The sequence below is a fragment of the Mirounga angustirostris genome, unplaced genomic scaffold, assembly GCF_029215605.1.
Source record: "Mirounga angustirostris isolate CCGP_5_RB_7025 unplaced genomic scaffold, mMirAng1.0.hap1 SCAF_10, whole genome shotgun sequence".
Lineage (NCBI taxonomy): Eukaryota > Metazoa > Chordata > Mammalia > Carnivora > Phocidae > Mirounga > Mirounga angustirostris.
This window is the reverse complement of record NW_026991718.1, coordinates 14,903,197-15,047,375: the sequence shown is the minus strand read 5'-3', so window position 1 is coordinate 15,047,375 and position 144,179 is coordinate 14,903,197. Positions and strand designations below refer to the sequence as shown.

At 46.4% G+C, this 144,179-nt stretch overlaps 1 protein-coding gene, 1 long non-coding RNA gene and 1 pseudogene across 2 annotated transcripts; all 3 read left to right on the top strand.

Moving 5' to 3' along the window:
* Nucleotides 1-29,024: 29,024 nt before the first annotated feature.
* On the top strand, nucleotides 29,025-142,086 carry LOC123850850 (uncharacterized). The gene is made up of 4 exons (XR_008506829.2): nucleotides 29,025-29,202; nucleotides 56,732-56,817; nucleotides 139,489-139,586; nucleotides 141,285-142,086. It is a non-coding gene; the product is annotated as an uncharacterized LOC123850850 (long non-coding RNA).
* On the top strand, nucleotides 86,102-88,728 carry LOC123850847 (small ribosomal subunit protein eS8-like; annotated as a pseudogene).
* On the top strand, nucleotides 88,745-89,365 carry LOC123850848 (large ribosomal subunit protein uL22-like). Its single transcript, XM_045884142.3, has one exon. The coding sequence runs from the start codon at nucleotides 88,871-88,873 to the stop codon at nucleotides 89,309-89,311; it is 441 nt and encodes a 146-aa protein (XP_045740098.1). The 5' UTR covers nucleotides 88,745-88,870; the 3' UTR covers nucleotides 89,312-89,365.
* Nucleotides 142,087-144,179: the final 2,093 nt, after the last annotated feature.

The window sequence follows — 144,179 nt, the reverse complement described above, 5'->3', positions numbered from 1 at the left end:
AACAGCTTCAGGAGAAGAGGTATTATTTCTTCTTTGAATGTTTGGTAGAATTCCCTAGGGAATCCATCAGGCCCTGGACTCTTGTTTTTTGGGAGGTTTTTGATCACTGCTTCAATCTCGTTACTGGTTATTGGCCTATTCAGGTTGTCAATTTCTTCCTGTATCAGTCTTGGCAGCTTATAGGTTTCCAGGAAGGCCTCCATTTCATCCAGATTGCTCAGTTTATTGGCATATAGTTGTTGATAATAATTTCTAATAATTGTTTCTATTTCCTTGGTGTTAGTCATGATCTCTCCCCTTTCATTCATAATTTTATTAATTTGGGTCCTTTCTCTCTTCTTTTGGATAAGTCTGGCCAGTGGTTTATCAATCTTATTAATTCTTTCAAAGAACCAATTTCTAGTTTTGTTGATCTGATCTACTGTGTTTCTGGTTTCTAATTCATTGATTTCTGCTCTAATTTTAATTATTTCTCTTCTAATGCATGGCTTAGGTGTTGTTTGTTGCTTTTTCTTTAGTTCTTTAAGGTGTAGAGTTAGTTGGTGAATTCGGGATTTTTCTATTTTTTTGAGTGAGGCTTGGATGGCTATGTATTTCCCCCTTAGGACCGCCTTTACAGTATCCCATAGGTTTTGGGCTGATGTGTTTTCGTTCTCATTGATTTCCATGAATTGTTTAAGTTCTTCTTTGATTTCTTGGTTGGCCCAAACATTCTTGAGCAGAGTGGTCTTTAGCTTCCAAGTGTTTGAATTTCTGTCAAATTTTTTCTTGTGATTGAGTTCCAGTTTTAGAGCATTGTGGTCTGAGAATATGCAGGGAATAATCTCAATCTTTTGGTATCGGTTGAGACTTGATTTATGACCCAGTATATGGTCTATTCTGGAGAAAGTTCCATGTGCGCTCGAGAAGAATGAGTATTCTGTTGTTTTAGGGTGGAATGTTCTGTAAATATCTATGAGGTCCATCTGGTCCAATGTATCATTCAAAGCTCTTGTTTCCTTGTTGATTTTCTGCTTAGATGATCTGTCCATTGCTGAGAGTGGAGTATTGAGGTCTCCTACAATTAACGTATTGTTATCAATATGACTCTTTATTTTGGTTAACAGTTGGCTTATGTAGATGGCTGCTCCCATGTTGGGGGCATAGATATTTACAATTGTTAGATCTTCTTGTTGGATAGACCCTTTAAGAATGATATAGTGTCCTTCTGTGTCTCTTATTACAGACTTTAGTTTAAAATCTAATTTGTCTGATATAAGAATTGCTACCCCAGCTTTCTTTTGAGGTCCGCTGGCATGGAAGATGGATCTCCATCCCTTCACTTTCAGTCTGGATGTATCTTTAGGTTCAAAACGAGTCTCTTGTAGGCAGCATATGGATGGGTCCTGTCTTTTTATCCAATCTGCAACCCTGTGCCGTTTTATGGGAGCGTTTAGGCCATTCACGTTGAGAGTGATTATTGAAAGATATGAATTAATTGTCATCATGTTGCCTGTGAAGACGTTGTTTTTGTAGATTGTCCTGTAAATTTCTGTTGTAGATCACTCTTGGGGTCTTTCTCCTTTTATAGAACCCCCCTTAATATTTCTTGCAGGGTCAGCTTAGTGGTCACATATTCTTTCAACTTCTGCCGGTCGTGGAAGCTCTGCATCTCTCCATCCATTCTAAAATGAAAGCCTTACCGGATAAAGTATTCTTGGCTGCATGATCTTCTCATTTAGTACTCTGAATTTGTCTTGCCAGGCCTTTCTGGCTTGCCAGGTCTCTGTGGATAGGTCTGACGTTATTTTGATGTTCCTCCCTCTGTACGTAAGGAATCTCTTCCCCCTAACTGCCCTTAAGATGGTTTCCTTGGTTCTAAGATTTGCAAGTTTTACTATTACATGCTGGGGTGTTGGCCTGTTTTCCTTGATCTTAGGAGGGGTTGTCTCTGCCTCGAGGACACGAATGTTTGTTTTATTGCCCAGATTAGGGAAGTTCTCAGCTATGATTTGCTCAAATACATCTTCTAGCCCTCCCTCTCTCTCTACTCCCTCCGGGATTCCAATTATTCTGACATTGGAACACCTCATGGTGTCACTTATTTCTCTGATTCTATTTTCGTGGATTCTGAGTTGTTTTTCCCTGGCCTCCTCTTTTCCCTTTTTATCTATTATACTGTCTTCCAGATCGCTTATTCTCTCTTCTGTCTCAGTTACCCTAGCTGTTAGATTATCTAGATTGGATTGGATCTCATTGATAGCATTTTTAAGTTCTGCCAATTCACCTTTTATTTCTGCCCTTAGAGACTCTATGTTGCCATTAATTGATTTCTCCATTCTAGCCATTGTCTTCACAATTGCTAGCCTGAATTCCATCTCCGACATCTTGGTTATGTCTGCATCCATTTGTAAATCTGCAGCATAATCTCTGAGTCTTTTCTGTTTTGGGGGCTCCTCCTCCTAGTCATTCTGTTGATGGGTGTTTGAGGGAATGTATAGAGTCGAAATTATTGACCAGAACCCAAGCAAGATGCACCTGTTTTCTTGGGACCTTAGGGTTGCTGGCCTCTTGTTTTCCCAGCCTGTCTTCTGGGGGGGGGCCTGCCTTGCTGTTACTCAGGCAACCCTGTTTGGGCGGAGTTGCCCTGCGCCCCTGTGGCGGGGGATGGGCTCAGCGGGAATCAGTCTTTGGGGCTTTTGTTCTCTGGCGCCTTTCCCTGACGGCTTTCCGCGTCTCTTCCGCGAGTCAGAGCAGAAGAGACCATTTCCAACCCTCTGCCTCAGAGCAGAGAGACCGCAGTCTGTTCTTCAGTGAGCTCTCCAGGCCACACTGTCCCCGTTTCTGTCTGTGCTGCTATAAACTGCAGCGTCCTGGATTGTGCACCCCTCCGCAGCGCCCCCAGTCCTGCCTCCAGGTCGGGGCACGACTCTGCCCTTTGTGTTTCTAAAACCGCCAGCCGCTCCCAGTTTGCATGCCTGACTCCGCTGCTCAGGGTTTCCACCCCAGGGGCTGCAGTTCACTGGCACGACCCCGGCGCACCAGGTTTCCCTCTCGGAGGCTGCAGTTCGCATGCGCGTGACCATCACTCCGGTTTCTGTCCGGGGTGGGGGGGTGGGGGGATGGGGGGTGGGCTGCGGTTTGCGTGCGCGCGACCCCGCCGGTCTGGTTTTCTACCCCGGGGGCTGCCCTAAAGTTCTTTCCCGATGCTACCGGTCTGCGAGTCTGTGCCCCGTCCGCAGTGCGCGAGGCTTTCACTCACCAGTGGTGTAAGATCCCCACAGCCAGGCACCCTCCCGCTGCCATTTATCCTCTGATATCTGCCCACGGAATCACGGCTCTCCGCTTTGTACCTCAAAACCAACTGCCTGCAATATTCTGTTTGTAGAGATCCAGATCTTACATCTCAGGCTGGTTTCGTGGGTGCTCAGAGTGGTCTGGTAGTTATCCAGCTCAATTCCGGGGACCAGTTGAAATAGGGTCCCCTACTCCTCCGCCATCTTTCCCCTCCTAGAGGCTGCGTTTTAAATGATCTTAGGAATGTAGGAAGCCCCAGGCTGTTGACACTCCACTTCCATAGATGAACTCCCAGGCCAGCACGTCATTCTGAGCCCAGCACCTAAACACGCTCCACTGGCTAGAATGAGGGTCAGGCAGAATTTGCTCTGCTGCCTCTTAGGGTCTGGCCAAGCTCTGCTCCTGCTGGAAAGCACAGGGAAGCTCTTCTAGGTGGGGCAGAAACAGATGGACCCAACAAGAGCTGCCTCAGGAGCCCTCCAAGCGTCCCTGTCCCACCCTGCTGTCTGGGCTTTCGGGAGTACTGAGGTAGAAGAGGGATGTGCAGGTGCCCAGCCTGCTGTGTGACACGGAATGAATGAATGAATGAATGAATGAATGATGCTGGTTCCCTCTGTCTCCATCTTGAGGCAATCAAATGAGAACATACAGCCACCCGTGGGTTAGGATTTAGAACTAAGGCAAACAGTGAAGGGTTGTCTAGCTTAGGAAATCGATCCAACCATAGGGTTTGGCAGGGTCTGGAGTGTGTGAATTTTCTTTCCTTTGTCGCTACCCATTTTCCCTCCTCTGGTCCTAGGACATCTCACTTCAGCCCTGGATATGTGTGGTCTGGGAGAATCTTGCCTCCCTGCCTGGGCTGTGAACTCCTGAAGGCCAAGACCCTGGCTAGTTTGCTCTGGGACCCAGGCACCTTGCCTGGCCCAGCAGAGTGTTTGACAACTGGGGCTGATCTAGTGAGCTAGCTGGTGTCCCTTAAGGTTGTCTCCCTGAGTTGCCATGGGTCAGGAGCTCTTGACGTAGCCCAGATGGGAATGAGGGGATGGAGGTGGGGAGGCAGGAGTGTATGGGGATGAAGGAAGAGTCACTGTATCTGCACGGGGCTGTGGCTCCGAAGGTCAGCACGAAGAGCATCCTGATTGGCTCCTGCTAACAGCAGAGTAGTGGCCTGGCAGGCCTCACCCACGTGGCTGACGAGGAGCTTCCTGACCTCTGGCCAGCTCTGGGCTGCTCTCAGGTCTCTGGCAGATTGAGCTTGTTCTGGGCCTTCCAGAATGTGCTTCCCATCAAGCCTTCCTGTAGCTCACCCGAGCGTTTGAAGTGAGGAGTAAGGTAAGTTGATACCCGCTGTAGCTCAGGCCTAGTGGAGCCTAGCAGCCCAGCCCTGATTACAGAGGCCTGCTATGTGACTGGCCACATGGCTGACATGCAGGGGGACCGGAGCAGCTTATGATTCCCAGGAGGGCAGAGCTCGGGTCCAGGGCCCAGGTCCTGATGGACGATTGTTATTACAGTGTGTGTGCAGTTGAATGACATCATGCTATGGAGTGCATGAATTTTTTTTGTCAGTCTTTTAACACAAGTTTATGTTTTTCAGACCTTAAAGCTGCAGGTCATTTTTTACATTTGCTATTGAGAGCAGATGTGACTGATCCCTATCGGGTTCTACTGAAAAACGGTGGGGTTGCGGAAGGTCAAATGCAGAATGCCTTTCAATCTCCATTATTACTTCCTCCACTCAATGGCCTCAGCAGGAAGCCCATGCTTGGAAATGGTGGCCTTCTGAAGACTCTCAAGCCTCTGAGCCCAGCCCCTGACCATTGGTGATCCCCACACTGTGAGCCACCTTTAGGCTCGGCAGTCAGCCAGGGGCAGAGAGACTCGGATGAGAGGCAGGAGACAGCACTCTCTGGGGCTCAGCTTCCCCATTTGAACAAAGGGAGCGTGGATTGGGATTGCCATGTACTGTGAGATGCTCATGACACTGTTGTTCTTTAGTTTTGTAACTCTTGGGTTTGGAGAGGCCCAGACTGGGGACTGTGTCTGGCTTTGCTATGTGTCACTCCAGTGATTTGGGGAAGTTCAAGGAGTTGCTTCTAGGGAGGCAGATGTCCACAAGGTCTCTGCTCTGACAGTCAGCAGGTGGGAAGGATAGATTTGGTGTTTTCTAGAAGAGAATGATGAGGGGTATCTTCTGTGTTCACAGACATCATTGGGGTAATTCTTGAGGGCAGCTGTGTTTTCACAGGCCACTCTCATAGGAAAATTTCCATTTTTGGGACAGATTTGGGAAAAGACATTATATCCAAAATCAAATTCTCTTATTCACAGAAGTATTGGTGACAAGGTGGGGTTGGTTAGGCCCCATTATAGACCCCTGTTTGATGTCCATGGTTGTGGGGAGTATTGACTTGTGAGAAACAGTCCAGGAGATGGGAGAGGTCTAAGGTCGCAGAAGATGACCACAAGGAGACCACATCATCCAAACAGAAAGACCACCTTTGCTTCTGAGAGCATAGTCAGATGGTTCCAGCCTGGCGTGACAGACGTGGCGCTAGCTGCCTTCCTCCTTGAGCTGCTGTCCTGGCAAAGTAATGGGGTAGCTACCTGTGACAGTCCGGGGATGGTCTTTTGATTCAACAGGATATATGGCTCTGAATGACCCTGGGGGGTTAACTCTCTGATTATCAGGACTTTGGGGCTACCGTGGGAATTCCTCCATGCATTCATTCATCCACCCGGTGGATTGATTGATTGATCCACACCCCCATCCCCCCTCCCCCCACGGATGCTTCACTCCAGAGGGAAGTGTTTGGAACACCACTGGCATGCAGGAGGGGGAAGAATGGGCAAAACAGTGGAGTGGGATGGAGGCACTTGAGAGACATTGTCAATGGAGGCTTTTAGGTACAAGGGAACCAGTGACTTTGGGCACTGTGGGCCTTTTCGGGCTCCCTTCCGGTGGCAACATGATGTAATGTGTTGTGCCAACTGAAAGGCGTGGGCGTTGAGGGGTGTGTGTGTGTGTGTGTGTGTGTGTGTGTGCATAGCAGACGGGAAAACCTGGAGTCCCAAGGCAGTACCCTCCCCTTCAGAATCTGGGCATTTGGGAAAAGGTGGTTCGCATTAAAGGAGATTCTTTATTTGCTTGGCTCACTTACTTAAAAAAGCGTATGTTCTTTTAAAGAAAATGATTCTTCTCTTTGACTTGGGAATATCCTTTTGTTTACCATGCATCTTCTTGGGAACTTGGTGTGCGATGACTTCTCAAGGACCTGCTGGTGGGCGAAGCCAGTTGTATTGGTCCAGGCCACTGGCATCTCAGCCCGGGGTGGTGAACACAGGTCCTAAGTGCCGGCTGACTTTGTCAGCAGCAGCAGGAATGGCGGCCACTAACCTTTCCTCGGTCTCTTTCGTCTCCTTCTGTAAGACTAGGACAGTTCTAGCCACCTCACAGCCGAAGCCAGAGCTGCTTGTCCTCCTTCTAGCTCAGGCCAGGGAATACTCTTCTAGCTATTTCTTTTTTCTTTTTTAAAATTTTTTATTTAAGTTCAAGTTAGTTAATATATAGCATATTATTAGTTTTAGGGGTAGAATTTAGTGATTCATCAGTTGCATTTTTTTTTTTAAAGATTTTATTTCTTTATTTGACAGAGAGAGAGATATAGCGAGAGCAGGAACACAAGCAGGGGGAGTGGGAGAGGGAGAAGCAGGCCTCCCGTGGAATAGGGAGCCCGATGCGGGGCTCGATCCCAGGACCCCGGGATCATGACCTGAGCCGAAGGCAGACGCTTAACGTCTGAGCCACCCAGGCGCCCCTCATCAGTTGCATTTAACACCCAGGGCTCATTCCATCAAGTGCCTTCCTTAAAGCCCATCCCCCAGTAAACCCATCCCCCCCGAACCTCCCCTCCAGCAACTCTGTTTGTTCCCTATCAAGAGTCTCTTAGGTTCTAGCTATTTCTATAGACATCTCAATGGCAGTGGTTCCAGGACTCAGATGCCACAGCTGTGAAATAATCACCATCCTATCCTTCCTTCCCCTTGCCTCCTGGGGACAGCTTGGGGACAGCCTGGGGACAAGATGCACCCATGGGAAGTGCTCTGAGAAGTTACGAAGTCTGACCTGTGTGCTCAAGCTGGTGTGCCACATGGAGGCAACAAGGAGTTAAACACTTTGGCAGAAAGCAGGCTGTTCATTTTCCAAGGGGGACCTTCTTCAGACACCTTAGGTTGGCCTTACTTTAAAGAGGAGGCAGCAGTTTTTAGCATGGGACTCTGAGCAGGGGAAGGCCAAAGTGAGTCCTTCCTCAGGCTTCATGGGAAGCTTGGCAAGCAGTATTAATAAAGGCATCTTCTCCCCTTTCTTCAACATAAGATGCCAGGTTACGGTTGGCTAAAGCGTGCAGCACTGGAGCCACTTAATCTTCGGAGTCCATATTTTTTATGGGCACCGCGGGAGCTGTCCTGGGTTTTCGTTTCCAGCAGTGGGATATCAGGATTTGTATCCTACGGGATATCCAAAGAATAATTCTGCTTCCCTTTGATGTTCCTTGGACATCTTGAGGCACTTAGGGTGCATTCTCAGGGAAGGTTGGAGGACAGGGTTGCAGGGCCCTCATTATGTTATTAAAATAGATCCAGTGAAGGAAGACTGTGAATTTTTTGAGCAGAAAGCTGCATTGCTGAGTGGAAGGCGGGTTCAGAAATCACTTCTTGCCCTCACTTCTTGCACCAAGAACAATATTTTATTACAGTTTGGGCAGAAGATGTTTTGCTGCCCGTATAATCATTTCACAGTTGTAGGTTAACATGGATTGTTTTTCCTGACGTTTGGAAAAGCATACCTTAACGAAATGTAGTTTGGATTGAAAAAACAATAAAAAAATGTTGACTGTTTATAGCCTTGAATTTCGTTTACCCGATCGGCTGTTACTTCGGGATGATTGTAACAGTCTTCCTGAGTGACATTTCTTCCCCTGGTCTTTGCTCAGCAACCCAGCCAGCACAGCCCAGCCAAGGTGATTTTCCTAAGGGGCTACTTCTATCACATAGTTCTGCTCAAAAGGCTTCCACAGCTCCCCACTGCATCCAGAAGAAAAGTACAATTAGCCAAATCAGTCAGACCCTCCTGATCAGCCCTGCTGAGCCCTTCCAACCCTGTCTCCCAGGTGGCGAGCCTCCTACAGCCCGGGGGGCACTCCTGCTGCATCCCCCAACACACCAGGTGCTTCTCAGCCCCTTGTCACTGTTCATGCCCTTACAGTTTCTAGCATTCCTTCTCTGTCACTCCTCACTCCATCCATTATCATCCAGCTCACTCCCTTGTCTAGGACAACACTCACCTCTTTTAAAAAGCCTTCTCTGATCATTTCAGCCCCCTGGAGTTCCCTTTCCCCAGCCCCAATTTGACACTGACATTGTGGAGAGGCAACTGGGGTATTGGGAAGAGTCACACAGCAAGCTTCAAACCCAGGGCTAGGGTTTGAAGCCCTGGGTTTGAAACTTGCTGTGTGACCTCAGGAGAGTTGCTTAATGTCTCTGATTTTCACTTTTCTCATTTCTACAACATAGACATACATACCTACCTCACAGGTGTGCTGTGTGGGTTCATGAGACAATTTAGATGGAAATGATTAGTGTAGCATCTGCACTTGGTGGGTGCACTCAGAATGTTAGTTTCTTGCCCAACTTACGGCATTTACTACATTCAAGTAAGTATGCTTGTCAGAAGACCTGTCACACCACTGCTCATGGGCTCTAGTTCTTGGAGGGTGGGGACTCATCTAGACTCTCCTACAGCGACTTGCACATGATGGATCAAGCCTCTGAGTGCAAGAAGGAAGGTCGATGGGCTACCAAAGGTAGTGCTGGGAGCCTGTCACATCCCAGCCCTGCCCGTGAGGGCTGAGCCAGTGCCACTCAGGCCTTGCATCAATAACGCTGGTTGAGTTGTCTTGCCTCTCTTCTCTTCCCTGGATAGCAGTAAGGGTCCTCGGCATCCCCACAGGACTGAGTGTAGGGAAGAGCTTGGCTCCAAAACATGGTCAAGCCCTGGGGGCTCAGGAGACCTGTTAGTAGGTAACCTCTCAACCAGCTGACTTGTCTTGCCTGTGTCCCCCAATGAAACCATAAAGGACACCAGGGGACTGTGTGTGGATCTTTAGCCATTTGCAGAGGGGGATAGGAGGAGCATTTGAAGAGATGCGGGTGAATGAAGTCAGTGGCAGGGAGGGCACAGGGCCATGTCAGTGCCCAGGGGAGGTGGCTGGGCTGAGGCTCTGGAGGGCAGACACGGGGGGAGGCACAGGGGTGGTCTGCAGACAAGCGGAGCAGTGGGAAGGCACAGGCCCACTTCGGTGGCCCGGCCCTGGTCTTCCACTGTCTTGTACTGACCGTGTAGGTGGTCCCTCCCCAGGGTGTCACACCCGGCTGGGAGGTCCTGTTCCAATCCTGCCAACCTCCCCGAAGCCTTCGCAGATCCTTCGCACGGAGGGATCTGCCTTTGGCGTGCTGTCCTCTCTGTGCCCGCACTCGCCCAGCATCCTCACCGATGGCCGGGGCGCTCACGCGTCACCGTCTCCATCGCCCTCCTACTGACAGACACTGATGGAGAATTTCCATGTCCCTGGCACTGCTCCAAGTGCCTGACGTGGAGTCTCTCTAATCCTCACGAGAAACACGTGAGGAGGTCGGTGGTATTCTCCGCCCCGTGTCAGAAGTAAGAAAGCTGAGGCTGAGCCGCTGAGCGATTCGCCTCGGGTCAGACAACCCGTCAGGAGGAGTCAGATCTGCACTCGGTCTGCCTCTGGGACTCGCACTCCCACCCCCATGTGTCCTGTCCCCCCGCCTTGCTAGGGAAGGCGCCTCGCAAACGGCAGGTACTTTGCCGGGACCACTGGTCCTGTCATGGTTTCCATAGCTGCTTGTGGCGACAAGCGCTGGGACAGTGTCAGCAGCTCCAGCCATGACTCCGGCACCTGTGAGTCCAGCTACACCGGCGACAGCAGCCGTAACAGCCGCGGTGACTCCAGCCGCATCCCCACCGGCAGCGCTCTGGCCCTGGCTCCCCTTGCCCTGCCTGGGCCGCGCCTCTCTGCGGGCGAGGAGCAGGGACTTGATCGTTCCTTCCCACTCTTTCTCTCTGCCGGGGCAGAATGCTTGCACGCACGGGCTTCAGTTCACCCCCAGCCTCTGTCACTTACTGGGCAGGTGGCGTAATCTTTCTGTGCCTCGGTTTCTCTCCTGTACAAGGTGCTAATAACGGCCCACCTTGCTCCCAGGGCTGCCGTGAGGACTGAGTGAGCTGTTATGTAGGAGGCTCCTGGAACTGAGGCTGGCTCACAGCAGGAGCTCCGTGTGATGCCACTTTACCCTCCACCCCCCAACCCCCACTCTAGCACCTTGTGCTAAGCAGACTCTTGTAAGTTCCGGTTGTGAGGGAAGATTCTAGAGTGGTGAGCCATGTGACTGAGGGGCTTGTCTGGGGACCCGGGGACACAGAAGTGTGAGTTCAGCCACCGTTTTAGAGACCACCATGGAGGAAAGAGCGTGTGCGTGTGCGTTGGGTGCCCTGCGTTTGGTCATGTTGGAGAACCTGCAGCCGTTTCCTGGACACTCTGCGTGGAGTGCTGAACATGCCTTCAGGCTCAGCTGGACGAGCCTCTTCTTGAACTGGTTTGGGAGGAGAGGTGGCACTGAGAGGAGCTGGAAAGAAGGAGGGTGCTCCGGCGTGGCAGAATGAGGGCAAGAGGGGACAGGGAGAGTGAGGCCTGTCTCTGGGCAGGGGCATCAGAGGGAAGACTAAGAGGTGTTTACTGCAGGACTCAGGGCTGCCGTGTCCCATGTGTGGACAGTAAAGCGGGCCAGGCATCGATGTGGACAAAAGGCCCCCGAGTCCTGGGTACGTGGTGAGGGTGTGCCGGGACCACAGTCTCCCTGATTCCCTGGGGAGAGATGTGCTCATCCTCTCTGAGCCCATCAGCCCTTGGCCTGCATTTCCCTTGCTGCTGTGGCAGGGCCAGGGCATGGACATCCGACGGACCTGGTTCTAAATCCTAGCTCTTCCACGCCAACGGTGTGGTCACAGAGCTTTAGGTGAGTGCTTGCTCAATTTCTTCTTCTGCACAATGGGGACAACAGTGCATCACATTTTTATGGGGATTCGATTACATGATATTTGTCAAGGGTGTTGCACATCGAAGACAGTAAAGAGTGGCATTTTAGTCCTCCAGTGCTGGTTCTCGAGGTGGCAGGATCAGTATCACGTGGGAACTTGTCAGCTATGCAAGTACTCGGACTCCATCCCAGACGTACTGACTCTAAACGCTGTGTGGGTCCCAAGCCCCTTGATCTGATGCAGGTCCAGGGTGGCGCGAGGCGCGCATGTGAGGCTGCTCAGTGCAGAGGCTGGTACACAGTAGGTGCTCAGTACCTGACAGCTCCCCGTCTTCCTTCCTACCTGGGCAAGTTTTACCCGAAGAGGTTAATGCTACTGCAGACCTCCTGGAGGTGAAAGGGCCTTGTTCCCCTGGAGGATAGACACATTATGACGGCTTCATTTGATTAAAAGGGGATGTTGATCATTAGTTATGACCCAAATTTCTTCTCTCCCCGGCAATCACTCAAAGTGTTCCCAGATGTGCAGGGGGCTGTTGGTTACCTGTGAACACAACATCCCTTTATAATGAGGACGCTCATGCGAACGGAGACTCAGAGAAGTCTAGCGGCCTCCCCGCCCCCTTAGGCCTGCCCTACATTTGATGGAGTGAATGATTGAGGGGAAACATATGCATTCCAGATTGGACCCGAAATGCTGGGCTTGGAGAGGCGGCCTGCTTCCAGCGGCAGCCGAGGGGAGGTGGGGGAGCTCTGCAAGTATTTGTTGTTCCCGTGGGGCTAATTATGGACTTTTAGAGGCAAGTAGCCGCCCCAATTTCGGTTAGCACAGTTGTTCGTTACTGCATAATTAAGAGGAAGGGGGAGCAGTCTTGGTGGGGAGCAAGGCGAAGGGAAGGCCAAATGCAAATAGCTTGAATACTTCGTCTGAGGGACACTGGGCAACAGTGAAGGTCAAATGCTCAGCTGCTGGACACGGAGGGCCCAGGCATTGAGGCCGGAGGGGAGAAGGCGGGCAGGGAGATGGCTCCCACTCCACAGGCATGAAGATGGAGGAAACAGCCCTGTCTTAGGCAAGTTTGCCTGGTGTGAAAGGATGACTGCCCCACTTGCCCTAAGGTGGGTTCACTTTTGGAAAAGAATGAGCTTTGCCCCCTGGTTCAGGCTGCAGACAGGAATCTTCCATCTGCAGGGGAGGGCATGGGCCTCCTGAGGTCTCTGATGATGTGATGATGTATAAAGGAAATTTATGGGAGATGGACAGATCCCCACTGGTGCGGAAAGCGAGGCAGGGTCGGCACAGCCCTGACCAGGAACCGGAAGGGGGTCAGAGCATGGGGGCGCCAAGTTGTAGCGCCCTGGTTGTGAGGTGGGAGACAGGAGGCCGGGCGCCTGACCTCGCGCCAAAGGCCACGGTTACAACAGCTCTTTCTTGCCAGGAGCTAATGTGTCCTAAGCCTTTTGTGCTGCCTGCTTAAGTGAAGACAGCGTCAGGCCCCTGAACTGTGGGGTGAGGGGCTGAGAGCTTGACAGACCCTTAGTGGAGGGAGCTCTGGGGGAAAGGTGAGCAAGCGAAGGAGGAGATGAGAAGCCAAATGTGCAGGGCAAGGGAAACATCTGCCTTGTGAATAGCTCCTCTCACTGTGGAGCTCAGAAGTTTCCAGAAAGCTTAAAAACAAACAGGAGAACGTGAAGCCTTGGCCTGGGCGTCAGGGGCCCTGGGTTTTAACTCAGTCTTACCATTAACTGACTGTGGGACCTTGAAGTTTCTGAAGTTTCTGGGCCTTATAGCCTCATCTGTAGAACAAGGAGGGGAATGAATGTTCTCAAGGGCCCATTTGAAGAGCCTGGCTCTTGGTCTACATCACCGCAGTAGAGAAAATAGAATTGCTATATATTTCCTCCTTGATCATGATGCTCCCTGGGCTTCACAGGTGGGGGGTAAGCTTGAAATGAAAGACAGAGGAAGAGGTTGGGGGCATAAAGCTGAGTGGTCAGGGCAGGGGCCACGAGGGCTGTGTTACTGGCTTCTAAGAACAGGACTCCAGGGGGAGGGAGGAGAGAGACCCTCAGAAAGAAATCCATTTTATGTTTAACCAAGCCTCTGAATAGGTTTTGCTTTGTGGAGAGAAACTGTTCCTCATCTTCCACAATCTGCTCAAGGTGGGCATTTGGGAATGTCTTAGGAAGGAAAGATGTTGTAAGTTCCCTTTGCTGCTATGACAAATTACCACAAACTTGGTGGTCGGAAACCTTGTAAATTTGTTATCTTACAATTCTAGAGCGTGGAAGTCCAAAATGGGTCTCACTGGGCTAAACTCCAGCTGTTGGCAGGGCTGTGTTCTTTTGGGAGGCTCTAGGGGGAGGATCTGTTTCCTTGCCTTTTCCAGTTTCAAGAGGCTGCCAGATTCCTTGGCTCGTGGCCCCTTTCTCCTTCTTCAAAGCCAGCAAAGTGGGACAAGACTTTCTCACACAGCCTCACTATGACACCGACTCTTCTGCCCCCCTCTTCCATGCTTAAGGGCTTTTGTGATCACATTGGGCCCACCTGGATAATCCAGGCTACTCTCCCTATTTTAATGTCAGTTGATTGGCATTAATCCCCCCTGCTGCCTCAATTCCCTTTTGCCATGCAATGTAACACAGGAACATGTTCTAGGAATTAGGACCCGGGCATCTTTGGAAAGCCGTTATTCTGCCTACTGCAGATACTAATTTGCAAAGAGCGATGGCAAGCCCAGACTGCCATGAGTCCCCGGTGACAGTGGACTCATTCCCCAGATTGGTTCCTGGGCAGCCTTCTGAGTTGGGGGAACTCTCCTTGCCCTGACTCAGGCCAGGTGTCTTTCTCGGGGTCTCCCCCCAGCCCACAGGAGGGGCTATCACCAGGCCTCTGTGGGTGGGACACCTGGAAAGCAAGCTTCCCCAGGATGAAGGAGATCTTTCATTCAGCCACTACCTACCTTTTTTTTTTTTTTTTTGGTCGCGTGTAGGGGCAGGGAATGAAGGTGGTGAGGTCCAAATTGGAGGTGAACCCAGTTCATTCATTCCATAAAGACTCATAATAGACCCATTGAAGTCTGTTAACTCTTTCCCTGCTGTGTGAGGCTTAACTCCCTTTAAAATGTCAACAACTTGAAAACAAGGGGCTATGATTTGCTTACCGGGGGCCTTTGCTTAGCAAAATTTATTGTCCGAGAGATGCCATAAAAGGTTTCCCAGACTCTGGACCCCACTTGCCTCGCCAGCCTCTTTTCTGTTCTTTTTTTTTTTTCCACAAGAATTTCACTTTCAGTTTTCTTTCTTTTTTTACTTTTTCTTCTGCAAGGCTAATTTTGTTCAGTGCTTCATTATATAATAGGAGCTTCATGTCAGTCACAGCTTCAGTATATCTGTACAGTGATTTGGCTTTCTCGTCACCTAATGTAAGTATCAGACATTCCTACTGGGTTAGGGGCTGCTTTCCCTGAGTCCCATAAGTCCCAAGCTGGCTGAGCGCTGGAGGAATATGGCCCATCCCTGGCTGCTTGGGAGGAGCTTGTTACTGAGTCTCCCCACTTAGGTCTGAAGCTCCCACTCAAAGAGGCAGGCACGCTTTTCCACTGGCTGTAGATGGTGCTTTTGGGGAAATGGTCAGACTTCCTCCACAGACCTCCTGGCTGTGGGAGGAAGCCCATTTTTATACAGCTAGATTAATTTGAGAATTCCTTTTAATGATATAAAAAATACAGCCTGTCGTTCTACAGCAGGGAAGCATATTTCTCCATAGGAGAAGAAATGAAACAGTCTGCTTGTGAGAGACAGTGGGACCCTTGACCTGGCCCTGTGGGGCTTTGAGCTTTGTTCTGCTCAGTTTGCTCTCGTGGGTTGTGTCCGTGGAGTGCTTCTTGGGCCAAGGATGCCCCACTGCACGTAGGGTCCCTGGCCTTCTCCCCACTGTCCCAGGGATGAAACCAATACATGAAGGGATCTTCCCTCTGATGGTTCGACAGTGTTGCTCCCGCTAAAACTCAAACTGGGCCAGTTATATGCAAGTGATGAATCACTCAATTGTACCCCTAAAGTAATACTACACTATAGGTTAACTAACGAGAATTTAAATAAAATCTTGAAAGAAAAAAAAAAAAAAACCCAAACTGGGCCTATCTTTAAGTCAGAAGTTCAGTTCTATTGGACAGCAGCCCCATCCAGTAGAAATAAAATGGGAGCCACATACATGTCTGTAATACAGATTACGTACGTGATTTAAAATTTTCTCGTAGCCCCATTAAAAAGTAAAAAGAAACAGGTGAAATTAATTTCAATAACATTTTATTTAGCCCAGTATATCCAAAATATCATCATATCCGATGCAAGAACATTAACAAGATATTTTACATTCTTTTCTTGCGTTCGGTCTTCAAAATCCAGTGCGTCTTTTACACTTAGAGCACATTTCAATTCAGATGCTAAATTTTCCTTGGCAATACTTGATCTATATTTAGAGTTCATAAAATTGAGTGTTGAAAAAGTAAATGCACATACCCGAATCGTTCCAAACATACTTAAAAGTTTTCCAAAAACTGACTCCAGTATCAGTTTTTAATTTTGTGTTAATGAAAGTGAAATAAAATGAGAAATCCGGCTCCACCATGACAGTAGCCATGATTTCAGTGCTCCCAAGCTACGCGTGGCTGGGGACTGGACTGGCTGGTGCAGGTCTAGGGTGTCCCTCTATGGCCCCAGCGCAAACATGTGATTTGGGCCTGGAGGCTCGGGCTGTGGGTGGGGTATAAAGAGCCCTTCCCCCACGGCAGAAGCTACAGTATCGATTCTGATCTTGTGCCTTACCGCCCACTGCTCTGTGTGCTTCTAGAAGGCCAGAGTCCTGCTCCTGGGGCTTTCCTTCTCTTTTGTGCAATCAGTAATTCATACATTCAATAAAATTAGGTCCTGGTACTGGATATTGCCCTGAGTTACGCAGAAGAGTCTTAATTTATTGAAACATTGGAGGGGCACAGACAGTATGTAGGGAAACAAATGAGCAAGATCATCTCAGATAGTGAGGACTGCAGCAAGGAAAATAAGACATAATAAGTAGAGACAATATCCAGTGGGTGGGCAGAGTGGAAACTTCTAGAACAGGTCAGGGAGGCCTCTTGAAGCTGGGCCATGGGAAATGAGACTGAGGGGAAGTGAGGATCTGAGAGCATGATCATGCCAGTGAGAGAGAGGATTCAGGGCATGGTACTGGGGGTTTGAAAACCAGGAGGCCCTGGGGCTGGAGGCCAGCAAGTCTTTCAGCAGGACATACAGACCAGGAGGCTAATGTCTTCAGCCATCAGCAAACCAGCCACATCACCTTGCCAGCATGGATGGAGTGGTGCCTACACGCTCAGGCCCCAGATTTGGTAAGAAAGATGGGGGACATGAGAGAGAGTTAGCTGAGGTCCAGGTTTTGGTACCTGTGCTTACAGCTTCCTCTTCCCAATGTAAGCTGCCCCACTGTAAGCTGAGAGGGTCTTGGCCCCGGAGCCCATCCCCATCACTTGTCCCTCTCCATCATTTGTTTGTTGACAGGTTATCATGGCAACAGAGGAGACAGAAAAAAAATCAATAATCAGCACAGAGTAAAATGGCACAATTTGGACTTTGGTTTCACATTGATTAAAATTCTGTCTATAGTGTTTCTCTCAGGTCCTGGTTGTTTTCCTCAGTCTTGGGGTATCTCTGTGTCTCCCGCCTCAGAGAATAAGATGATTTAAAAATAAACTCACCCCCAAGCTTCAGAAAAAGTTTTCTTTTTCCCACATAGAATACATGTGAGGGAAGACCCGGTCCCCTGGGGAACTGGTATTTGGAGGGCCAGGCTGCTCATGCAGGGCCTGATGGGAGGAGGCTGTGAAGAGCACATATTGTCATCCTTCCTTTTTAAAACCTCCATCAAGGCCCATCTGTGTTCAACAATGCCAGCTGAGTGTTTAGAATGTTCCAGAGATTAGGAAGGAGGTCTGGTGATGGGTGTTTTCCCAAGATGTTAATTACTAGCGCGTGAGACACTTGGAACTTTGATTAGGTGCACAACCAATCACAAGAGTCAGAAGGTTCAGTCCAGCCCTAGAGCTCGCCTCTGTTCACAGCTTGAGAGGAGATGAATGTGGCCCACACAAGTTCAGAAACTGAAATGCTGGTCTGAGGAGCAGAAGTGGCACTGCTTAGGCCCTGGGAATAGAGCTGGAAGCAACAGGGACAAAGCTTCCTGTCCTCCACAGATCCCAGGTTTTAGCTGAGGGAATAGTCCTGTAATTATATACTATAATATATTCTAATAATACTATACATGAGCAGCGTGTACCGTCTATTAAATATTGAAGTGTGCTGTGATGGGAAATAAAACAACACTGGGGAGTGTTGGGTATGTGGATAGGTTCAATTTTAGGTAGGATGGTCAGAGACAGCTTCACCGCAAGGTTGACATTTGAGTCAAGATCCAAAGGAAGAGAGTGAGTGAGCACTGGGGAATCTCTGAGGAAAGAGCATGCCAGAGAGAGAAGCAGGTACACAGGCCTCAAGGCAGGACATGTCTGGTGTGTTCAAGGAATAGCAAAGAAGCAGATATAGCTAGATGAGAATGAGCAGGAGGTGACTTCAGAGAGGTAATAATAGGGGTGCAGTGGGGGTGGGATACAGATCGTTTAGGGCTATGTAAGGACATTAGCTTTGGATGAATTAAATGGAAGCTTCTGAGCAGAGGGATGACATGATCTGACCCGGCTTTTTAAAGGCTCCCTTTGGCAGAAGCAGTTGTGGTAATGCAGGCGGGAGATGATGGCTCATTCTGGGATTCTTAGCAGTGCAAGTGGTGGGAAGCACTCAATCTGGACACAGTTTGGAGGTTGATCTGGTGCCATCTGTTGTTGGGTTCAATGTTGGGTTGGGAGAGAGGAGTCAAGGATGACTCCAGGACTTTTGACTTGTGTATCAGTCAGGGCTCTACTGAGAAACAGCCAGTAAGACGGGAAAGAATTGGCTCTTGGGATTATGGAGGCTGGCAAGTCCCAAATCTGCAAGGGTCAGCCCTCAGGCTGAAGACCCAGGGAAGAGCTGATGTGGCAGTTCTGTTTCCTGAGAGGAAGAAGGCTTTGGGAGCACAAGTGTGGCTGGGCAGGCAGGAGGTTGGCTAGGGGCATGTTAAGTTTGAGATGCCTATTAGGCTTCCAGATGCTTGACTCAACCGCTGGGTATTTAGGTCTGGATTTCAGCAAAGAGGACCAGCCAGGGGATAGATATTTGTAAGCGATCAGCTCGCAGAGATGCCATTTAAAGCTACAAGGAAAGACGAGGTTACTGAGGAAGGAAGCAGAGAAGGAAGTGTTCAGTGGGCTATGTTCTTGTCGGGAGGTCGGTGCCCAGATCCACCTGTCTGGCCAGTGGAGGCTGACATCAGCCTCTGAGCTCCCTGCAGCCATCGAGCTCTGCCAGAGAGATGGAGGCTGGAGGCAATCACTAGCCAGGGTGGGGTGGGGCAGGCCTCTAAGAACCTGCACTCCCATTTGAAATGCTTTAGGCCTCAGCTCTGAGATGTGGCTGGTGGTTCTCAGTTTCATTTAGTTATTCACCTGACCCCCTCATACTGAATACCACCTCTGCTTCCCGTCTGTATCTCCCAGGGACACGTGCACATCAGGCAGTCTGGTGGGGCAGACCCAGGAATGTGAGTGAAACAGGCAAATGCCAGTGGGGAAAGCATGGGGCTGGGTCCCAGAGGACAGGCAGCTTGCTAGCTGTCCTCTGGCTGAGGACCCAGCTCCATCCTTGGGATCACCTGCAGCTGCCCTCCTCTGCCCCCCACCCCTTGTCTCTGCCCCTCTTCCTGCATGTGTTTTCACCTTCTGGCTGAAGGCTCTGCGCCAGGCACCTGGACTCACCTGTCTGCCTTGCCTCTTGGCCCTTGGCCCACGTTCTTCTATTTGGCCTGCCTGGATAGTCATGCATCAGGCCCAGACCCATGGCAGATCTCTTTTTTCCCATTTGGGAGATGTCCTCTCTCTCCCTTCCTTTGCACAGAGATTAAACTCTTGCAGTCAACCCCAGAGTCAGTAGTAGTGAAAGGCTTAGCTTGGATATGGGCCCAGCCTGCAAAAACATCTTTTGGAGGTACCTGGAAAGTTCTATCATGTTTCGAATCCCTTACAAGCCGACCTGTGGGCAGAGCTTGGTGGGGAGGCTATGGCCTGGGCAGCAACCTTGAGATGCCCTGACCCTGTCTCAGGTACTACCCCTTCCTGCTAATCATGCCTCTGCCTCTCTGGTCCAGAACCCCGAGCTAACTCTCCAAACCTGGCAAAGCTGGGAGCTTTGTCTCCCACAGCTGTGCCCAGTGCCACATGGCCCAGGCTCTCCCACCCCTAGATGCCTGTGCCCTCCCTCCTGTCCTGGATTGTAATCTTGCTCACGTTTCAAGGGTAATTTCATCCATGTGGCCCTGATCCCAAGTATGCCTGATGGAGACTCGGGTGCCAAGATTTCCCCTCCAACTGGTTTTAAGCAGACCCCCAAGTGGACCCCAAACCAGAGGGCCCTGTGTATTTTCTGGGTGAGATGTTTCCTGCCCCTGGTGTGAGCAGTGGCCTCATGGAGAAGTCAAGGTGGGTTCTAATTGTGGAGGAGTACTGTTGATTGGAAGCGGCTTCCAGTCAGAGAGCAGGGCTCAAGTGCCGCATATAAGCCCATGAGTTAACAGTAGACAGTACGGCACAGAGGGGACAGGGCTGGAGAAACTCTTCGGCATGTGGTCCCTTGGGCTGGTCCCCTGGAACAGGGTAGAAACTGGATGGGGCACCAAGGAGCGCAGGGAGGGAGAAACTCAACACCTGTGGGCCCAGCCCAGATGCCAGGGGTTTGCCTGTTGTCAGAGAAGCTACAGCAGGCCCTTGCTGGCGTGGGCACTTGTGGTGTCTGGTTTCCTGGACAGGCCTCTCTCCCTGCCACTGCTTACACCCTAATTCAGCGAGCATATACGGCCTGTCACTGGTGACCTGGAGCCCAGGTGGGGCCTTCCCAGCCAAGGCCCTGGGCTTCTGGACGGCCCTTTGTCAGTTACATCGGGTTCGACCATCTGCTCATAATTACCCCTTCAGCAAACTGGGTCACATGTGGCCTGGGCCCCAGGGACTCTCAGTGCTCTGGGTGACCCTGAGTGCTGGGATGACCTGCTCTTTTGGTGATGTCATGCCAAGTGGCAGAGACAAAAGGCCAACCCGGGGCTCACATGATGGCAGCCCTGGGATGACAAGAGGAGGCCCTGAGATACCATAAGATCTCAGAGTAAAATTCACCAGGACTGGTGGGAGGGTGACTCGTCCAAATGACAGCCGAGCATGCATCTGAAAAGCTGCAGATTAGAGATCTTTGTGCCACTAGTTGTGGGTCTGAGGGTTGCTTCCTAAGCATGGGAGGAGGGGGATCAAGGAGGGAGCACTGCTTTTATGCCATGAAAAGAATTGAAAGTGTTATACTTCGCAAATGTGCACATTTGAAAATGCTGATTTTCTTTGTTAGTAAAGATTGCTGGCTTGTTTACATGTTTAAAAAAATAGCATATTAAGTCATTTCTGTGCCCACTGTGCAAAGTTTGATTTTTTTTATAAAGATTTTATTTATTTATTTGAGAGAGAGAGAGAGAGTGAGACACAGCATGAGAGGGGAGAGGGTCAGAGAGAGAAGCAGGCTCCCCGATGAGCCAGGAGCCCGATGTGGGACTCGATCCCAGGACTCTGGGATCATGACCTGAGCCGAAGGCAGTCGCTTAACCAACTGAGCCACCCAGGTGCCCCTAAAGTTTGAATTCTGATCAAACTTTGGATTAAGATTGATACACTTTGGAAGAATCTGACTACGCAACTATAAACAATGGATATGCTAATTAGCTTGGTTCAATCTGCTCCATAAACCGACCCTCTATTCTCCACTTTGACCCGCAGCCCCCAGTACCCCCATACGTATTGGTAATGCTGTATCTGCCCATTTCCCCAAATCCTGGTCAATTAGCTTTGAAACATAAAAGTAAGAGGTGCCGTATATGTGGCTTTAGACCTATATATTAGTAATTCTGAGAGATCTTCTGCCAGTCATCCAACAGAATTTGTTTTCATGGACTGGTGGAAATATTTTGGGGGAAGCCTGAAACAGCGCTCCAAGAAGACCGGAATAGCATTTGTCTTGTTCTCCTTTGTACCTGAATACCCAGCACTTGCTGGAACTCAAATTCTGTTGAGTCAATGCACTAGGAGAACCCGTGATTTTCTCCCAGGGCACAGCTTCAGTTTTCCCGAGACTTGGCCTGAGAGATGCTCCTCTCCCTGGGACCTGGGGCCCAGTCTGCGGCTCAGCTGTGTGGGGGTGGGTTTTGGACTTATGTTTGAGATACCTGTTAGGCATGGGGAGAGGCCAAGTAGGTAGCTGGAGCTGTAAGTCTATGAGAGGTAGGTTTCAAATGGGCATATGTGAGATTTCTAAAGCCCTGAGGGATTATTCAAAATTATGCAAGAAGAAGAGTGTAGGGAGAGAAAATAAGGGGATGAGTTGCTGAGCTCAGGATGCTCCTGTATAGAGAGATTAGCCAGACATGAGTGGAGCCAGCTAAGGATCCTGGGGAGGGTTTGTAAGGCAAGAGGGGAACCAAGAGATCATGGTATCGAGGCCATGGAGAGAAAGGGCTATGTGTCCATCTGCTAGGGCTGCTGTCACCAAGTGCCACAAGCTGGGTGGCTTAAACAACACAAGAATTTCATTGTCTCACATTTCTGAAGTCCAGAAGTCTGGTCACTTCCTTCTGAAGGCTGTAGGGAGAGTCCATCCTTTGCCTCTCCCTGAGCTGCTGGTGCTTTGCTGGTAATCTCTGGCCTTCCCTGGTTTGTAGAAACATCACCCCAATCTCTGCTTTCATCTTCACACAGCGTTCTCCCTGTGTGCATGCCTATCTCCAGATTTCCCCTTTGTATGAGGACACCAGTCATATTGGGTTAGGGCCCACCCTACTCCAGTAGGACCTCATCTTAACTGATTACCTTTGCCGCCACCCTGTTTCCAGATACAGTCACATTCTGAGGGACTAGGGGTTAGGACTTCAGCATGAATGGGAGGGGCATGGTTCAACCCACAACAGGTGTGTCAGGAGTGAATAGTCAACTGTGACAAGTCTTGCAGAAACATCCAGCAAAATGAAGAGCGTGAAGTCATGGTTGAGTCCTGGAGTCTGTGGCTTGACTGGAGCAGAGCTAGTAGAGAGGCAAGATCTGAAGGCACGCGGTTCGAGGGGCACAGCTGGTCCAGACCCCAGGCCTCTTCTCTGCTCTGTGCACTTTCCATCATAGTCACTGCCTCTCGAAAACTCCGGTGGAAGATTTTTAAGTCACTTAAACAGCAAAAGGGAATCATTTGCTAAAGCAAAGCAACATAGGGATATTTAATGCATAATGGTATTGTCAGTGGTTTTTGTCTTAATTCTGAGGGTCTGGGGGCTGGGAATTAGAAAATAATGCCACTGAATGCCACCTTGGGGTAGCATTATTGGCTGTTTGAGGTCTAGCCTTGTTACATCTCATAGAATTATACTGCTAATGGTGGCATTCATGCATAAGTAAGGGCCCAATGGAGGTAGGCATTAGAGTTTTCAAGGAATCCTTAAAATTCTACCATCCCGTCTTCTCTCAGAGCCAAGCTTCACTGGATCTCTATGCATTTCCTGCAAAATGCCAGAGACTGTTCTTAGAACAGTGGCCCCAGAGACCCTCCCTGATTCCTTGTATAGTCATCCCCATTCCCACTTCCGGATCACACTGCACAGCATACTTACTCATCCCAAGTTCTCCCAACTTTTTTTTTTTTTTTTGGCATTCCCAATTGGTCCTCTCTGATGGACCCACTGTTCTGGAATTTTCTTCTATTTAATGAATAAAATCTGATTTCACAAGCTACTCACTCTCCTTTATGAAAGGTGTAAATGCCATGCTCATCTTGGCTGGTGCATGAAGCCACAGCCTGCCTTGGAGATGCTCCGTCATAGCAGCAGGTGGGGGGTGTGGAGTCTCGCGGAGCCCCTCGTGCCTCAGAAGTCACATCAGGAGGCAGTGTCCAGCAGTAAGGCAATAAGCATATTGGAGGCCCCTATCTGCACAGATGCCGGTCCTCCCCTCTCCCTGTGGAGGCAGGGAGTGCCCCCTGCCCTAGAGACAGCCCCCTCCCTGCTCCTGTGCTCCTGCCATCTCTTCCTCACAGGATGTGGCCCCCTTTTCCAGGGAACCAGCTTCCCAGTCACCCAGGAGGGAGGCTTCAGATACATGAGCCAGGACAGCCTTCTGGGACCAGTCAAACTCACCTACCCTTTCCCTGGTGATGCTAGCTAGACAGGGGAGGCTCTGGGGTCCTTTATAAGGTGTAGAAAGCCCTTCTGTGGGGGATGCAGGATTGGCAGAGTGTGGCTGGCAGAGTGTGGCTTCTTTTCTTCCTAATTCTCATCCCCATAGGTGGTCAAGAGTCCTTGTAGAAGTTTCTTCGCCCTACCCTGACAGAAGAGAGGCCACTTCTCATCCACAGGCCCATCTGCTTTAAACTCTTAAAGGAATTGAAAGTCATAATGCGGTCTAAAAAAGTTTTAAAAACCAGTGGGAAAAACAGCTTTTCCAAATGTGGTGAGACGCTTGTCTGTCTTGCTGCATGGTTGTTTACGTCTTGTGGTGTGAACAAGAAATCTGATCACAAATGCCTAAACCACTTCCTTGGCCAGCGGGTACCTAAATTTTCTGCCAACCAGGGCACTGTATTTACTCCTTTGACCCTATCTTGTGTTGGACCTCAGAATTCCACCCCTTCCCCCCACCCCCAGGCTCTCCCAGCAGCCTGAACTTTCCCACATTTCCCTCCTGGGAAGTTCCGCTAAACTCACTGGATTGCTGGGATTCAGATGGCCCATGGGCATGAACTGGTCGAGGTCTAGGGGATTAGGGTGGGGTCCGGGCCTTGAGATCTGCCTCCATTGCCCTGGCTTCAGGCATGGCACACAATAGGTTTTCAGAATACAAGTTCAAGTGGTTGGAATGGACTGCAGGAACCCAGTTAGGTCATGCAAAGTCTCCCCGACCTCTACCTGGTTCCCTAGGAAGGCTCTGCAGTGAATTAGGTAATGCTCACTTCTCACGGAGGTGCCTCTTGGGATGCTTGGCAGTGCAGGGAGGTCAGGGGCTGGAGGGGCTGCAGGTGAGTGAAGAGGAGAGCCCAGGCTCATTAGCAAAGGAGAGACTATGAGGACAATCCTAGACCATAGGAAGAGCTGCAGGAGGGCTTACTGTAATAAAATCTGGAGTAAACAGACTTGGGTTTAAATGTGAGCTCCATTTTTTACCAGCTGTGGACCTGGTATGTTGCTTAACCTTTCTGCACCTTAAATTTGCCATCTACATGATGGGACTGATAATCAAGACCCTTTCTACCCCAAAAGTTGGATTAGCTCAATATGAGTTAATAAATTTCTGACTCTTCACTGCTCTGCATGTTGAGGGATAAGTTGTATCCTCTAGATTATAATCTATACAAATATGTGGTTGGCCCACTGAGCTATAGGCCTGATTCCTGAGTTAGGAGCACCGGTTTCTCCCTCTTCCATCGGTTCGTCTCTTCTCATCTCTGACTTTTCTCTTCTGTATTTCTCCCAAGATCTAAAATTATTATTCACCATTGCATCCCCAAGCCCACCCGCAGTTCCCCAGCATGGGAGTGCTTTCCTTGTGGACAGAGGCAGGCAGGACAAGGCAGTGGTGGGATTGCATATCAGTGCCTCCTGCACGGAGAGAGATGTCATGTGCAGCCGGTGGGCAGTGATGGTGATGTTTTGACATGTGTTGAGTGGTTTCGATTCCAGAAGGTGCACATCAGAGTAGTGGGACATGTTTGGATAAATCAACCAACCTGAATCGGAGCTCTCTCTCTCTTTTTTAAAAGATTTAATTAATTTATTTATTTGAGAGAGAGAGAGAGAGAGCACATGAGTGGGGAGAGGAGCAGAGGGAGAGGGAGAGAGAGAATCTCAAGCAGATTCAGTGCTGAGCCTGGAGCATCATGCAAGGCTCGGTCTCATGACTCTGAGATCATGGCCTGAGCTGAAATCAAGAGTCGGACACTTAACTGACTGAGCTACCCAGGTGCCCCTGAACTCTTTCTTATACCAACAATACAGCTTTCCTTCTTTTCTTCCTAATTCTCATGTCTGCCTGCTCAGCAGGGCCAGAGCATCCAGGCTAGAGTGAAGCTGTCTTCTTCATTCCCTTGCTCTCTGGACAATGGGTCTTCACCCAGGGCGGGCTGTAGAACAGATTTTGTGTCGGTGTGGGTGGAGAAGCAGTTCCCTCTTGTGGGTGCTGACACCGTCCTTTCTGGGACTGCAGAGAACAAACCATTTGGAAGGTTGTGAATTGTACATATCTCCCACTCTCCCTCCTCCTCCCCCAGGACAGCTTCATAAATGGGTGCCAAACCTAACATTTTGAGAGATTGGTGAGGAGGGCATTGAGGGGTACCAAAGGGCTTAAACCAGCAGCAGGGGGCTTGGTTCAGGTTTGTACGAATGGACCTAACAGGGGCCATGAGTGCCAAGTACAGCAAATGCTTGGATCACACTTGCTGACCATCGTACTCCAGACAGGACCTCTTGGGAAGTTTTTAACTGCAGAGTTACTTCTGGAAACTGCTCTCTCAGGTATCATGTTCTCCTGGTTACCCACAGAGCATGCTTTGTCAGATACGCCCCTTCATGGCACAGATACTAATTGAGCCCCTACTCCTTGTCATGCCCTGGGGCCACAGAAATGATGAGGCCTTGGTTTCAGTGGTCAGAAACTCATCTTCTAGCAAGGGACACAGGATAGAGTTGACAGGATATAAGTAGACAGGATAGAGGCAGGCCCAAGAATGTGGCAGGAGAGAGGAAACACTTCTCCAGTGGAGGATGGTCTTAGAAGGGTTCCTGGAGGAGGCAGAGGAAGAGCTCACATGTGAAAGATGAACAGGCATTCAGAGGGAAGAGGTGGCAGCATGGGGGTGGTGGCGTGAATCAGCTATCCTGGTCTGCCAGGGAATGAGGGGGTTCCTGGGACATGGGATTTTCAGTTACCAAGATGGAGACAGTTCTGAGCGCACTGGGATGGTTGGTCACCCTAGGCAGTGAAAGGGCCAGTTGGAAGGACCGGGGTTTGTAGCCCAGCTCTGCTACTGAAAAGCTGTGTGGCCATGGGTAAATTGTTTAACTACTCTGAACCTAATTTCCTTATCTAAAATCCGAGAATATATGTAGGACTCCACCTAGCCCAGTGGTATCAGTATCAGGTAGTTACTTAGGTGGAGAAAGCAGCATTTTCAAATGCCAGGCGGAATGTGGTTGGGGCAGAGCATGAAGAAGGGTGTGGTGAGAGGTTGGCTGGAGATAGAAGCAGGAGCCAGATTAGAAAGGGTCTGAATAGCATCCTAAGGAATTTAGATTTTTTCCCCTAGGACAACGGTTAATCACTGAATTAATTTTAGAAGATGAGTAAGGCAAGCAGATTTTTGCCTTAGAGAGGTTGTCTTGGAAGCAGAGGGGAGAGTAGATTAGGAGTTGAATCTGGAGGGGGCAGGGAGGGTAAGGATGATGTAGTGAAGTGATCGGGAACAGGGAGTTATATTCTGAGAAAAACAGGAACGCTAAGTGGAGGATTCCAGAGGAGGCCATCAGCCAGCTCAGAGTCAGGCTGGGCGCCCCAAAGGTTAAAGGGGTAGGCATGTCATCTTCTGAGGTTAGGTGCTGCCCGTGGACTGTAGCTACATGCTGGGCTGGCCTGGAAGGTTCTGTGCTTTCCAAAGAGATCTGACACCTGGGAAACTGTGTGAATGAGGATGACCTCATGAGCTTCTTGGGATGTTTTAGGTCCTCTGGCTAGCACACAGGTCCTTCTTGTCTTTTCTCCATCTTCTTCCTTGGCTTCATCCTGCATGGGAGGCTTCTTGCCAGTGCTTTGACATCTCATCATCTCCATGGTGACAGAACAATGGTGTCCTAAACACATGACCTCACCGTGCGGTTATGCAGAAGAGTGTGCTGGAAGGGGCGCTGTGGGGGTTTGACGAGTCTGGTTGGGATAGGAACCCCTCTGGACCAGATGCCTCTGGAACGGTTCCCCAGCCCTTGGGAGAGGATGCACCAGCCCTGCAGTGGAGGTAACTTGGGCTGGCCTGCCGACAGTGGTCTCAGCCGCCTTTGCAATTTGGAATTGGGAACAACTTTCTGTAGATAATAATCAGAAGTTATAAAAGAGAATTGACTGACCTCAAATAAATAGGTTGTGGTGTTTTTTGTACATAAATACTTCAAATAAATGAAAAGGCAAAAGACAAGTTTGGGAAATTATTTGCAGTAAATATAATGTACACAGTTATTATCTTCAATATGCAAAGAGGTAAAAAGAGATTTAAAAAGTTATAATAACTAAGAAAAAAAAAAACCCTAGTAGAAAATGTGACAAAGATAAAACCAGAAAATTGATAAAGGAAAGGATTCATTCATTCATTCATTCATCCTTTCAATAAATTTATTGAGCACTTACTATGTGGCAGGGGCTAGTGCAGGCATTAGAAATACAGTAGTAAACAAAACAGGCAAAAATCCCTGTTCTCTGGTGTTCCAGTGCTTTCTACGATCTCTCTCTCTCTCTCCTGTATCTTCTTGTATTTATTTTTTTACATTAATTCCAGATAAACTCTTTATTCATCTGGAATTATTTTCACATAAAACCGAGTGGAGAATTTCCTCTCCCCTCTAATGCAAGCCACATTCCCTAACAATTAATTAATGAACCCTATCTCTACTCAGTAGCTCCCTTAAATCGTCGTGGCTCTGTGCCACCACCGACCCCATAGGCTTCCCGTGGTTGGGAAGGGTTGTGACAAAGGTAACTCTAGGTCACTGTGTTGGTCGCTTTCTCCAGGAGATGGCCCTCGCAGTCTTCTTTGCTCTCTTACCTGAATGAATCCTTAGAGACTTTGGGAGTCACAGAACAAAGAGAACTTATATTGCACAATTTCTAAAGCTGATTTCCAGCATTCCCATCATGTTTTGTGTCTGGTCATGTTCCTAAAGCTTACACATTTTTCCTGTTTCTGGGACATGACATGGTCACACATGGACGTGGTTGTTGGGGACCATCCTGCTGAGCGTATTCTAACACAGCCATCTCAGGGATGAGCAGTGCCCTTTAGAGCTGTCGTGCGAGCCCCGGTTTTTTCCTCCTGTCACCCATACGCTTCTTTTAAAAAAAGGATTTGCGAAAAAATTGGAATAAATTTAGTTTGCCCCCGGAAACATGGTATTTCTTCAAGTCTGCTTTTATGTCTCACAGTAAAGTTTTTAAAAATGTTTTTAATAGATCTTGCGTGTTTTCTCATTAAGATTATTTTTAGGTTTATTATAATTATTTCACTGCTCATTTAAATGGAGTATTTTTTTTTTTCACCACTGTATTTTTGATTATTATTCACTAGCTGATTTCTGGTATATAGGTAACTGATAGATTTATGTATTTTTATTTTATTTATTTTTAAAAATATTTTATTTATTTGGGAGAGAGTGAGAGAGAGAGAGAGAGAGAGAAAGAGAGAGAGCACAGGCAAAGGGAGGGGCAGAGGGAGAGGGAGAGGAAAACGCAGGCTCCTCCCTGAGCAAGGAGCCTGATGCGGGGCTCTATCCCAGGACCCTGGATCATGACCCGAGCTGAAGGCCGATGCTTAACTGACTAAGCCACCCAGGTGCCCCTGATTTGTGTATTTTTATTATTTGTTTGTTTATTTATTTTTTAAAAAAGATTTTATTTATTTATTTGACAGAGTGAGAGACAACGAGAGAGGGAACATAAGCAGTGGGGGAGTGGGAGAGGGAGAAGCAGGCTTCCCGCCGAGCAGGGAGCCCGATGCGGGGCTCGATCCCAGGACCTTGGGATCATGACCTGAGCTGAAGGCAGACGCTTAACGACCGAGCCACCCAGGTGCCCCAGATTTGTGTATTTTTAACTTGTAATTGCTCACCTTACTAAACTGTTACTAGTTTTGGTAGTTTTTCTCTGGGATTTATTTATTTTTTTTGTAAAATATAGTATCTTCTGCCAGTAAGGGTAATTTGATCTCCTGGATTTAAAAAGAAATATATCTGTTTCATGTTATTGGCTAGAAATAGAAAATGTATAGTTATGATCGTGACAGAAGTCATATTTGCCTTGTTTCTAATTTTAGTGGACATGAGCCTGTTGTTTGACCATGAGTAGGATGTTGATTACAGCCTTGTAGACTGCTAGGGTTTTTTTTTCTTTTTTAATTCATAAAATGTATAAAAAAATATATCCTTAGAATCTCTTATGGCTTTTTTTTTCCCTGTGACATATTGATGTAGACGAGTGTATACTTCCAAATCCTAAATCATCATTACATTCCAGGGATAAATACAGTATTAGTCATATTGAGTTATTCTTTTAATATCTCCCGGATTTGATTTGTTTTTTTTTATTTGGGATTTTTGCATCTATACTCATAAGTAAGATTGATCTCTATATATGTGTGTGTACATGTATACAAGATTACACATATAATATTATATATGTATTTGTATATTATCTTGGCCACTTTCTCATTAAATTACGTTTGTCTTCTAAAAGGAATTGGGACACTTTCCAGCTTCTTCTCTGCTCTAGAATAAGCTGAAGGAACTAATCCATAAAACTGTCTTAGCTCATAGCCTTTTGTAGAGATAATTCCTTCACATTTTTTTCTAATTTATTTCATGTTTAATGGTGTAACAGAGGATATTCTTCTTAAGTCAGTTTTGGTAACTTTTATCATCCTAGAAAATTGTCTATTTCATCAAGATGTTCATAGTAATAAACATAGCTGTTCCTCCTTAGCACTCTGGTCATGGGATGGACCTTAATTAAGTTTACCCTGATTTTCCTTGGAACAGCTGAGGCAAACTGGACATTTCAAGAGACAATAATTACCAAAGAGGATGGATGGGGAAAAACAGCACAGAGAATTCAAGAAGCCGTGGCGACCACAGCACATTTTCCAAGTTCATGGCTTCTGAGCTCCAGCCTCTACCTTCTCGTCCTAAAGGGTTGACAGTTTTTCAGACACTTTGCCTGAATTTTTTAGTTTCTAGTTCTATATGGATTCCTAACGAGAAGATTCCATTTTAATACTAGAATTCCCTCCTAGACATTTTGACATTCTTGTGGCTGAAGCCGCATATGCCAGAAGCACTCTGATCCTCTCCTTGGCCCTCCTTCCTTCCTCCTTGTCTGGTCTTCAGTGTGAGGGCACCCCTCTCCCTATAGGTAAGAATAGCCCCTTACACCTCGGGAGGATTTGTCCCGGCCCAGACCTCATCCTGCCCCTAGTCACTTAGCTACGTGATGAACACCATAGCAGGAATGCTGCTTGCTTTCACAGCAAAGGAGAATGATAATATATTTGTAAAATCAACTATTGTTTATCCTTAAGAAAACAAATCTTGATTAAGAACATTAAAAATGTTTCAATCCCTTGTAAAAGTTTATATACAAAAGAGGCAAGTGTTGCAAATTATGAGAGTAAACCAGTAGTGTTTGGAAGACAAACACTTCTCATTTATGGTCAACTCCTCCAAAATGGATCTTCATCATTTATTTTTTTTTTAAGATTTTATTTATTTATTTGACAGAGAGAGACACAGCGATAGAGGGAACACAAGCAGGGGGAGTGGGAGAGGGAGAAGCAGGCTTCCTGTGGAGCAGGGAGCCCCATGTGGGGCTCGATCCCAGGACCCTGGGATCATGACCTGAGCCAAAGGCAGACACTTAACGACTGACCCACCCAGGTGCCCGATCTTCATCATTTACATACCGGTTCATACCTCCTCAACTTGGAGAGATGGGAGATGGAGGTGTTCTAGAGCTAGAGAGGCTGCAGAAGGATGTCTGAATTGGAAGTTTTGCTCAGGAACTGGCTGGGGGAGAGGTGAGCTATGGGGCCAGTGATCTGACCTTCATGAGGGCATCTCCGGTTGCTGGGAACCCACAGAAAACACAATTAAGGCCAAGTCCAGGCAGCTGAGTGGTGTTACTGTGCTGTCATAGATGTCTCATTGTAGGGGTCTTTTCTTCCAGAAGGGGACCCTGGAGGTACCGCTTCCCCTATTTATTCATAAAATGCTGGTCATAAACATTTGAGGGATCCTGGAAGATGGTGAATAATTTCAAATAGTCCAGTAATCGTGTTCAGACCACACGCCACTGCTGAGAAGAGCTACCATGGCCAATGGGCTTGATCTCAAAATGGGGCTGGTCTTCTCATTCACATTAGGAACTCATTGTGGCGAGGACTTTGTCTTCACTTTGACCCACTCTCCCCTAGACAGACATTTGTTCCTGTTTACTACTGTGGACAAAAGGCCTAACCAGCCCGAGTCTGGGCAGCGAGTTCAGTCCAGAGACCCTAAGTAAACCCGTCTCTAGAATGACTGCTCTTGTCCATTCTGAGAACTGTCCCACCGGCCCTCCAAGGGCGAGTTCAAGTTCTCGCCTCTCCAGAAAACTGCCTGTTGATTACCCCAGTCCAAAGGAGTCTCTTCTTTCCTTAACCTTCCAGCAGCATCGACTTTATGCAGAACTTCTGAATCGCACTCATGTGACAAATATACTTAGTAAATGTTGAGATGATGAGGAAAAGTTGAATCAAGGCTTTCCACTTCTGAAGACAGCCTGGCTTTCAGAAAGAGATTGTGGAGCTCAGGAGCAGGTCTGGACCACAGTGGGTTCTCTTCATTCTGCTGTTAGTTTTTTTTCTCAAATGGCTTCAGACTATATTTAAGCTGATTTCTGGTGCCCGCCCAGGAAGCCCCATTCTGCAGTCTTAGGGGTTCCCCTGGGCACATCCAGGGTTTACAGAGGGTCTCTGGACCAGGCTAGGCAATCGGGGCCTGTGTGTCCTGCCACTTATATCCAGCCTTGCAGTGTGGTGGGCAGAGTGCCAAGGGGGATTGTCTTTGCGTTTGCTCAACTCAGGCAGTTCGGTGCAGACACACCTGGCTCTAGGGCTCTCGGTGCTTTATGACCAGAACAGCTCTGGGTGGAAGCTCAGCTCACTGCATCCTATATGACTTTGGTCAGTTTCTTCCTTTCGCTGGGCCTCAGTGTGCCCATCTGAAAAATAGGGGTATCGGACTTAACAATCCGAGGCTCTTTTCACTCTGAGAATTTGTGACACGTTGGACTGGTTGGGTGAAGGAATAAACATTAGGTGTAATAGTTTGCTAGGACTGTCGTCATAGTACCTGACACAGTGTGGTTTAAGCAACAGAAATGTATTTACTCATGATTCTGGGGCCGGGAGTCCAAGGTGGCAGGGTTGGCATTATTCTGAGGCCGTTGACCTCAGCTTGCAGATGGCTGTCCTCTCCCTGTGTCCCTATGTGGTCTTTGCTCTGTGTGCCTGCATTCCTGTGTCCAGATTTCCTCTTTTATGAGGATGCCAGTCAGATTGGATTAGGGCTCATCCATATGACCTCATTTTCACTTAATGTCCCCTTTAAAGACCTCTCTCCACATACAGTCACATGGTTGGGTACTGCAGGTTAGCCCTTCAACAGGTGAATTCTGGGCGGAGGCAGTGGGCAGGGGGCAGAGGGAGGACACAGGGCACAGTTCAGCCAGTAACTATAGGAAGGAGAAGACCGGTGTTAGGTAGTGAAAGCTCCTGTTTGAAGAAATGCTTTTATCCACTTCAAGAATTAGTAGCAAGTGGCAGCTCGAACTAGGCTTTGAAATGCCACATGGGGGTCCTTGGGACCTTCTTTAATGCATAGGTAGATTGATCTGTAATAGACGTATACTGATCTCTATGTGCAGCAAGAAGGTAGACTGATGGAGGGGTGAATCTGCCCCTCAGTCTGAGGCTGAAGATGCATCCAGGGCAGGATGGGGATGTAAGGATGAAAAAGTAAAATGAGGATGATTTGGAAGGCCCTAAATTGTGGGTGAAGGGGCTTAGCCTTCTCCAGTAACAGGCAGAGAGGTAAGTGAGTAAAAGTTGTTCAGGTATTTCCCTTTCTGATGGAGGTGACTTTAAAGGCAGAGTCCGGGTGAGCACCCTACCCAGGGACCTGAATCCCTTCCAGTGGAATTTCTAGGACCCTGGTGAGGGGTCAGGGGCTTCCATAACTCTCCTGAAGTCCCCTTGCCTTTGCAGTCTTCGCCCTAGGCTTGTCTCTAAAATGTGGCCTTTGAAGTAAGTTTATATAGGAAAGTGCCCGTATGAGAGCCGGGACTGTAGAGATGGTCCATTCCAAACATCTCATCTTAGTGGGAAACTGATGATCAGAGAAACAAATAGTTAGGTCTACATTGAGGTTGTGCATTTAGTTGGGAAGAAGGTTGGATGAGAACTCGGGCTCCTGACCCCCGGTACGTGGCATCTGCCTGGCCAGAGTGCAAGTGTCATGAGCAGGGGCAGTCCTGCCTAAGGCAGGATGTGTGGGACGCAGCAGGGTAGCTCTGTGCTCTCAGTTCACATGGTGCCGTGTTCTGGTGCTGTAGAATGTGCAGCTCGAAGCAGCAAACTCAGAGACGGCTCTGCAGAGCTCCTGTGTTCCAATGGCTCCCTGCACCTTCTCAGCAAATGCAGCCGGAGTGACTTGGTCCCAGGTTCCTAGGTGAACCGGGGGGGGACAAACCCCTTAGGGCAGATGCAGCTGCCTCCCAGGGCTAGTGACTTCTTAAGGTCCCCCGTCTGTCCCCAGGCCTTGCTCATCCCGCTCAAGGATTAAGAGAAGCTCACTTCAACACCACTGGGGTCAGGGGGCTGCCAACGGCAGGGGAGGGGGGGCAGGTATGTGGGGTGGGTGAGGTGCACTCGGCCCAGCATTTTGCTTCTCCCAGAAGACCATAACCAACACGGTTTGGATGCAGAAATGAGAGGCCCAGACACAGCTGCCTGGAACTACCACGTGCTGCCTTCCCCGGGCTGTGAAGCCGAGTGGGCCCATGACAGGCTGTGGGGCCTGGGTTCTGCCTTCAATGTAAATCAGTTCCACTGTCATGGGCAGGGGCTGATTTATGACCCAGTCTTTAAGCTCGTCAGACCCTGTTTAGGGCATTGAGAGAAGAGGCATCATCAGACCCAGGCAGGGGTTCAGCTCCCAGAACCATGGTCGGCACTTCCTGGTAACCATTGCTAAAGTAAGTTTGTGTGGGGATGAGTGATAGAGAAAGATAGGGACTGGTTTACGTACTGATGGGAGAGACTGGGCAAGTTTTCCTGGGTGTCAGCTTCCCCAGGACATCTCAGAATTGATATTCCACTGAGGGGATATTAATAGGGACTGACTGAGGGCTAAAGCAGGTCAGAGTTTAGGATTTCTGTCCTTGGATCTTCTCAGGTGTCTTTGGCAACAATGATGAAGGTCAGGGGGAGCACAGCCCCAAGTGCTGCTTTTACGTGTTTTGTTCAGGGGCACACTTTCCCCGTCCCAGGGTGGGCTGCTTTGTACAGGCAGGCTGGGGCACATGGGTGCAGCCCACTGAAGGCATCTGATAGCTGGGGCCTGTGTAGCTTGGAGGCAGGTGTGGGGCAGGGCACTCTGAGCTGGCTGGTGAGAGGGTACAGTGCTGGCAGGCTGACCCAGCTGGAGCCTTCCTTGGCAGTAAAGGGGCCTTAATGTGGCCAAAGTATGTGTGTTGTTGGGCTGAGAACTGAGTCAAAGGGATTGAAGATCCAAAATATTGTTTGACAGTTATTAGTTTTTTGGGTTTTTTTTTTTTTTTTTTTGGTGTCTGTCTCCTTAATAATACAACAACTGTTTCAAGTTTAATGGATTCTAAATAATTCTATGTTTTATTTATGTAGGAACCTGGAGGGCTAATGGAATCTCCCCATATCTTGAAACGTCCAAGCTGGAGTTCTCTCAGAGCTTGTCTGGTCCCATCCCCCCATTTGATGTATCAGAAATTGGGTCTTAGAAAGGGGTGCTGACTAGCTCAGGGTCATCCGGTGAGGCTGCAGGAGGGACTCACATCTCCCACTTCTGGGACGAGGAGAACTGGACTGTGGACTCTGGACTGTGTGAGAACTCTGCATACAGCAGGTGTAGACCTGAGGTTGTCCTGTTGGCAAGCTGTGGTGGCTGATTTGGGAGTTTCATTGGCAGCAACCAGAGGTGGTGGATTCTCTGGGTAAAGTTACCCCAAACAGGTCACATGGTGACCAGCCACGATTCTATCACATGTGCATGGGTCTTTACAGTTTGTAATGTGCTGACACGCACATCCTCTCTTATCTTCCCCACCTCCCTTTGCTGTAAGAGCTCCATTTTATGGATGTGGAAACTCATGTTCATGGAAGTCAATCCTTAGGGGCTTCTGAACATCCCTGTTTCTTCTAGATTGCTCATTTTCCCATCAGTTACTCCCTTATCCCCTCTATCCCCTACTACTGGGATCTTTCCTTCATTCTGTGCTCCTCCATTCCCTGCTAATTTCAGTTTAGTCCCCTTGACCCTTGCTGATGTTCAACAAGAGGAGGAAAACAATGCAGGGGCAGGGCATCTAGTTTCTCTCTTCTCTTGCTTCCCAATGAGACAGACAAGTAATGAGCTTGGGCAAATCATACCATCATCCATATTATCCCTTTGTCTCTCCACTGGCTTCTCTGAAGAATAAAAGCTTAAGCCTTTTCCCTACCCTGTTGGCTCTCAAGCTACCCCATTTCTTTCTGATAGTCCCCAGAATGTTTTAAAGAAATGTCTGCATTTTCTGCCTCCATTCCTTCATGCCTTGTAATCTAGTTCTTGCTCCCTCAACCCGAGCTCGAAGGTCACTGATGTTGCTTGTTTGCCAAACTCAACAACATTGCCTAGTCCCCATCTTCCCTGCACCCTTCAGCACTGTTGGCCACCATCATCCCTCCAGAAACTCCTCCCTTGGTGTATTAGGAGAGGCTAGGCTGTGCTGTGGTTACAAATGATCTCAGTGGCTTAAAGCAAAGAGGTTGATTTCTCACTCTTGAGGAGCTCTGGTTCTGCTCCATGCTCTCCTCACTCCTGGACCTGGAGAGCAGCCTCTGCTAGAACATATGTGGTCACTGTAGCAGAGGAAAGAGAGCTCCCCAGCGTATCACACCAGCTTTGAATGCCTGGCTGGAAGTGACGTATCACTTTCACTTATGACTCATTGGCCAAAAAAGGTCATAAGTTTCTACTTCCTACAAAGCCTGACTCCCACCATGCTTCTGGAAGGGGAGGCAGGACTCTTTGATGAACAGCACTCATGACTGCTCTACTTCATTGCTACCCTGACTTTTCCTACTTCTCTGGATGCCCCTTCTTTTCCTCCTTTCCTAGCTCCTTGGCCTTGTCTTAACTCTCAACTCTTCAATGCAGCATTCTCTGATATGCTCTAGTATGCCCTCTAGATTTTTTTCCTTCTTCATCTACTCCAGTCCTTTTACTACAGCTTTCTTTGCAGACATCCCCCAAATATGTTTTCCACCCTGACCTCTTTCCTAACTTCTGGTCTAAACTTCAGACATGTTCCAAACCAGACTCTTTATCCTTTCCATCCAAGGTCAGCTCTTTGCACCTGTTTTCCTGCTTCAGAGATGCTGGAGGCCCAGACTAGTCTGTCTCCTTGCAGCTGCCTTCCCGCTGACCCTCTTCCACCAGGAGCAGACTCCATGATTTTACCCTTAGGACTCACAGCTGTGCTCCTGGTGCTCCTGGCGCTCAGAGTTCTAAGTCCCCAGTTCTGTGCCCTGCCAAGCAAAAAACTTGGATGGTAATAAATAGAGCCATTTAGCTCTAACAGGCTGAGCCCAAGTTGAGGGTGAGGCCTGGGAGGAAGAGTGGATCCAAGGAGCTCTTGGCACGTCTGGGGCTCAGTAATGCGCTCTTTCCCCTCTTCTCGAAGGCCTGATTCAGTGACTCCTGAGCAGCTGGGGAGCATTGCCTCAGATGCCTCCTGCAGCCCCAATGCCCTGACAGCCCCCATGTCAGCCTGCCTGTCTGAGCGGCCAGATGGCTGCTGGGCCCTGGCTGTGTGGGAGGTGAGAACTCCATGTCCCGGGCCTGGCTCACCCTTGCCTTTTGGGTGCCAGCTTTTGATTGGGAGATCCCAGGAGCTTGGATCTGGAATCTGAAGTTTCTGGGCCTGGGGTAAAGGAAAGGAGAGGCCCCCTGATTCTTGGTGAGTCTTGTAATTCAGTTCTTCATGGTTGTCAGCCCTCCTGCCGGTGGGACAGGGCCAGCGGTGAGGTGGGATGTCTTCCTCCAGGGACTGGGGAGAGGAGCTTGTTGTGCTGTGTGGTGGCCGGGCCCTGGGTCTGCTGTCCGAGGGGTGGGGACCGGAAGTGGGAGAAGGGCTACTGGGGGGCAGGAAGCCTGTCTGCTTTGAATCTGCAGGGGAAGTACCCGGGGCTCTAAGTGAGGGGTCTGTGTTCAGCCCGACATGGTGAGGGGGTATACTGCATCTCTGGCCGTAGGGGGAACTTGTGCTCTCTGGTTGGAACAGTTTGCTTCTCTCCAGTCTCCTCTCTGCTGACTTCTCCCCTGCTCACTCTGTGCCTGTCCCAGGGGTCCCTGCTGCTGCGACTCACAGGTGCCACACATGTTCTGCCTCAGGGCCTTTGCCCTGGCAGTTCCCTTTGCCTGGAACACTGTTCTCTCTGTTCACATGGCTACCTCCTCACTTTCTTCGAGTGTTCGCTCAAATCTTACCTTTTCAAGGAGGCATACCCCGACCCTCTTTTAATTCTGCAAACGCCCCCCACCCATAGCACGCCTAACCTACTCTTACCCTGCTCTTTTTTTCTTTTTCCATACCACTGTTAGCTCACAACATACAACATAAGTTCTACGACATATTTATTTGGCTTATTTTTGAATATCTTTCTCTCTTTGCTGGAATGGAAGCCCTTGGGGACAGGGATCTTTGTTCTGTTCATTACTAGAAGAGTGCTGCATAGTAGCTACTCAGAAAATAAATGAATCTGTCAAAAGAAGATAGGGATGGTAGCTGACCCCACCTCACAAGGGTTCTGGAGAGTCCACTGGGTACTGTCCGGAAGTAGGCTTTCCAATGTTTTTCAAGTTCACTCTCAAATGAAGACTTACCACCGGGGCGGGGGGTGAAGTTAGAGAGACCCTGAAGTCCACACCAGAGAGGAGGTCCCGCTGGAGTAAACGTGTGGCACGGGCCGAACTGGGTGAGGCAGCGGCTCAGGTGGTGAGGTCCGCCATATTGGGCATCTGGATCTGGAGCCACTGGTGGCTTGTTCATAATGGCAGTTAATGCACTGAAGTGTACCGTAGCTTTTCTGGGTAGAAGGGCAGGGATGGAGTTACAGCTCCGTGCTGGGAGGTGGTACAGCTGTAGTGAATCCCAGCTGTGCTGTAGCCTCTAGCCCATGGGAGCGTCTGGGCAAATGAATGACATATGTTTAGAGACTGGAAGAAGGTCGAAACATATCATGCCCCTCCCCTGGGTCCTGCCTCTTGGTAGGTTGCTCCGAGTTCAAAGTGCAGACTGGGAGAGCCATGGGGCTTGGTGGGCATTGGCTAGCAAGTCCCCAGATTGCTCGCTTGTAGATAGCAGCTACTTACGACTCAGCCTTTTCTGCTGCATCCTACACTTTTGACCTTCCTTCTTCCCCCCATCCTGTTGTGCCGAAAGTCTTCGTTTCTCAACCCCCTGTTATCTAAGGCCCTGCCTTCTACACAGGTGTCGAATGTAAGTAATCTGACCAGACTGTGAGTGTGGGCTGGTGCTAAGCATTGCTATTCGCTGTCAAACGCAATCCCCGTTATCCTGGAAGAGGAGGCCCTACAGCTGAAAGTTGACCTAATCTTTACAGTCAGGAGGGAGTTTGCAGTGATTAAAGAGCCATTTCCTGCTGACATGTTGATACGAGCAGCCTCCAAGTTGTAGAGGAAAGGAGCCGACAGTCAGGACCCCGGGAGAGTGGCTGGTCCTGGCTCGGGCGTGTCCAGGGTGGGGGGCGCTTGCTCATGCGATCTCATGAGGCCATCTCAGCACTCCCCTTTGCAGTGTGTGCACCCTTGGGGGATTGTTCCCTGTCACGGTCAAGGTTGCAGAGGGCAGGCTTAAGTTTGAGTAGAGACAGCTGCCGTGTGTGAGTTGTTACTTTCCAGCTCTTTGAAGGACTGGAGGACCCAGCAAGAGAGCGGGTTTCGTTCTCCACATGGGCTTATCCCAGGACAAGAAGGATTTAGGTATTCATGGGGCCTTCTTATAGAAAGGTAAAGAGGGTCCATGGGAGGCCAGACCTTAGATGAAAGCAAAGAGCTTGGGGAGAAAAATGGGAGTGTGTATCAGGACACTTTCAGATGCAGGTTTAAAAAAATCCAACCCAAAATATCTAGTAAAGTGGGGGATTTATTATTGGCTTTAGGTCTTCCAGTAGAGGTGTGGCTCAAATGGCATCATCGGGGCTTTGCTCACTCAAGTTTTTGGCTGTGCTCCTCCCTCCCCCACTCACCCTGCCCCTGGCTGTGTTCTGTAGACAGCTCTGTCTCCAGGAGGGGGAAGATGACTGCTGACAGCCTCAGACGCCCCTACTCCTGGCTTGGCACCAACATTGGATCAAAGGGACTTCATGTCCCCTCTTATGTAGAAAAGGCATAAGACTGGTGCCATGTGGGGATGTGACCATGTGGATCCCCACTGCGAGTGGACTGGGCCAGGAGGACGTGGTGGTGAGGATCATGACCACGTGGGTCAGAGCACCCACAATGGGAGCCACATAATCCTCCACTTCCTCTGCCACTCCTCTCTTGGGCTCATGTTTCCTTCCATTTACCATTCCCTATGGCCAAGGGTTACTCACTGTAGGTTAGAATGAGGAGGTAAAAATTTTAAAAGAATAAATGTGAATTTTTTGCCTTTCAGATCAGTTGTACGTGTAGGAAAACTGCTGAGAAATCGCTCCAGTTCAGTCACTGCTGGGTGACTCCTGTTTTCCTCCTTTTCAAACGGGGGTGTGTATGGCAGTTGCCTTGTATGCATCCCACCATTGTATGTTGGGTGTGTAGGGGACAGATAATGTGTCGCTTTTGTTCACAGGCCTTTAGATCGAGGCTGTGTCACACCTATGGGACGTCAATGGTATCTGGATCTGATTTAGATGGAGAGACCCCCGGATGTCAAGCTGGAGACCTTGCTGGAGAGCATGAGGACATTTTGAACATTGGAGGGATGTGAATTGTGGCAGAGTGGTTGTGGCTGTGCTTGAGTGTGTTTTTGACTGATCCGCATGATGGTATTGCTTATCCCACATGTTCTGTTTGTAATATGGCCTGACAGCCCACCATTAAGAGGTAGAATCTTTGTCCCCCACTCTTGGAACCTGGGTGGGCCTTTGTGACTGCTCCAAAGGGTTGAGTGTGGGGGCCATAGTGCTATGGACTTTCAAAGCTATCATACAAGTTGATAAAGCCAGCTACCACTGGTCCTTCCTCTGTTAGGACGCTTGCAGGGAAGCTCAGGCCATGGGGAGAGGCTGCATGTAGGTGCTTTGGTCATCATCACCTACATGCGTCAGTCACCAGACATCTGAGTGAGGAAGTTTTGGTCTCCAGCTCCAGGCCCCATCTGCCCACAACTACATGAGAGATTCTCAGAGAGAACCACCTCATCAAGGCTGTCAGCCTCCAAAATTGAAAGAGATGATGATGATAAATGATCGTTGTTTCATGTCACGAAGTTTGGAGTTTTATTCTACATAATAATAAAACATGAGAAGGGTTGATATGGAGATTTGAGGGGGAATTTCAACTGTCCACCATCTTGAGATGAACTTGGGCCGTGACTACCTAAGCAGCTGAACTACTTTTTAAGAACAACAATTTAGGTTGGGCGCCTGGGTGGCTCAGTTGGTTAAGCGACTGCCTTCGGCTCAGGTCATGGTCCCGGGGTCCTGGGATCGAGTCCCACATCGGGCTCCCTGCTCTGCGGGGAGCCTGCTTCTCCCTCTCCCACTCCCCCTGCTTGTGTTCCCTCTCTCGCTGTGTCTCTCTCTGTCAAATAAATAAATAAAATATTAAAAAAAAAAAAAAAAGAACAACAATTTAGGTTGCAAGGAAGCTCCCCTGTGTGTGTGGTTAATTAGGGAAGTCAAAGTAGGCATTAAGCAGGTGGTTGAATTTTTGAGGTGGAAGAACAGAGTTAGTGGGATATTTGGCTAACAGTTTTATAGACATTACCAGAAAGATCTAATATTTCTCAGAAACTTTCCTTTGGAGGGTGGAGATGTAGGAATAGAATCACCAGTTCTCAGTTTCCTTCTGATTAAGTCATCTTCTGATTAAGTTGATGTCTTGCTCTGGAGGAGTATAGCTGTGTGAACCTTCCTGGGGACTCCATCAGTCCTCATGCCTGGAGTCATTTTTGCTGATGATCTGTCAGGCCTCAGACCCTGCAGACCCCTCCTGAGCTGCCCTGCTCTCACTTGTTATTCTCACTGCAGTTAGCACCTGCCCCTTTGACTTAGGCCTCATGCAGTATTTGCTTCCCCTGTCCCCAGGACACATTCATTAGTGGGCAGGCAAGGCTGCACACCATCTGGCCTCACTTTTCCTGGCTGCCTTCCTCACCTGCAGCCTTCCAGAAGAACTGGTAGCTCCATGAATATACCACAACTTCTCTTGGGCCCTCACCAAGGCTGTTCCTTTCTTCTGCTGGAATTGCTATTCACTTCTGCTCTCTTTCCTCTCCCTCCATCCCCATCCCTTGCCCCTCTACAGGAAGTACACCTCTCCCACATTTACTCATCTTCATCTACCAATGCCTATTCACTTCCCAGGTCTCCATGAAGAAGCCCCTACCTCCAGGAAGCCTTACATAACGCTGCCAGGACTGCTTCCCTTATCAAACATTATTTCACTCTTTTGTCATTGGTTGTTGGTTCCTATGAGAAGGTGACCTCTCTGAAGGCAGGGACTGTGTTTGGCTCATCTCAGGACATGCTTTCGTCAGTCTTGTGTCCCTCACCAGCCTAGGACCTCCTTTAGGCTGGGGCCAAGCTTTCTCTTTATACCCAATGAGGATGGACACTTAGGGCTTCATGAAGCTTGTTGACTGACTGACCAGTAAGTTTTGCTGAGAGCATTCAGAGACCGAGTCATGTACAAGTTTGTCAGTCTAGCATAATGGACGAAAGACCTGTTTGAGCCATGGCTGCTTGGTGTGGCAGCCACGGAGGTGGGCTGCTGGGGCCTCCTGCGAGGAAGAACTTGTGGAAGAGCAGCGGGGAGGGTGTTTAGCTGACAGCCTCCTGCTGTGGCACCTTTGGGATCCTTCACAGGGTTTTAGCCAAGGTGGCTTTCAACCTGGGCTTCTTTCAGCCAGTGGCTGAGCGTGGAGGGTACACCAGGGCCTGGACATTTCTGCTCAGGGACCCTGGGCAGGGGGCCCGGGACCCCCCACCCCAAGGGCAGTCTTTGCATTGGGTCAAGACCTGAGACCCCTTTACAGGGGTCAGACCCGAGGCTCCCCTGCTACCCCCTGCCCCCCACTGCATTATCCCAGGAAATCTTTTACATCTATCTTGTCTTGGCATCTGTGTCTCAGAGTCCAGCTAACACACTTTGTGACATAAGACAAGCTTCTTAACTGGTCTGTGCCTCAGTTTCCTCATCTGTTAAATGGACATAGTAAAAGTAATGCTTTCATGGTTTGGTAGTGAAGATTAATTACATATTAAGTGCTTATGTGGTTTCTGTCACATAAGTACTCAAAGTAAGATGTCAGCTGTTGCTACCTACTACCCACAAACCAAAAGATTTGGTACTTCCCAAGAGCATGTCTTTCTCATCTGTCTATACCCAGCACCCAGCACCAAGCTCAATATCTAGCACATAGTAGATGCTTAGTAAAAGCTTGGTGAGCCAATGGAGGTCAGTGATGCTAAGCAATGTTTCACAGCTGGAATAGCAAATTGTTGAACTAGTCTCTGTGAGAGGACCTGCTTCTGGAGCAGAACCCATTTGAGTGAAGACTCCTATCAGCTGAGCCAGGATGAGGGGACCCTGTGAGCCACCAGCAGGGCACCTTTGTCCTGGTCAGTCCTGCCAGCAGGTGGATTTTCAGACCCCAGAGCTGCCCCATCATATGGCAGGGAGAGGGGTGAGTAAGGGAAATCTTTGTCCTCTGTGGAAAGATGTCCTTCATGCCCCTCCTGGAAAAGGCCAGGCTCTGGGTGCCCCTTCTGGTGTGCTGGGCCAAACCCAGTCTCAGAAAGCATGCACAGGTGCATGGGTCTCAGGACGACACCTGACCTTGAATCAGAGCCCTTCCATGGACAGGAAGTGACTATTCTCTAGGACTTGGCTTTCCAAGGAGTTAAAAGGAAGCAATAGGGTGGAGACCAAGGGGCACCCTCTTGTCTGCAGGGTCACAGGTGGTGTGCCGTGGGACCAGTTTTGTGGGTTAGGATCCCTGAGCCCTGACATCTGTCCCGCTGGAGGTCCATCAGCTGCTGAAACCCAACACGAATCTACCCCCTGGGCCTGCGGGCAGAAAATGCTGCAGCCTTAATGGCTTCAATTAGCTGTCCTTTGGACAGTTCATTTATGAGCTGAATATTTGCAAGTAACCCTTATTGAGTGGAGATGTTGCAAAGGGACTTTTTACCTGGGATCTTTTCTGGCACACAGCTTGCCCGAGCTGAGCTGACCTCTGTGGTTTAGAGAAAGCTGTTTTTTTTCCTTGGGAGCTTGGGGCAGAATCTCAGAGAGTCAGACCCTCGGGGGAAAATGCAGCTCCTGTTTACTGAGAACTTTCTGTGTGCCTGAGGCAGTTCTAAGCACTTTGGAGATATTGTTTCTAATAAATCCTCACAGCAGCTCCAGGGGGTGGGAGAGGGGGCATGAGGACCCACAGTTTACAGATGAGGAACTAGCTGAGGTAGAGACAAAGTGACTTGGGGAGGCCACATAACTGGGAAAGTCAGGGTTTCAAGCCTGGTGGCTTGGGTCTCAATGTCCTATCTTTGCCTGTCATTATACTCAGAGGGAAAGGGAGCTGGGGCAGGAGAGCACTGCTTAGTATGTCAAAGGAACACAGGAGTTAACTGAAAGAGCTCTCAGTGGCCAAAGCTGGAACAATTTGAACAAGGAAATAAAGCATTATTGGGTTATTACCCAAAGTATAAAATAAATATCCATACATTCTTACTTATACAAACAATTGAATACAAAAAAATCTGTGCAGAAGAATTCTGAATAATTTATATAGAAAACCCTCAAAGAGATGGAACATAACCACACCCCTGTGCATAGTGACTTCCTTCCAAAGAGTAAAGTACACAGAAGGGGGGACACAGAGTAACCTCATGGTGGAGAAACATGACCAGCACAGCCCCAGCCGGGGGACCAAGGTCAACACCAACAGTGATAAGTCAGGTTCATAGCATGTAGCTTTCAGATGATGTGATGGAAATGACACTTTATGTCTATGGTCTTTCTCTCAATAGCCCACAACCCCAGTCAAATCATGAAAAAAACCATCAAACAAATCTCAATAGAGGTCATTTTACCGAACCCTGACCAGTACTCCTCAAAACTGTCAAGGTCATCCTGAACAAGGGAAGTCTGCGAAACTGCGACAGCAAGAATTGCCCAAGGAGACACAGTGACTCAATGTAATGTGGTGTCCTGGATGGGATCCTGGCACAGAAAAACTCATTAGGTGAAAACTAAGGAAATCTGGATCAAGTATGGACTTTAGTTAAAAGTAAAATATCACTGTTGGTTCATTAGTTGTAACAAATGTACCATACTCACGTGAGATGTTAATACTAGGGGAAACTGGGTACAGAGTAGGCGGGAACTCTGTACTGTCTTCACCATTTTTTCTGTAAATCAAAGACTGTTCTGCAAAATAAAGTTTACTAAAAAAAAAACAAACCAAAAACAAAAAGCCATCATAACAGGTTAAGAAAGAGACTGCAGAAGAATGTAGAAACTTCTGTATTTTAGTACTTTTAACAGCATGTTTTTCTGGCTTTTTGAACAGAGGCCTGCATGTTCATTTTGCACTGGGCCCTGCAAATTATGTTGCTGGTCTTGGTGCCAGATGTCCAAGCTGTCACTGATCCTGGAGACAGACTGGGGTTTTCCAAGGTAGTAATATTCTCTACAGGGCATTTCTTGGCCAGAACCACCAGAGCATAGCAGGATTGTTCTGGTGGAGGAGGAGTTCTCTTCAAGGGAGTATAACCTGAGGGCCTTGCTCACTAGTTAAGAATATCCTGGGTCCTCTGAGGGGCACCTGGGTGGCTCATTCGGTTAAGCATCTGGCTCTTGATTTTGGCTCAGGTTGTGATCTCGGGGTCATGGGATTGAGCCCCACATTGGTCTCTGTGCTGGGTGTGGAGCCTGCTTGGGATTCTCTCTCTCCCTATCCCTCTGCCCCTCCCAACCCCCTCCCAAGAAAAGACTATCCTGGGGCCTGTGATGGTCTTGGCCCCAAAGCCCAACCAAGGTGCACTTTCTGGGGGCAGGGCATGACCATGGGCACCATGGGGGGTGTGTCCAGCAGGATAGGAGCTAAGCTTTGCTCTCTAGGTATTTGTGGCCTAAGTGGAAAGGTGAGAAGCCCTCCTCATAGACAAAGATGACCCATGACTGGCTGGGTGGGCAAGGAGGGACCAAAAGGAATGTCAAATGGATGTAAAAAGGAATCACATACTCCTGGGGGTTGTGGTTAAGAAAGCTTCCAGGAGGAGGAGAGAAGAGGTGCTGCTGAGCCCTGATGCAGGGGCACAACTCAAAGTTGAGATGAAGCCCAGGCAATGGTCTCCAGGGTAGAGGAGTTTGAGTTGGAGAGGAGCAGGAAGAGGCTGCAGAAATAGGTTGGGAGAAATGAAGCGTCTTGAAAGTCTAGCTAAGCAGTTGGGACTGGAAGACACCATGACTTTTGAGCAGGGCTGTGACATGGTCATGTGTGTGGCTCGGAGAACCTCCAGGTACAGCATGGAGGGTTTCATTAGAGGAAGGGATAAGGAGAGTATTGCAGTTCTCTGGGCCTGCTGGGAGAGAGGGTGAGACCAGAACCAGGGTCGTTCTATCCCTGCATGCTCCATCTGTAGGCACCCCATGGCATACCATAGTCTGTTTTACCTTTTAAATCATCCACAGAGAGTGCATGTCCTAGAGAAGCTGCTTGGTAAAGAAAGTACTGATGTGGTTGGCGTGTCTGCACTGGTCCAGCCTGCCCTGCTTCCTAGAGCCTCCTCTCCTCCTTAGTAGCCCCGGAGGAGGAGTTGTGGTGGGTTGGCCTTCAGCCAGGCCAGGCCAGCCTAAGACAGATTTCATCGTGGCACCGTGAGCAGTCGGGTCGGGAAATGGGACTGGTGACACCGAGCCCTGGAGAAGGAAGTACAGCCGTTTACAGGGCACCCTCCAAGGAGCCTCTGGGGAGTGTGGGCACCAGCCTTTGCTGGGTTCCAGAGCCCAGCTGCCAGCTCAGCAACGGCAGTCCTTCTGGGCACCTCGGGGCTCTCTCCAGCTCCCTCCTGTCGGCCTCTGCATGCCTCCCCACATCCCTGCTATTCTCCCAGCCCCCCGAGCACACTATACCTGTCGCCTTCCCAACCCTGCCTGATGTTCCTCCCCCCCAACTCCTGCTCACCCGTCACCGTCCAGACCCAAGCCCTTCTCTGAGGCAGCCTCACTTGGCCTCCAGACCACAGGGCTGTGTGAGTCCCCAAGGGTCAGCTATCTGTATTTCACCCCTTACCCCGTGTAGTTTAGGCTCTTGTAGAGTTTACATTGGGAGCTCCCTGAGGGCAGAGAGGGCAGGACAAGGTCATCCCACATCTCTGTTTCCTACCTTTCAGGGCTGTGGGTCCTGGCTGGGAGGATGCTGGCAGGATTCATTTGTGCTCCTGGGAGCTTCATGTGAGTGGAGGTTGGGGTTGGGGGGCTGAGCTCTTTGACTGCTGGATGGTTTGGCTTTGGGGCTTCCCTCTACCCCTGGGCTTACCTGGACTCCCCCCCACCCCCCCCATCCCTTGCCATGCCCCTCTTCCTTCTCTCTCATCAGGTGCCTGCTTGCTGCTAACTTACCCCTGCCAGGCCAGAGAACCCAAAGCTGCTGAGTTCTCTCTTGTCTTTGGATGCCAGGGCCTCATTCGGATCCATGGATGAACCCCTTCCTGTCACTCTCTGTACAGGATCTCCCTTTGCTTCCCCAGAGGCCTTCGGGGCTGAGTGCCCCAAGGCAGGACTGCATGAAGACAGGAGTTTGGCTTGGGTGGAGAGGTCTTCAGCATCCCTTGAAATTTTCTTCTATCTTCATTTATTCAACCAATACCATTTGAATTTTTATCTCCTATCAAGCAGTAAGAATACAGAGGTTAAAAGGAGAGCTCCTACCCTCCAGGTGCTTGTACTCTAGTGATGCAGAAGGGCAAGCAAACATCATTTTGAGACCATGTCATAGGTATTAGAGGCTTAAGGAGCACAGAATAGCCTCTCATCCAGTCTTGGTGGGTCAGGAAGTGCTTCCCTGTGGAAGTCACAACTGAGGCCAGGAGTGCCCTTCCTCTGACTAGGGGTGCCAGTCCAAACCCAGGTCCCTGTCCCCTGGAGCAAGCTCTAGAGAGGACCAGGGAGGCCCTGAGGGGCCCCGAGCTTGGAGGAGGTGGGGGGAGGAAGGGGTAAGGGGGAGGAGGGAGAGGGATGTAAATGCAGTGCTAGGGCCCAGGTCTGGATGGATGGGCGGCCCAGCTGCCTGGGCACTGAGCCTGTGTGCTGCTGGCCCGACTCCCACCCGTCCTTCCTTTGCCTCAGGACAAGGCTGGGCTTATGTGGGGGCCTGAGTGACCCCAGCTGGAACCGGAGGGCTGCGGGTCCCTGAGCTGTCAGCCTGGCCTTTGCATCAGCTCCTTGGCAGGGTCATGATGGTAGAACTGCCTGTCCCACCACATCTGGGACAGAATGGGGGGTGGTGCCGACCTGCCAGCCCAGCCTCTTTCCACTTTCCTCCCTGGAGCTGAGCAAGTGAGAACAAACACAACAAACTTTTAGTCCAACCTCAGGGGCTTTGATCTTGAGCTGCCAAGGCCATTCCTGGGCACTCTGTGCTGCTGTTTCTAGCCAGATCACTGTTTGTGCAGAGAGAAGTAGAGCTCACTGAAGATCTGGTGTGGATACCCTGACCTCGGCTCTGGGGAATGTTCTGGAGGCACCGTGCCAACGTGCTGTACTTTTGAGGCTCCATGGATGTTCAAGAGCTGTGGACTTTGAGGGCTAGAAGTGTCTTGGGGGGCATCCCAGCCCAAATCCCTTCCATGGGGAGTCTCAGCGGGGATACCCCCTGGAATCACAAACTGGAATCACTTGGTACAGTTTCAGATTGTCCCCTGAGGGATTCAGCTCCTCTCCTCCCCGGCTGCATGTGCAGATGTGAGGAGGAGAGTGTGACCTAACCGTGTTGTGTTGGAAGGGACGCATGATTGGAAATCACAGTCACTGCGTCCCTCATCTGCTAGCCCCTGTCTGGATGCCTCCAGTTATGGGCCTTCCTGCCACACGATGACAGACAGCTGAATCGTTGGTGAACTGAGGTCACTGATTCTGGTTGGAGGGGAAATACAACCTTTGAAATTGACAAACCTGGATTTTCATCTCCCTTCTGCTGTTGAATACATCCACATCCTTGTCAAGATACTTACCACCTCCGAGAACCACCTTCCCTGGCTGTGAAATGGGGATAATGATGCTGACTTCTCAGCATTTTTGTCCAGATTACAGTGGGCATAAATAACGAGCGTGGAGAGCTTGTCCTAATACCTGGCTGGTCCCTGGGTGTCTGCTCTTTTCCTCAGTTCTCTTGAGCTCTGGAGCACCTGTTGGCTTCCTTGTCTGTGAGGTTGTGCTTCAGGTATCCCCTCACCTCCCATCCATTTCCTGGTAACCAATGGAAGCATCCAGGCATTTTTATTAAACATAGAACAGGCTGAGCTGCTGTGTATTCATCTGTTCGGGCTGCCGTAACAAAGAATCACAGACCAGGGGGCCTAAACCACAGGAACTTATTTTTCTCACAGCTCCAGAAACTAGAAGTCCTGGGTCAGCGTGTTGGCAGGGTTGGTTTCTTCTGGGACCTCTCTCCTTGGCTCCAGCCAGCCATCTCCTCCCTGTCTCTTCTTGTGGTCTTCCTTTGTCCATGTCTGCGTCCTGATCTCCACTTCTTAAAAAGGACACCAGTATATAGGATGAGGGCCCACCCTCATGACCTCATTTAAACTTAATTACCTCTTTAATCTAAAGCTACCTCTCCCTGTAGAGACAGTCACATGCTAAGGTACAGCCCATAACAAGATGTCACAGGAAAACCCAGATGTTTAAGGTAGTTGAGTTGAAGTGACAAGCTGAACGAGATCCATTTTGGCCTATTTGTTGTTGAGGTGCCTGGTGGTCCTGTCCCGAGGCCCAGCTGGGTGGAAGCTGCCCGCCCTGGGCCTGGGCCACTGGCGAAGCTTAGCAGCGTGCGGGCAGCTCTGCCCTCTCAACTGGATGGCCGTGGAGTACATTTCCATCACCGACACTTTGGAATGTTTTATAGGGCTAATTTCTGCTTGTTAGCAGCCACATGTCTTAATCAGCTGCTCATTCATTTCTGTAAAGGCTTCTGACACTTCTGACTAGCTCCAGAGCATTTGGTGTGGCATAGACATGAGTACGCTCTCAAATCCAAGTGCACTCACGCCCTGGGACCGCGCCAGAATCCCCGACTTCTTCCATTATTCTTAGTCTTGAAATGGTGGGAGCAGGCATTTCAAAACCAGACTGGGGTTTTTGCAAACATATTTTGGCCTTCCTGCCTACCTATTTTTATTTCCTTCATATTTGGAAAGAGAAAATTCCCAGACAGGGGCCTGGGAATCAGGGCTGTTCTCAGGTCAGCCAGTTCATTTCCTTCTTCTCGCCTCTGCCTTTGCAGGGGAAGCGATGGGTTGACTGCAGTGTGGTTTCCCCACCTCTCATCCGATGGTCCACCCCACCCAGGGAAGGGCCCAGTGGAGCTAGCTGTTCCTGTGTTCTTGCAATTGTGGTCCCCTTGCAGATGAGCTGAGGCACAGGGCCGTGGAGGCAGCTCCCCAGGTGGAGGGAGTGTCTAGATCTGGGTGGGTCTTGTCCCCTTGTTTCAACTGGATTTATGCTTCCCACATACCTGTCCATCCTACCAGGCCCTGCAGACTAGCAGGCTGGGAGCTGCCAACTTCATCCAGACTCTGCATCAGGAAAGTGAACAAGGTTTAGCCCTGTTGGCAGCTCCTGATCTTCTTTCTACCTCATTGAATGTCCACTGGCCTAGGCCACCAGAACGTAGATGTAGCTCCTTTCCTCTTGGCCACGTACCACAGGGAACATGAACCCAGACAAAGGCTCCTTGCCCTGCTGTGTCTTTCCTGGATGCAAAGCCTCTCTTACCTGCTTTTGGTGATGCCTCGGGGACATTGTCTGTGGGGAGGGGCAGAGGCTTGTTTGTCTTTTTCGCTGTATTGAGACAGCTTTAGAGGCAGTGGGTGTCTGAGTGAAGACTGACCCCCAACTAGGAGAGTTTCTGTGACCTCCATCCATCAGCAGGAGTGCTTGGGTGTGAGTGACAGTGAAATAGCCCAACACATTTGTTTGGCTTTTATAAACATTTGTTTGAACATTTTTTTTTTTCTTCCCTGCTGTGCATTTTCTAGGGACAGGCAATGATGCTAGCTTGTCTTCCCTCTCTGGCTCTTCGTAATGGTGCTGTGCCTGAGAGTCAGTATGCATTTATTTAAGGAATCATAAAAGTTAATTTCCTTTTTAGGAAAAAATAATCATTAAATGTCCACCCACCTGTGCCCCAACCAAATTCAGTGGAATGAGCACCTTATCTGTCTTGATGGGAGGAGTCGAGGCCAATAGCAAACCTTGTACCTGGGAAAGGATGAGCGTCGGCAGTAGGGACTGTGCCCATCTAGAACCCTTTCAGATATGGCCTGTTCATGGTGAAGTCCCTTGAAACCATGGCAGGCCGGGGCCAGGCGAGAGATCTCAGGAGGGGATAGCCTGGAGAATCCTGGGGTGGCAGAAAAAGTATCTCCAGTGTCCCAGGGGCCATCTTGTGATCACCTCTGTGTGGCTCCGGTGGGTAGAACTAGGATCATTGGGTGAACATTATGGTGCGGTTAATCTCAGCTCACTGTTAAGGACTGACTGCCCCCTGCAGAGCTGTCCAGCAGGGGTGGGGAACAGTTGGAGGCTGGCTGACCACTCGGCTGGGTTGGGTGCAGGGGTGTGCTGGCCACTCCTCTTTGCCTCTGAGCATCCTCCTGGGATTTTAAATTTTGCCTGGAGCATAGGAGCTGAGCATCCTCCCTCCTTCCCTTCCTTTTTCCTTTCTTCTTCCTTCCTTGGGGGTCTCCCTTTCCCTTCTTGATATCCCCACTGGGGACAGGATTCTCAGAGACAGTTGCAGAAGGTCACAGGTACAAGGTAGAATTGGTTGGTGCTCAGACATCAATGCAGACAGAGAGGCAGAGCCGGGCATGCTAACAGTAGTCCTCTCCTGTGGAGATCTCTCCCGTGCCGGGAGCTTTGCAAGAATGATTCTAGTCCTTATCACCGCCCCATGGGGGATGCATCATAATTTCTGATTGTTGATTGCAGAAACTGGCAATGATACTGGTAAGTGGCAGCTAGGATTTGATTTTGAAGTTCTTGATCATTTCATACAGCCTCTCGTAGACTCAGAATGCATGATTTCTGTGGAGGGCTCCTCAGAAGCACGTGAACCCAAATCTTTCATTTTAGAGTCAAGGAATCTGAGGCCTAAAAAGGGAGGGAGACTTTCCTAAAGCCATCATGCTAGAGAGTAAAAGAGAAGACATTAGAACCTGGATCTCCACTAGACTTGCAGTCTAGTGGAATGTCAGGATCCTAGCCTTAAAATGGGATGTTCAGATTGCCACAACAGTTGTGAACTATTTCTGATGCATATTACCTTTGGCAGCTTTACACTGACATGAATGAATTCTATATGAATGTTGAAGTTATTTTAGAATATATTTTATACATTGTTCATAACATATTTATATAGTCAAGTGAAACTTAAAGAAATAGCTTCTGCTTTTTTGGCTGTTCCCCTACATTTTTCATTGTGTCTCATTACACACACGCCCACACACGTAATATATAATACATATAATTGAAACATATATTTTCTGAAATAATACTTACCCTCACTATGTGTGATACGTTTTGAGATTTTCTCTTCTCATCTACTGTGTTCTGTTTTGTTAAAAATATGCTGGTTGTGAACCATCTAAATTGATTTCACGACATATTAATGGTTCACGACCTGCAGTCTGAGACACCATGACCTAAACAGTGTCTTAATCAGACATGGTTTTAAAAAAAAATCATTACAGAGGCTATGTAAAGTTGCCAGTTATCTTCGGTCGTAAATGTTAAAATAATAAGCTTTGAGTTTCAGAGCGTCAAAAAAGGAATTGCATACATGTGAAAAATCAAATGGAACAGGTTCAGATTCTCTCCAGACCACAGCTGATCTGTGATCCTCCTGGTAATGTGTGATGTTGAGGTTTCTTCTCTGCCTTGATTTCTGAACTAGCTGGAAAAAGCTCAAGATACAGACAAGAGTGGTTGTTACAGCCACAAGGCAGCACGCCCAGAGCTGGCCTCTCCCTTCCCCAGGCACACTGCCTCTAGTCTGAGGTTCTGGTAATTCACCAAGGTGTGTGTACACGGGATACTCATTCTGTATGCTGGTGGGCAGTTAAGATATGATGCTTTATTGATTGATTGATTGATTTTAAAGATTTATTTATTTATTTTGGAGAGACAGCGTGAGCGGCAGGGGAGGAGCAGAGGGAGAGGGAGAATCCTGAAGCAGAGTCCCCGCTGAGCGCAGATGCAGGGCTCGATCCCAGGACCCTGAGATCATGACCTGAGCCAAAACCTAGAGTCTGATGCTTAACCAACTGAGCCACCCAGGTGCCCCAGGCCTGATGCTTTATATATTCCTAGGAGCATGATTGACCCTCAACGCTCCTCCAAAAGCTACGTCACTTGATATTGTCAACTGCCTTCCGTTTTCCCTATGCTATTCTGTATATCCTCTTCTGTTTTAGTCCTTTTTCTCTGACAGGGGCTTAGACTGACTGCTTCCATGGACTCCTGAAATGGCTCTTTCCATTGGTACAATGGCCTTCTAGCTCACAGCAACCAAGTTTTCTTTCACTCCTTTCAGGATCCATCCATCCATTTATCCATCTACCCAAAAGTGCCTGAAGTTAGGAAAGTCCCCTCTTAGAGGATAGTATTTAAGCCAAGACCTGATTGAAGGAGATAGTCACATGCAGATTTGGCAGAATAACATCTCAAGAAAAAAAAATGGCAATTGGGGAACCCGAAGCCAGAAACAAGCCTGGCATATTTGAAGAATGAAAGAGGGCCAGATTGGCTGGAGCAAGATGGCTATGAGGAGAATGGTGCACATGAGGTTGCAGAATTGGGTGGTCATTGAAACATTAAAGAATCAGCATGGCATAGATGCTGACCAATCAGAACAGACATGGCTAGCTAGAGGCCAAACTATGCAGTGTCTTGTGGGTCATAGTAAGGAGTTTGGAATTTACTGTGTCATGGTGGGAATTCACTGGAAAGCTTTTAAAAAGGGAACAACACAATCAGATTTAAGATTTAAAAAGACCCATCTATAAAACAACGAGATACAGCTACACACCTATGAGAATGGTCCAAAACACTGACAACACCAGATGCTAGAGAGGATGTGGTACAACAGGAACTCTCATTGATCACCGGTGGGAATGCAAAATGGTACAGAAGATAGTTTGTCAGTTTCTTACATAACTAAACATAGTCTTACCATATGATCTAGCAATTGTGCTCCTTGGTATTTACCCAAATGAGTTGAAAACTTATGTCCATACAAAAAAAAAACCCCACACATAAATGTTTATAGTAGCTTTATTCATAATTGCCAAAACTTGGAAGCAACCAAGATGTCCTTTGGTAGGTGACTGGATAAATAAACTGTGGTGTATCCAGGCAATGAGATATTATTCAGTGCTATAAAGAAATGAGCTATCAAGCCATGACAAGACATGGAGGAAACTGAGGTGCATATCACTGAGAGAAAAGAGCCAGTCTGAAATGCTACATATTATATGATTCCAATTATACCACATTCTGGAAAAAATGAAAAAATGGAGACAGTATAAAGATCAGGGGTTGGGGGAAGGAAGAGATGAATAGGTAGAGCACAGAAGCCTTTTAGGGCTATGAAACTATTATGTATGATACTATAGTGGTGGGTACATGTCATTGTAGATTTGTCAAATCCAAGAGGGAACCCTAATATAAGCTATGGATTTTGGGTGATCAAGATGTCAACATGGGTTCATCCATTGTAACCAATGTGCCACTCTGGTGGGGGGGGCATTGATAGTTGAGGAGGCTGTGTGTGTAGGGTGGGGGCAGGTGGTATATGGGAACTCTTCGTACTTTCTCCTCAGTTTTGCTGTGAACCTAAAACTTCTCCAAAAAATGAAGTCATTCTATTTTAAAAAGTTAGAGAGACCATGCTAGCTGCTGTGTGAGGAGTGGATTGGGTGGGGGCAAGAGAGGAAGCCAGTTAGAGGACCTTATAGTCAGTGGCGGGGCACCTGGGTGGCTCAGTTGGTTAAGCGTCTGACTTCGGCTCAGGTCATGATCCCAGGGTCCTGGGATCCAGCCCTGCATTGGGCTCCCTGCTCAGTGGGGAGTCTGTTTCTCCCTCTGCTGCTCCCCCTGCTTGTGTTCCCTCTCTCTCTCTGTCAAATAAATAAATAAAATATTAAAAAAGAAAAGAAAAGTGGAAATGATTGATTAAAAAAAGAGATATCAGTGGCTTAGACTGATGTTTTGATGATAAAAAAGGGAAGAAGTAGTCAAATTTGGGATGCATTTGGAGGTAATGTTGCCAGAACTTGCTGATGAATCAGATGTAGAGTGTGAGCGAAGTGGAGGCAAGGGAGCAACACTTTGGGTTCAGATCTTTCCAGGCTGGTGTCCTACAGAGTGATACAGAGCAAAGGAGGTAAACGTGTTCAAGGGGGAGAACAGAGTGCCAACCACAGAACCTGAGCTGGAGGAGGGGGAGGGCAAGAATGCCTGTGTGTGCCTGAGGGAGGGGAGGAGGTGGCGAGAGAGGGAAGGGACTGTCAATTGAGCATCTCAAGGAGGGCTGAGTTGCTGGATGCTCTAGATTGCAGGAAGAGGTGGCCGACCAAAGACTGAAGCTACTTGACATTCCAGAAGTAATGCTGTTATTGATTGAAATAACTGTCTGTAAAGATAAAAAGTACAACCATAGGAGTTGGTGGTTGAGGTGGGATGGAGGAAAAGATCACTGCATCTGTCAGAACCAAGGAGTGGAGAGACCAGAGAGATGGGGATGGATCATCTGTGTGAATGTTCAAGTTGCCAAGAATGACAGGAGTGGTGGTAGACAGGCAGTGAGCCAAGTGCTAAAGCCATCAGTGAATGAGGGAGGGTTGTTCGTGACAACAAGGCAGAGTGGTGGGTGGTGAAGTCTGAGGACTTGCCCCTCTAAGAAGCAAGGGCTTTGAGAGGGGAAGAAGAAACAACCTGAAAGGAGCATTGAGGGGCAAAGAGAACATTTACCTCCCTTCTATACCCTTTGGGCCTGTAAGAGAAGAAATAGCTTCTCATTGAGAGGATTCTAGAAGTGATATTTTGGGGTACAGTAAGGACAAGATGGGAGAGAGAATGTCCCCAAAAGAGGTGATGGTCGAGCCGACTTTGGAAGGAGGGCTTGTCTCGCTAGGTGGGAATATTTTGACTCTCTGTGCCTGTCTCAGCTGATTTTGGGTAAATTCCAAGGCTGAGTATTCCCACATGTATTTAAAGGATGGACTAACTTTAATTGCCTGCTAAGAAGTGGACTAACTCTTTACATTTGGGAAAGGGAGTGGGTGTCTACTTTCAGGGAAAGAGAAAAGAGAAGAAAGAACAATGCCATAGTGGATTTTTCTTCTCATTCTGTCTTCTGGATGGGACTTCAGGCTTGCAGAGACAAACAAGCACAGAACAATGGATTTGAAGTGGCGGGAGAGAAGAAGAGAAGGTTGCAGGAGGGTGGCATCTTCCTGGGTACAGATATGAACACGACTCAGTTGTTTCACTGTGGGCTTCTTCCATGTGTTTCAGTGTTGTTCCATGTAGAAATGTGGCCTGCAGATTGTCCCGCATTGGACTGACACCTCCCCTCTGGCCCCCACAATTCCTTGCCAGTGGTAAGTTTTTTGGGTTATTTGCTCCCAGCAATTATTTTTCAGAAGGCTTTATTCTCTACTTAATTCCATATCTGGAGCCATCTTGGTTAGTAAGCTATTTGAGTCAGCTTGCATGTTGGAGTTTTAAATGACAAAAGGATGGCACTGGGTCCCTTCTTCCTCAAAAGCCAAACACAAGCAGGAATTCAAAATTGAGTGTCACTCTAGCAGTTCTGTGTGACTCTGTGTCCTGCCCACTATCCTCTGGGCTCAGTTTCCAAAAGCCTCTCCCTCCTCCTACTCTCAAGCAAGGGCTCTCTGAACTGCATCTTTTGCCCTGAATGTTGAGGGTGGCTCCCTTGCCTCAGGTTGGGAAAACACAGAGAGGACTTGGGGGAGCTAAGAGAGTGGGACAAGTTATCTGAAAGTCCTGGAGGCCAAACCACGGGGTTTGAATCTTCAAGGTGGTGGGAGTCACATATATATGAAGGAAGTGACATGACTGGAGCCTGGCATCTCTTCTGGGACAGCCCCTGAGGAAGAAGCTGTGACCTTTGCGTGAGATCCTGGGCAGCCTGCCATGGCGCCTTCTCTGGGCCTCAGGGAAGCACCGTCTGCTGGTTGGGAAAGTAGACTACGTCTCCCTTGGGCTGAGGTCATTATTAGTGATAATGTGGCCCCAGGGACTAAAACTACACATGAGCCAGCCACACACTTCCCTCAGGCCAAGAGCTCCAGTGTCTTCCTCAGGCCCTTGACCCAGAATAGCAGCTGCTTCTAAGTCACCAAACAATTTGCCTCATTTTCTTTGTTTCAGTGTCCTTGGGCACAGGCATCAAGTGACACCCACTGAGCTTTCCCAACGATGGAGTCCAGGTCCGTAGATTCAAGGCTGGACCCAAATCTTGGCATCGAGGCTACTCTGCCAGTGGCAGGTGTCCCGGCCTTCCCTGGCATCAGCCGCTCTCCCATTGCTGGAGATGGTCTCAGAGCCAAGGCCTGGTCAACCCAGAGCTACTTTCTGGTGGCCAAGATCTCATTTTGATACACATATCCCTCTGCCCCTCCTTACTCTCAGTTGCACCACACCACACCACACCAACAGATCCCACCTACTACATGCCCCGTGGTTACACGCACACAAACCATATCACACGCACCACATTCACATACCCACACATCACAGAGCTCACAGAGCACACAGACCTCACCCAAAGTCTCAGGTGCACCCACATCACACCGTAGCCTGTGTCCTTCCATGTACCATACCCACCACACCACACATGGGCCCCCGTGTACCCATAATGTTCCTCTCCTGCAGGACCCAACACGACCACACACACATACACACACATCACTCCCTTGAGGCACTATACAGCCAGGTTCCATGTCATCTGGGGGCCCGTAGTGGCCTCCACCAGCTGCCACCTGCCCCCAGCCACTCTTTGCCCAGCTTCTTGCCAGGGTGGGGTAGTGGCTGGCTGCCTGCTGGCAGGCCTGGCCAAAATTGTCAGGAGGTTGATGATGTGTCTGAAAAGGAAAAAAAAAAAAAAAAGACATGATTTGAAAAATATTTCCAGGATTTGAAACCAAACGTATGATATTTGATCTGTTCGTGATCCATTTGTGGCACTCATGTTGCTAAATATTGCTTGATGGAGCAAACATTTGGCAAGAATTGCAAGTTTTACTTGGAGGTTTGGGGGAAAAAGGCTGCTCAGTAAAGAGTGAGCTCAGGTGGCCAGGAGAGATACAATGGGATGTGCGTGGAAGATGTTAGTGGAAATCGGAAACCAGAGTTCCAAACAAATGGGTCAGTGGGCTCTATTTCCCTTGGAGGCAGGACTCAACTTTTTTGAAGTTAGAGCGGCTCTGTTCCAGTGCGTTCTCCACACTCACCTGTAGGTGGCGTCTTCCTGCTGACTGCTCCCCCAGCAAGGCCACTTCTAGGGGAGTCCTCCTAAGAGAGGCCTGGGGGGACGTAACCGTGGGGGACCTGCGGCCCTCCTCTGCCTCTCCAAACGCTGCCGGCTTCTAAAGCCCAACTCCACGCCCTCTGCACTTGCCTTGACTTCTCCATTCTCACTGCAGCTTCTGCGAGCATCTTTAGCACCAATAGCCTGGTTCCTGGAACTTGATGATTCAGCCAACACTAGTCTTTAAGCCCCGTTATGTACCTGGAACTGAGCTGGGGAAAGAGGAGAGGACATGGATGAAGACAGACATGCTTCCTGCTGCCGTGGGGGACAGATATTCAATAATAATAATAATAATAAAAAAGTGCAGCCGTGAAATGCTCCAGGGAAGAGGGAAGGTTGTTTGTGTTTGTGTTGTGTTTGTGTAGTGATTCTCAGCTAACAGGAACTGTTACAGGGAAGAAGAAAGGGGTGTCAGTGGCAAACATGGAATCGTCTATCTGTGAAAAAAATGCCACTTCTTGTCAGAGTCAGTTCAGCATTTTCGAATTTGAGTGGAGGTACAGTTATTTCTCTGGTTCTGGGGCAGCTTCCAGAGCAGATGCCCAGTGCAAGGGCCCTTGGGAGGCAGTACCACGTAAACACGGCTGCTTGGGGCCAGAGGGCCGCTGGTCCCGCCCTACTCTGAGCTGAGGCAGAGTAGCAGGACTTACGGCCTCTGCCAGAGCCAGCAAGATACGCCGCTCACAGCTGGAACCTGAGCGTCACATTCAGGGTAGAGAAGACCAGACAGAAAGGGTCCCGGAACTTTTCCTCCAAAGAACAGTTGAGTGACCTTTGAAAATGATCTTTGCCTTGGTTGGGAAGTAGTGAGGAGGCCCAAGCCACTCTGAGGATGGATGGTGGTCCTTTTCCTTCTTCCACGCTGAGGAAAGCTCCCAGTGTGAAAGGATGAGTTCTTGACGGTGGCTAAAGGCCGTGAGATTGAAAGCAGGACCACTCTGTCACAATCATGTCCGGCATCCTGTAATTCGTCCACTCTGATGATGGTCCCTCACCACCAGACTTCCAGGTCCCATTGATTTTGGAGTGTGTGTGTCTATTGGGGAAATGTCTGCTGAGTTTTAGGATCTTAGGATCCTAGACTTTTGGAGCTGAAACTATCCTCAGGCATCACAAACCCCACACTCTCATTTTAGATAGTGACAAGGGGCCCAGGGAGGAGAAGGAACTCGCCAAGGTCACCCAAGTTAATGGTGGAGATAGGACCCAGGCCTCTTGCCTCCCGGGACAGGACTCATTTACTTTGCCTAATTATACAAATCCGTCCCAATATGGAATCGGAGTTTCTGGCCACGGCTTTAACAGCATTCCGGAACCCGGTCGTAAATCCCCAAGCCCTGCAGCAACTCTGCTCTGACATTTGTTGTGTTTTACTGCCAAATGCTGCTACTCAGAGATGCCATCTCCGGAGGGAGAAATTCTTGAAAGAGACACCCATTTCCCCCCCTTCCCAAATTAGGAGTTAACGAGTAACAAAATGTGCGCGGAGGTGGAGAGTGCCTTGACTGGACTTCCATGGGGCTCCCGGAGCAAAGAAACGGCTCCTTTGGAAAGCGCCTAATTGTGCCTGCATCTCTGTTTGGAGAAGGGAGTCTCTCCGTCTGGGCCAGGCACCCTCAGGGACTGATCTGTTAACTTGCTGTCACCTTCTTTTGAGATACCATCATCTTGTAACTCCGAGCAATAAAACGAGTAATTGTGGGCCTTTTGAAGCAAAGCTGTGTGCCCTGGTCAGTTTGTTTACCCTGAAAGGCCTCCAGTTGGACCTGGTGGCTGGCGCATCACCTGGTCATCCATCTGCCCATTTTTCCAGCTCTCCTAGCTTGGAGCTCACAGGAGCCCTTCCCCTCCTAGCCCTCCGCCCTCCCTGTCTCCTGATTTTGTAGTTTTTTTTTTTTCTTCCTCTCCTAGAGCTCCACGTTTCAGAAATAATTGTTTTCACCCAAAAGTCTAGCTGTTGGGCCTAATGAGGCTTTCCTTCCTCAGAGGTGTTTGAAGAAGGGCTGGCTCTGTTTGTTGGAAAGCAAACTTCCCAGAAGAGCTTTGCCCTGCCCCCTCCCCCCAATTCCACTCTTGGTCCCTCCCCATAATCCTGCAGGCTGGTGAACTCTGTGTCTGTGGGGCTGGGGGGTCGTGGGCCAAGGGCGGCACCCTGGGGATGGCGGCCATGCCTCCCTCACTCCTCAGACCGACATTTGTATTACTCAGAATTTTAAATGAAGGACTCAAAAGACAAAACTAATTAAGATTTACTAAGGCTGCCATTGTCTGATAATTCAATACCAGCTCATTATTAGAACCACATTTATTGAGGTTTAATCACTATGAAGCAGATTGCCCTGGCATATCTGTCAAACCGCACAAAATGTGTTCTTAATAATTAATCAGTACAGTATCTTGTCGCTCAAGCCTTCATCTTGGGCTTGGGTGTGTTTTTAGAGGGATGCTGTTGATGTACTTTTGAAACCTCATGGTCTTTTGTTTTTAATCACTCTTCAGATCCTTTAAGCAAGGGGAAAGGAACAAACATTCCTCCACAAATTCCATCCTGGAGCTGCTTGCAAGTCCTGGAATGCGATTGAAGCCTTCCTGGGATCCAGGGCTGAGCTGCTGGCATTTTGTTTTTCAAAGGCAGCAAAGAACTTCCCCCACACTTAGTATTTGTTTTCCTTGAGTGGAATCTCCAGGCACCCAGGGGATGGGGGCCAGGCACGGCGCTGGTAGTCCAGATCTCTCCACCCACATGGCCCAAAGCCTGGGTTCTCAGACGAAGCTGTGGCTCCTGACAAGGCCTGTTGAGTGAAACCTGCCTTCTGACTGTTGTCCGCACTCCGGTTGGCAAAGGTCAAGGAAGTGCTAGGCTTTATCTCCTCCAGGGCCCTCTTAGAGGGGTGGGAGGGACCAGATGACATCGCCTACATCAAGTCACTTTCCTTTCTGTTCGGCATCTTCCTGAAGCCCACAGCTGGGAGATGATTGTCGTTAACAATTAAATTTGTTGTTGTGTCAAGACTTAAGAGGGCAGCTCTGGAATCCGTGGGCTTGAGTTCCAGCCTCCGCTCCAATGCCCACCAGCTGCTCGACCTTCAGTAAGTTGCTCATCTGTTGTAAGCCGTAGGTTCTCCTCCTCCAAGATGGGGGCGATATCCGTGCTTAGCTCAGAGGGTTCTCGCCCAGATCATTTGGTGGATGCATGCAGAGAGCTCAGCACACTGCCAGGAACATGGGAGTCCTTGGTGAGTGTTGGTCGCATTGTTGCCGACGAATGAGCACCCGTGTCCCTTCCTCTACTTCTCCTTGGCCATAGAGTTCATTGGTGTGAGCATCGGCTAGGTATGAGTCCCTGAGCAACGTTGGCGCAGTCAGAGGAGGACTTGGAGGCAGCATGACCACCTCTGTGTGTCATCCCCCATCTCTACCTATTCTTGTCTGAGGCAATGGCTCTCATCCAGGGACTATTTTGTCCCCCAGGGGATGTTTGGCAGTGTCTGGAGACATTTTTGGTTGTTGCCACTGTGGGCGTCTAGTCAGAGATGCCGTCGAATGTCTTATAATGCACAGAACAGCCTTACAACAAAGAACTGTCGGGGCCCTAACATTGTGCTGAGACGGAGAAAGCTCATTCTAAGGGGGGCAGACTTCTCCCTGCCTGCAGGTTCCATATAAAATGGCCTGCGCCTACGCTCAGAAGGTGAGGGGTTGTGGAAGGTTAACTAATTCATGGACACTTGACCCTGGTGCATTGGAGTGGGACAGAAAGTGTAGTTCTGTGCCAGTTAATTGCATGGCTTTCTATGACCCCTGTAGGATCCGGCAAGAGAAATGAGGATACTCTCTCCCATTTCCAGCTCTCTACTCTCTCCGTGGGTGGGATTTTCTGGCTGGATATCAGGTCCTTACTGTGCTTTGCTGCCCCCATTGCCTTTGGAGGCTGCCTAGAAAGTCAGAAACTGTTCTTTGGCTCTGTGCCATGCCCATGCCAGATTCCTGGAATTCCTGACTTCTACCCTCTCTATGAAACTATCATAGGTGCCCAGATTCTTGGATGGGGCTCTGACCTTGACAAGTGGCTGCTTTTCCACTGGCTGCCCCAGAGAGCACACCATCTGACCACACATGGTTGGGGAAACCATTCTCAATGCTTGCCTGCCCATGGGGGCTGACTGGGACCACCGTCTCCTACCCCAACCAGGTTGACTGAAGAAGTCATTTCCTACAGCAGAAGGTGAGGTTCAAGGTCTAAAAGAGGACAGTTATTCTTGCTGACCTAGAGAGGTTTGCAGATGGACAAATTAGAGTTGAGCCCCTCTCCGCCCCATGCACATGCCTAGTCAGTTCCCAGAGGACAACTGCCCAGGCTCTGGGACCCTGCCTCACTACCCCAAGGCTCTTCCTGGGACCAGCCTGTGGTGGAGAGGAGCTCTGCTCGGGGCTAAGGTGGACGGATGATGTGTGGCTGGCAGACAAGCAGAGAAGACACAGTAGCGGGTTTGATTTTTGGACCTTTGCAGCCACAGCTCAGGTGGTGACTCAAGGCCAAGATTGATTTCTCCCTCCTCATCCCACTGTGGCCCAGATGGAGGTGAGAAAGGGAGGTCTGTGTTCCCCATGCTCAATCTATCCAACTAGGCTGAGAGCATCAGACATATGCCCCATTATAAGGCCCCTTGGGACCCAGAGTTATCACCTTCCTGTGAGCCTTGTAGGATCTATGGGGAGTATCTGGCTAAATACTCTTTACAGATGAGATGGGCTCAGAGAGAGCAAACATTTTACCCAAGGCTACATAGCTAGTGAGGAACAGAGCCAAGGCTCAAAGCCAGGCCTGCCAATCCTACTGGCAGGGGGCTTGAAGGGAAGCCAGGGTGACCCGAATCGCGGCAGCTCCAGCCAGTGGCACTCTGTCCTGGGCAGTGCGCTTCAGAGGACCCCACTCAGCCTTGGCCTGACTGTGCACCTCACCGTCCTCGAGTTAGCTGGATCGACGGATCCTGTGCATCCCCAGCCTATGTCCTGCTCCCCCACCAGAACTCCCCGCTACAGTGGCCTGGAGCCTACCTCCAGGGCCTGTGTGGGCCTCTTTGTGGGGGTGCACCTCACTCCTGAGATTCAACCCTTAGGCTCCAGGGAGGGCCCGGGGTGGTTGCTTGTGGGGGTGCCCAGAGCTTGAATGTGTGGGCCATTAACCTGGGGGGACTGACCAGGGGTAAGGAAGAAAGTAGGCAAGCCAAGGGCTGGAGGCCAGGGGTTGGCCTTCTTCACACTGCCATATTCTAGAGTGGAGCTTCGAGGAGTCTGAGAAACCAGCTGGAACCTGGCCATCTAGGTTATTTTGGGGGGTTACTTGTCAGGGCTGGAGTAGGGAATTGAGTTATTCAATAGTCTGTTGGCATGACTCATAAGTGTTAAATATGTACACTATGGTTAAGTGGGCCTCCTTTTGTATTCTAGCCCTGCCAGTGTTAGGAGCGGACTTGGCTGGCTCCAGGCCTGGAGGCTCCGTGGACTTGGAGTGGCACACACCGGGGCACTGCCCACCTTCCCCCAGCCTGCGCTTCTGTCTGCGCCGTCCCAAGAGCAGTCCCTGACCACTCTCTCTACTGCCGGCCACACTGTGGGGAGGGACATACCGACCACTCTTGCTGGCAGCTCTCGAGGGCTTCTCAGGCTTGATGACATGCATGGGAAGTGGCTTGTGATGTTCTCATGAGAAGTATTTTTATACAAGTCTTTCTCAAAGGTCCAAATCCCAAGCCCAGGCCCCCAGACAAGTCTCCCTTCCAACTCTCGTCCCCACAGGTTGAAATGTGTGTTTCCAGACCCAGGAATGCCCCCGCCTGCCTGCCTGCCTGCCTCCTGGGGCTTTGCTGGAGAGGGACGACCAGTCTCCTGGCCTGCCTGGGACTGCTTGGGCTGCAGGATTTGAGTGGGAAAACCAGCATATCCCAGGCAAACCTCCCCAACACTTCTCACCCTATTGGGTGCTAGGATTATGCAGGACTCGGTATTCTGACTGCTTCCTGCCCGCCCCCCCTCCCTGCCAAGAAATAACTCAGATCCCTTCTGAACAACTTCCTTGGTTCTGGTTGCCCACAAGCCACGAGCGTACAGCTCCTTAGGGGAGGCTGAGCCCTGTCAGCTGGGCCCCCTTCCTGTGCGGTTTCATCTGGCGTCCTGCACCTCTGAACGTCCGCCCGTCCCTGAACTCACCGCACTCCTCACGCCCTCATGCTCTCCTGTGTGGCTGTGCTTCTGCCAAGAACACCTTCTACTCCTGGCACATTCCCCCTCATCTCTCAAGAACTCACTCAAGTGCTCCCTCCTTTTAAAACATTTATTAATGCTCTCCTCCCCACCTCACTGTGGCGTAAATAATTGTTCTTGTTTTTCCCAGCTTCCATTGCACTTGGTGCAAATTCATCCGGTGCTGGTGCAGGAGCCTGGCACTGTGCTAGGTACACACCTCTCTTATGCAAGCTCTTTACATATACTGTTGTCATGATTTCATTGTCCTCTCTTCCAGCTCCCATAATCTCTAACTTTTTTTTCCCCTCAAGGGCCACAGAGCCCTTCAAGAGTCTGGTGAAAGCTTCAGACCCGTTGCCTAGAAAAGTACACAGATATGCAATTTTGGATATCATTTTAGGGAGTTCAGAAACCTCGGGGTCCACAGAATCAGGATGTGAAAGGCTGCTTTCCACTGTAAGTTGTTGGGAACCCTGCCTGATTTAGCATCATGCCCCCAATACCTAGAAAAGTAATTTCGATGGAATAGAGGCTTGGGGGGTATGTGCGACGTGAAGCAATGATTTCCCCAGGGGACTTAGCTCTACTGTGCCTGTGCACTCCGGGGTCTGAGGAGTCCGTCATTAGGGGTGTGAGAGGTCTTATAAACTACACTGAGAAAGCGCTGGAGACTAGAGAAGGGTGCAGGCAGAGGAGGAGGCCACAGCGGGTTACCTGGGGGGATACATTGTGAATCTGCTTCTAAAAACAAGTCAGAGATGGGGATTCAGGCATATTGTTGGAATTATAAGAATAGGAAAGCTTTTGGAACCTAACTGAAACCGTATGTAGCCACATATTGTTTTTCCCAGAAAAGGATCCTAATTAGGTCACTTCTATATTGTTCTGATGGTGTCAGATGCACAGGAAGGCAGGCCCTCAGTGGTATACAAATGGCCTGCCTTTCTGAGAAAGATGGAGGGGGAGTGGTGAGACCACCTCGGCAAAGACCCCACATATTTGTCACAAGCACTGAGATCTGGTGCACACCACTCCATGCTGACTTATTTATTACTAATTCAGACACAAAAATGTTAACCCTGGCGGTGACTTGGCAGAGCCCACATCAAATAGGGCAGGTGTTTTGGTCTTTCATTTCATGGGCTTTTAAGTTCCAGGGGGCAATTTTTCCAATTGCTACCTGGCTGTCTCTCCCCAGCTTAGATCTGAGCTCCTCACACACATCCTGGCACCAGGGGCTTCAGCAGCAGGCGTCCTGGAAGCCTAGTTTGGTTTCAGGATCTAGGTAAGCAGCGCTGTTCTGCAAAGGGAACAGTTATGTCCCCCCAAACACACAGAAGCATCAGAATTCACAGCATGCACTTTACAAGGGCAATAAAGTTTTATATGCAGCTCAGTGAAATACCTAATACAGCCAATTATCCACCAAATAAACTGATGGGAGAGAGAATGGCTATATTTGGCTCAGACTTAATTATTTTGCATTTGAACTTCTCAATTCCATGTAATAAAATTCCATTCTGCCCTTATTTCCTGGTTAGGTTACTTAATCTCGACTCCGGTAACTGAGCCCTTGAGTGGAGTAGACTGTCCAATGTCAGTGGTAAGAAAATGTGAAAGGTTTGACATCGATTACAACATTACACACAACATAAAATTTAACAACTTGAATCAGGCTCTCATTGCTCTTTAAAGAGACTGTATGGCTTTTTAAGATCTAAAAATTAATCAGTTTCTAAGAGCCATACCTTTTTGGAAGTCCCAGATCTTACTCTTAGCCTGAAATGTAAGAAGGAATCTCTCTGGCTCTGTCTCTCTCTCTGTCTCTGTCTCTCTCCCCACCCCTGTCTTTTATTTGGAAAACATCTTCCCTTTCACTTAAAAATGCAATTTAAGTTTTTCAGTGTGTATTTTCCTAGGGAAGTGATTTTCCTTTAATGAAAGAAAAAATGAAGGATATAGAAATTGAATTGTTCTCCTGGTCGGCGCGGGGGAGCGGGGGGTGGTGGTCGTGGTGGTAATATTTGGGGAGACCACGGTGCAAACACACGGTCTCACATTTGGCTGTGAATGTGGGCGCCCTGGGTAGCAGCAGGAATGGCCTCACCAGCAAGGCTCCTGAGACCCCTCTTTGTGGTCTGTGTCAGAGTCTGCACGGCACCCTTCGCTCCATCACTCCTCGACACCTGATGGTCTCGTAAAACACCACAAGTAATTCAGCAGTTTCGGCCCATAATGAGCCAGCTTTGGCAAGAACAGGGGTAAGTGACCTCTCTCCTTTAATAAGTGTGGTCTCTGCAGGTCAGCCCTGGGGTCGAGGGCAGGGCAGCGGGGGCAGATGGGAGGCAGCTGAGTTCTGCCAGAGGACGAGGACTGCCCCCTGGTGAAGGACTGGGGCTGACTGCCCAGGCAGGCGACCTGCACCTGGGGATATGTGTCTGCTTTGTTTCTGCTTCTCTCAAGGGGGACACTGTGCAAAGACAGGTCATAAGCTGATCGGGCGCGTGCGTCTCCCCAGCCTAACTCAGAGCACTAGCCCCTGAAAATTGAACGAGGGAGTGAGTATGTGACTTACGGTGTTGCCAGTGTGGGGGCATCACCACATTGTTCTGACATTCCCTGATCTTGTGTTGGAAGTCTGTTAACCATGGGCTGAGCCCTGAGTGCTCCTTAGGGAAAGAGGGTGCATGACATTGTGTTTGTGGGGGGTGGTGGGGGGGATGCTGAGTGGCCACAGCAGGGTCCATCCGGAGGTGTCCTAGTCCTGGATTCTCCCTCTGCTCTCTGCCCACTTCGGAAGAAATGGTCATTTTCCTTGTGTGACGTCCTCCCCTGCTGGGCACCTCCGCCTTGGCACATCATTTTCTCCACTGATCAGTGCTGCCTAAAGTAAACCAGACAGTCCCATTCTGCCCTAACATGCTCAGGGGCCTCAGACAAGAAGTGTTCTGGAAATCCCAGTAATTGCCCTGACCTTCCGGATGTTGTGTTCTCTTATGAAGACCTGAGGACAAAAGCTGGTTAATTTGATAATGGGCACATGCGATCGCATGAGATTAACCTTGGCTAGGGTCTGGCCTTGATTAGAAATCCTCAGAAAAGGTCCTTGTTGGGGTTTCTCCTTTTTCCCTCCAACCTCAATTTTACAAGAAAAAGGCAAACAGCAGCATCTTACTCTCGTGCCAAAGATTTAGTCCAGAAGGCTATTTCCAGGGTGTGCCGTGGGAGCACTCGCAGTCAGGCCAATCTCCCTCTAGTCTTGTGTGTGGGACTCTAGGGAAATGAGTGTCTTGTGGCCAAGCAAGTGTGGGAGCCACCACTCCCAGCACGAGGACCAGTGCATTTTAGAAAGATTTCCAACATGTCATGAGGGGTGAAACAGAAGGACGTTTAGGCTTAGACCACAGATGCCAGAAAATGAAGTTAACCCCCAATACTAACACACACACACACACGCACGCGCACTCACGCACACGCACACTCCAGAGAATTTTTTAATAGACTTTGTATTTTTTCAGAGCAATTTTAGCTTCCCATCAAAATTGAGCAGAAAGTACAGAGATTTCTCATGTAACCCTTGGGCTTTCCCACTGTCTCCCACTATTAACATCTCCCACCAGAGTGGTACATGTGTTATAATTGATGAACATACACTGACACATCATTATCACCCAAAGTCCATGGTTTACATTAGGGTTCGCTCTTGGTGTTCATTCTGTGGATTTTGACCAATGTATAATGACATGTAGCCACCATTTGAATGTGGTTGTTACTGAGATGGTCTTTTACAAAAGGTAATGTTGGTGACACCCCTTCCCCACTGAAAAGAATCACAAAAATAAAGGAACTTTGCTATTGAAAGTATTTTAATTAAGGAATATAGTATGTGAATTTATTGATATTTGTCTTGGAAGTATATTTAATCCATGCCAGAATAGATGATGAATATAGATAGTAGTGGTATTATCCATTAGAAAACATTTAATCCACAGCTAGGAAAATTAGAGGCAACAAAACCATTTTTATTGCCACACTTATCACAAATCCCCTACATAATTTTATGAGAAAGGTCATTAAACTTGTAGCTACTGCATTATCTTTTTCCTTGGACCATTTCTGAAACAACATTAGTTTTTCACACTTCTTTACATCTCAAACATTAAAAAAGCCTTAATCGATGCTTTTACATAAAAAGCAAAGGGCTAGGTTTCCCATCATAAAACGTTATGTTGTTTACACAAAAACTGCAGCTAACCTCATAAAACTCCAGTGATTTCCCAGTGGGGTCCTGCAGGGACACTTGGCTATGCTAGACATCACACTGATTTCTAGCACTGAAGCAAAGCGGACTTCCTGTGGGAAGTTGCTCCCAGCTCCGGCCATTACTTATCAGACTTTTCAACTGGAGCACGCCAAAGAGGCATCCCCTGTCCATTCAAGGCCTCCAGTTGGCACCTCCGAGAAGCTAAGAAAACAAATGTGAGGTGGAAAACTCCACACAAGCGTCAGTAGTTCTCACTGGGCACCCGTGTCCTCAACCGGACACCTGAGACCAGAGTTCCCTCCACCTCACCCTCTGTAGCCTCCGCTGGCCCCCTGGGACCAGCTTCCAGGACATGCCTCATGGGAAGAGGGAAGAGATCGGCCGCAGACCTACCCCCTGCATCACCCTTTGCACACGTTCTTTCAAAAGCTTTCATCAGATTTTAGCCACTCTTAAAATATCACTGGCAAGATTTTTATCTTTGCTTTCTCAAGTCGGATAAGCCAGTCAAGCCAAAAGCTTTGAAAAGCTAAAAGTCATTGACTGTTTTCAAACGTCTGGTCTTCTAATGAAAGTCAGGATAAATATTTAAAAGTGAATTGCTTGCTTCCTCTATTAGGATAAAGATACAGGATATTTTTATCACCTTAAGTTTGAAGACTGGGTATTTGTATTCACAACAACATTTATTCTGCAGCTTCAGGATGCATGCTTCACATGGAATAATTTTACACATAAGGGATACTTTAAGAATCACACCCATGTGTTTATTTTTACCCCCATGGCCACTTTCTTTGTGGATACGTGCTCAGGGATCTCACTGGATCATCCCTTATAATACCAGGGAGTTGCAGGGAGAGGAACACAAGGGTGTTGGGGAAACCAAGGCAAAAAGGACTTATCCTGCATTGTATGATTCCACAGTATTTAAATGTCGAGAACTTCGGGACCTCAGTGTTGCTTCTTTTGAGCCAGGGTTAGAACATGGTCTTTCTGACTCCGGAGTCCCTGTTCTTAATCATTCTGCTCTACCTGCCTTCAGGGAAGGAAGGAGAACCAGGCCTTGTCATCCTGGAGATATATTTGAGATCTAGCTGGGGCTATAAAGCTGAAATGCATACACAATAGCTCATAATACAAGGTAATAGTTGATGGAATGACATGATTAACAAATACTGATAATAAACAAAGAGGCTCAGATTGTCAGGAATGATTTGCTGGATGTCATGGGATCTGCTCTGGGCTTTGAAAGAAGAATATAATTTGGCTGGGCAGAAGAGATGGGAAAGGCCAGTGAGGACCAGACAGACCATATAGGAGAGAAGTGGAGCTTAATTATGGATAAATAGGCCAGGGTCAGATCATGGAGAGTCTTGAAAGAGAACCTAAGGATTTTGGAGAGGTTGGAGTAGATACTAAGTCCCAATTTCCTTATTCTCATTTTTCCCTCTTTCAGTTTTATTGAGCTAGAACTGCAGTCTGCACTTCAGATATATTTCAAGGTATACAGCATAATGACCTGGCTTCCTGTATTGTGAAATGATTACCACAAAATTTTAGTTAATATCCATATGTCCATCTCCTATAGATGCTCATAATAGCATTTATGAGTGTATTAGTGGAATGAAAAGTCCTATATAGTGTCTGCATGACAGATGAATTTCTCTTGAAGGATCCGAGAGCTTTTTTAAAAGTTTTTATTTTAAGATAATTATTATTTTTTAATTTTTTATTTTTAGAGAGAGGGTGAGGGAGGGGCCGAGGGAGAGGGAGAGAGAGACTCTTAAGCAGGCTCCACACTGAGCACAGAGCCCGATGTAGGGCTTGATCTCACACCCCTGAGATCATGACCTGAGCCGAAATCAAGAGTCGGATGCTAAACTGACTGAGCCACCCAGGCACCCCTATTTTGAGGTAATTGTAGATTCATATGCAGTTGTAGGAATAATACAGAAAGATCCTATATGCTCCTCACCCAGCTTTCCCTGTGGGTGACATCCTGTATAACTATAGCACAATATCACAGCTGGGAATTCAATCCACTGACAACATTAATACAATTCATGGACAACATGGGTAGACCTAGAGGGTATTATGCTAAATGAAATAGGTCAGATGGACAAATACCATATGATTTTACTCATATGTGGAATCTAAAAAAACAAAAACAAATGAATAAACAACAAAAAAAGTAGAATCAGACCTGTAAACACAGAGAACAAACTGATAGTTGCCTGAGGAGAGGACGGTGGGGGATGAGCCCAATGGGTGAAGGCTCCCAGTCAGATGGTAGCTACACTTGTGGTGAACACAGCATCATGTTCAAACTTGTTGAGTCACTGTGTTGTACACCTGAAACGAATATGACATTGTGTGTCAATGACAGTCAAATAAACAATTAAAGAAAAAAAGGGCTAGTAAGGGGAGAGAGAGAGGCTAACATGAATCTCCCCATTCTCATTTTTTAAAAAATTATCACAACATAACTGTGCTAGGTGATGAAGATTTAGAAATCAGAGGATGGCGATTCCATCCGCACCATTATATCCTGAGTGCCCACCTGCGTGCCTGGTGCTCAGTAATAGTTGATGAAAGGAAATGTGAATGACTGTAGGTCTCCAAAGGCCTCATAGGCTAGTGGAGTAGACCAAGGTCTCCAACCCTTTCACAGGGTGCTCTTAAATATGGGACATGGGCAAAAAACAGAAGACAAAGGATGATTAACTGGATGGGGATAGAGGAAGAAAAAGCTTAATGGAGAAGGCGGCACCTCAGTAAGTCAGCATTGCTCTGTAGTATGGTCCACTGCAGGGGTGGAGTTGGGGGATGGAGGGAATCAGAGGATGAACCTGGAGGCTGAAGGAGGCTGGTCATGACAGTCTTTTAGAACTGTGTTAAGGAGCTTTGACCCACACTGCAAGGCTTCAGTGCAGGCCGAGGCTCACCCGTTTTAGTGCACATGAGCATCACCTGGAGGACCTGGAGGACTTCTTTTTTTTTTTTTTTTTTCCTAAGTAGGCTCCATACCCAGCATGGAGCCCAGCACAGGTCTTGAATTCACTCTCTGAGATCAAGACCTGAGCTGAGAACAAGAGCCAGATGCTCAACCGACTGAACCACCCAGGCATCCTACCTGGAGGGCTTCTTAAAACAAAGATGCTGAGCCCCACCCCGGAGTTCATGAATTAGTAGGTCCAGTGTGGGGGCCCAAGAGTGTGTATTTCTCACAAGGTCTTGGGTGGTACTGATGCTGCTGGTCTGGGGCCACTCTGAGACCCATTTGTGTCAACGGTGGATGAGAAGAGGTGAGAAACTACAGATAGGGGGACCAGTTAGGAGGCAGTGGTCCACGTTTAAAAAAGATGCTCATCTAACCTCCAAGGAACTGCTGCTCAGAGCAGTCTCAATGCCAAGTCCAGAGCCTGTATCTTCAGACACTTACTCCATTGTCTCCACGGGGGAGAATCCTGGCCCAACACACACATATTTTGTCAAAAGCTCAGTCTTTAGTAGAAAATGAAATAATTTGGATTCATATAACTATAAAGAGTACATTTGGGGTTCAGTTTTTATGTTTTAAAGGATTTTAACTGTTTCTGAGAATGGTTTGGAATTCTTCATCTGAGGTCCACAGCCCTGGGGTCCTTGAAAGCAAAACTGGTCCTGCTCTAATCATATTCTCACTTTAAGTAAAAAGGCTCGATGATTCCTTCAAGACATGGAAAGACAAGAGATTCTAATCAGATGACTTCCAGTTGACTTTCAAATACTACCATCCTGCAGGGAAGGTATACGCACAATTCTGTGAAGGAAATTCTGAAAGCTGAAGGGGAGTTAGACGTGGGAAGAGAATTCCCCAAAATGGTCAAAAGAAAGATTTCATTATTTTGTTGCCTTTTTTTTTCTTTTGATAATAGAGAATTTGGTGGAGTTAGTTATTTGGCAGGGCATGCTTGGGCTGAAAACTTTAATTTTCTTTGCCAAGCTTCCTAAAAATAGTCATTCTTCAGGCGAGGGCCATCTCAACATGAGCCATGTTCGTTCTAAGCACAACATGTTTTGTGAGTGTAATTGCCTATTAACCCGAAGATTTCAACTGCAGTGAGACAAAGAATGTGGAATTATACTTCTTGCAGCGTGGTGAGCTTGTTCTTGTTTTGTGTATGTAACAATAAGTTCTTTCATGACGTGGCACATGGCAGTGAGTCGTGAAATCTGATACCTGGCAAAAATACAATGGAATTATATAATACCAAAAAAGTCAGTTGTTTTCCTTTTTGCTAATTAATTCCTTTGAGTGGGGAGGTACTGAGGATGAGGTCAGTTGGTGGCTTTTGTTCTCCAACTAGTTTCCATGCCGTTTTAGGCACTGTGTCTGTAGTGTGCTTTTATACATGAAGGGGTCTGGTGACTACTGGAACAGCCCCTAGGATGGTTATGCCCTGGCATGGTAGCAGCTTTACCGACTGCACAGAATTTGTCTTTCCTGGGACCCTGCCCGTAACTTGGGCTCGAGCCAACAAGCATGTCTATGGCTCTGTTCTTACTTTTCTCCAGGAACTTTGCACCCTGGTAGACAGGGGCTCACAGGATTCTTTAAGGAAAGATTTTGCCAGTTATAGGCTTGACGTATGAAATTTGACATAAAATGGGACAATAACAACACAATGTGGGAGTCATTGTTCTTATCTTACAGACGAGGAGACCCGAAGTTCAGAGGAAGTCAATGTCATATGCAAGATAAATCAGCTGGAAGGTGGTAGAATAGGAATCAGACCCAGATCTGTCTTTCTCCAAAGCTCAGTCCTGTCCACCATATAACATATTATGTCCAGTGATGTAGAAAGGGGCTATAAGTAGGGATGCCCTGGTGGATGGATGATTCCGCTCAAGGATAATAAGAGTTATTTTAAAAGTGACCTAATGATGTACTGATTTATTTTCTTTCTGCTTTTCCTAGATCTTCTGTAATAATCATCTATGTCTTTCATGATAGCAACAAATCATCTTTGTGATACTTTTAAAAGCACTGAAGAGGAAAGATGGTAGACACTGAGACCACGTAGTCTAGGTGAGGTTGACCAGGAGGATATACTTATGACCCCAGGAAAGGGAGGCACTGCTTGAACAAGACACAGAAAAAGCAAACCATAACACAAATGATTTATAAACTTCTGCATGACAAAAGCAACCATAGCCAAAGTGAAAAGACAAGCCACAGAGTAGAAGATATTTTTAGCATATACATCAATACAGGATTAGTATCTGAAACATATAAAAATCCCTACAAATCAGTAATGCAGAGGAAAGTAGCTCAATACGCAAAGCAGTCAAAGATTTTTATTTGGCAAGTCACAGAAAGGACAACATAAATGTCCAGTAAAGATATAAAAATTTATTGCTAGTAAAGCTGGACATCGGGGCAAACACTTAGATATGTAGGCCCTAGAGAACGTTTCCTGTATGTGTACAAGGAAACATTAGCAAGAGTCTTCATAGTAGCATTGTCTATATGTTGATCCCCAGCAGAAACTTGGGATCAACTTAATTATCCATCATCTGAAGAAGCTTGGTTGAAGAAAAGAAAGCAATTTTTAAAATGATGAACTCAATATGATACCACTGATATACATTTAGAAGTTCACGAAGACGGCTTGATATTACTATGTGTATATACATATGTAGTAAACATACAAAAACCTGCATGAGAGGCAGATGCCCCAATGCCTAGTGGTGTTACCTCTAAAGAGAACGAAAGGCAGTGGATTGAACGTAGGCAGGTGACTGACCCTATTTGTAGTGCTTCCTATCTTTGAAGAACCACTGCTCTCTCTGCTTTAGCAAAAATGGCCATGCGGGAGCATGCATTAAATCTAGGCAGTGGGCATGCAGGTTGCTGTTATATTATTTTCAACACCTTTGCACGTGTTTAAGATAACTAATAATTTTAAAATTAATAATAAAAACAAAATAAGAAAAGAGCAGATTGGAAAGCAGTTCAATTACTATTGCCAAATAGAAATAGTTTTATGACCCAGAATATAAAGGAAATCTGATCTTTTATTTCAGTAGAAGAAATTTAGGCCAGAGATAAAGAACTTACGGCTCAAGAAAGCTATTGAGACACAGACACTGGCTACCGTCCAGTGTCGTGTACACTTTAGAAGAACTTGAACGAGAGACTGCATTTCCATCTGTCTGGGCTGGTGTAGGCTAAAGCTTCTTATTTTGAGATTCTTCCGATCAAAACTGAGGAGCTCCCTTGGAGTGAATGATGTAAGCAGGTTGGGCATTTCCCAGGAGTCGGAACTGGGGCTGGTACACAAATGTCACCATGACACTCATCACCCGTGGGATCCTGAGCTGCAGGTCTGACGTGTCCATGGTGCTGCCCCTCACTTTACAGGTGAGGAGCCAGGGAGCGCTGTATGTATGGTGGTGGTCCCCGGTCCTGCCTTCAGGCCAGATCTATTGTTAGCCATGCTCTCTTGCATCTGAAAAATCCTGGCTTCGTGGGTTTTTTTTTTTTTCACTTTTTCTCCTTCCATTGGGAATGAAGGTGGTATATGGACAGGCGATTCTTAGGCTCAGAGGAAAACATTCCCACAGAATCTGCGGATTCATTCATGACAAAGCCCGTTGCCCTCTTTGCCCTAGGCAAGTCCTTGGAATGGAAACTTGGAGGAAAACTTCCTAGCAGTTCCTTTGCAAAAAGCCAGGTTTATTGATTGAGAGTGACAAGTTATTTTCCTCTTTGAAATTTGTAAATATAAAAATACTGCCTTGACAGATAGGGTGTGTGAAGCCCAGAAGTTACTCATTTTACCAACTGAGTAGCTAATTCCAGGGTTAGAAGCGTGGAGATGAGTGTCAGCAAATCAAAACAAGCTCCAGGTCTACCATTCCCGAATTGCCTTTTAAATTCACCATAGGTTGAGTTTGAAGAAATCAGTGTATGAAAATATGGTGACAGGACAGAGGTGATAAACCTAAAACATGAAACTAAGGAGTGATGGATCCTGCACATCAAGCTGGGCTTTGTTCTGTATGTATCCTCTCCAGAGTCACCGGGAATGACTCCCTACCTGAAAGGTGACCTACAAGTCTAGGCGTAGGTCCTGGGCATGTTTCTCATGTGCCAAGGAATGAAAAATTCTTACAGCATTTTAACAGGCGCCTGAAGTCAGAGAGATCTTGGGTAGCTTTGCCAGTAGCTAGCTGTAAGACTTAAGGCAGCTAATTGACATTTTAAAGCCCTGGTTTCATCGTCTGAAAATGGGGATGAGCAATAGTAGCTTCTTTACACAGTAGTTCAGAGCATTACATGAGACCATGTAAATAAAGCCTAGCTCATAACGTGCCTCTAGCTCATACCGAGTACTCGGAACTGGTGGTGGTCATTATTACGATGAACTTCTTGGCACATTTGGCATGTTTGCTGCAAACACCTACATCCTTTAATAGCTTGATTGCCCTGAACAGAAAACCCTTACGGCTCCTGCTGCAGACATTCCCGGACTATCTTCTTTCCCCAGATGCATCTCTGTCATGTCCATCTTTGCTAGTATTTTCGAGTCTGCTCTGAAGGCTTCCTACCTATGGCAGGACAGTGCTGGGAACTGACTTGACTATCCACCCTCACTCCGTTCATGTCCTGAAGCTCTAACCTCCCATGTGATGGTATTGGGAGGTGGGACCTTTGGGAAGCAATTAGGGTTAGATGAGGTCACGAGTGGGGGTCTCTCACGATAGGATTCGTACCCTTAGGAGAAGAGATACCAGGGCACGTGCTTGCTCTCTTTCTTCCTGTCATGGGAGGCAGCAGTCTGCAAGCCGGGAGGAGAGCCCTCCCCAGAAAGCATATCAGCTGGCACCTTGACCTTAGACTTCCCAGGCTCCAAGACTGTGAGAAGTCGATTGCTGCTTTTTAGGTCACCCCGCCTATGGTATTTGGTTATGGCAGCCCCGGCTGCCTCACATAGATGGCAAGTGTTCTGTGATTAGTGCCTGAGAACTAAAACCTACTCTATGTTCCTCTTGAAGTTTCAAGCGCTCACTGTGAGTCAGAGGGGCTCAACTTTGCCTAATGTGGCATTTCTAAAACTAAGCGAACAACCAGGGGAATCCTTTTGGCCTAATTGCTGTTACTATTCCCTACGCCCTGAGTTCTTGATGCCCTAGCCCTTCAGCTCTGCTGTCTGTCTGTGTGTCTGTCTGCTGGGGTCATCTGAAGCCTAGTGATGGGGCTGCTGCCTTCTGGGAAGCCCCCTGCCCCACTGGCGCCGTGTTGGGCTGGTGCTCAGGCACTCCAAGAGCCTTCTTGTGCTCCTTTGTTCCGCAAACTAGCAGAATACAGCAGGCCGTGCTCCCCAGATGTTGGCTAATCCCCTCTGAGTGTGCCGATGCATGTGAAGTATGCTGGTGTCCCTCTGGCCGCTCAAGGAGACCATATGTCTGTGGTGCACGCGCAGCATCGAGCAGGACCAAGGGCTGCTTCTAGGGTTGGGCTCACACACTGTGGCCCACTGCGTCCCGTGCCCCGAGCAGCTAATGTCCCCGTATGCATCCCCTGTCGAAGGAGACCCGGCTTGATACACGTGACACACCTGGGCAACTGCCGTCCCTGCTTCTATCTCTTCCGGGTGGGTTTTCTTCCCTGTCAGATCATATTTATGCTACACTGAGAACTACCTGGGTGTGTGCATCTCAAACTAATTTGCATACACCTCCTTTGGAGGATCGTGCAGATTCGGATTCAGAAAGTCTGGGGTGATGCTTGAAATCTGTGTTTCTAATATGTGTCCAGGAGATGCTGATGCTGCTAGTCAGTCTAGTCTGAGGGCCACAACATGACTGCTCCTTCAGGCTGTGGAAAATGTTCTAGGTACTCTCCTCTGCCTTGTTATTACATTGTTTACCCTCTCTCACCTTCTATTGAAATCATGTGGATGCCCATCCCCACCCCAAGGTGACTGAACTCCTTGAGAAAATTATATCGTCTGTATCTTCACATCCCCAACAGCTCTTGACCCTGGAATGGACAGCATGTTTGTTGAAGAGATGACTGGCTATCTGAGGTACTTAAGAATTGTTTGTGGAGGATAATAGGTTCTGTGATTCTTATGTTTGTAGTGGCTCCTCGTTGCTCATGTCAGTGGTTCTTAACCTTCTTTGGGGGGTGGTCAAGGACTCTGCTACTGAGAACGTGTTGGAATTTATGCTGCCTTTTCCCAGACGGGTGCACATTTGTGTGCATTTTGCACATATTTTCTAGAGTTTCATGGGGAACCCTAAAGCCAGATCCCATAGACGCCAGTTAATAATCTCTAGCTAATAGGGTTAAAAATACACCCTGCAGCCTGGCATCAAGGCTCTTTCGGATGTGGGCAATATGTGTTCTCCCATGATGTCCTAGTTGAGGCTCCTTCGGTAGCTAGTGGCAGAAATCCATTTGAGTCAGTATAAAAACAAAGTTATTTTTGTTTTTATGTGTAAGATTATTGCGGGGAGTTCACAGAATTGATGGAAGAACTGGAAAGGGATAAGAATCCAGATGTAGCTCCAAACACCTTGGTGTTCTAGAACCAGGGGCACGAGTGATAGAAGTGTCATTTTATCTCCTTATTTATTTATATTACCAGGACGTGGCTGAGAGCAGCTTCAAGTTCATGTTTCACAGGCCTGTGAGCAGAGAAAAGGGCTCTTTTCTCCAAGTTTTAATAATAGCAAAAATAAAAAGTCCCAGGGAAAGGCTCTAATTGGCTTGCCTTGGCTTCATGCCCAACTGTGGACCAATTCCCGTGGCCAAGAAGGATGTTTGGGTCACATGCCCACGCTCACAATCACTGTGCCCAGGGAGGGGGAGAAGGCAAGAAAGAGGAAGGGAGCACTCATTTACATTACGTGGGTGGAGGGGTAGGACGTTTCCAAGACGGGGCAGCACGGTGGGATTGCTGGGGAATTGGCAGCTTGGATTCCTGTTTTCTATCATTTTTTTATTTTTCTGAAATTCATTGTTCTAGCTGTGTTGTTCCTTGTCCTTCCCAGGTACTATTTATTGCCACCTCTGCTTCTCCCGGGTCTCCCTCCCCACCCCACTTGTCCTAGCCTCTTAGTTGGCTAGGGTTGCCATAACGAAGGACCACAAACTGGTGGCCCAGAACAAGAGAAACTTATTCTCTCACAGCTCTGGAGGCCAGCAGCCTGACATCAGGTTGTCAGCATGGTTGAGTCCTCTGAGGGCTCTGAGGGAGAAAATGTTCTGTGTGGCTTGTCTTGTGAGCTTCTGGTGAAGGCATCTCTCTATGTCTCTTTCCTCTTCTTATAAGGACATCAGTCATATCAGATTCAGAGCTCACTCTACTTTAGCATGACCCCATCTTCACAAGTGACATCTGCAACCATCCTATTCCCAAATAAGATCACATTCTGGTCGTATTACTGGGAGTTAGAACTTTAAACATAGCTTTCGTTGGATGCAATTCAACCCACAATAGCCTCTCAGCCCAGCTTAATGCCGGTTTCTCCAGGAGGACTTGGGTGACCATCTTGACTCAGATGTTTTCCTCTGAGCCCCCGCTGTCCTCTCTGTATGGCTGCACTATACCGTGGAGACCAGCTTTCCATGGATATCTTTCCTTGTCATGAGACTGGCAGCTCCTTGAGGGCAAGGATCCAGGTCTTTTTAATATTCGCTGAGGTACCTAGAACGGCATGTGGCAGTTAATTTTATGTGTCGACTTGACTCAGTCACGAAGTGCCCAGATATTTGATTAAACATTATTCTGAGTGAGCCCGTGAGGATGTTTTTAGATGAGATTAACATTTGAATTTGTAGACTGAGTAAAGCAGATTGTCCTCTCGAATGTGGGATGGCTTTATCCAGTCCCTCGGAGGCCTGAAAGGAACAGAAGACCGAGAAGAGAGAATTGGCTCTCTCTGCCTGTCTTCAAGCTCAGACATAGCCTTCTTCTGCCTTTGGACTTGGACTCAGACTGGAACTTTTAATGCTAGCAGCTCTCCTGGGTCTCCAGCCTGCTGACTGCAGATCTTGGGGCGCCTCTGTCTCTATAATCATGTGACCCAATTCCTGAGAATAAATCTCTCTCTATAGATGTATATATGTTTATATATATAAGCATCCTGTTGGCTCTGCTTCTCTGAAGAAGCTAGACTAGGGCTAACACACAGTGCCTCCCACAATGTGAGTGCCCAGTAAATGGCAGGGAATGAATGATGGGGTGATAGAAGGGTAATTAGAGTGTTGGGATAACCTCCCAAACTCTCCTCACCCAGCTGGGGGGATGCCTTAGAGACTCTGGGGAAAAGTGACACTATCCTCACTTGGTTGTTCTTAGCCTCAGCTGTACGTGGAGGAGCACCTTTAAGAGCTCTACAAATCTCTGGACCTCAGACCAATCAGCATCTGTGGGAAGGGGACCCAGGCACCAGCTGGGCTCTTGTCAAGCTCTGCCGTGAGTTTGCCACACCCTCGAGGTTACAAAGCCCTGCTGGGGCAGCTTGAGAGCTCCAGGCTGGTACTGTGTGCTTTTCCCAAATGAGTCTCACCTTTGAACTTCTCTTGGGGCCAGGAAAGCATTATGATGGCACAAACTTTGGAGACCAGTGTAAATTGGATCCTGATTGACCAGGCCAGGGTACCTCCTAGGACTCAGAAAACCCAGTGTATGAAACTTGCTCTGAGTTAATGTCCTGTCTGCATTCAAGCTCAGATTCTTGGAGAAGGGCCTCCAAGAAGGAGCATTTTCATGCAAAGTGTGATCAGGCTCTGTGTCAGCTGTCAGCACCAGGAAAGGAAAAGGACCAGGGGTGCTCTGTGGGTAGTTGGTGACAATGGGATGTCACCAAGAGTTACTACTAGGGAAAGAAAAGCGTCAGCACTGACAATGCCTTGGTGGGGTGCAGGAGGAACCCAGAGCCCCCCGGGGTGCTTTGGAAAGCCACATTTCAGGCCTGTGTGTGGGAATGGCTGGCTGGGCCTGCTGACGCTGGGCTTGCAGCAGGAGATCAAAGCCTCTGGGCGCCTTGGCTGGGGTGGTAGCTGGCCACTGTGTTCTGGCCTCCTGGCCGCTCCATAAACCATCTCTGACAGGGTGGCATCTCCAGCAGGCCGGCGATGCAGAAGGGACCACGTGCAGCCATATTTCAGCCCGGACACCAGGACTTGAATGTGAGCATGTGCGTGTCTGGGCCTGAAGTTTCCCTGAAGCTGATTTGTGACTGTCTGAATTTACAGCCTTGGAGGACACCCGATCAACCAACTAGACCCATATGTGTTCAGTCCCCAAGCCTGCATCTCGGGGAGCACAAGGGGGCGGGTGGAAGGGCGGAGGGGGAGAGATTTTATTATGTTCCCTGCAATAGGTGGTGATATAGGTCCTGTCAAATGACGGGTTTTAAAGAGGCATTTTTAGGACATCTCATCGTGCTCTTGTCTCTCACCCAAGGTTGTCTGCAGAGCCTGGAGCCGAAGGGCCTTGTAGAAATTATTCAAAGGCACAAACATTCCACAGGAATTGGATAGGAGACTGATACCCCAGAGTCCCCTCTTTGGCCTAGCAGCCCCAAGAACACTTAGCTTCATGACAGCAACTCTGCTTTAAAGGGAGCAGGACTCAGTTTCCCTTGCGATTGGGGAGCGGGCTATCTCTGCTTCTGGACAAGCCTTGGCGCACCCTACAGAAGGCCACAGGGCCTGTGATTTGTGCACAGGTGGGGGCAGGGGCAGTGTCCTATCTCTGTCTGAAGGCCGGGAGATGACCTCCACCGAGCCCTTCCAGCTCTGAGATCCAGGAATCAGTCAGTCAACAAGCATTCCTGGGGCTCTGTGTTTGGCCTAATTCTAGAAGGTTATGAATTACCGTTCTTTTTCCCAACAAAGACAGAGTCTAAAATGTTTTCCCTCAGGGACAGGTGACATGGACTTGTTCAGACAAAGGCAGGGCCTGACATCAGCTCCTTTCCTGAGAGAAGAATTGCAGCATCTCAGAGCAGAGCGCATGAGGGCACAGCAGGGAACAAAAGGAGAAATGGGCAGAAAAGGGCCCTATCAGTGGATCACAGGTGCCAAGCTTGCTTTCTCGTCTCCTATCCCAGAAACAGAAGGCACAGATGGTCCTGGGCATCTCGTGTTCTTCCTTGATCACCCCTTGTTCAGGAGGCATGTGTACAGGGAATGTGGCCTCCCCGGCCGTGAAGGCAGGTGTGTGTGTGTGTGTATGTGTGTGTGTGTGTACCTGCACACGCACCCCAAGCATAGAGACTCACTGGTAGCTAGGTGACACAAAGGAAGAGGCATGATGAGGTAAGAAAGGGTGCCTCAATTGGAGAAAGAGGACGGGTAGGGACTGAATGTTTGTGGCCCACCCTCCAAATTCTTACGTTGAAACCCTTCTCCCCCAGTGTGATGGATTAGGACCCGGGGCCCTTGGGGAGTAATTAGGATTTGATGAGGTCATGAAGGTGGAGACCCCCATGCATGGGATTAGTGCCCTCACTGAGTCACAAGAGGGCTTGCCCCTCCCTGCTCACTGCCATGTGAAGATTTGAGAAAGCGGCCCTCTGTATCGTGGAAGAGACTCGATACGCCACCCAGTTTATGATACTTTGTGGTAACAGCCAGAACGGACTAAGACAAGGGCTACGATTTAAGCAACAGCTCCGCAGTGTCCTAGCAGTGTGGCTTTGGGTGAGTCACTTACCCTCTCTGAGTATAAATTCATTCCGCTGGAAAAATGCATAATAACGCCTGCTCTGCTTCCCTCCTTCGCCTGGTTGTTAGGAGAACTAAAGGATAGGATAGATATGGAACTGTTCCATAGTATCCCGGTTTTCTGAAACATTCAGAGAAAACAATCTCTGTGTTTGTTTTTGAAACAAAACACTGCCACGGGACTGCCTTTTCTTTTTTCTTGCGAAGGCTGAGAATGTTTCTCTACACATGGTTCCAAATACTGTCAGCCTTCCATTTTAGTTTTGAATTTCTACCTGCCCTAAAGTTGCTCAACAATGAAACCTGGTTCCTCTTTGTGTGGATTCCTTTGTGTGGTTTCTTCTCTGCCCACCCTGCTATTTGGTGACCCGGGAAAATGAGCCAGGAGGGGGAGAGCAAGGGGCTCATCCAGAAATGCTCATGTTGGGGAAAGAGCCTGACTCCTGGATAAATGAAGTGTGGATTGCTGGCAGATTTCTTAGGATAATATCTGTGGCAGGAAAAATCATGTTCAGTTAAAAAATTGGCAGCAATTCTCTCAGGGAGAGAATAATCTTTTGTTTAGCAAAATACCTTGATGACTTTTTTGAGTACAAAAGGTGAGCTCGCCCTAGGACATGGCTTAGATGCCTCAGCCTGGAGGTGGTTTTCAACCCTGCTTGTACATTAGGAGCTTTGGAAAAGTTTGTGTGCATGTCCCCAACTCCAGAGCCTCTGATCTAATTGGCCTGGGGTAGGATCTGGGCATCACTATTTTTAAACCCCCCTCCCCCCTAGAGAGTCTAATGTGTAGCCTGGGTTGATTTCCCTGCACCAGACCCAGACTAGAGGGGCTGGGAGAAGAGTGACAGAACTGGGGGGCTGGTAGCTTGGTGGGAGATGAGAGAGGGAAAGAGAAGTCACTTTGGGTGGGGGTAGGCTGGGCTCTCTGTGTAGAGATGACCAGGGAGGTGTTTCCAGTGCCCAGAGGAGCCAGGGACAGTTAACAAAGGAATCCCTGGCATTTAATTTTTAGGTCACTTGCTTCCCTGTGTGTAGTACATACAACACTACCCTAACAACACTACCCTATATCTTCAAGTCCTCAGTGAAAGTCTCTACCTGCCCAGTCTAGTGGCCGTAGTACTGTGGGGGAAATGCCAGAACTTGGGCTGGCCCCAGGGATGAACCAAAAAAAAAAAGAAGAAGTCCAACACCTGCAGGAGATAAAAATTGGAGAAGGGATTGGAAATCCAGCAAGAGTAGGAAATTGGAGCCAGGAGGGAACGAGGACAAAATAGCCCCCCTACGAATCCTCTGGGATATTGGGAAGGATGCTTGGTTTCCTACCGTTTGTGGGCTAGGGATTCAAGGCAATTTTATTGAAATCTCAGTGGATAGTGCCTCAGCTGCTGGAGGACATGAAGACTTTACAAACAGCTGACACTCGAGCCAAAGAATAATAAATAATTTACCACCTTCCATTCTTTCCACCGCACACACTCCATGTGTGGAATATCTTACAGTGATCACAGTTCATTCACATTCATCTCTCTTTGAGCTTTCCAACAGGCCTGAGAGATGGGGAAGGAAGGAATTTGTCACATGCGATCGTGAGAAAAGGGGGTTCTCAAAAAAAAAGAAAAGGGGGTTCTCAGCGGCCATAGCTTGCATCCAGCAAGTTCCGGGAGTGGTGGAGCTTGAAGCATCACGGGCTCTGAAGCATCACTCCTGGTTCTGACATGGTGCTCAGCCCACCATTTCTGCCTGAGTTTGGGTCTCCAGCAGCTTTGGCCCTGCAGGAAGAACCTTCTTGTGCCTTCACACTCTTTTGTTTTTAGACATGAGCTCTAGACCTAACATTTGCTTTAATCTCTTCTCTCTCTGCCATCTTTTCTCCCCTCTTTCTTTCTCTCTCCCCTTTCCCCATCTCCTCATCTCCATCCACCCACCGTTTCTTTGGCATTACATGTCCGTGCTCTCAGCCGGGAGACTTCCCCTAGATAACTGTGGTCATACACGGATTCTACCTAAGAGTGTTTTCGAGCCCTTTCTTGTTCTTTGGCCTTCTGTGTTTCTTTATCTGATTCCAGGATGAGTCAAATGTCCTTACCAGCGCGGATTGCAGAATCCCTGGGTCTCTAACCAGGAAATGGTAGAACTGGGAGGGACTTCCTGGCTTTGCTCACGGACCCCCACAAGTTGTTGATGTAACACTCATTCTCAGCAGCTAGAGAGGACTAAACATATTAACTGGCTTTAACTGACCTTTGCTCTAGATTTAGAAGAGAGGAATGGTGACCCGTTTCTCCCACGTGGAAGCAAACAGCGGAGTGTATTTTATGCCCAGGTGTTTGCCATATAGCTTGATACAAAACCATGTCCTGGAAAACTATAAGCCAATCTAATTTATAGAAATAAACTGAGTGAGAATCATTATTTTTTATTGGTACCACTTAATGTGAAGAAAATGCACATTTTCCAAAAATATGGAAAAAACGTTCCATTTGCCTTATTGGGTCCAAATGTTAGGTTTAAATTATTTTACTATGCAAACTTTCTTTCATATCTTGGCAGTAGTGATTTCCATTTTTATTCCTTTGGTATCCATAATCTTATGAGAATCAAAAACATATGCTTTGAGATCACTGGACAGCTCCTTCTCCCACATTTTAAAAATGCACAAGGAAGGTTATTGCTCTGGTAGCAAAAATAACAGGAACACTATAGGAGAAAATTATGAGGACATCGAGGCTGAATGGGAAAGAGGTTCAAAAGGTGCATTCTGGTTTTCATGCTTTTGATTTGCAAGTCATTAAGCTGGAAGAGCCCCTGCCTCCTGCTGACTGCCACTAGGAATGTGATTTTTTCTCCTCTAATAGAGGGTTGCTTATTCAATGCTCCAGGTTTGCAATATTGGAGGAGAAGAGGGGATCTGGCTTTTCTAGTGCTTCTTGAGATGGGGGTGCCTGTTGCCCCCTGGGGAGTCGGCTGAGAGTGGCTGGACTTCTCGCCTCCCTTTGTCTGCAGGAGGAGGGTGCGTTTGGCAGGGAGGCAGATGCATCCTACAAGTTTCAGTCTCAGGAATTTCAGGTTGACAGAGAGAAGTCAGTGAAGAGGTGAGTGCTTTGTGTTCACTCCTGAAAAAAAAATTACTAGAAAAAAAATGGAGGAGAGTCAGATATTGAAATGTGATGAAAGGCTCTTTTGCAGCCTGTGCCGAGAGCGATGGGCATCTCCCAGGACCACTGGCACAGACGCTTCAAGACTGGGGGCAAGAGAAATCCTTACCATAAGAAGCAGAAGTATGGGCTGGGACGCCTCGCTGCCAACACTAAGCTTGGCATACACACAGTCCACGTTCGGGGAGGCAATAAGAAGTACCATACCTCGAGGCTGGACGTGGGGAACTTCTCCTGGGATTCCAAGTGTTACACGCACAAAACAAGGATGGTTGACGTTGTCTACAGTGCACCCAACAACGAACGGGTCTGCCCCAAGACCCTGGTGAAGAACTGGGTCACGCTCATTGAGAGCCCACCGTACCCACAGCGTACGAGCCCCGCTGCGCACTGCCCCTACGCCACAAGAAGGGGGCCAGGCTGCCTCCCGAGGAGGAAGAGATTTTAAACACAAAATGATCAAAGCAAACTCAGAAGAAATATGATGAAAGGAAGAAAGAATGCCAAAATCAGCAGTCTTCTGGAGGCGCAGTTCCAGCACGGCAAGCTTCTGGCGTGCCTGGCTTCAGGACCAGGCCAGTGTGGCTGAGCAGATGGCTATGTGCTAGAGGGCAAGGAGCTAGAGTTCCATCTGAGGCAAATCAAAGTCCAGAAAGGCAAATAAATCTTCCTCTCTTCTATCTTTGGTCATGTAAAAAAGGCGTTTATTGTTAAAAAAAAAATGTGATGAAAGGAAGGTGGGAAGGGTGTCAAAGGAGAATGGGAAGAACAGATGAAAGGCTCAGCATCCTTCAGGAGTAAGAGGTCAGGAGCCTCAGTGGCTTGCCCCATGAACCGGGTCATAGTCCAGACCTGGCATTGGCACGGTACAGAATGCCCACTGGCTGCTCAGTCAGCCAAGACTCATGTTTCCAGAAATACACCATGTCATTCTCTGACTCCTCCTCTGTGTTTGCCGTATTTGTCCTCACTGGGACTTCGGCCTTACTCACTGCACACAGCTGTATACTCCAGGTTTCCTCTGTCCATGAATCCACAATTAGTGAACAAATGTTTTAATCCACAGGTCATTCTTATATTTCTCTAACACTTGCTATTTTTTTTATCCTCAGTGACAATGTTACATTGGAATGTTCTCCCCTGGTCCATTCAAAAAACTCACTCTTTCAAAATTGACACAAGCATCTTATTCTCTATGAAACTCTACCTGATCTCCCAAAGCCAATCTATTTTGTTGCTCTTTTGAGGCCCCCTGTCCCGGGGTGGGGGAACACAATAATTATTGCCCTCATTCTTCTGTATCACGCTTTTCTTTCTACAGGTCTGGGAACTCTTCTACACATAAACTCCTTAAGGGCAGGAACTGCCTTAATTACCCTGACTTTCTACACATTTCAGTTCCTAGCAAAGAATAGGTACTTAGCAAATGTTTTTGAGTGGATGACTGGATGAATGGCATTCATTCATCTAAGCCCTGATTGGTTGCAAGGATGAGTAAAAAACGTACTTCATTCACAAATAGGCAAATGTAATTACAGTGGAAGTACTATAAATTTTTTTCATATTATACTATTAATTAGTTTTTGCATTCTAAGAGTGACAGGGAGCACTTACAACTGTATGGTTAACAACCAAGTGGAATAAGTCAGACCCTCTTGTATGAGAACTCCCTGACCCACATTCCACACTTACCTTGATTTTCTGACATTGGCCATGGGTGTTAATCAGGTAGTTGAATGATCGTTGCATGACCATCAGCTCATTTATCTCTGGAAATTGATACTGACTCTGCCGAACAAGACTTTAAAAATGCTGAGGGAAGGCACCCTCAGCACTGGGGTACAGTGTCTCATTTGTTTGGGTGAGGAAGGCTTTCAATGACCATGATTCAGAAAGCAGGCTTGTGGCCATCTCTGCAGACCAGAGGGATGTAAGGGTCCCACCAGGAACGCATTTCACTGCATCAGGACCTCAATCTCTGAGGAGACTCCCATTGCAGCTCTCAATAGCCAGTCTCCAGAGGCAAGTCAGATTTCCACTCATTCATGGGCAGCTTCTTCTCCAGGGCCAAGTCCTGCTCAGAACTCTCTTCATGAGGCTTAAAGGTAAAGCGGGCTTGTGCTCAGTAGACATGAGTGGAACATGTTAGTAATCAGTCAGACTGGAAGATGGGTAAGTGCAGGGAGCTGGAAGCCAAGGGCCCCTGGCCCCACCCACTTCCCCATCACTAGCCCACCCACTTCCCCGTCACTAACTAGCCCCACCCACTTCCTCATTATTAGCCTCAGGCAAGTTACTTAACTTCTCTGAGCCTCACCCTTCTTTTTTGCAACATGGGAGTCAAAATAGCATTTCTGCTCATCTTCCAGAATTGTTATGGGGATTAAATGAAACAAAGACTGTATACTTAACTAAAATACCAGTCTGTTTTGCTTCTTGTTGTATCCCTAGGGCCTCGCTGAGAGCCTGGGACATAGAAGGAGCTCAGATCCTTGGAGACGTTGATGGTCCTTTGAGGGACAGAAGAGCATCATAGTGGCTCTTCCTCTTCCCCTAAGTGGCCTGAGGTGACCTCTGAAAATGGCTCGCTATTCGCTTGACCCAGAAAACCCTACGAAATCATGTAAATCAAGAGGTTCAAATCTTTGTGTTCACTTTAAGAACACATGTGAAACTGCAGGCCATCAAGGGTATGCATATCCGAAAAGCCACCAAGTATCTGAAAGACGTCACTTTACAGAAGCAGTGTGTGCCATTCTGTCGATACAATGGTGGAGTTGGTAGGTGTGCCCAGGCCAAACAGTGGGACTGGACACAGGGTCGGTGGCCCAAGAAGAGTGCTGAATTTTTACTGCACATGCTTAAAAATGCAGAGAGTAATGCTGAACTTAAGGGTTTAGATGTTGATTCTCTGGTCATTGAGCACATCCAGGTGAACAAAGCCCCTAGGATGCGGCGTAGAATGTACAGGGCTCATGCTTGGATTTACCCATACATGAGCTCTCCCTGCCACATTGAGATGATCCTTACTGAAAAAGAGCAGATTGTTCCTAAACCAGAAGAGGAGGTTGCACAGAAGAAAAAGATATCCCAGAAGAAACGGAAGAAACAAAAACTTATGGCCCAGGAGTAAATTCTGCAGAATAAATGCAAATAAAAATAAAAAGAGAGAGAGCATCATAGTGTGTATGAATCTCACTGGTCTAGTTCAAATCCTAGCTCCACCTCTTTTGAGATATGTAGACCTTGAGTGAGTCACTTAAATTGTCTGTCACCGAGTCTCCCCTAATATGAACATCTTATAGAACCATGGGACATTTGTCAAAACTAAGAAATTAACATTATACATCATGTTGACTAAACTGCAGGCTTGTTTTGTGTGTCACCAGTTTTTCCACTAATCTCCTTTTCCTGGGTCCTGTGTCTTTAGTCTCATCCCATCTGGGGCAGTTTCTCAGTCTTCCTTTGTTTTCTATGACCTTGAGGGTTTTGAGGAGTACTGGTTAAGCACTTTGTAGGCTGTTCCTCACCTTAGGTTAGCCTGCTGTTTTCCCCACGATTAGATTGGGACTATGGGTTTTGGGAGAAACACCATAGCAGTGAGGTTCGGAGCCTACACTTTGATGAGAAATCTCTGTCTTTGCTGTCTTTTGCGTCTCCTTAATTTCTTTTCCTCTCTTTTGTAATTATCACCCTTCCCCCACTTCCCAAAATGGACTTGCAATCTGAGGAAACCAAAGGGTAAGAACCAAGTTGGGCTTTGAAGGGAAATTAGAATTTGGAGGTGATCAGGCATTTTGCTTGCCTGAGTCTCCATCATACTCGACAGGCCTCAGCCCACCACGAGGATATACCCTCCCTTACTCCAACCCACTCCTCCAGTTTGTGGGAACTGGGGAGAGGTTTTGTGTTGACAAATGGCATACATTGAGTTTTATCTTCATTTGAAGTGCAGGTGCTACCATTTCAGTGATTCCCTGCGGGTCTCCTGCTCCTGCTTCTCAGAACGCCCATGCCTGCCCCAGTGCACACTCCGATTGTGCCCTCTATAACCCAGATCTCGTGCCGCCTTGCCTCTCCAAAGCCAGGCTGGAGTTCAAGGTGGGAATCCAGGTAGACGTACAGACACAATGGAAGACACATGTGGTGAGGGATTCTGGAAGAAGGCTCAGCACGTGGGCTAATGGTGAGGGCTCTGGGTAGGTGCCCACACTTCATTTCTGGTCTTCAGTGTCAGAAGAATTATGCTGATGCTCAACCAACCTCAACCCCACTCTTAGGTCGCGTATCATATATCACTGCTGTCTTTACTACCCCATCAGATGCTCTAAGGTCATGAAGGAAGATAAGAGGGAGAGGACTTGACTGCCCATAAATCTTTGAAATGCAGGAACTTTCAGGTTGGGATTTCCATATTTAAAATTTATGACAATAAGAGGACTTGGTTTCTAGTCCCACATCTGCCTCTCCTGGAACCACTGCATTTACCCAAGGCTGCAGAGGGAGGGAGAGAGAATGAGGATGGAGTGTGTGTGTCCAAGTGACTGTGGACAGCAAGGTTGACAAGGGTGGTGCCCCTGCTCTACCGTAGCTGCAATCTCGCAGTGTCCCCTCCCAGCACGCACCTCCCCCCTCCAATTGCCCCTGCTGGAGCCCACATTTCCCAAGCCAAGTTTGTGGAAACCCCAGCTTGGTTTCAGCCAGTGGCCCCTCTCTTCCTAGGCTTCACACCTGAATCCATGATCCAGGCCTGAGCATCAGTATATGAGACAGACACCAACTAAGTCCTCCATTCTCAGACCCTCCTCCCAAGAGCAGGTCCCTTGTGCAAGCAGCAAGAGAAAAAAGGGAAGGGAGAAATCTGAGAGCCAAAAGTCACCCAGCCTTCAGGTAACTACCATCGCCGCAAAAGAGAAATCCTTCAGGGCTCAGGCTCTGGCAGGCTCCTGTCCCCTCCATCCCAGCTCTAGACTTCTCTGACCTGCTCTCCCACACCAGGCAATGCTGTCGAGCTGGGAAGGAGAATCCTTTGAAATAGATGATCCCCAAATGCACTGCATGAGAATTGATAAATAATTCAACTTTAATACGAAATGCTTTTTTTTTTTAATACAAAATGCTCTTTGAGGAAGACAGTATTCTTGAAATAATTGAGGCCTAGTGCTCAAAACTCTAAATAGAAATACTTCAGCTAATGGTTATTAATCTTCTGAAATCACATTTCTTCATTTTGAAGATAGTTGAAAGATGGGGAGGGGGGAAGACCCACAAACAGAGTTGGCAAATTTCAAAGTGAATATTTAATTTTCGCAGGATTTAGGCCAAAGCACTGTGCAATTTGTAGGCTTGTGAAGGTTAAAATTCGTCAGACCACATATTTTCTTGAGTTGCAAAATCATGACTGGGGCTTAACGCAGGACGTCTTCAGCAGCAAATATTTGTTGGGGGAAAAGCCTTGTTTTAAACATAAGAAAGAAAGTGAAACTGATATTCTTCATGCATTTCTTTGAGCTGTAGCCTGGTCTGGCATTCATTTAAACCAAATATTCCTGCTGCTTTGCCTCTGCTGTGGCAGGACAGATCAGAAAGGGCCCAAGAAGGATCCATCAACTGTGAGCATTCAGAGCTGCTTGATGTGGATTCAGGCAGAACGTACTGGAGAACATCCCCAAATTATGTGTTCTGTGTTCAAAGAAACCACAGTTTCTGTTAGCTCCCCTCCACCCCAGTTTCACCAAAGGCAGCATGCTATGATGATAGGAGAATGGGCTGCGGGGGGCGGGGGGGGATCAGTGTCTGAGGTTCAAGTCTGGGCTCCTTTGCTTGCTAATCGTGTGATCCTGGGTAAGTTTCTTGCTTTCCAAGTCTCCGTTTCCTTGTTTGTGAAATAGGGCAAATTATTCCTACCTTTCAAAGTCATCATGAGTAGAGATGACAGTTTCCACCAGGGAAGCCCCCAGTATAGCTGCTGGAAGGTATGTAATAGGCGTCCTTTGAGTTCTGCACTGTAGAATGCTGCTTTTTCGTTGTTTATGCAGTTGGGCTATGATGAAACAGATGAATCTTCTAGAAAGCGAGCCCTTGTCCATTCCACTGGCTCAGTCCCACCAATTATGACTGAAGGGCACTGAGAAATTTTATGGACATACTGCTTTTCGTTCTGCAGCTCAGAACTCAGGGTTGCATCCTGGTCTGACTCACTGCAGGACAGACTGTGGGGAGCACAGTAGTCTGGGCCCACTCAAAAGTTTTTATCCTCATAGGTCTTTTTTCAGTGCTTTACCCTCACTTCTGAACGCCTTGTGGGATCTCTGCCTTCTATGGTTCTGAGGCTTGATGCTCCACGTGACTTGCTCTTAGGACTGGCTTCAGATACGGGACTCCATGATCCAGTTTCCACTTAATTTATTCTACCCTCTACTGACTCCAGCAACTCTCTGGCCTCACTGAGATGCCCAATCCATTGGCCCTGATATGTTCTCACTAATCCCACCTTCCTCATGGCCCCAAGCTCTGGTTTCTTGGTCAGCACCATATCCACTCCCTTGCCAAGTTCTTACCTCCCTTACCCCTTTTCCTCCATACCATGCCCTTTCAATCTAGTTAAATCTAATTATGTTTCCACTGACTCATACCTGAGGTTCTGGATGCTGCTAGCGAAAAAAAATCCCATCATAACTCTGCTGCTTGGACTCTCTTTAAATCAATGACTATAGATCTCAAATTTCCTACTTTCACTTACTTCCAGAAATCTCCAAAAGAACCTCACTTTACGCTGATGAACTTGCCTCACGTTGCTCATATATGAAGCCCAACCCTTTGCTGTGCTCTGGAGAAGCCACTGTACAGCTGGGTAAATGACATGTTGTCTTCAGGAATGGAGGGATTAAAATAGAGTCCCACTCCACATTTCAGCCCAGATTGAACTAGTTGTGGTCCTCACCCCCTTTCCAAAATTTGCCAACCAACGATCACATCATGTTGATTTTTCTCAGCAACAATGTGTGGTGACATCTGGGTCACGTTCTTCTCTTCCATCTTTGTGTGTTGCCTTCAGAACCACTGGAGATGGCTCATGGCTGCCTCCACTGATGGTGACCATTGTGAGGACACCAATGTCTAGTTCAGAGATGACCTTGCTGCAGTCTCTTAGATTCATCATCTCTGGGGGTTAGAGCACTTCTGATTCCCTACAGCAGTGGGAAAGGACCCCTCTGTATCTCTGAAATCTGGTGCTATAAGTTGTTGTCCATCCTGCCTACTTTTGGGTCCCACCTAGTTACTAAATACAGTGCCCTCCCCCTTAAAGTTCTGGGAGTTTTCATTCCTCCTTCCAGAAAAGAGCAAGCATGGGATTAATCAGTTTTTTGTACTGTTTTGTGAAAACAGAAAATCAGAGTGCATCTTGCCAGGTATAATATCCACTCGCCCCAATGATGGATGATGAAAGTCTGATGACCTGGTAAAATGTAGATTGTTTCTCTGAGTCTCATCCTTAGGAGGGTGTCATACATTAGAAGCACAGCCCCTAATACTCCCAGTGAGAGGACTGGGACTCAGTTCCTCATTTGTTCAAAGGTTGGGCTAGAGGATTTTTAAGGGTACTTCTAGTTCTGGAATTTTAATAAACATCTTGAATGATACCATGCATAACAATACTTTTAAAACTGTTTTAGGGTCCCTGAATAGAAAATCCTAAGGAAGCATGCCCTGAGGTCCCTGAATTTGAGTCTTCAATGGCCCATCAGTTTCCTGGTACAAAAGCCAACCTATTAATAATCATAACGCCTGGGGTGCCTGGGTGGCTCAGATGGTTAAGCGTCTGCCTCCGGCTCAGATCATGATCCCAGGGTCCTGGAATCGAGTGCCACGTCAGGCTCCCTGCTCAGTGGGGAGCCTGCTTCTCCCTCTCCTTCTCTCTCTCCTTCTCCCTCTGCCTCTCCCCCTGCTTGTGCTCTCTCTGTCTCTCTCTCTCTCTCTCAAATAAATAAGATCTTTAAAAAAAATAATCATAATGTCGTCCCGGTGTGTCACAGCTGGTTAAGTCACAATGGAGTCAGGAAGCAACACTTCCCACACATGTCAGTGGGGAGCAGAACTCAAGGCTAGGGTGGTAGGGGAGGGTGGTCCCTCCCTTGAATAACGATAAAAAAACAAACCTAGGTGCTGAGACTAATTTGGACATAAGTGTGTGACCTTGGGGATATCTCTCTAAGCCTTGGTTTCCTCCTTTGTAAAACAGGAATGGAAATAATTATTACTCTGGTTGTTTGGAGGATTGATTAAGTATGTGAAGTTCTTAGCATCTGAAATCACATAATATGCAATCAACAATAATACTTATTATCATAATTACTGTCGAATTTTTTTTTTTTGAAGATTTTATTTATTTATTTAACAGAGAGAGAGAGAGAGAGAGCACACAAGCAGGGAGAGTGGCGGGCAAAGGCAGAGGGAGAAGCAGACTCCCCACAGAGCAGGGGGAGCCTGATGTGGGACTCGATCCCAGGACCCCGGGATCATGACCTGAGCCGAAGGCAGTTGCTTAACCAACTAAGCCACCCAGGCGCCCGAGTATTAAGATGAGAGGAGGGTTCCTTTTTTTTTTTTTTTAAGATTTTATTTATTTATTTATTGAGAGAGAGTGAGCAAGCATGAGCAAGTGAAGGGGCAGGGGGAGAGGGAGAGAGAATCTCACGCATACTCTGTTGAGCAGAGCCTGACTTGGGGTTCCATCCCAGGACCCTGAGATCAGGACCTGAGCCAAAATCAAGAGTCAGCTCCTCAACCAACTGAGCCACCCAGGTGCCCTGAGGGGACACTTTCTTAAAGGCTGGTGATAGATTCTGGGGAGCAAGGCCTTTGCTGGTGCTCCTGATGTCCAGGTATACGGGCGGCCACTTCTGCTTGGTAGGCTCAGCTCTAGCTGTCAACCTCACATCCTCATACCCTGGACCCTCGAAACTTCTCTGCCTCAAACACAACCTTCTAGAAGACCTCATCTCCATGATTTCTGCTGTTGGGACAAAGTAAATCAGAGAGGGTGCTCCAGCTCCCTGGGAAAGGCGGGGTAGAATACACCACTGTCTTCACACCACACAGCACATGAGCTTTTCTCTTCCCCTCAAGATGACAGAAGGAGCTTTGCTCGTAGACTGAAATCTCAGGTTGGCTTGGAATGGTCCTCACTGCCTCATTCATCCCAGGTCCTGAGTCCTCACGTCTTTTGGCAGCTTGAATGGTCGAAGAGCTTCCCCAGCGTTCCAGCAAAGCATCAAACAGTCATGCTGGCTCTCACACTTTTGTATTCTTACAGAATCGTGTAAATCCGGAAGATCCTGAGCTGCTAATCCCCTTGTTGACGGCATTCTCGGTCTTTTGACTGAGAATTAGCCCAGTGAATTTGTGGAAGTCAAAAGATATTGGACATGGGGAGATTTGGGTTTAAATCCTAACTCTGCCATTCAGTCTAACCATGTGACATTGGCAGAGAGATTTATCTTCCTGAGCCTCAGGCTTTGATTAGTGAGAAGAGGCTGATAATAGCGTCTGGGTGAGTGTAGACCTCCACTTGCTGGCAGAGATGCCCCTATTATATCTTTCAGTAAACAGGAAGTTATACGATGTTCTGTAGAGTATAATCACAGTTTTGGAAAAGGAAGATATACATTCACAGAAAAAAAGGCAATATTTACCCAAATTTTTATGGGGTTACTTCTGGGTAATAAAATGGCAGGTGGTTTGTAATTATTTTCTTTGAAGATTATTGTTTTTGTAATCAGAAAATAAAATGCAAGAGCAAAATGAAAGGCATTTACTTTTTTTTAAAAAAAGATACACTTTCCTTAAGGTTTTTATAGTTTCATAGGAGGAGAGGCACAGATCTCTCTCTGCAAGGCACTCAGAGAAGGGGCAGATGAATAGCACCATCTGGGCTGCTGGGGTCAGACTTTCTTGAATCACCACAGGCCGAGGGGTGAGGAAGTCTTCAGCAAGGAAATACAACTTGAACTAGGTCTTAAGATGACAGAAGCAACTGACATGCACTTAGTGATTTTAGGCAGGTGTTTAGGTAACTCACCAGCATCAACTGCTCAGAATTCCAAAATGGTAGTGGCCAAAATCAATAAATTATCTTTAAGCATCTGTACTTTGCTTGGTCTTATACTAGTCCCTATTATTTTATGTTTTTTAATAAATAATTGAAATCTTTTTAACATTAGAATTAACAATTTGGCAAATATTAAATGCTTACCAAAAAACAGCAACATTTATATACATGCTATTTAGATATACACCCTTACACATATATTTATACATTCATACACATACTTATAAATAGTTTTCTTCCTTGTCTGACGCTATAAATACCAAAACTGCAGCATGAATGGAAAAAAAATCCAGATTCACTTGAGCCTGAGATTGGGTGCGGGCAAGAGGACAAAAAAACATGCTTTCCAGAAAGCAGTTTCCTCTGCAGCTTGGGAGCCATGGCTGGGAGTACCCCTGGATATCTGACACTGGGTGTTCCCAGTGCAAATGGAGAGGTCATCTGGAGGTGGTCACCGTGGGGCAGCTTGGCTTGGCCAGAGGTGATGGTGCCCATCCACCCCAAGAACACTGGGCACCAAGGTCTCAGCTTCTTTTTGTCTTGCCAGTTTTAGATGTAGATGGTTACCAAGTGTCCTAGAAGATGGGACATCCAAGGGAGCTCAGGAAAGATCAAAGCAACCTATTCAGGGGAGGGGGTATGGCACAGACGGAAGTCACCAAGCACATCTGGGATCTTCCTCAAAGTTCCACATGTACCTATTCGGGTTTATCTTGCATCCCTTCTCCCTCTGCTCCACACCCAGCCAGTCTGAGCTATTGAATGTATATGTGCTTTCTTAAATCTTTGTCTCTGGAACACGTTACGACTTTTCCACATTATGTGGTTCTCTGCCTTCTGGCAAACTTATTTTCATCATTGATAACCCAGCTCAAGTTCCCTTTCCTTACTCTTGTTTGACTTCTACTTTTGTTTCAAACCTTCTTGCATTTTTAAAAATGGAAGTTATTTCTTATCTCTTTGAATATTCTAAACACAATTATTTTGACATCTTTTAAAAGACTATTCCGTGAAATTAATTTCATCTGGTGTGAATTCCTGTTCTGATATTGGCTGTTTTCAGAGTGTTAGATTCCTTCCTGTGTTTTGGAATTTTGCAGTCTCACTTTGCATGTGATGTTTTTGTTTATTATTTTTTCTCTCTCTCCTTCTGTGTTCGCCCAGGGGCAGGGCGGCGGCGGGGGGGGGGGGGGCTCTCATTTCTCCCAGGTCCAGAACCAGATCTAATGGAAGTTCAGCTTCCAGGGTGGCATGGGGACATTCCAGATCCAGCCACAGGCCAGTGGGCCCTTTGTTCTGTCCCTAGTCATGAGGCCCTTCCTTCCTTCCTTCCTCCCTCCCTCCCTCCCTCCCTCCCTCCCTCCCTCCCTCCCTCCCTCCCTCCCTCCCTCCCTCCCTTCCTTCCTTCCTTCCTTCCTTCCTTCCTTCCTTCCTTCCTTCCTTCCTTCCTTCCTTCCTTCCTTCAGCATTCCTAGGTCACGGTCTTCTGAGACAGTAGTCCCAGGTAATTGGGAGCAACAGGTTTTACTCAGTGAGAGGATGGTGTGGAATTTTGTCCCAGCCTGACTTCAAGCAGAGACACTGCCTGTCACCTCCATCCTGATGCTTTTACCTGCTTCCACAAGCCTGCAACTCAGCCAGATTTTCACAGGGTATTTCTGTTCTACTTCTGGTCTACCGCAAGAATATCTTGGTTTCCATAGTGACTCTGCCTTTTTTGTTCCCCTTTTGCATTTTCTCTACCTTTACTCTGTACCATGGGCAGAGAGGACATGTAGCTTTGAAGTAACTGTGCTACCTTGACCAGAGGGGTCTTCCCCCTTTGCATTACTGAATATTTTCATATGTCTGAAAATTATTCTCTGATTGAGGTATGTTCCACTCAGTCCCAGACAGAAAGACTTGATTGAAATTTTTCCTTGTCAACTGAGAATTCCAGTAATTAGCACGAGAGAAGACAGAAGATACAAGGACATGGCCATCAGTGTGGACATTCATTTCTGCCTGGAAGTGAATCGATCTTGGAAGTCCGTAGCCGGCAGCGTAGCAAATCCCTCTCCAACTAGTTAGAGTGTCCTGGGTCCCGCTGCTGTATGCAGCAGGCTGTGAGGGCAGCCTGAGCGGCCAGAGCCAGAGGAGTCCTCCTTACCAGCTGCTTGGTTGTTTCGTTGCTTCTCTGGTCCTCTGTCTGATCACAGGGATGCTAGGGAGTCTGGACACTGCAAGAGAGCAGAGGCAGTGGGACATTCCTCCTGCTCGGATGCAGGGCTTCGTTGCCCCTGGGTGGTGGCTGGTGGTGGACAGGAAGGCACTTCCCTGATACCCTTGCTCCTCCTCTTGCACAACCACCTGCACAAAATGCCTCAGGGATTCAGGTGGATGTGTGGCTCCCTTCTCCAGTAGAGACTTTCCTCATAACACTGGCTTCAGCATTTCGGAAGGAAATTGGGTGAGAAGGGAATTCAAACAACATAGTATCTTGGAAGGATGCTTGACATTTTGTCTTAACTATCTCTGTATGCCACACAGAATCTAGGCCTGGACAGGATATGGAACAGCCATTTAATTCTTATTTGATTGATTGAAAATCCAGGTGATTTTTCAATTTGAGAATAAAAAGCTTAATTTATCTTTGTAACAAATAGTTGCAAACACACAACGTGTAGCCAGTGGCTTCTCTAAAGTGCCCAGCCCCTTCTGGAGTATTCTCTGTACTTGTCAGAATCCTTCCAGTGGCAAGTGATAGACACCCAGGAGAATATATTCACTCCTGGGACTAGAAAATCCAGAGGTGACACAGGCCACAGACACAACCGGATGTGGGACCAAGCCAGCCTCCCTTTCTGATTCTGCTCTTGGCCTGGGCTGGCCTCATTCTTTCCTGTTTTTGGAGGCAGTAGAGCACAATGGTTAAGAGCATAGCTCTGCTAGCCAAATGGCTGTGTGACCCTGAGCAAGTTAATTAACCTCTCTGAGCCTCGGTTTCATCATCTGGAGAAATGCCATGATAATAATGGGGATCCTCTCATGGATTGTTGTGAGGCTTACATTAGCAAATGTATGTAACCCCGGAGGGCGGTGCCTGGCCCACGGTAAGCGCAGTAAGCTCTGTGTGGTACAGGTGACCACTGATGCTGTTGTTTTCTCTCTATAGGCTGGGGAGAAGGATGTGGCCTTAGATGGTTGCAGACTTAAATCATCCTAGCCCAGAGGAAAGAAGTTTCTTTGTGTTAGTGCCCAGATCTTGGGCCTGTTGCCATGATCAGGGCTGTTGGTTCCTGTGATTGACAGGCCCACCCTAATTATAAGGACTTGGGGACCAACAGTTCGCCCAAGAGGCAGGAGGCATTTTACCATCCACTCAGTCAATGTCTGTTATGGACTAGGCACAATTCTAAACCTCGGAGTTAAAGCAATGGTAACAGAGAGTTCTCTGCCCTCATGGAACTTACATCCTACTAATAGCAAGAGGAGACATTCAATGCACAAATAAATGGAAGACAATATTAAATGTAATAAGTGCTATGTTTAATATAAAACAAAGAGATGTCTGGGAGGGTGACTCAGGGTGGTCAAAAAAGGCATCTCTGAGTAGGGCACCTTGAAGCCGAGACCTGAATGCCAAGAAGGAGTCAGCCACGCATAGATGTGTAGGAAGAACGTTCTGGGTAGATGGAGTAGCTAAGGCAACGGCCTCAAGGCAGATGTGAGCTCCATGCGTTTGGGAAGGGGAGAGGCAGAAACTGTGGTGAGAGCTCACTAAGGAGGGAGAGGGGTAGGCAGCCAGGTTGGAAAGGGAACTGTCACAGGGGTGGGGGGTGTGGGAGGAATTGATTGCTGCTTTTAAGAAACTGATGTTGTCCAAAGCCCACTGTGGCTGCTATGAAGGGAAGAGGCTTTGGGGAAGCAGGTCTGGGGGCAGGAGAGGAGTCAGCCACAGTGTCTGGATGAGAGATGGTGGTGGTGTGGACAAGAGGATCAGTGGGGATGGGTCCCAGGAGACGGCTGGAAGTGGGGCAGGTAGGATGGCTGGTGGAATGGACATGGGGAAGAGAACCAAGAACTACAACTGGGCTCGTATTTGGAGCTGGGTAAACAGGGTGTTCTTTCACAAGAAGGGGATGATTGGAGGAGGGACTGGGAGAAAACGCAGAGTTCTGTGTTAGATTTGCTAAGTTGATGTTTCTGGGAGACAGCCAGGTGGAGATAGCAAATAGGCACTAGAAACGTGCACCTGGAATTCAGGGGTGAGGGCGGGGCTGGGAATGGAGCCATCAGCAGGTGGATGACATTATAACTGTGGGCAGGATGAGGTCACCTGGGGAGGGAGTGAAGCTGGCAGGGAGAAGGGTTGCCGGGATAGAGCGGAGGAGGTGGGAAGGAATGCTGGCTAGAACGTAAGAAGACCTGTCCGCTTGCTTTTCTGAGAAAGGTAAGACCCTGGTGCAAAGTTCTTCATGGGAGGTTTGGCCAGAATGAGAAGGGAGAGAATCCCCTTGGTTCTCCTGGTGGCTCACCTTCACCAGGCTACCGGAATGCTCCCAACGCTGGACAGTCAGCTTTGAACAATCTTGCTTAACTTCCTCAGGCACTGATTTTATTAGTTAATTGATCTTTGTTCTCTTTTGGGGTGTTTTATTTTCGTTAAACTTGCTGCGGTTTTGCATCTTTCAGGAGTTACTGACAATTTATGAGCTCTGGGTTTGCATACTGTTCACACAGAGAGGGGTTCTTTGGGGGTCCTGTCTCCACAGGGAGAGTTTGAAGGGTAGGGGGAGATTACTGGACCTCCTTCCCCCTCATTTCAACAACAGAGTTGTACATTTTGCTGTTTTATACAGCAATCTGTGTAGGATTAGGAATCATTTGAAGAAAGCATTTTATAGCCACAGAAATAGGAAAACCACAGTGGTGGAACCTCAGCTTGTTGAAGGCAGAGATCATGTCTCACCGTGCATTCTGCTTCCTCTAAGGGGCTGAGCCCCTCTTGGCACCAGCGGACTCTCAGTAAACTTTGGTTGAGTGGAGTTGTAGCAGGAGTCTGCAGGCTTGAAAGGTAGCCGCCTTCACACACAGGTTGTGTTCGGCAGGGATTCGGATTCTCAGCCTCTAATTGTACATCAGAGGTGATTAACTATGGCTGCAGGACTTCCCATGCAGCATGGAAGCAATTACATTAAAATGAAGCTGGGGATTCCAGTAATCTCCTTGGAGTAGACAAATAAACTTTGAAATCGTTTACAAATGATGCACCAAATCTGTGTGGCATCTGCTCATTGTAGGGGGAAAATGGGTTTCTTCCAAGAGGGTTTTCATGTGATGACATTGCTGTTTCTCGTGATGAGGAAGGAAAACACGAGGTGCTTGCCAGGCCGACACCGCCTCGGACCTGGACTCTGGCGGACCTGGACTCTGGGCATCCTTGGTGTGTGTGAGGAAACCAAGAGCCAGTCCCCCTGTCTGGCATCGGCCTCTCACTCCTTGGAAGGTATTCTGGTGTGAGATGGGGACCCGAGCACTGGCCACTGCTCCTGGGAGGATGTTTTCTCAGCTTTGCCTTTTTCAGGCTGGTGATGGGGGGCCGGGGGGTGCCCTTTGACAGGCTTTGATGACAAGCCAAGAAGTTAGGAGAGCCTGTCCCAGACACACTCCCCTGGCATGGCATTATGCTTGGGTGCCCAAGCCAAGAAGGAGGGGGTTCAGAGTGGTCACATTGTATGTGAGGGCACATTCCCGAAGGCCTTGCCTCATCCAAATCTTACATAATTCAAGACTAATTTTCCTATAAATAACTCTTTGATAAATAAAGTTATGAAAGTGTATAAAGTGGCGAGAATGCATTCTTGAAGCATATAAGTTTCAACTTTTGGAGTCTGGGGCATATTAGATGACATTCCTGGGCAGCAGTGGTGGCATCGAAATTTCCATTAGCTTGGGTATATATAGCTACCTTTTGTAAACTTAAAGGTGCAACATGTTTAGCATGGCTTTTACTTGTCTAGCATTCTCTATGATCATTGTCACAGTGTTGCCTGGTAAACTAAACGTGCAGCACCCAGAGGTGCTTGTCTGATTTCTTCCCAGGATGTTGTTGCCTCTCATTTCTGGTCCAAAGTATTATTGCTGCTAGCATTATTATTGCTTAATGAATGCTTGGATGATACTGCTCTAAGATAGAAAAAAGATTTTAAGTTATAATAATAGTAAATGTTAAAGAACCCACACAAGTCATGAGTGCAAATACAACAGCTTGATTTATGAGATATTGTTAAAAGATGACAGGTTGTTCTACTTAATAGCTAAAATGGTTCTATCATGTGATCTTAATGGGAAACATAGTTTCTAATTCATTCAGCCAGATAGATCGGAAATGATGTGATCCCAGAGAAATTTTCAAAAAAAAGTTGGATTCATATTATTTCAAAATTTGTGTACACAGCTAATTAAAAAAAAATTGTCCTATTTCGGATTTGGAGAATTCAAAATCACATATCATCCGTGCCATGATCAGCTAGGATTATTTAACTCTCTCAAAGCTAAAATCTCTTAAGTAAATGAGGAATTGTGTTATGAGGACACTGGTGTGCGTCAGAGAAGTCTCAAGCCCCTGTACCTGGGTTTCAGGAACAGCTGAAACTAGGGGCTTCAAACTATCAGTGTTTTTTCCCTCTGTTTTTTGCTTTTGTTTCCCTGAATGTGTTGAGACTCGATTTTTCTCTCTCACAAAGCTGGCTATGTCCTTTGTGGGGTCTGGTGCAAAACAAAAATTGAGGGCCTCTTGTCCAAAAAGCAGGGAAAATATGTTTTCCTTGTTTCCATGGTCTGTCTTTAGACCTGTTATGGGTTTTTATTTGCTGTTTATTTTCCCTCTCTCCAGGGCACAAGGATATTTGCAGGGCAAGTGGGACCCTCACCCAGAGTGGGCACTGTGACTCAGTGCATGAGATGTACGCGCCTCCCAACACTCCCACATGGGGAGCAAGGTCAGAGGAGGATAGGAGCATCCCAGAATCTATTCAAGGGAGGCAGGGAGGTGGCAGGAGGCTCCCAGCCCTGATGCTTAGTGCATTGTCTTATGGGACTTTGCTTGCTGTATTAGTTTCCTACATCTGTGTGTCTCACAGTTCTGGAGGCTATAAGTCCACGGTCAAGGTGTCTTCAGGGTTGGTTCCTTTTGAGGGCTGTGGGGGAGAATCTGTTTCATGCCTTCCCCCATTACCTGGTGGTCTCAGGCATGGTTTGGTTTGTAGAGGGTGATCTCTCTATGCCTTCCTATCTTCTTTGTGTATGTGTCTGTCTCTGTGTCCAAATTTCCCCGTTTTATAAGGACACCAGACATGTTGGATTAGATCCCACCTCATTCCAGTATGACCTCATCTTAACTAATTACATCTGCAACAGCCTTATTTCCAAAGAAGATCACATTCTGAGGTGCTGGGAATTAAGACTTCAACATATACATCTGGGAGGGGACGCAATTCAGCCCATAACACTTACACACAGAAATTCAAAGATAAAAGCATTAAGAATTCAAAGCGGCAACTGTGGAGCATTAAACCCCAAATAGGGCTCCCCTTCTGAGCATGCAGCCGGTGGGACTGCACAGATCATTTGCCTGCTCACCCAGCATTTCCCATGTGGCAGGAAACGTGGCTCTTTAGATTTAGCTCCTCGGAGAGAGATGACTCTACCCTCTGACTGCTGGATACACATGGTATCGGAATTTACCTCTGAACCTGGAGGTGCCCCTGGGGCCAATGGCAGAAACCCACAGGTACTACCAACTCTGTGTTCTAAAGACAACTGTCCATGAACAGACTCCTGCCCGCCCACTGTCTCCTCCCCAACTAGAGCTTACTACCAGGTGGCAAAACCATCTCTACTTCCTTCGCCATCACCAACACCCTCACCCACCCCGCCCCTACACTCCATAAGCAGAGGACTAGGGAGGGAGAGGGGGTCGAGATATTTGGGCTGGGGTCATTGTCTTCATGGGAATGGCAGTGGGATTCTGGTTGGTCTCTTCCAGCAAGGCAGGGGGCGTGGACAGCTCATCTGGGTTAGCAACAGAAGAAGCTGGAGCCCACAGTGGGAAGTTGAGTACACATGTCTGCGTAAGTTTAAAACTCCTTCCAGAAATGAGGGGGGAATTACCCTCATTGAGTCTTTCTGACATGTCCACTCCATATGTGTCAATACACAGTTATCTAAGATGGGTATGCTCTGCCTAACTTTTTATGCCCAAGTTTACTGAATATTATAAAAGCAGTTGTTCAATCCTGTTCATTTTACCTCTGTAATGTCCCTAATATCTGTTATTATTGAAGACTTTAACAGGCTCTCCCTGCCTCTAACCCCTACCTTCAGTTCTCAGTCCTTCAACACCGATGACTTTGCTGGGAAGAAACTATTCCACTGAATAAAGTCCCATTAATGCTTGAATGACTAACAGGCTCAGGATAATCCCAAGAGTATTTGCATTTTAAAATAAGAGTTAATTAACCCATGACTTTTAAAATAGTGGGTTTTCACACTGCTTAATAAATACATGTGCAAGACGTCAGATCTAGGGTAGAAATGGTTTGGGACAGGGAGGAAACTTGTCACCATGCTGACCCTGCCTATCATTACTCAGAGTTAGAACCCCATGCTCTGGAGCCAGACTGCTTGGGATCCCGCTAACTCAGTGGTCTTGGGTTACTTACTCATCTGTGAAAGGGGCAGATGATAGAGTATTTACCCTATATTGTTGTTGTGAGGATTAAATATGATCATTCCACAAAAGTCTTTAACAGAATCCCTTTACAAATTTAGTGTTCAAGAGATGTTAGCTATTGTTATCATAATATTATTGCCATCATCATTATTATTAATGTGTGCCTGCTTTTCAATCCTTTGCCCTGTTCTCTACTTTTAAATATTTGTTTATTCATTCATTCATTCATTCGTTCATTCATTATTCACTCCTTGTGATTGGTGCCATGACAGGGGAGGAAATCAATGATTGTGTGTGTTTGCTCCTGGGATCTGCATTTGAAAACATAACATGAAGCGATTTGCCTATCCTCACATGGTAGCCTGCTATGTGGGCATTTGTAGGGCATGTCCCCTACCTCATTCTCTTCCTATACCGTCTTCACTGTTCTTGGTCTATTACTCTTTCACATACCTTTTAGAATCAGTTTGTTAAATTCACACAAAATGTTGGAGTTTGATTAAAATGGCATCAAACCTGTATATAAATTTGCAAGAAAACTGGCTTTTTTACAAAACTGAGCCCCCTATCCATAAGCATTTATTTGGGCCTTCTTTACTATCTTCAGTGAAGTTTTTATAATTTTCTCTATAAAGTGGGTTTCATATCTTATGTTATATTTATTCCTAAGTATTTCATATTTTTGATGGTATAGTAAGCAATATCTATCTTAAAATTTTATTTTTGAACTGTTTCTTGCTAGTGTATAGAAATATAATTGACCTTTACTGATTTTTTTATATATAATAGCTTTGCTAAATTCACTTATTAATTCTAATGGTCATCTGTAACTTCTTTTGTGCTTTCTATTTGGCAATTATACCATATTTGAATATTAACACTTTTGTTCCTTTCTTTCATCATTACCTCTACTATTTTTTTTTTCTTACTTTACAGCAGTGGCTATGATCTAAAGTACATTAGTCAATAAAAAGGGACATTTTTGTATTTTTTTTATTTTAAAGGGAGAGATGTCTCCTGTAGATTTTTAAAAAAGAAAGCCAAAGACATTCTCTTCTGTTATCAGTTTGCCAATTTATTTTTATTATTATGGAAGAGTATTAAAGTCTATTAAATGCCTTCTATACATTTGTTGAGATGAGGTGTTGGTGTCTCTTGCCCTTTATACATTGCAGGATTCATTTTGTTAACATATTAATTTTTCTGTAGGATCCTTATTAAATTTTGTTACTGGAGTTTTGTTATTAAATTTTTGTTAATGAACTTGTAAAGTGATCTGGAGGGTATTCCCTTTTTTAACTATTCCTTGGGATATTTTTTCTAAGACCACATTTCTTTGTTTCATAAATGTTTGGTGGATCTTGTTTGTAAATCATCTGGGCTTGATGCGATGGGTTATGTTTTGCGAGTATATATGTTAGTGTGAAGTACTTAAAATACAGAGTCAGTTTATTTAGCAGTTTTAGGACAGAATTTATTTTTTTTCTTGAGTCAATTTTGGCAAGTTGTGTTTTTGTAGGAATTTGTCAATTTTCTCTTATCAGATATATTGGTGTGAAAGTATTCATAATATCCTCATGTTATCCTTTGAATTTTTGCTGCCTTTTTCATTCCTAATGTTTATTTATGCCTGGTTCTTCCATTTTTTGGAACCAGTCTTACCAGAAGTTTGTTTATTTCCCTGGGGTTAATTTTAAAAAAAGAACTATTGGCTTTGTTTTACATTTTATTTTTGTTTATAATCATTATTATTTTCCTCCTCCTACTTTCTATAGATATATTCTATCATTCTCTTCTCCTAGTTTTTAAACTGAATGGTTAGCTCATTAATATTTAGCTTTCTTCTTTCCTATTAAAGGCTTTTTGGACTAGAAATTTTCCTATTAAAACAGATTTATCTTCATCTTAAATACAATATGTCCCACATGATATAGGGTATGCTGTTTATCATACAGTTCTAAATATTTTCTAATTTTGTCTGTGACACATGAGTTATTTAGATACATATTTCTTAATTCCCAAACCTATGAGTGTTTCTAATTTTTTTATTGACTTTTAAATTTAATTGCATTGTGATCTGAGCTGATCAGAGAATGTAGTCTGTATGACACCAATATGTGAAGTATATTGTGGTTTGTTTTATGGCCAAATATGTGTCAGTTTTCATAAATGCTCCTTGTAGATGTGCTTGGAAATAATGTGTATTCTTCAGTCCTTGGGTTTAAAGCTCTATATTCATCTATTAGATCAAATTTCTTATGGTATGTCCTATGGAGGACAATTTGGCATTTTGTAACAAGATTAAAAATGCCTTTCTCATCATTTCAGCATATCCAGTTGTAAATATAAGAAAATGCTAAGATGTACTTTTGCAAGTATGAGCTACAAATCTGTAGTGTGCAAGGATAAAATTAATTTAGTATATTGTCTATGATAGCAAAAACAGCTTTAAGTGCCCATTAGTAGGGGACAATTTGTATAAACTAGGTTTCAACTTTACAATTAGCTACTGTGTAGCTATAAAAAAGAATCAGAATTCCAATTAATAAATGGAGAAGGAATGAGGGAAATAGGACATCTCCATTAGAACATCACAGTAATAGTCACTGCAGACAACATGCAGAACGCTAAAATGAATGGGTGAAACTTTAAGGAAAAATAGGGTGTTTTCATAGCTTCAAATGGTCTCCCTCAGAATATTTGTCAACTATCGTTGTGCTCACAAATCAAGAAATGAGCATAACCTAGATGAAGAAAACATTATGACATTACAAAAGAACACAGAGACTTGAGCAAATGGAAAGATGTGCTACAAAATTAGAGATTCTAATTATTCATAAAGAGGATTGCTATAGCTTCATGATGGATTCATCTCTTTATTTTATACAGTGTTTTTCTCTGTACTTGGTAATCATCTTTGCTCTGACACCTACTTTACCTCATGGTAATATATTCACTCCTGCTTGCTTTTGATTAAGATTTTCCATTCATTGTTTATCTTTTTCCATCCTTTTACTTTCAATTTGCCTATGTCATTATATTTGAAGTCATTTTATTGTAGATAGGATTTAGTTGGGTTATGCTTTTTTCAGCCACTCTGCTGATCTTTGTTTATTGTTATATTTAGACCATTTACACTTTGTGTGATCATAAATTAAGGTGTATGTCTGACATTGTATATTTTTGCTTTCTGTTTGTTCCCTCTCTATTTCGTGTCTCTGTTTTCTTCTTTTCTACTGTCTTTTGGGCTACAAAAACTTATTTTTAGAATTCCAGTTTGATTTACAGTCCACATGAGTGTATCTTTTTGAAAAAAATTTTAATGGTTGCTGTAGGCATTAAAATATATATAAAAAACTTGTCACAATTTACCAATTTGAGTGAAGTATAGACACTTTACCTCTCTTAAAGTCTCTTTGTCCTCCACCACATAAAATTGTCTTAAACATTTCTTCTATATATGTTGAGGACCACATCAGACAATGTTTAGAAAACTCAAAAGCAGAAGGAAAGTCTATAATATTTACCCATATTTTTGCTCTTTCCATTGTTCTTCCTTCCAGATGTTCCAGATCCCTTTTTTTAATTTAATAATTTCCTTTCTATTTAGAGAACTTCCCTTAGCCATTCTTTTAGGATAGATCTTCTGGCAACACATTCTCTTAGTTTTCCTTCATTCAAGGATGTCTTTATTTCCCTTTTGTTTCTGAAAGATAAATTTTTTGGCTATAGCATTTGGGGTTGACAGTTCTTTTCTTTCAGCACTTGAAAAATGTTTTTCCATTTCCTTCTGGCCTTCATGGTTTCTGATGAGAAATCTACTGTCATTTGAATTTTCTCTGTATAAGTGAGATCTTGCTTTTCTCTCACTGCTTTCAAGACATTTTCTTATCATTAATTTTTAGAAGTTCCATTATGTATGACTTGGTTATGGATTTCTTTGGGTATGTAGTCTCTCAAAATCTTGAATCTGGAAGTTTACATCTTTTGCCAAATTTGGTAGATTTTCAGCATTATTTCTTTGAGTACTTTTTTTTTTTATCACACCCTTTTTACTTTCCTTCTGGGATTCTGAAAGTACAAATACTATACCTTTTGTTATTTTCCACATGTCCCTGAGGTTCTATTAATCTTTTTAATAGTATATTTTTCTCTCTGTTACTCAGATTGGGTATTTTTTGTGTTTTATCTTTAAGTTCTTTGATTGTTTCTTCTGGTTTTGCCATTCTGTTGTTGAGCCAATCCATTGACTTTTAATTTTGGTTATGGTATACTTCAGTTCTAGAATATCTATTTGGTTCTATTTTATATGTTCTATTTCTTGGTAAGGCTATTTTTTCATTTGTTACAAGTGTGCTCATAATTACTCACTGAAGTATTTTCATGATGGCTACTTTAAAATATTTTTCGGATATTCCAATATTTGTATCATCTTGGTTTTGGCATCAGTTGATTGTCTTTTCTTACTCACGTTGAGATTTTTCTGGTTCTTGGTATGCTGAGTAATTTTTTATTGTATCCTGGACATTTTTGGAGTTATGTTATGAGGCTCTGGGTCTTACTTAAGTCTTTTTTAGCAAGCCTTGTTGGATATCACATTAGAAGTGAAAGGAGAGTCCTGCCTCATTACTGCCAGTGGGTGTAGAAATCCTAGTTCCCTACTTGGCCTCTGTTGACACCTTGGAGTGGGGGTGAGAGGATGGGGAAAGGGCACCTTGTTACTCCTTGGGTATGGATGGAAATTTAGTCTCCCCACTAGGCCTCTGATGATACCACCCTGGTTAGGAGGGGAGGGGGTGCCTTGCTTTTGCTCCCCATGAGACCTCCATTGACATCACACAGGTGAGGAGTCATGCTCCCACAGGGTGGTGATGAAAATCCTGACTCCCCACTTGGCTGGATGAGAAAGGACACCTTACTACCTTTTCTTGGGGGTCAAAGTTCAGAATTACCACACAGCCTTCACTGACTCCAGGGAGTAGTTGCTCATTACAGCCAGGATGAAAATCCTAACTTTTCTTTTGGGCTTTTCTGATATGGCACTTGTAGGGGAGGACATGTGGGTGGGGGTATTAGGGCTCCATGTCACAGTCAGGTGAAGGTGAAAGTCTAGGCTTCCCGTTCAGCCTTTGCCGGTGGGGGTGGGGGTGTGGCCATGATTTTTCCATGGTGTCTTTCTAGGATGGTGAGGTTATTGTCTAGACACCTCTATCTTGCTAAGTTGTCTTTTTCTGTTCCTTTTGCTAAAGAGAGCTGGCTTTTAGGGCTTTTCTTTCTTTCTTTTTTCTTTTCTTTTCTTTTCTTTCTTTCTTTCTCTCTCTCTCTCTTTCTTTCTTTCTTTCTCTCTCTCTTTCTTTCTTTCTCTCTCTTTCTTCCTCCCTTCCTCCCTTCCTTCTGTTATAACTGATGTTTCTGAGTTGTTGTCTTCTCCAGCACCCAGTCTGGGATATATGAGGCAAAAAGAAAACTCAAGTAACTCACTGTCATGGTGTTTCTTGGGTTCTAAGGTCCCTAGCCAGTCTGAATTCTTCTCACTACCTTTTGGAGTTCTTATGTTTGTTGTACATATAATGCCCAGGTTTTTAGCAGGAAAAACATTTTAGCAGAAACAAAACAGGTTTTAACAAGGAAAATAGGAAAAAGTACATCTACTTCATATTGGTCTGAAACTGGAACTTTTCTTTTCCAATTTTTGTACCTATTTTTTTTCAGTGTACACTTCTGTTATAGTGTAAAATTATGGTGGCAACTGCGGCCTCCCTGTCCTACTCTTGGCTTCAGAGTGATGACCTTTACTGTTTATCCATTGAGCTTTTACTCAGTAGCATCTTTTCCTTTTTCTTGGTGCTTTTTTAAAAGTCAAGTGTCATTGCTGGATTTATGTCAAAATTTGTTTGTTTTGGTATCTGTGGAGATAATTTAGAGGATGCATTTATTCCTATTTTACAGAAAGACAGCTGAGCCTTATGGGAGCAACATGCCTACCATCACAGAGTTAGCATGGATTTGAGTCAGGATTCCATCTTGGGTCTGCCTGGCTTCAGAGTCCACAGCCTTTACAACTTAATGCTTTTGACACAGAAAAGACAGTTGCCAGGTGCCTTTGTTGACACAGTTCAGCAGTTTATAGGAGTGCAAGGCTGTGACAGTGTGATATTATAGGCTATGGTTATTTTCTGTCTTGCATCTGCTAAAGTGCAACATATGGCTTTCGTCATGCTACTCCTATAGAGCTTGCTTTTAATTTATCTGCTCAGGAAGTCTCAATTTTCACACAGGGTTTGGTTTCCAGTAGAAACCTATTCTGATATCATTTTCTGGCTCGTCTGATTAGGGCCTGTCAAAGTCCAGTGGTTTTCCATAGGCCATTCAGTGCGAGTGAGTCAGAAGCTGTGGCTGCTGAATCACAAATTCAGCATCCACATGGCTCCTGATCCTTTACCATGGCCACCAGGCCATCTTCCTTGCTGAGGATGACAAAGCACTGACTACTGAATGGGAAACATATTTCAGAGATGCTAACGCTGAGGTGAAAAATAGACTTGGGGCTTTCTGAAGAGAAGATCTTATTTAAAGGAATGAACATTCTATTGGTCTCTCGGGCAATAAGATAATCTTTTGGTAGTGCTTCTCAACAGGGGTGCCAGGGCATGCTGAGCTGCTACAAATGGATTACAGGTGTGTCTGAGATATGGCTCTCCTTAATTCTTGGGGGCGGTCATACAGGTCCTGGGCGCCCCCCTCCCCTGCCGGAGCTGGGGCTTAGTTACGGCCAGCTGTGAGCAGCATCATCTGTTTACCCCAGGGAGCCATACAAAATGTATTATTTTCTATGTGCACTAAGAAGAGCAGAAGTTTGGAGAGCACAGTTTTAGGGAGTATGTATAGAGTCGGGTACCATATTGGGAGGTCAGTTAGCTCCAGTTGCCTGATACCATGCTAAACTCCAGTTAAATTAGGAGCTGTGCTCCTAATTTAATAGCTTCTCAGCCTGAGAAGAGGAAGTGTGGTGAGAGTGTGACTTACCCCTGAAGGCATGAGTGGCACGGATGGCATTAACTCGTCTTTGTTAGAATTAAAAAAAATTAAAAACTAAAAACCAAGCATGTCTGTGTTCACCAAGTCATGGAATTCTGGAACGAAGGGGGGCATTACCTAAAGCTGAGAAAGATACGTTGGTGAAAAGTTATGAGATACAATTCCTTTAATGGGTGTTAAAAATTTAAGAAATGAAAATAACCTTCAAACTGCAAAGAGAGAGACAGTGCTTCTATCAGGTCATAACAGACATTCCTTTTGTGTTTCTAAGGGCTATCAGTGTGCTCGCAGGACATCCTTACCCTCTGAGGTTGGTATCAGGTAGACAACGAGGTGACTTCAAGAGCCCTTGGCTCCACGGTCAAGGACAGAATGTGCAACCTATGGTAGCATCTCTGCTGTCTTCAATTATGCTGTGTCCTGTTTTCCTCTTTGACCCCCACTCAAGGCCCCTTGCTTCACTAGCCACCCCCAGGGCCCTTGAGCCAGTCCAGCTGTACCGACCCACCCAAGCAGCTGAGAGCAGAGGAGTGTTCAAAAATAAGCTTTTTGAGAAGCCAGCGGAGAAATAGGTTTGTTGCCTATTGCACATCTGATGTTTTTTATTATTATTGGAACGTCCTGTCTCATGTGGGGGTTCCTTGGGGGTGGTAAAGAGATTTACTCTAATGATGAGAGCACACATGGGGTGGAGAGGGGCCTGAGTGGGACAGGAACAGGAGGCTGCCGAGGCTTTGGGGACGGCTGACAGCGCGCGTCCAGCGTGGGCTGGGGAAGCAAGACACTGGCCAAAGGCATGGCAAGTGTCCAGTTACCATGTTATTGTTACTGCTACAGCTATCATATTACTGTTATTATTATTACCTTAGTACCACTAACTTAAGGCCAATGATGAGTGAAGCCCTGTGCAGAATACTTCACTTGCGTTACCTTATTTAATCCTCACGCCAACCCTGCAGCTCTGGGCTCATTGTTCAAGTGAGGAAATTGAGAGTGGAGACAGGTGATCCAGAGACACACAGCTCTTACGTGGTAGAGAAAGAACTTCAGCCATGCCTGCCTTCAAAGTCCATGCACTTTCCACCTCACCACGCTGCCTTCTTGACTCAGCACAATTTCCAGGTCGGAGATTGAAGGAGCAGTTGGGTGTTTCAGCAGAAGGGGCCCAGACATTAGGAAATCAAGATGCACAGGGTAGGATGGGCCCTAGACAAGTGCAGAAGTGGTGAGGAGTGAGCTAGAGGTCCCACCTGGGGCTCTGGATTTGGGGGAACTCAGTGTGGGGGTTGAAGCCATGAGAATGGGCAAGCTTGTCCAGGAAGGGTATAAATATTGAGAAGAGCAGTGGGCCAGAGAGAGGTTTGAAAAACATGAACAGGCAAAGGCTGGGCAGGAGAGGAGGAGGCTGGGGAAAGAGGAGGAGGAGGGAGAGGTGGGGGGAGAGAGAAGAAGGAGAACAGGTGGAGTGTGAGCCATGATGGAGAAATGGGAAGAGCTTGGGGCATCTTGGCTTTGAGAGAGCTCAAGCCTTCTGGTCAGGTGGCTGAACTGGCACTTGGGGCTGGAGCTGCTTCTAACGCTAAGGACCAAAGGTTTCATGTAGGAGTCATGCTGTGGCTCCAGAAGCAGAGAGCAGGCCTGGTCCTGAAGCCAGCATGCCCTGCTCCCCATGGGCAGATGAACTCCATCCAGCTTGTCCACAGCGTAGTTTCTCCTGTTTTCTCACACTCAAAATATTTTTTGCTAGAGCTCTGCAAATTATGTGGGTGATGCAAACCAACCCTGTATGTAAAGCACTGCCCCGAGGCTAGCTTCTGTTCTTCAGTGCTGCACAGACCTCATTGCGTCTGGGAGGCAGTTCTGCTCCTGCTCACTTTTGGAGTCCAAGTCAGCCGAACTATTCACCCCTATTCTTGTAGTTTTGAAAGCCCCAGAGTCTGTACATTTGGTTAACCAAATGCTTTGATGAGTGTCAGATAATTCTGCCATTTTTGACAGCTTTAAGACATCTTGAAGCTGTTGTACAGGCAAATCCTCAATTTATTTTGGACCACACTTGGGATGTATTTCTATGAGAGGTGTTCCAAGAATAGTTTTGTTGGATATTTTGGAAGTTTTTTGTCCTTTCAAGGCACACTTACATCCCTGAAAAGAAAAGTAAAATGTCCCCTCTGGCCATTCTCCTGAGCACATCCTTGGGGAAAAGGACATTCATCCTTAGTTAGAAAGCAGTCACCCTGCTGGCAAATATACGGGGTTCTGACCATTTACAGAGAAGGAATCTCCTAATAGACTAAGTGAGGCTTCGTGGGTTATCAGTGGGCATTAGGCAATGTCCTGCATAGAGGTGGGAAACTGGAGGAGAGAGAAGGAGGTAGAAGAGAAAGAGGAGAAAGTGGGAGGCAGAACAAAGAGACGGACATTTCATTTCAGCAGCCAAGGACTTGCAAACTAGGAACAGTGACCCCAAAGGGCACGTCAGGGCTGTTGGCTCACGAGAGGAGTGGCAGGACCCTTTCTTCTCTTTCCCAGTCACCTCCAACATTATTTGACTCATCTTTCTGGAAGTATTTCTAGCTGTACCTCTGAACTCTGAATGTTTCCCAAGCTTCAATTCTGCCATTGAAATGCACAAGTGAAAATTATTCATCTGTTTGGAGATTAGGCAGAGCTGGAAATGCTGTCCGAAGTAAATGGATAGAGTTACATAATCAGACAGATCCATTATGAGAAAGGGAAAGCTTTGCTAGTACCATCCCAGTGGGCCAAGTGCTGAAGGTGAGTGAAGGAAGATGGAGAGCTGCTGGCCCTCTGAGGGGTGGAGAGACAGGTGCCCTGAGCAGATGCTTAAGTGGACACACATCCATCAAGGCAAGCGACACAGAGCTGGATGCTGGCTACCCAGCTGGTCACATGGAATCTGTAGAGATGACTCAGGGTGTGCAAAAAATCGAAAGCAATGGAGAGAGAGCAGATGGAAGAATGCCAGCTCACTCACAACCAGGACTGGGCTGGGTTGCTCAGGGTCAGGGCATTGGACGGTGAGTCAGAATCTTGGGACCTCTGTTCCCGTTTCTGCAAGGATCAAAGAAGTGATGATCTGACTTAGCAGACTTCAATTTATGAAAGAGGACTTGCAAATCTTTCTCCAAAACACGAGTTGATGAATCTGTGTATTTTCCAGGAAAACCACTGCTGAAAGGTGCTTGTATTGATATTACTCCAGAGGAGGACCAACTTTGCCACAGGGGACTGAGTGGTGCCCTCTGTGGTGTGGTTGGGTGTCCTGGAAAGATCTCCTGTAGAAAAGAATCTTTCTCACGGTGCCAGAGATTCTGCCATTGTAGTACATTCCTGTGGGCTAAACATTTCTGTCTCTAGCCACCTCTCTGAAAATACAATGCAGAGAGGTGACACCAGACGGGCTTCAGGAGACCAGTGAGATCTATTCTAGCCTAGGCAGCGTGAGTGTTCTGGATACCTGGAGGTGAAAAGGAGGAAGGTTACAGAAGAAGAAGGAGCAAATGGCAGAAGAGCGGAGGCGTTTGCACACTGCGTTCTAGAAGTCTTCAGAAAAGGAAGAGCCCCAAACCTCAAAAGGTACTTCATGGCATGCGAAATTTAAAAAAAATGTGGTCACTTTGATCTTGGAGGTATTTCTTCTCTATTTAGGTTTCTCACCACATTTCCACATTTTGGGGTACATAGAATTACGGACTTTCAGATTCAGTGACTGTCACGTTCTGGTTAGAGCATGGAGTCAGCTAGCGCGTGATGCCACCTCTTGCCTGCCCTTTCTGTATGTCTGTGATCATATTATGTAACTCTGCAGAGCTTCTGGTTTCTTATTTATAAAGCGTGGATAAGGACACCTATTTTCCAGATTTGCCGTGAGGTCAGAGTAAACATACTACATTGGCAAAAGGCTTAGGACAGTCCCTGGAGAAATCGCTAAGAACCCAACAGAATGCAAGCTCTTCCATATGCAGGCATCTTCTGTACAGCTCACTGTAGATTAGAATTCACTGCCACATGAGACAGCTCTCTCTTCATTTCTGAGCGGTTATGATGGTTGAGAAATTCTTTTTTGAATCAGGATCTGCCTTTCTACCCCTCCTCTCTATTAGTTGTAGTTTTAATTGGAGCATCTCAGTATACTTCTTAGAATTCTCTTAACTTCTGCCATGATAACGATGATAAGATCCTTGAAGACAGCGATGACATATTCTTGAGGGTTTCTTTTTCTTTTTTTACTTTTCAAGACTAAAAAAGGCTCTCTTTCCATGAAGCCTGATTCATCCGACATGGTTTTGAGCCTTCAACAATCTCTCTTGCCTCTCGTGGACTATGTAGGACTTAAAAAAGTCAATTTGCTGTGTATACCGTTCATAGGTCTGGTATTTGCAGTTGTTGTACACTTTTACACAATGTTCATGGGCTCAGGGTTAGTATTTGACTCTGAGGGCCTACCGTGTCCAGACACTGCACTAAGGGGCCGTATAAGCTCGTGACCCCCATTCCTGAAGCGGTTTTTCCCAGTGCAGCTTCGTGGCAGTGGTTGCTCCAACTCTGGTTGGTCATCTGTACCAGTGCTTCTTTTTATGTGGCTAAGGACCAGCTTTTAAAGTCTCCAATCCAATGCAAACCACCACATTTGCAAAATACAGTAAAGGTGAATTACCAGAGGAACAAATAAGAAACACATAGAATACAAGTCATCACTTTTTACTATTAAATTCACAGACATAAAATTATGTTTCAGTAAACATCATCAAAGGAAATATAGCCTAGAAAAATGAATTGCCGAAACTGAACATGTTTATTACAGGTGTGCATTTATGTGATTAACATAAAGAATTGCTTTCACACTAGTAAATATTTGCCCTTCTGTATTAGCACAATACATTTTGAGTAAAATGGGGAGTCCTCATATTAAATCCCTCTACATGCATTCTGAATGGACACCAGGTATCATTACTTTAGTGCAACGAATGAGTTAGCTTCTTGCTTGCTAATTAATCTAAGTAAGGTTGGACTGACAACAATATTACTCTCAATAAGGTACATTATTACTCTCAATGAGGGGGGGAATGTATATCTAAATTGTTCCTATGTTTTGTTTAAATATTGGTCGTAGTAGACAGACCAGAGCTTGGCTGGTGGCAACAGAAGTGGTTTTCAAAACAATTTCAGCTGCTTCACAATGTTTAATTTTTAGCTTTTATTCAAAATGAAACCAGTGATACCGTGCTTGAAAAAATTCATCTTCAGCTTCTCATCAATAGCCACTTGCCACAATTTTATCCTAAAAGTTGATGTGATTTTATCACATCAATCTTTAATTGATGAAAGCAATGGACTCTAGGTTGTATGATGCTTTCAGTTTGACAAGCTCACATTAAGATAGCCACCCTGTAGCATGGTCCTAGCTGCTCATGACTAATGCACGATTCACCAGAGGCATTTGAACAGAATCTCTCCCCTGTTCAACCAGATGTGGCAACCCTTGTCGTCACAGCAATGCCTGTTGCTACAAAGGTCTCTAAGTGCCTGCTCTCAGTTTCTATATGTGGCTGGTAGCAGACCACTAGCAAAGTTCAGCCAGTCCTGGGCATGAGTAACATTGGCTTACCCTAGCTGTGGGGCAGCCATGCCCATTGTTGGATTGTTTTAATCGTTAGAGAATTTGTCCTTGTATTTTGCCAAAATTTGTGTCCCATACATCTACCCATTGGTTCCAATTTTTTGCTTCTGAACCACAACTAATATTTTATCTCCTGCTTTGTGTGACATCCTGCCAGATAGTTCATAGCAGGTGGTATATATCCTTTACATTTTTTTCCCCCTAGGTAAGCCACCTTTCTCTCAACTGTTCCTCAAATGACATGGCTCCAGGGTCTTCACCTAGTCACCCTCTGCCTACCCTGGTGGTCACTGTCCGTCCAACACCTATTGAATATTTATTTACACTCAATACTTTAATAGACACGGTGTTTTATTTTATTGAAGGAGAAGATTTTGACAAATGATATAAATGGACTTAGGTTCTAACAGAAAAAAAATCTCCAGGCCCCCCTGCCCCCATCATCTCTCTGTCTCTCTGTCTCTGCTCTTTAATGCTTGAAAATGTTCCTGCTTTTTAAAAGAGCCAGACTGACCGTGCTTGCTCAGACTGTGAGCTGGAGATCAGTGTGGTCAGTAAGGAAGTTGCCCTGCTGTTTCTTGGGCCTCTACTCGTCATGTGTGTCTTCTTATAACTCCTTCACATTTGACACACACTTCTACCCAGTACATAGAAGAGGGCCTGGCACATTGTTGGCTTTTAATTCCTATTCACTGACAGAATAAATGAGTGTATACAATTCAGCTGCTATTTTAGATTCAAACTGTAGCATCTGTTGTTACAGTTTGACGCCGAAGTCATGGAATTCTAAAAACAATGAACATGAATTGTATTTCGCCAGAATCACTTAATATGTCCTCACATCTATCCCCTCGTGCACTTTTGTTCTTAAGTCACGTATGGGAAACCAAGGGACCAGAAATCAGGAGGAACAAGCCAGGTTCACACAGAGTGAAAATCCATCTGGATGTAGACTCCAACCCTCCTGACGTGCCTGTTACTCTGAAATAAAACTTCATGTCAGGTTTTTGCTTTTCATCACAGACACAACTATCATTCTTATCGCGGCTTGCCTAATAATACTATGCATTTGATTGCCCTATATTTGCAAAAAAAAAATTTTAATACAGCTCTTAATGCTTTTGACATCAAAGCAGAGCAAAAAAATCACAGAAAAATTTATTTTTCTTTTAATTTTTTAAAAAGAAAAGCTGTTATTAGGGAAGAACAAAAGACCTGGCCAGCCCTAGGGGTGGGCCACCTGGGAGGATCACCGGTGTTTTCTCTGAGGCAGGATTTGTGCTAGTTTGGCTCTGTCACTCAGGGACTGACCGATCTTTCCACAGAGAGGTGATCCATGCTCACAGGCAGAGTTGCATCTAAGACGTTAATTCAACAGCATCAGAGGCAGGGTCTTAGCATGGGTTGGTTCTGCCTTGAAAGCAGAGCCTGAGACAAGGACTGGCAGGGTAGTTCATTTAGAAGGTCATCCCAGGAAACGGGTGGAAGAACCGGGCAGCATGTGGGAGGAAGGCCCAGAACGCCAAGGTGAAGGTACGTTACTGGAGCCCAGGGATAAAGAATGCAGCCCCAACTGCCCCTCAAGGATTGGGCAAGAGAGGTAGAATCAGGGGGTCCTCTTGCTCATGGGTTGAAGTGCCCCTAGAAAGGAGCTCCGTGTCCTTCCAGCTGGGTAGGCATGCTTGCGAGGGCTCCTGGGGGATGCAGGCCAGAGAAGGGTGGCAGCGAGTCAGTGCATCGTGTGCTTGAGGCAGAAGCCGTCAGCTAGGTGAGTCAGCAGGCATGGAACAAAACGATGGGAGCCAGGGAACCAGAAGGGCAAAGGGCACCCCTTTCTAGAAAGCAGGATTATATCAGGGAGACCCCGGGCTCCTGGTGTGCTGAATGAATCCAGTGGGAAGGGAGGCTTCTCCCAGTTTTTTTCTCAACAAGGAAAACCCTGCTAACTGGGAGAAGAAGCAGGGGCTGGTAGGTTCCCCCCAAAGCATCACCCCACCCTACCCCCCCCATTCATGAGAAAGACCCAGGCAGTTTGCATAGATGCAAAGACAAAGCCTCTGTGCTTTCTTGCTGAGTCTGCTGAAAACCTAGAAGGATATGCCAAGGTTGGGTGAGACACACATTAGGGTCGGGGATCCACTCCTTTTAACATTTTTACTTTATATCTTAGACTTGTGTCTTTGCCGAGGCCATGCACCAGGCTGTCTGCCTCTCTCTATCCCTGTAGCTTGATGAGCACAGAGTCGGATAGGCCAGGTATCCCCAAGAGAGGTTTTGCACATTCCATATTTGGCACTTTGTCACTTGAGCCCTTGTCATATAGTGGTGGTGAAGGGCACGGTGCATTTGGTGCCAGTGGAGGTTTTCTGAAGAGGGGCCCTTCACATTTGCTCACAGCATGGGAGCGAAGGCCTTCTATCTTGGAAAGACCAGAGCTGGGTATGTAGCAAGAGAATCATGGCTCCCACTCTCCGTGTTGTCTTTTGATTTTATTATAGGCCCTTGCTCAACAAAACAAAACAGAGAACCCCCTCCTCCCCACCCAAACCTCCACCTTCTTGCTGTTCTTATGCTACCATCTTTCAAGGCACTGTTTCAGTCCTCTCTTATCCAGGAAAATTACCCAGGCCTCTGACTAGGCCAGCCCATTGGTACCTCCCTTCTCTCTGGGCTCCTACTATGTTTAAAGCCAGCTCACACCTAACCACAGAATTCATCTCTGCCTGAAGCATGTGGGTGAGTTCTGCATGCACGCTCCATGGGAGGATGGTTGGGCTCCTCTTCCCTCAGACACAGCCTACCAGGGACCTGGCTGGCCGGCCGTCTTCTGTCTAGACTCTTTGGGAAGGCGCATCCAGGAAGAGTGCCTGACTTGGGGACTGAGACCAGGCTGCGCAGCTCATCTCTGTCTGAATCACATCACATGAGTCCGATATTTGCTTTGGAGAAGGTTACAAGATTAGTGGATGGAATAAATGCCGCAGATGCTACCTATTAGAGAAGAATTTCATGTAGCAGGCCATGAAAATTTTGTTTGCAAAATAAGACCTAATTAGTTTGGCTTATGCTAGAATACAATGAATTAAAGTGACAGGGTAATTAATAATGGTAGTCTGGGTCTCTTTCCTCACTTCTATTTGTGTTCTTTGTTGAGACTGTTTTTGCCAACATCTCCTATTCGAAACCAGCTGTAAAAGTCTTTCCTCAATATTCACCTGCCCCCCCCCAAGTGAGATGATTCTAAAAGCTATTTTTCCCCGTGGGGGTCTTACTTTGGCTGCTGGAAAATCTTGGCTTTGACTCTCTCCCTCTTGGTCTGCTGTGAGTTAGAGGAGTCTGCTTCTGCTTCTGCTTTTCCTTCCTTCCTTCCTTCCTTCCTTCCTTCCTTCCTTCCTTCCATCCATCCATCCATCCATCCATCCATCCATCCATCCTTCCATCCATTCATCTTTCCATCCTTCCATCCTTCCATCCATCCATCCATCCATCCATCCAACAAACAAACCTCTATGTGAGCCTATGATGTGCCAGGTCCTGTTTTCAGTTTTAGAGAATCCAAGTGAAAGTCGTGGTACTGCTCTTAAGGAGCTCGCAGCCTTGTGGGGCCAGCAGAGAATAGTGTCCCAAGGGCTAGAAGCCATCTATGTGCTGAGTGTTAGCAAGAAGAGAAGGATATAAATCAGCCTAGGGGAAGCGAGAAGAGATTCACTGAGTTTTGGAGGGCAAGTAGGAGCTTTGGCAACTGGAAATTACCGGCAAATGTTAAGTGGAAAAGGACATAATCAGATCTTGATTCTAGAAAGATTACTCTAGAAGCACTGTAGGAGAAAGGTTGGAGAGGGCTATGTCCAGACCTGGAGGATAATAGTAGATGACCCAGCAAGAGAAGTTTGGGGGTCTGAACTAAGAGCCAGTGAGAAGGATGGCAAGAGATCCGAGTAACATGGACTTTAGAAGTTTGGAGATTGATTGGAGGTTGGGGGCGGATGGTAGACAGCAGGACAGGGTGGAATGATGCTGGGTTTTCTGGCTTGGTGCCTAGGTGGATGGTGACACCATTTCCCAGAATAGAGAATGCAAGAAGAGATACAGATGTGGAGAAGAGAAGAAACAGGGAAGTCACCGAGCTAACATTTGTTTAGCACAAGCATGGGCCTAAGCACTTAATCCCCTAATGACTCCATAAGGGAAATACAATGATGCCATTTTACAGAGGAAGAAACCGAGGCACAGAGAAGTTAAGTAACTTTCCCAAGGTTATATTGTTAGTAAGTGGCAGAGTAGTTTGTCTCCTGGGCTGATCCTATCCTGCATTAGAGATGACGAGTTCATGTTGGTCCATGAAAAAGCCAAGTGCTTAGTAGACAGTTGGATATCAGTATCTTTCTCAGAATGATAAAGGTACCTTTCTACTGGACCACTTGGGACAATTAAAATATAAAATTGATAAAGCATTTCCTCAAAGATTGCAGCCACACATTTTGGCTGTTTGCTTTCTACATACTGATTTGTGAAGTGCCTCTTTCTCCCGTATGTGTAGGACCCCTCCTGCTTCCCTTCCATCCAATTGGACGCATATTTATTGAAGATCTACTATGTGCTTAGTGCTCTGCTGTGTGCTATATCATTATAAGCAAGACAGACAAAATCTCTTCATCCCAGACTTTACAGCATGCATTGCTATCAAGAACTGGTTTGGGAAGGGAGCTGCTATTGGCTGTTTTTTCCTGGGTGACAATATCAGGCCTAGATAAAGGCAGTTAGTTACTGGAGGTAGGATTACAGCAGGAACAGGAGAGGGATCAGGAGAGAGCATGGGGTTGGTGACAGGCAGAGGGGTCTTCCAGAGACCTCTAAACCTCCACCAAGTAACACAAGCCCTGCCCCTCAGGGGTTTCCCAGACCCCCAACCCCCCAGGCTGGGATTTCACCTCTCTCCAAGCATGCGCTGTTGTTGGGAGCTGTTGAAATGTGCACAGCTCCATGGCCGGTCCCAACATTCTTTTCCTTGGTTCAGTCCCAAACCTCCGACCAAACATCTGGTCTCACCAGACTAGACCTGTAGTGTTGAAAGTCAGAGGAGAAGAAAATAGGCCAGAAATCATGAAATGCTTCCTGACAGCATGAGTCTCTAGAGGGAATGTGGCTCTTCAAGGGGGACTCATAGCCGGGAGGTAGATCAAACGCGGCAAGGAGCATTGGGCAGAACAATCCAACTGTCAGGAGGATAAATAAGGTGATCTCTTGGATGCTTTCCATCTCTCACTTCTAAGATTTCCTGACCTCTCTGGCCCTTCGGAGTTTGTTAAGGATGAGCAGCTGCTTCTGAGGAGGACAGACAGCTTATTCTAGCCTTGGTTGGCTGTGCCGAAGCCCTGTGTTTTCTCAGGGAGCAGGTTCAGGTCTGTCCTCTGGTCTCCATGTGTGGTTTAGAGGAAACTCTGAAATCTTATCCTGCAGAACTCAGAACTCCTGCTTGTTTCCCTGGAAGCGTCTCCTTTTTTAAGACGTGCAGAAGGTCTTCACACAACACCCCACCTCTCAAGTTGTGTGGGTGAACTTCTTGGCCGCTGAAGCCCTTGCTTCTCATCCAGGCTGATGTGGTCTGTAGCTGCCTTTCAATCTTCCTACTCGAGACGTGTTCTCCCTCCATGACAAAATTTCGTTACTGCACACTCCGGCCCACTGAACGAGTCCACATTTCGGACGTGGCATGCTGACCTTTCAACCAACAAGAGCATCAGTGCCGTTACATGATCCCTTCAGATTAGGGTTTCTAATTTAGCATGCTTCCTCTGTAGGGACCATCTGAGAGAGAGATTGCTCACGTGAAATTATTTTTGGAGACTCTCCAAATCAACAAGTCCCTTCTCTACCCTCAAGGGGTCGGAGGGCTGTGGATTTGCCAAAGTTAATAATATTAATCTGTCCATCATATTAGAAATTCATTGTGTTGGGGAATAAAGGGAGTTATTCTCTCCAGGCCTGATCCTGTGTGACATTACTTTCTTCTCGGCTATGTCAATCCTGTGGGGTGCTTTGGGGTGCACCACTGAGTCCCAGGCCACCCTTTTCCTAGGATTTCAAGTCCTAGGGTGACATACACAGCCATGAGACTGTTGTGTTCCTCAGTGCCTCTAGCCTTACAGCTTTCCTGGCTGGAGTCCTAAGTCCTTCCAGCGTTGCACGTTCTGTGGAAGACACGTGCTGTGGGCTCAGCGTATGGTTATTAGGAGATCAGTTCCTGTGCTAGACGGTTGGGATCTTTGCCCTTTGTTAATTCATGACCCAATAACTGAAATAAATGAAATAAACTAATAAATAAACTGAAATAAACTATTAGCCCAGGAGAAAGAGGGAGGAATGATACTTTTTAAGCATCTCCATGTACTGCTGTGTAACAGGTATTCCTTAACTCCCCTCACAACCATACAAGGTAGGGATAATTTTTATCCAGTTTTACAAATGAGGAAAGAGAGCCCCAGACAGGCAGAGGAACTTGTTCAAGATCACATAGCTAATATGGGGTGAAGCCGGGATTTGAACCCATAGCTTCTCTCCTTCTAAATATAGTCAGTGTTCAGGTGTTTCTTCAAATCCGGCTTTATTAGCGTTTGACGCAGATAATCAGCTGTCCTGTTTTTGTTTTGTTCAAGGCTGCAAGTACCTACCCACATTGGAAAAGGCCATCTACTTTACTGTAGCCACTGATTCCAATGCTAATCTCATCCTGAAACACACTCACAGACACTCCCAGAAATACTGTTTAAATCTGAGTAACCCCTGGCACAATTGAGTTGACCCATAAAATTGACCATCACAATGTGGAATGCTCAGGAAATGAAAATATGTGTACAGAATAACTCAGACAGGAATTGGAGGCATCTAGTGGGGTTTGGAGAAAACATTTACCACATTGTTTATATTACGTTAAGTATGGCAAGAATATTAACATATGAATCGTTAGGGAAAACCTAACAAATATATTTTATTATTTTTAACTTCTTTTTTTGTTTTAAAGATTATATTTATTTATTTGAGAGAGAGAGTGCAGCAGAGGGAGAGGGAGAAGCGGGCTCCCTGCTCAGCAAAGATGTGGGGCTCCATCCCAGGACCCTGGGATCGTGACCTGAGCTGAACTGACTGAGCCACCCAGGCACCCCTATTTTTAACTTCTTTGAACATAACTTTTTAAAAATATTTTTTATACTTGAAATGGCTGCACACAAATCCTCATCAATATTTTTTAATGCTGATCTCTTGAAAATCTTGATAGTTACTATTTAAGATAATGGTAGTCACCGTTAGGGTTAAGATAAAGATAGTTACCATTTGGGATAAATGATATTCACACAAATTCTCAAAGAAATCATTCTTGCTCAGTGTTACAGCAAATGGCAGAAGAGCTTACATGTTAGCTTATTGTTCCCTGGTGCATAGAAACACTTTCTTTCCCTTAACTGGAATACCGGTGATTCAGCCTCTCTAACGATTAAATTAACACATCAAGGGTATGATCCATTCTTTGCATCTAACCTGTTCCTCTTTCCTTGTTTCAATGGTAGATGCACCGTTGAAATTTCTTATGATAATGTAATTGGATTTCAAATCCCATTGAATTTTTCATGTAAATTATTTCAAAATTATTTTCACAAATGTTGCTCTACTCGTCTTAGTGATTCTTAGTCTTTTGTATTCAAACTAAAATATTAATTATACATTCTCAGTGAAGCATTTTTAACTTTGTTTTCCCAAAGTTGAATTTTTGCCTTGACCTTTTGCATAAACCTTGTTGAGTGCACTCTGGTGAATTTTGTGGGGACTTAGCGATTTTAGATTAAGTGGATTCAAGTGTCAGTTAATTGAGCCATTTCCTGAAGCTAATAGTTGCCTGTATGCAAATCTGCAAAGTGGAACTTATTTCTCTCTTTCACCCCTTTCCACCCCCCAAATTTTTTAGGTCTTCCTTTATGAGCTCCTAACTTCTTTAAAATTCTTCCTTTAGGTATCCAAGATAACTTTTTGTAAAACAACACAGAATTGTATTCTGATCCAATTTCTTCATAGTAACTGTGGTGCATGGGTTTAATTACGATTGCCATCCTGATAGGTTTAATATGAAATTCACATGTTTAGATAAGAGAATTAATTCTCTGTGAGCAAAGCGTTAGCTGAACCCCTTGATGGTGAGGAAGACACAGGTCCTGTTGTCCCAGTTTCTTCTCCCTGTCACAACACTCCTCACCTCACAAACCAGCACTGTGTTCCTTCTATACATACCTGTTCCAAACGTACCACGTGTGGGCTTTTATCACTTTATAAATATTTATTGTGCCTCCAATAGTTTATTTTGGTGCTGTTTTTGCAGAACAAATGGTATTTTCCCAAGTATTTCTTTCTTGGTGATACTAACAAGTGTTATTAATTGAGCATAGTTACTAATATTTATAGATTCATGAAGCCAGAATGAAAGAATTTTAAAACTCAGTGATCTCTTAGATTAGTCTATGAGTCACTTGACACATTGTCGACTATCTACTAATAGTGCTGTTCAAAAGCAGAACCTTTCCTGTTTTTTGCTCTTTTTGCCCCAGACTGCTGATAATCTTCCAGACTAGTGTAAAATGGCCAGGTCTGCAATTTTGTGAGGCACTGTGCCTGCACCTATTAACTGAACTCATAACTAAAGTCTTAAGCTGAGCTGATGCTGCTATGACCACCCACATGAAAGAATTTCGATCTTTATAAAATTTTGAACTTGCGGATGCATGAGCCTGTTCAAATCTTTTTCTTCATAAGAGAGGTGCTTTGGAGTGATGCCTGTCATAACTTTTTGTTGACATCATGGCTCCATTTAATACATGTTCTTAGCAAAGAAGACAGGCTGAAGAATTTGGTGGACAGACAAATCCAATTTGAGATATTCCTCATTACATTGCCAAATTGGTGACATATTTAGACTACTCTGCTTATCATGTATGAATCTTCTAATTTTCTAGCTTAAATCAGAGAGTGGTCCTTTATGGTAAGAAAACAAATACCTGTAAAATTTGAATAAATCTATAGATCAAGTAATTAAGGATACCATAAGATTTTAGAGTTTCAGAAAATTATCTGCATTTAAGTTGCACAACACTTAAAATTAAGCATAGGGTAGCAAAGTAAAAATATTTAAATATTGTATTTAATTAAATAACTGAAACTCCAAAATGATTTTGAAATATACATACTACTCACACTCATATGTAAGAAAAATCTTGAAAAACTAATATCTAGAAGGTATAAATGTATATAATGAATTAATGAATAATATTAACAAATTGATTCATAAAATTATGTTCAATATTATTTGGCTTTAGAAATATTATTTTTAGGGCGCCTGGGTGGCTCAGTCATTAAGCGTCTGCCTTCGGCTCAGGTCATGACCCCAAGGTCCTGGGATCGAGTCCCACATTGGGCTCCCTGCTCAGCGGGAAGCCTGCTTCTCCCTCTCCCTCTCCCCCTGCTTGTGTTCCCTCTCTCCTCGTCTCTCTGTCAAATAAATAGATAAAATCTTTAAAAAAAAAAAAAAAAAGAAATATTTTTAAAATCTAAAAATATACAATAATTTATTGTGAAGTCCTACCAGGAATTGGACTTTGGTCATTTCTATCTATCTCTATCTATCTCTATCTATCTATCTATCTATCTATCTATCTTCTATCATGTTCTATTAAATGATTTTTAAGATCAGATCATCATCATCATCAATATCTTCTATGTTAGTAGATAAAACTGTGACAAGTTAGAACAAGTTAATAGGAAGCTAGTTTTCTTGCCCATGTACATAAAACAACTTCACTGATAACAGGCCGTGACTGAGGCACTATTAAGTTAATTGAGGCCATTCGGTAGAAAGGTCGGAGGGAGGTGTACTACCATCCTACCAGTGTAGCAGCCGCCACCTTGGGGAACACAGTTACGTTTGGCATTTGTTACATTTGGAATGTCTATGGGGTCATTTGTAACTACGAGATATCCAACTTATCCCTATGTCATCAAAGCCAAGACTGTGAGTGCTCAGTACATGTTCAGTGGCTGGGGGTGAGACTGAGCAGCTGCATGGATGGTGGCAATGCTCTATGCGAAGTAGAGTTGGTTACTGGCACCTCCTGCAGGTGTGGGAAACCCATGCCCACCCATCCACTCACCGTGATTGTTTTTCCCTGCCCCAAACTCACCAATCCAGATAAAGTGTCCCGATGCTACACCAGTTCTACGGACCTCCCCCCGCCTCCAAATTCATAGTTTGAAATCTTAACCCCTAATGTGATGGTATTAGGAGGTGGGGCCTTTGGGAGGTGATTAGGTCATGAGGGTGGAGCCCTCATTAGTAGGATTAGTGCCCTTATAAAAAGACACAGGAGAGCTTGCTTTCTTTCTGTCTCTGCTCTCCACCATGTGAGGTCACAAGGTGATTGCCATCTGCAAAACCAGGAAGTGGGACCTCACCACACGTCGGATCTGCCAGGACCTTGACGTTGGACTTGCCAGTCTCTGGAACTGTGAGACATAAAGTTCTTTTGTTAAAGTCACCCACTCTGGTGTTTTTGTTACAGCAGCCTGAACTAAGATGCTGTCCCTGTAGGGAAGCCCAATGTCAGGACGCTTACCAACAAGGGGGCCTCAGCTCCAGGCACCAGTATAATTGGGAAAGTGACAAACAGCAGAATGTGTGTGAAGCTGACTGTGCTCTTTGAGCTTAGACACCCTTCTCTGCTTCTAAGAAGAAAAATGTCCCAGGTGCAGATGGTTGCAAAGGCATGATTAAACACCTGCTAATAACTAAGCTGCAGAGGTTGGAGCTCAGGCTTTTATGGGTTTGTATGAAGATAGATGAGTATAGCAATGAAGAGGCTTGGCTTTGGAATCAGGCTGATGTGAGTTCAAATCCAGTGTTGCCACTTGTTGGCCCTGTGACTTTAAGCAAAGTACTTAACTATATGGGTCTTGATGCTTCATCTATAAAAAATGAATAACACTGTCTACCTCATACAGCTGTGAGGATGGAATAGCATATATATGTGCTTAGCCTAGGACCTGGTAATGGGTACTCATTCAATACCCATTTCTGCTGCTGCTAATTCTGGTACGGTCATTAGTGGATTTTTCACACGAGGTTACGTTGTCTTACTGCTTAGTGGGCTGTGTTTCTTCCTCCTTTGTTTTTTTGGGGGGTATGGGAGCATTTCCATGAATATACCTGAAGTCCACAAGGGAAAGTGATTATATCTGGTGATGGCCAGCAGCAAGATTTCTATCACTATTTGTGTAAATATTTGCAAGGCAAAACAAAGATTTCAAGGAAATTTGATATAATTCAAGACCTCAAACAAAATTTTCAGAGAATTTAGGTTATGCCATAAAATTTCATCATGAATTGTTCAAAACATTTTTAAATCCTGCTAGTCTCCACGTTCCTTTGCAGGAAGCATATGTTAAATTCCATTTTCTGAACCTTCCTAACTGATTGATTCATAGAATGAGGTTTTTATTTTTTATTTTTTTATCCTTGATTCAAGAGGTGCTGAACTCATTTCTCAGAAGTTAAATATTTACTCTTACAAATGAAACCTGTTTCCAGGCTTGTTTTCTCATGTCATTTAGAAATCATACTTCAAATGGCACACAAGATCACCCCAAATCAAGCCTTGGGGTTCACCCAGGCTCCTACCATTAACACCAGGCTTGCTGGCTAGATAGGCAGTTAGATAGTGGACAGTGGGTTTCATGACACTTCTATTTGATGAGAGAAAAAAAAGACAAGTATTTGTATTGGTCTTTACTGTTTATAGAGTGTCTGCACATACTTCATCTCATTGATCCTAAGGACATCTAAAGCTTTCACATCTTACTTACAGATGAAGAAACCCAGTCTGCATGGTCAAGGGACCCGCACTAAGTCATCCTTCTCTTAAGGTGCTTCAGTGCACACTCTTTAAACTGTACCTTAAAAATAGGCTGTCCTGGGGCTTGGGAGAGAATGCTGCCAATGATTCCTTGCCCATGATCAGGAATAGCTGAGCTTTCCTGAAAATACAGCATGTCAGTGTGAGAAGGACCTGGGGGAACATAAAGCCAGTCACCTGGGAGCTGTCAAGGTATATGGCTATTGGGTGCTAGGTCCAGGATCAAAATCCAGGCTTTCTGATACCTAGTCTGGGATTCTTTCCACTAAATCTTTGCTACTGGCTTTAAATTCTGTCTTTTTCTTTATGGAGATGGGCTGCTATTTCACCCGTTCTTATTTATTATATACCTGGTTAGACTTTCCCCCGGGACAAAGCACATTACTTAAATTCTCCCTGACCTCCTGAAAGAGCATGTCTTCAACCGGGGCTGTTCTTCCTCCCCCCACAACCCTGCTGAGCTGAGAATTCTTTGGGGGCAGGAACTTGTAGCTGCCGCTGAAAATGATAAAACTTGAAGTGTTTAAATCATGGTAGGGCGATGGGTATTGAGGAGGGCATGTGTGTGGTGAGCACTGGGTGTTAGACTTAATGAATCGCTGAACACTGCATCAAGGACTAATTATGTACTATACAGTGGCTAACTGAACATAATAAAAAAATAAATCATGATGGGGCCCTTGAAAATGCATTTGATTACCTGTTGCTCATGGCGATTTTCTAGAGGTAGGTGGGTGGTGTGCGAATTTGAGCCAGTACCAGGGATTTCATATAACCCGTGCTCTGGTCCTCGAGATTGAAGATTGAGAGGAGGCACTGCCAGGGAGCCCTCTTCATTCCAGATCCTCTCATGCCTCCTTAAAATAACCAGCTGACAGCTGACCGTACATATGAAGAGAAAGATTCAACATTTCTTCACAAAAACTTTTAGTTTCAACTTCTGACATGCATATTGACAATAGCCAATTATTTGATCATATGTTAAATTTTAAGAAATGGATTTTAGGGGCGCCTGGGTGGTGCAGTTGGTTAGGTGGCCGACTCTTGGTTTCAACTCAGGTTGTGATCTCAGGGTCCTGGGATAGAGCCCTGCATTGAGCTCCACGCTCAGTGGGGAGTGTGCTTGAGATCCTCTCTCCCTCTGCCACTCCCCCTGGCTCTCTCCCTTCTCTCTCAAATAAATAAATAATCTTAAAAAAAAAAAGAAATGGATTTTAGTGACATGTCTTACTCCACCTTGGTCAGGTAGCTAAAAGTCCATTTTTGAATTGATATGGCATTGGCATTTTTCACTCCTGCATTGGATCCGAATGCTGCATCTCCGGAACAGAAGACCAGGAGAAGACCCAGTAATGTGGGATGAAATCAAGACAGACATCTATTTGGAAAACTCAGGCTCATCTCTCATTCCCCAAAGCTCCTCATCAAGGTTAAATAAGAAAAAAATTTGGCTTCCACTTTTCTATCTTGAACTCTTAAAACTATCCTGAACTATGTAATCATGTTTTCTTGATAATGCTGGGCCAACTGCAGATCAGGTGTCTCTGCTTTACCTGGCCTGACTGCCTGTAATAATCAAGTTCAACACTTACTTGTCAGGTTTCCCCTTGCCTTTGTTTCGATAGAGTGGTTTCGATAGAGTTTCAGAAAGCTTATAAAGGCCCAGCCATAAATAAAATAAGATTGCACACAGGGGCTTGGAAAATGCAACATTCACGAAGCCCCAGATGCAGAGCAGAGGGAATTGGGAGTGAAATATTTAATTACTTCATCATTGAAAACTAATTACCAATTGGGGAGTGTTTTCATTTGTGGAACGTAGATTGATTAGCAGGATCCTCGAAGTTTTAGTTTACTTACTACTGATTGCATCTTTCAAAGAAGAAAAATGGGTTAGTTTTAACAAGCTTGAGTCAGACGGCAGACAAGCAGGGTTACCGAAGAGGGATTGCCCAGGATTAGTGTTATTCAATAGGCAAAGGGGTATTGAGTTCAGATTTTTTTCCTGATAGACTATTAGAGATAAATCTTACGTTTGGGATTTACTCTTTGGTAATAGGCAAGGTTGTATTTTTCATTCAGGAAGTTAATTTGTTTGTTCCACAAAATGTTTCAATCAATGTTATACCCGTTCAGTGACCTGGCGCCCTGAGGCAAAGTTTTGTCCCAGATACCGGACACAGATATATTGTTTAAAGTCCAAGTTTGGAAAATTAAGTCCACTGAAATATAAAGGCTGTGGCTCATGATGGAGCATTATGAGCCACAGGAGTCAGGTTCTGAGGGGCAGAACTTGGTGGGGAGACTGTTGGCGGGCGGAGGGGCACTGTTTGGCTTCCATATTCCCAGGCTGGCTTCTCTTCAAGATAGCTCCAGATCACACTGGGGTTCAGTCCCCTTATCCTCCCTTGTCTTAGCCCTTGTCAACTCTACTCTCCAGAAGGAATCTGCTATTAGTCACTTGCCCTTGAGAATGCACCCTGATCTCTCCTTAAGGTAGAAAATGATTTCAGTATCCAGTCACCAGGTGGGCTGTAGCCCTTGAGAGGATGCTGTGCAGGCAGACACATCCCTCTGCTGGGGTGGAGGTTCTTGCTGGGTAACAGTAAGAGGTATTCTGACACAGGGGAAGAAGGCTGGGAAAGAGGCAGGATACCTGGCTTCCAGTTCTGATTCTACCACTTACCACAAATCCTCGGGTCTATTAATGGGTGGTTTGAGTTCACTCCTCCCATATGAGGATTCCATGAAATAGGGAATGTGGGAGGGCATTGAAAGCCTTAAAGTATTGTTCAGATTAAAATAATTCTTTCAGTTGCATTGGCTACTAAGATCGATCATTTGGATGCTGCAAGTGGTGACGCAGACAAGGCATATCCCGTCCTGCCTAATTTCGCTCCATACTGGAGTTGGCGTTTCTATTTTGAGATGGAGACAAAGTGGTAAACTCTAGTTGGTGAGCCAGAATGGCCTTTCTCTGGGTGGGTGTATTCTCCTCTAGGGTTTCAGGCTGTGGCAAAACTTCCCAGAACAGTGAGAGCGACTCTGATCGGGGTGCTTGGTCTGGTGGCAAGGACAAGAAGGATTCGGAAACTCCTTGCCTCTCACGCCTCCTGCCTGGTGGGAAGCTCACCGCTCACCTGGCTTGCTGGGTTTCCCAGGGTTGGCTAGGGCTGACCCCAGTCTGGGCCATGACCTTCCTCTAACATGATAGGAATGAGCTGTGTGTGATGAATGCACAAGCAGATTCACTATTGTCCTGAGGAAGGAATTTAGACGTGAGGGTTTCACACATTATTTAGATTGTGACTTTTTAGGAATGACTTAAAAATTGCTGGGAGTCCAATTAAGGGGCTCCAGAGGGACAACTGTGGAGGAGCAGATGGGGTGAAGGTACTGAATCACTCAGGACTATGTTGCTCCATGACTGTGACCCCTCAGACAAGGTGAAGATTTCTGCCTGTCATTCTCGGGCAATGCGAACATTAAAATGTTTAAGGGAGATAAAACCACAGGACAAATGATAAAAACCAGAAATTTTGGAAATCAAAGCCTTAAAGAATCAAGGGAATAGAAGGAAGACAGACTTTACATTTAGAATGATAAGGCACATAATGTTGGAATACTTAAAAATTATTACAAAAATAGAAGAGACAAAAGCAGTTTAAAAAGTTAAAGGCAATAATGGAAAAGTTAAGAAATGTTGGCAAAACAAAAAGACATAAACAAATATAAAGAGATTTAGAGAAACAACAGCATAAAAAGTAAAACTGAAAAACTGAGTGGCCAAAGGAAAAAGTGAAAACTCAGTAAGTAAATGTTTAGATAAAAGTTAAAAGCATGTGAAGAAACGTCAGAAGTCAAATAATATGCTGATGATTGAAAATAGTTACCTAGAAACAAGTGAAAAAGAGGCAAGATACGAACTTTTTAGAAAGTGACAAATGCCTAAGGTGGCAAAAAAAAGTGACAAACTTGCCTCCATTTCCAAAATTCAAATACAGAGGCAATCAGATTTTCTGTTTTAGTAGTAAAGGGCCCACAAATTCTGGCAAAATCCTGAGTGCTTATCTTCTGGATGTTTGTAGCACTGTGTAAAGGGGGTTCTTCAGTACAATTCCTTTGGGACCTTGGAGATCAGGGAGCATTGCCCCCTCCTCCATATTGGATATAGAAATTTCAAATGTCTATAGATATCTAGAATATTCTATAGATATACAGAATTTAGATATTCAGATTTTCATAGGCATCTGTAAAAATATCAGTAGAGCCTCACAGATGATTGCCCCTTGCTGCCCTGTTGTAGAGAAATTAGGGGCCCATGTGGAGGTGGGGGTAGAGACACATGGTCCTGAGCCCCCAGCTCCAGAAAGCCTAAGGCATCGTGATGATGCTCTCAGTCCTTGAGGGTTTAGTATTTGCCTGGTTGCACAGCTAGACAACTTAGAGAATTATTTCGTGTAGTTCTTGGAACATTATGAGAATGGTCTTGTTAAGATTACAGTTTTGCAGGTAAGGCGATTTAGCTCTTTCCGTTCAAGAATTTTTTTTTTTTTTAAGATTTTTATTTATTTATTGAGAGAGATAGTGATAGAGAGAGAGCATGAGAGGGGGAGGGTCAGAGGGAGAAGCAGACTCCCCGCTGAGCAGGGAGCCCGATGCGGGACCCGATCCCGGGACTCCAGGATCGTGACCTGAGTCGAAGGCAGTCGCTTAACCAACTGAGCCACCCAGGCGCCCCTCTCCGTTCAAGAATTTTTTTTTTTTAAGATTTTTATTTATTTATTGAGAGAGATAGTGATAGAGAGAGAGCATGAGAGGGGGAGAGGCAGAGGGAGAGGCAGACTCCCCGCCGAGCAGGGAGCCCGATGTGGGACCCGATCCCGGGACTCCAGGATCGTGACCTGAGCCGAAGGCAGTCGCTTAACCGACTGAGCCACCCAGGCGCCCCTCTCCGTTCAAGAATTTATCTGCGGTCCCCAGCTTGCAAGTGTTGGAGCCGGCACTGCGGTCCAGACCCCTGACGTCCAGAGTGCTGCCGGCCTCCTGTCCGTCTGCACTGCCACCGGGGGCTCAGACTGTCCCCTGTCCCCAGAGAGTAAGACCACTTTCTTTGAAGGCAGCAGTTCGTGTTGCTTTTCTCTTTAATCACCAGCCCTGAGTGGACGGTAACACATGCACTTGTCAAAGGCTATTATGACATATCGGCTGGTGGTGACATGTTGATGGGTTTGCTGGACGCCCATTGCCTGTGCTGGCTGACTCCAAGGGCAGGGGCAGGTTTTTCTAACATTCTCCCTGGATCACCTTGAGGGTGGCACCCCACAGGGCCAGCTTTTCAGTAAATGAATGGGTGATTTGATTCTGCATTTCTAATTAGGCCAGAGGGACAAAGCAAAGACATTTTGGATGGTAGAAAGACTGTGTCAGCCCCATTTCTTCCTTTTCTGCCTTATTCAGCCATTCCTTGGAGAGCACAGGGAAGACATCTGTACTGGGACCTCTGCATCCTATGGGGTGAACGGGGGCTGAGCTCTTTATAAGAGTTGCGCTCCCAGAACAATGGGGTGGGCGACACCCACTGTGGTATGAGACATGGGGTGTCCCGAATGGCACTGAGGCCCAGAAACCTTCCTCCTTCCTGGCCTTCTCACCACAAGAATCCCTCCTCTGGTCAAGGTCTTGTGTCTGAGAAACTGCTGATAATAACCAAACATGCAGTCAGGAAGGAGACGCATTAACTTACTAGAAGCTTTTGACATTTGACACTGCGTGGTTCATGACATGATAGCAGAGCCCGGATTGTTGGGAACTAAGGTGTTGAATGTGGGGGTGGGTGAGAGGAGAAGAGGTCCTGCCAGTGGAGGAGTCGTTACCTGCCTGCTGGGTGGGTTGTGTGGACAGTGCCATCTCCCGTGGACCACAGGGCTCTATTTTGTCTATCCCTATATTCCCCAGCATCTGGTTCAGGGCCTGACATGGAAAAGGTGCTCCCTAAGTTGAGAGGGCATTCTACCTGTGGAATGAACGAAGGAGGAAACAGGCAGGCTGGTCCCTGACTCTGTCATTATAGGGAGTGACCGTGAAAGGATCACTGGGGAGACTGAGTCAGAAATGAGAAAACAGAGCAAGAGTTTGCTGAATACATAGTGCAGGGTGTGGTGGAGGATGCACACTTGAATCAGACCCCACCCCGCTCTTAGCTTCCTGGGCAGCTGGGGAGATGTGTTACATGGTAAGCAGGGAGTATGGTTTAAAAACATATAGAAGGAAGGGAAAAATGAAGGACGGGAATCGGAGGGGGAGACGAACCATGAGAGACTATGGACTCTGAGAAACAAACTGAGGGTTCTAGAGGGGAGTGGGGTGGGGGGATGGTTTGGCCTGGTGATGGGTATTAAAGAGGGCACGTTCTGCATGGAGCACTGGGTGTTACACGCAAACAATGAATCATGGAACACTACATCAAAAACTAATGATGTAATGTATGGTGATTAACATAACATAATAATATAAAAAAGAAAAAAATATATATGTTTTTACATCACCAGTAATGGGACGAATAGATATCATATGCTTCCTGATCTGATGCCCCGAGAAGGACACATCATCACTTCTGTGGTATGCTGGCCAAAAATGCATAACCTGAATCTAATCAGGGGAAAACACCAGAAAAGCCGAAACTCGGTTGCCTTAAAAAATGTTAAGGTCAGGCAAATGTGATCTTGGATGGGATCTGGGGAAAAAAATTAAAAAAAAAAAACAACAACCCCACAAACTCTTCTTATTAAGGGTACCACAAGATAATTAGCCAAATGTGAATATGATCTGTAGATTAGGTAATAATACCATACCAGTGTTAATTTCTGATTGTAATAATTATATTGCGGTTGTATAAGGGAATGTCCTTGTTTATAGGAAATGTACAGAGGTATTTAGACATTAGGGGGCCTCATGTCTGTAACTTAACTCTCAAAGGGTTTAGAAAAATGTAAATATGTGTATGTATTTTGGGGGGAGGGAGAATGATGAAGCAAATGTGCTGAAGTGTTAACATTTGGGGAATCTAGGTGAAAAATATTTTGGAAATTTTTTGTATTATTCTTGCAACTTTTCCATTAGTCCGAAGTTGTTTCAAGACAGAGTTTAAAAATGCATGCATACGTGTGTATATTCCGGCATGTATGAGAAGCTGTATAGCATAGTGGTTAGGGACTCAGGCTTGGAGCCAGGTTTCCTGGGTCCAAAGCTGGCTGTGCTATTTGTTATGTAAGCAATCTGAGCCTGAATAATACAAGACAACACTGGTGACTGCATTGGTTGGTTGTGAGAATTAAATGAATGAAAACCTGTGACAAGCTTAGAATAGTGAAAGCACATGGCAAGTGTGCAAAAAATGTCAGCTCTTATAATACAAAATAGAGCAGCCCATAACTACTAATAATTATTTGGTTATAGGGCATGTGGTCTATATACATTTGTTGACCTACTGACCATAGGAACATAACACTTTGGAGTTTACAAATAATTTTCATATTTAATTTTTACGATTATCCCATAAAGCCTAACAGCAAGACATATTGCCCCCATTATATTGATCTGCAAATTGAGGCCAAGAAAAGGCCAGAAACATACCCTAAGTCCCCAACAACTGATCATTGGCACAACCTGGAGCTGATCCCAGCTGTCCTGACGACTAATCCTGGAGGAGATTCTCTTCTGCAGGTGATACCAACATCACACTCTGTCACTTTGCCTCTTATACTCTGTGAGTGAGGAATTTCCAGGAACAAAGTGCCTTCAAGGGGCCTTCCGTCATCCACGTAGTTACCCATTGTCAACTGTTGTCATATGTGTGTGTGTGTGTGTATGTGTGTGAGCATGGATTCTCCCAGCAATTACTGACTGGTTCCTCGAACCAGACTCCAGAATAGACGTGGCAGTCACTAATCCTGAGGCTGAAAAGCCTTCTGCTAGCTGCCTTCTGAGAGGCCTCGGTATACCATGTTGGGGGAATCTCCATCTGAAGGTCACGTGCTCTGCCATGTCACAGTGTGTGACCGTGTGAGTTATAGCCAGCCCCCGGGCATTCTGGAGCTGTAGACTCCATTTGGAAGGAGCCTTAAAGTCCCCTGGAATTCACTCATTACCTGTTTTCTAAGCAAACAAAGACACTCAACTAAAAACTGAAATCAAAAAAGCAACTGAGGAGGGGCGCCTGGGTGGCTTAGTCGTTGGGTGTCTGCCTTAGGCTTGGGTCGTGATCCCAGGGTCCTGGGATCGAGCCCCGCATCAGGCTCCCTGCTCTGCGGGAAGCCTGCTTCTCCCTCTCCCTCTCCCCCTGCTTGTGTTCCCTCTCTGGCTCTCTCTCTGTCAAATAAATTAAAAAAAAAAAAAAAAAAAAAAGCAACTGAGGAGTTTTCTCAGAAATAGCCCTCCTCTGCACTTCAGAGAACCTAGGAACTGGATTCCTGCCTCCATGGGTCTTAGGATCTTCAGTGGGGCCTCAGCTGGACAGATGTTAATTACTATAAACCAATCTCTGGCAGCCTCGGGTGCAAAGGGCAGCACCTCTCAACTTCCCTGCATTTGCTCACTATTTATAATTTGCACAGCTTTGTATTAGGTATTTCTGTGAATTCTTGCAACAAGCACTTCCTACCGAGTAGATGATAACACGAGGGGCTCATAGGGGCTAAGAAACAGCCCATGGGCCAGAACCCTGGTCTTAAGTAAGTGCTACTTACTTATGCTGGCTCTCCTTACCTTCCTGTTTTGGAAATTATTTTATTTTATTGACATTGCTACTTTTTTTTTTTTAAAAGATTTATTTATTTGAGAGAGAGAGAGAGGGAGAGGAGAGGGAAAAAGAGAATCCTCAAGCAGACTCTCCACTGGGTGCGGAGCACGATGCAGGGCTTGATCCCATGACCCTGAGATCACGACCTGAGCCAAAACCAAGAGTCAGACGTTCAACCATTCAACCGAGTGAGCCACACAGGTGTCCTGATAGTGCTACTTATTAATGATCCTCCTGTTTATTTACCACCACTCATTCATTGCAGCCTGCCTCATCTGGCCATCTTTTCAAGCATTTCTGGGTTTTCTCACCAGCTGTGCATCTGGAAGTGCCTCAGGGGACATGGAGCCCCTCGACTCATTGCTTGAAAAGAAGGAAAAGTGTGAGAATAACTGTGTTGCCGGAAATGCATGATAGAGCCCAGTAGAAGTGGAGCTGAATGTCAGCTCTGGCTTGAAGTTTCTGCATATGAGTCTTCTCCATATACATGTCTAATTAAGAGCTGAAAATATCTTCATCCATTCATTTACAGTGAACATCACCGAGGGTCCAGGTGCTACGGTTTCCCTTCCTACCTCCTCACAGAGGTGAGGCTCCACATTTTAAGCCAATCAGTATTAGGATGGAGGTTAAAGACTTGAGTTCTAGGCCTTTCTTCACCATGACCTTTCAGATCTGTGAATTGCAATGGAGTTCATCTGTTATTTGCACTTCCTACCCTATTATAAAAAGAAAATAAAATGTATTTGGAAGTCTTTGTGGATTGCAGTGTTCCTCAAATGTAATATGGTTTTATGGTGATGGTAATGCCAAAGATAATAGAAACTGCTTCTGGAGAATTGCTACTTCTGTCATGCTTCCTAAGCCCTCATACGTGAGGAATATAAGTTCAGTGAGTAGAATAATAAATAGGTTCTGTGTAAGTATGTGAATGAATGAATTGAAAAGGGTTGTAAATTACCATTGTACAGTGTTTCTATTGAATCACAAAGTTTACTCCCATAAACATTTCATTATCAGAGACTAAAATGACATGTGTTTATGTTCTTACAGCTAACATACAGAAAGCCTTCTACTTATCCTTTAAAATTCGGCTCAGCGGTCACCTCCTCTAGGAAGTCTTCTTGGACTCACTGATCCTCCTCCACCAGGTGGGATAAAATGGCCCTTCTCTGCTGCTATAATACGTGGGCCTATTTCTACCGCATGTATCATGCTGTATTTACCTGTGCTCTCGCCCTCGGGATTCGGTCTTATTCATCTTTGCATCCTGAATGTCCAGTGCAATTCCTGACGTGTTATTTTTGCCTTCGGAAATGTTTTCTGAATGAATGGCCAAACGTTTACCACTTCTAACAAGGCGTGGCTTGTAAACACAGTAGGGATTGAGGTCAAGGAAATGTGGTTCACTTTTTGCCATAAAGTGCTTACATATTGCACGCGAGAACCCAGTGCCTCATGATTTTTTAACCTCTTATGTGATGATCCCCACAAAAACCCCTTGGGATAGAAAGGACTATAATGACCTTGGTAGTTTTGAGCAGCTTCATATTTTCTTTACATCAAGCTTGGCCTCTTTTCATTATAAAAGAGATGGCTGAGTTCATGTAAGGCAGGAAGAATCAGAAGATGTCTGCTTCTCCCAGAAAGTCTTCCAAACTCCTGCCTAGCCTGCAGGGGTTCCCACCAGTGTAGGCAACATGAGGAATCGGTACGATACGGACATATTTGTACATTTTAAAAAAGATTAAATGTGATATAGTACTGGAACTGAGCATGGGAGTTTAAGGCCCTGGGTATTATGCTTTCCCTTGCTATAGGGGATGGAAAGAATATTGTTTCTCCTTAAAATGATTTATTTAAATGGGTAGACTAGAATTCTACTTAAAACCCAGTATCTGAATGCACCTGTTTAAGTCAGCTTCTTGTTCTCCCAGGTATTTAGGCATTGAATTTTCCCCATTAGGGAAGTGATTGACACCGTGGTCCTTACAATAACACATGATTATAACTCTGCAAATGGCAATTACATTCAATGGAAACCAGATGTTGCATGGAATTTGACTCTGTTGGTTTCTTGGTGAAGTAGATGAATTTGTAAAGTAGAAAACCACAATCATTACTCAGATGGACTATACATGAATTAATGACATAATATCTAAATCATATATGGTTGAAAATAATGATTAACTTAAACTATCAAGATAAGCTAATGAAAAACAGACTCTTAAAATATTAAAGCTATGTTTTCTTCAATATATATTTTATCAGCATGCTAATAACAAAACCAGACTTGTTTGCATGTCTCTTCAGCCCCAAGGAAGAAGAAAATATCTAAAAAGAAGAGCCTCTCAGTAAACAGTAAGGAGAAAGTGAACAATCATGAGAGTTTTTCTTGGCTGGTGTGAATTTTTAGAGTGTCTGAAATCAATCTTTAAAAAATATATTGTTGTTAAGGACAGCTAACAATGTTTTATGCTGAATCACACAGAGAGAGTATATTTCGAAGGACACATTTGGCGTGCAAAGCATGACCTCTCAAGCAAAACTTCTTTTCCTGTCCCATCTCTCTGTGGTGCCTGTGTGCAAATGTGTGTGCACACACACACGTGCGTGCATACACCGTCCCCCCCACCCCCCGCCGCCCCCCACGCACCAGTGATGCCTCAGGCCAGGAAGGCAAATCAGCATTATCTTCAAACCCGCACTGTCCCTTGAAAAGCTCACCCTTCAGTTAGCAAACCTCCTAAGTGGTTAAGTTTGCAAACCTTGGCCCATCATTTCCACTGTCATGAATTCTCAATGACATCATCACTGTAAAATTAGGAACTCTCTTTCTTTTCCTGCAGATGTGAAAGTTTGACATTGCATTCCATGGTCCCGTGCCACATTTCATCAGCGTTTTTCCTTTGCTTTCTCCAAAGCCTGTGGCCGCATGTGGCGTGTGGATTGCAGTGCTGTTTGGGATCTCGTATCAAATGCTGCTACCTAATCCCAGGCGGCCTTCCACAAGCCCACACCTGCAGCTCATTGAGTCCTCCTGGAGTACAAAGGGCTGATTTACAGCGCGAAGGATCCAGGCACTCGTTGCAGCTGGGGCTCCAGCAGGAAAAGGAAGTTGTTCATCATCTTGTGTGCATTTCATTAACAATAGTGTACCCGATATGTAGCTTATAGAATAATTTCAAATCACTGACAGAGAGCATTATGGCATTTAAAGGCACTACTAGGAAAAATACTTCGGGATGGGCAAATTACACCTGAGCGTGAGGTTTCTATGCGACCCTCTGGAACTGTGCACCCTGATTTATACCAGGTGGGTTGACCTTGCGATATTTTCTGATTTGTTGGGCATTTTCTCATTTCTCATTTCTTTTCCTTTGTCTCTGAAGCAGCCCTGGGGTAGACTTGGGATATCCTTAGCTTTCTGTGCTTTTCACGTGTTAGCAACCAAGAGCTTCGTATGACCTGGGCTAAGCATGGTGTCTCGAAACCAAGCGCCTGAGGAAATGTCTGTCACTGGCGCCCTGGGAGTGCCACAACAAGATGTGACGGCATGTCGCTTTCTCCTTTAAGTCTCAACAGTCAAAGAAATGAAGGAGTCCCAGTGAGACCCTGAGATCCCAGGGTCCTGGCTCACCGGGACTCTAGGGAATTAAAAAAAAAAAAAAAAAGGAAGATGCTCATATTTTCTTCTGCCTTATTGGGCTGCCGTGCGTCCATTTTACTATTGACTTACTTCTACCCAAAAAGAGGCCTGGTGGTGGAAATGCCGTGAAGGTGGTGATGATGATGAGCTCAGATGAAGGAGACAGAGAAGTGAGGGGCAGGAAGAAGCCCACCGTCCCCCCTGCTAAGGTTCCCACAGCCCTCCGTGGCCTGCTGGGCCCGTCTCCTCTGGGGCCAGCACAGCCTCCAGTCAGAGGCCTCGCCTATTCACTGGGAAGGCTCTGCCTTTCCAGATCTTTTCTGGGAGTGTCTTGCAGGTCCCAGTTGAAGGATTTTTCTGAGGAAGTAGAAAGCCTTAGAACCTCAAAACAAAAAGGCCTCAGGAGCACTGTCCCTTTCGGGGTTTGGGGCCAAGCCCCATGTAGGGAGGACGGCAGCACTGCACGGAGCGAAAATATCAGGGCTTCTGACTCGTTTGTCGTGGACATTTTAACGGCAACTTTTTTTTTTATATAAAGAGGGACAAAATCAATAAAAATCGCCATTCTCAGGGGAAAGGGAGCAGGGGAGGAAAAGCAAATTTCTTTTCACTTTGTAATGGTAAACAAACTCGGCTCAGAGCAGTATCTGATGTGCTTGCATGAAGCCTGGTTTCCAGTTTCTCTTGATGTGTCAAATGTATCCCTTATGTGAATCATGGTTTAAAAATACTTTTACTCAGTGGGTTCGGGAAATCAATAAGCTTTTATGATTCTTTCCTTGCTTCACATAATTTCTGATTTCAAAAGAGACTCTGGGTATTCCTTTAAGATGTTTATATATTATGCATTTTAAAAACTAACAATTCTTCCAAGGGCTTCCCAAGCATTGTTGTTGGAGGTTTTTTTTTTCTTTCTTCCTTTCTTTCTTTTCTTTCTTTCTTTCTTTCTTTCTTTCTTTCTTTCTTTCTTTCTTTCTTTCTTTTTCTTTAACATTAAGCTAATGATTATGGGGCTTACACATAAATTGAAGCCGGATTTATAAAATGCAATATAAAAATCCTCGGGAAGGAAGATAAATATAACAAGCTCTGAAACTACGTTAGCCTCTTCCAGTGTTGGAATGACTACAAACGAGGAAATTAATGACCAGGATGTGTGATGTTGCCCAGGTTAGGAGCTTTGGCTCCCAGGCAGGCTGCCTTAAGACGAACTGTCCTGCATTCCTTGATTTCTCTGAAATACAAATCTAATTGCAGATTGGAACATATCCATTCGCTTAGTCTGTAAAAATAATTTTCCCTGAATATTTACCCAAAGCGCATTATTGCTTATACAGTTGTGAAAAGCATTTAGCACTTTATAATCCCATATTTGCTCCTATGTGGGCCTGGGAGTGTACTCTCCTTACAAAATTCACAAATGCCTAGAAGGCTAACAATTTTTACAAAGTGTTCCTCATGGAAAACATCTGGAAGTTTTCCAGAATGGCATTCCAGATGTTATAGTTTTAGCAGTCACAAAAGTGCACTGAACATGCAGGGTGAGTGTGTGTGTGTGTTTCCTGGTTCTACAGAGCACGTTTCTTACACGTACCCAGCTCTCTTTGCTCTACCTCTGGAACATTTTAGGTTTGAATTATTGAATATTTCATTTCTGGACAACTCTGCTTTCAGGGCAATTACACATCTGTAAGGAGGGAGCATGATGTAGACTACTGTAACCAAATACGCACTGGGAGAAGGAATTTTTAATTGGTATTTTAAAATTGATTTTTTTTCCTCTGTGGGGTCAGAGAGAAGAATAAACACTGGGGGAGTGAGGCCTGGATGAATCGGCTGTATCGGGAGAGGGCTGCCCTTCTTCCCTTTCTCAGATTGTCCTCTGTAGAGAGGAGAAAACCCCTCTCCCCTGCCCTCCCCAGCTGCAGGGTGCTGGGCAGAGAGCGAGGAGCAGGAGATGAGGGGCCAGGAGACAAGATGTTTTCCTTTCAAACTGTTCAATGCTGCTCAATTTTGGAGACATTTAGGAAAGTGTGAAGTCCAAGTCAGGGCTCCTTGATCTTTTTCTTCTCCCTGTCCTCCTTCGTCCTCACCT

Excerpts from the sequence above, each read along its gene's own strand:
- LOC123850848 (XM_045884142.3), top strand. The coding sequence starts at position 88,871 with ATGCATATCCGAAAAGCCACCAAGTATCTGAAAGACGTCACTTTACAG.